This window comes from Candoia aspera, chromosome 5 (genome assembly GCF_035149785.1).
Source record: "Candoia aspera isolate rCanAsp1 chromosome 5, rCanAsp1.hap2, whole genome shotgun sequence".
Lineage (NCBI taxonomy): Eukaryota > Metazoa > Chordata > Lepidosauria > Squamata > Boidae > Candoia > Candoia aspera.
Window position 1 is genome coordinate 14972428 of NC_086157.1, and position 144179 is coordinate 15116606.

General features: G+C 40.2%; 2 protein-coding genes across 3 annotated transcripts; one reads left to right on the forward strand and one right to left on the reverse strand.

The window, feature by feature from the left end:
* Window positions 1–257: 257 nt before the first annotated feature.
* MBNL2 (muscleblind like splicing regulator 2) lies at window positions 258–90723 on the reverse strand. Of its 2 annotated transcripts, XM_063304643.1 has the most exons (10): window positions 90519–90723; window positions 71999–72710; window positions 34961–35125; window positions 32786–32986; window positions 30318–30581; window positions 25835–25888; window positions 25077–25230; window positions 19717–19752; window positions 16373–16467; window positions 771–900 (listed from the first exon to the last, which is right to left on the reverse strand). In XM_063304643.1, the coding sequence occupies exons 2-10, from the start codon at window positions 72170–72172 to the stop codon at window positions 886–888; spliced, it is 1158 nt and encodes a 385-aa protein (XP_063160713.1). In that variant the 5' UTR covers window positions 72173–72710; window positions 90519–90723; the 3' UTR covers window positions 771–885. The 2 variants fall into 2 exon arrangements, with proteins under 2 accessions (XP_063160712.1, XP_063160713.1); XM_063304642.1 differs by lacking the exons at window positions 16373–16467; window positions 19717–19752; window positions 25835–25888 and having other exon boundaries at window positions 258–900.
* Window positions 90724–142628: 51905 nt separating this feature from the next.
* Window positions 142629–143666, forward strand: OXGR1 (oxoglutarate receptor 1). The gene has a single exon (XM_063304379.1). It carries the CDS (start codon window positions 142629–142631, stop codon window positions 143664–143666), a length of 1038 nt encoding a protein of 345 aa, XP_063160449.1.
* The last annotated feature ends 513 nt before the right edge of the window (window positions 143667–144179 follow it).

Sequence of the window (144179 nt, forward strand, 5' to 3'; positions counted from 1 at the left end):
CCATTGGCTGTGCTGGCTGCATATTCCAGAAGCAGTAATCCTCCCTATCTGGAAGACACCAGCTAGGAAAGCTACTCTGTTTGGAACTTCTAGTGGTGATGTGTAGAAATATGACATCCCCTTACTGCATCAGCTATTTTGTCTTGCGATAGAGAAGTCAGCTTTTTAAGAGAATATAGAATGTCAAATTAGTTGGCATATATTGGGAAAGAACCAGAGTTACCACAGTGCAACTAGTGGCACTGATATGCCCCCAATAATTTCTTTTACTTCCTTGACCTATGCCCCTGGAGCCAGATTCTCCTTTGCAGGCTTACAAAATGCTTCTGGAAGTCCAGTTTCCAAAGAAGTTCACTGTACAAACTGGGGGTGGGTGGGGGTGGGGTTATGGTTGGAGAAACATACAGCCAAAGCTGCAGCACTCATGGGGAACTAGTCATGTTGTTTGGATCCTGGATTTAGTGGCCAATGTCAATCATTTATTGCTAACATTGAAAGAGTCATAAAATTGAGAACTCTACAATATATGAATGGGACTACTTACATTCACTATTTTATGGTAGTAAGACAATATTCCTAAGAAGTAAACAGTGTTATATAAAACTTTTAAATGTAAAATATTACCCTTTTATGTCTTGAACCATCACAACTGGCATCAGGTAGTTAACTAGATTAGTTTTGAATATACTAAGCATACCATATTTAATATTCATATATGATATAGCAGCACTAGCTCTTAAGTGTGTTTTGTCCAGATGAACAAACTCTTTACTCAGCATGCAGTTTGTGGCAATTCTGTTAAGGAAGAGACAGGGTTGTATGTACAGTAACAATGCTTTGCTCTTCTCAACAAGGCCTCGTGACATTCCATTCCATTCCTGTTCACTATTTCAGGACTATCTGTTAGAAGAAAAGAAAACACTGATCAATATCAGTGGAATATTTAATTGGAATATTTGGGATATTTAATTCTATTGGAATATTTAATTCTTATGAATGCTACTTTTCTCCTTCCTTATAGTTTAAATTTAAACTTTCTACCATGAAAGCACACAGAAATGGATTCATTTAGGATTTTTACAAGTTAAAATATATATTGCATGCAAGTTTTTAACAACAGTAATGCTAATTAATTTTCAAAGAGCATCAGAGATGAAACCAGGAATATTTTATTTCATCTAATATGCTGAATGTTGTTTGGAAATAAGCTACATATTCAAAAACAAAGCATCTGATTGGGATTTTATTTCAAAATTAAATTATTTTTAAATTATTTTTCTCTGATGGTGATTAGACTGAAAAGGTTGATTTTTTTCTTACAAGTTATAAATGATTAACCTCAGTACAGCAGACTAATGTAACTTTTAATAATTTTTATAACTTTTTAGTGACTATTCTGGACTGTTTTCAGACTGTTTTACTGCTTTTTAAAAAAAATCTGTAGTCTGAAACTTCATATTCAGAATTCTTGTGAGAATGAAATTTATATGTGTTCACATACACTATGAAGACAGAATTTGGAATAATATAGGACAGTCAATATATCAGGCTTTCATCATATTTTATCAAATGGGATCAACATGCTATCCTGGAAAATGAACCATACAATTTAATACTAAAAATAAAATCTGTGATTATTTTTTCTGGGAAATGGCTTTTTAAAAAAACGTTTCTCAGGTCTTTAACCAACTGATTGCATGGTCTATGTGTGTCTACAGTACATGTGTGTGCATATGTGATGTGTGTGCGCAACATAAACAATTTATTAACACATGAAAGTATTGGTTGAATTTTTGCACTGTAATGGCTTTGTTTTATTTTTGGCCTGGGATAAACCTAGCTACTGCAGTTTATAAACCATAGTTTATGACTTAACACAGTGTGTGAATCTCTGATATACATATTATCTATTATACAATAAACAAATACGATTGCGTGAAAAAATTAAGCACCCCTGATCAAGTTGTATGGAGTGTTTTCCTATTCTTCCTTGCAGAATTCTTCTGGCTCAGAAATATGTAAGTGAAGAAACTGAAGCTGAAAAGTGACTGGATAATTCAGCAAGACAACAATCTGAAACACACCTCTAAATAAACCATTAAGTGCTGTCAGGAAAAACAGATAAAGGTTTTGAAATAGCCTTCACAGTCCTCAAACTTGAATATTATTGAAAATCTGTAGGGAGATTTCAAACATGCAATGCACGCAAGGACACCTAAGACTATTTCTGAGATAGAAGAGTGGAAAAACATTCCAACAGAATAGAAAGATTCTTACTGGCTACAGAAACATCTGGAAACTGTTCCTTCTGCCAAAGGAGATGTCATAAAGTTTAGCTGAAAGGGTCTCCAAATGTCCACACGTACTATATTCATTGTTTTCTGATTAACAATTGCATGTAAGTAATAAATTTGCATTCAAATTTGCAGAAATATATCATTTTTAACTTTGTAATATGTAGAGGTTGTGTCAGATTTCGTTCACCAAAACATACAATTTGACCATGGGAACCTAAACTTTTGCATACAACTCTATGGCAGCACAAGAAATGTCCTTATTCCACTCAAATACATAATTAACACCTGTATATGATTGTTAGAGTATCCAGAACTACAAAAAACCAAAAGTTAAAGCTGAAGATTGATGGTGCATAATGTAAAGAATGGATGGGGAGTGGGGATGTGCAAACTGTTGCATATGCATGTTCTGTCTGAGCATGGATCCAGAATACACAATCATGGTCTGAACAGAGATCTCAAATGCGCATGTTTTGGGCAGAGTATTCCTGGGTGGGAGAGTAAAGAAAAAGAAAAGGTCATCTGAAGTAGTGGAATACAAGAGAGAAGAAAAAAGGAAGGGACAGAAAGTTTGGGGACAGAGAGGGTGGGCTGGCTGGGTGTGACAGGCAGGTGGGTATGCCCAACAGTGGCAATAGACAGGTTGGGTATGTGCAGCAGTGAGGGGAGGGCACACAGCTAAAGGAAAGGAAGGGGTGGATGATTGGGAGAGGGTGGGTATTTTTTTTTTTAGCTGAGTGGGCTTATTGTTTATTCTTGGGTATTGGGGGGGTTATATTACAAATTTAATCTTTGTAAGTCACCCAGAATCATTTGTGTGATATGGGCAGCTATACAAATCATATAAATAAATAAGTATAAGCCAAGCAGAGGAGGAGGGTAGAAAGGAGCAAGATGCACCAGTCTTGGCCTTCTAGCCCCTCCAAAATCTATAGCTCCCTCCTGCTATTTTTCCCACAATAACAACTCTGGGCGGTGGGTTTGGCTAAGAGAGAGTGGCTGGCTCAAAGTCACCCAGCCCGCTTCTGTGCCTAAGGGACTCATGAACTCCCAGGCTCTAGTCCAGCACCTTAATCATTACACCAGACTGGCTCACTGTATGGATGAGGATGAGGATTTAGTCTAGCCACCTACTCCAAAGACTCTGGGTGGCTTACAGCATAACAAATATACGATTAATCAAATCCTAGTAGAGCTATAGCAAGTATTAGGTTAGTTTTAAGTGACGATAGTTTTAAAGTGTTAAAATACTAGATCCTAGTATTTCTCATGTATTTATCTAGATTTACCTAGCTAAACTACTTATAGCATTTGAACTAGATTGTAATTTTACAGGTTTTTCCCTGGTTTTATATTTTATATTTTGAAATTCTATGTTAATTTTGTATTTTATTTTATTAATAGAATTTTATTCCTTTTACTTCTGTTTTGGAATGATTGTTCTGTTACTTGTTTTATGCTAGTCTGTGACTGAAATAAAAGTTAATTTTTGACAGACATAATAGAAGACAGGAGTAACATCTCCTAGTTATTTTACTGTATAGCCACGTCAGTTCTTGACTGCAAATATCAGACTTAAGAGAAAAAAATCTAGAATCTAATCTAATTATTTGTTTTTGCATTAGTATTTTTGCAACCTGAGTGTTAAGATGAGAGCCAGTTTGGTCTAGTGGTTAAGGTTCTGGGCTAGAAACCAGGAGTCTGTGAGTTCTAGTCCCGCCTTAGGCATGAAAGCTGGCTGGGTGACCTTGGGCCAGTCACCCTCTCTTAGCCCAACTTGGTGCAATGTAGACTAGCCTCCTGTGGTGCACCCTGGGCAACATGACTTGTCACAGCTAAATAGTCTACACATCTGGTTCCTGGACCTCACAAGGATTTCCCAGCAAGAAAAAGCAGCATGGACACCGAACTGCTATGCCATACGATTAAAAAAAAAAGTGATGGTAGTGTAGTTGATACAGTTTGATGAGATTCAAGCAACATGTACTTTGCAAGATAGCCTCTAGATTTTTCCCACAATAACTTGGACAGAATATAATGAGCATGCTGAAAGTAACATTAGACTTTGGTTGTGCTTAGGGTATCTGCCAAAGCCTTACCATTAGAAGGAAATGCTGCATGTGGCACAGGTGTGACTAAGGCTGGTAATTTTATTTATTTGATTTCTATAGCCATCCCAAGTCTGGGCACAAAGCCAGGTCTTCACAGTCTTACAAAAGGCCAACAGGATTGGGGACATCCTAATTTCTGAAGGGAGAATGTTCCAGAGGGCAGGTGCTACAGAAGAGAAGGCACGCCTTCTAGTTCCCGCCAACCAACACTCCCTGGCTGATGGGACTCGTAGCATACCCAACCTGCTAGATTGAATTCGACAGGTAGAAACAACTGGGAGAAGACGGTCCCTTAGGTAACCCGGTCCCAAGCCATGAAGGGCTTTAAAGGTGACAACCAGCATCTTGAATTGCACCTGGAAGCACACCAGCAACCAATGCAGCTCATGTAGCAGTGGTGTTACGTGTGTCGAATATCCAACACCATTTACTATCCATGCAGCTGCATACCGCACCAGTTGAAGCTTCCGAATGCTCTTCAAGGTCAGCCCCATGGAGAGACCATTACAGTAGTCCAGACGGGAGGTCACGAGGGCATGAATGTAATCTAGTGTACACCTTCTTTATCTTAGTAAACAGTATAATGTGAAAGTCTTGATTGATCAAAGTTATGATAGATAATGGAAACGGTTATCTAGGGGCCCATGTGATCATGGTACATGGAAGTTTGTGACTTGGAATATATGAAAATTAGGGATAAAGAGCATGAATTAACAAATGGAATGAAATAAGAAATGTAGTATCTTGTGTGGAACTTATCAAAGGAGAAAATGCAATAGATCTGTGGCAATAGTGTAATCTTGTATAACAGCAGCTATTGATAGAATCAGATTTGGAAGGGAACTTTGAAGTCATCTAGTCCAATCCCCATGCTGAGTGCAAGATCCACTATCCAGATGACCGTCCAGACTTGGGCTGAAGAAGAACTCACAATTTCATGTAGCAGCCTGTTCCACTGACTATTTCTCCTGATGTTTAACCTCCTTCCTTCTAATCTGAATTCACTTGCTATCCCTCTGGAGCAATAAAGAAGAAATCCATTCCTTCTTTTTGACAGCCCTTCAGATATTTGAAGATTGCTGTCATATTTTCCTTTAGTTGCCTCTTAAGGTTAAACTTACTTAGATCCTTTCACCATTCCCCATATCAGACATTCGCCATCTTGGTAACCTTCATCTGGACTTACTTCAATTTGTCCTGTGATTTTTGAACAGTGGTGTCCAGAACCAGGCAGAGCACTCCACAAGAAGTCTGATCAGGATGCAGTTGAATGGAACAATTACTTCCTGTGAGCTGGTCTCTATGCTTCTCTTTTATGAAAATCTGGATTATACTGTATTTGTTCTTCTGTTATGAGAACCTGATTTATGAGTTGTCAGCTTCAAAAACTGGCAGGCAGCCAACCACCTGAGGCAGACCAGGCAATGAGCAAGGGTGGGTGAGAGGGACTTGTGTGATGAGGGCCAAATCTCAGCAGGGTGCCCAGCTCCAGGAGGCAACAGCAACTTTAGAGAACAGAGCAAAGATGATCTGCTCGCTACTTGGGAAGCAAGGACAGCACATCTCATTCAGCTGTGTCTGCAGCTGGGGCTACTTCGGAGCAGCTGACAGGATCTTGTTCTCTATCTGAAACAAATCTCCCTCAGCCTGCATCCTTGCTTCATTCTCTCCTTCTTGGATTCCAGTTTTTCAACTCAGACTGGCTTGTAGAACTCTCTGGCGTTTGAATCCTGGACTGACACAGTCACCTCTTGCTTTATTGCTGCTGCCCTGCCTCTTTTCCTGAACCTGTACACCACTGGCTGCCCATCTTCCTGACCTGTCTCTTGTGGCTGTGACTCTGGATTCTGTGGACTCCTGGCTCTGGACGCCTTCCCTGTCAGGAAAGCTGCCCTCTGTAATAGCAGCCCCTCTGCTCCCCCGGTCTGTATGTCTCCAAAAGTCTTTGAAAACCTGGCTGTTCTCCCAGGCCTTGGGGCAGGGTGGTTGTTGAGCCCTGGTAGGTTTTTTGTTGTTGTGCAAGTTTTTCTGTTCTGGATGTCCATGATCTGTTTCTCAATTTTTACTGTTAAAGTTACTTTTAAAGTGTAAGCCACCTGGAGTCATTTGGCTTTGGGTGGCCTCTGAGTTACATAAATACTTAAATACAATGGCACAACCAGCGGTCCGCTTCCAGGATCCTGTTTTCTCTTCTTCAGGCACAGCATTTAAACTACCTGTGCTTCCAGTTCCTTCACTATCATGTTCAAAGCTTCATAGTTTCCAGGGATTCTTTCAGTTTTCTTCTGGTTATATCATTCATCCCCACATGGATCAAGACAAAAATATAGTTGTCAGTAGGTTTGCATAGTCTTGATAACCTCTCTGCCGCACCTGAAAGGTAACACACTCTCACAACATCATGTCATATCTGCCCACAGCTACTTTAGTTTGCCTTAGCAGGGAACCACCAATCACAGTGATACACTTCTTCTTTCTCATGGCAGTTGTTGGGTTTCTTTGATCCAAGAGTGTTTAAATGTTCTGTTGCATGGTTTGCTTGGGTGGCTGTTAATTGTTTTCTATAGGGAGGATCTCCTGATACTCTTTTCTTTGGGTTTCATTCTTCCATGTGTTTGCCTCTGGCAAAGGATCCCCCGCCCCCGCCTTTAGTGCATTCTTCAATTCTCTGCCCCTCTTGGAGAACTTCAAACGTCCTGTCATCTTCATTAATTCATTTCAGTATGGCAACTCTTTCTGAAGTTCTTTCGCAATAAGTTTACGTTTGCCAGATTTCAGTTCTTTTAAGTAGACAATAAACATTACAGAAACATTACATGATGTTGTCCATGCTTCTTGGAGTCTTCCCTGCCAACTCCCCTTGCCAAATATCCATAGACAAATGTTCCCTGTTGTGAACTCCCAGAAGAGTCTTCTCTGTGTGATGACCAGTCTGGACTGAAAGAAGATCAAAAAAGGGAAAAGAGGCAAAAACCTCTTCTTTGACATCACCTGCCAAATTTTCTTGCCAAACTCCTGTTTGCTCTCTTTGTTTGCTTGCTCAGTGCAGGGAAGGTGCAGGTCTATTTCTGGATGAAAGTGCTAAAATGAATTTCACAAAATATGAACCAGTTCCATCTACGGTAGATTGTTATGGATATGTATGAAAGTAGGAATCCCTAAGTTGATGATTTTTTTTAATCTATTCAATAGTGTCCAATTCTCAGAGAATTGGACAAGTCCCTGCAGTTTTCTTGGCAAGGTTTTTCAGAAGTAGTTTGCCATTGCCTCCTTCTTAGGGCTGAGAGAGAGTGACTGGCCCATGGTCATCCAGCTGGCTTTGTGTCGAAGGCAGGACTAGAACTCATGATCTCCCAGTTTCGAGCCTGATGCCTTAACCATAGTTGGTGATATTTGGATGTTAAACTCCAATGAAAGATGATAATGGAAGAATCAAACATGAGTTCTTTTGGAAAACTGCAGCATTCTAAGTGAATGCAATCCAGGAGGTTAAAAAAAAACTTGCTACATGATATGAATGAATAGGTGGAAATGATATAAGAGAATGCAAAAGAAGTAATTAGGCCATTTGGAAACTCAAAGATGAATGAATATTGTTAACTGTATGGCAAGTACCTGCTTACCAACAGAAAAAGGTTTGCTTGTTTTAGTACATGGTTTAAGCATAAGTGCCTATAGCAAAGCAATGAAGATAAATCTAAAAGCATTAACGCCCTCATTATAACAAAGGACCAAGAGAATTAGTAAGGATATACAAATGTGATTAGAAATTCTGCATATGGGGCAGACCATTTGGGATAGAAACAGACATGAAAGAAAAGGAAAGAAGTGAAATAAACAAGAATGAAAGTAAAACTGCAGGAAGATATAGTATGAAACTTTTATGAAAATGTATAATAAGACAGATGAAGCAAAAGGGTATGGATGAGAAAAAATGCGTAAGAGAATGGCTGCAGTACAGGTAGTCCTCATTTAGCAACTGCCTCAGACAGCGACCATTTGCAGTTACAACAGTGATAAAAAGGTAACTTTACATCTCTTTACATGACAAGTGTTCACCATTTCAGTCAGTTAGTATGCATTGTCCTGTACCTGACCTGTTTTTTTCCTCTCCGCCCCCCAGGGCAGCATGTCCCTAAAAAGTGCTAACCACAAGTTAATAAGCTCAGCTCTGTGACCTTAATTAGATGATTAGAACCTTTTGCTGGCTCCTGCTGCTGCCTGACACTGACAAGACCCCAATCAGTTTCACACTAAAAGCTCTTCTTTGCCTCCTAAGCAGCTGGTGGCTAGCACATTCCTTTTGATGTGTATTCCCCATTGTGTGCCTGCTTACTCTCTTCTAATCCCTTTCTCACCAATGAATGTAAATACAAACATTAATTCTCTTCTTGCTAATTATCCCAACACCAGGGTGAGCATCCCAAAGGGCAGGCCAGTGGGGGAAAAGGGCTATAAAATTTGCCCTTTTACCCACCTTCCTTATGAGTCGAGTTCCGGAAATCTTCCCCACCATTTAGGCTCACCCAGCTGTTTGGTGTCGCATCCTTCTGATGCTGTAAAGCAACGGAAAGCTGAAGTAAAATCATAAGCACAGTTGCAGTCACGTGATTTTCACTTAGTGGCGCTTCATTTAATGACTGAGTTGCTGGTCCCAATTGTGGTTGCTAAAGGAGGACTACCTGTAAGAAGGATGAGGGAAAGATATTATAGAGATTTATAGAGAGAAACATAGTTGCAAAGAATATAGACAAAGAGAGCAAAGATTAAGGTTAAGGAGGGAATGCAGAGAGAATTTAATGGAAATTGAAAAATGTTTTGAAAGAGAGATAAACATAGAGTCTTCAGCAGAATAAAAAGTATTAAAAATAAAAGGGATAAAAATGATTTGGGATGAAAATGAAGGGACTGCTGGAAGGAACATTTTATTATTTTGTATGGGAATCATTTTTGAAGAGAAGAATTTAAATGAATGCTATTATCCAAGAAAATTCAAGAAAAAAAACTGATGAAAAGTTAGTCATAAATGTGAGAAGGTTGGTCAGACGTAGATGGTAAAACAGGAGAAAAGTTAAAATATGGATGTGGTTTGCTTATGAATGGATACATGACATGTTTAACATTTATGTGAAGGCTGACAGTTGACTACTGCAACACTGTTATGGTTCCTCTACAGAAGGGGAATGGTAGCCAGAATAGATGCAGAATCTACAGAGGAATTAAATTGTTAAATATCCCTGGGAAGGCATCTGTCAGAATCCTGAGTGAAAGGATGCAAGAGGTCACAATGAACACAATTTGGAAAGTTCAGTGCAGCTTTATGCCAGGCGGGCATATGAATACTGGAATTTTGCTCTTCAGCAGGTCACTGAGATGTATGAAAGTGAGAAAGTTGATAATTTGCATTTGTTGATTTAGAGAAAGTGTTTGCTAAAGCAAGTAAGCTTAAATTATGGAATGAGTTGCATGAATTTGGAACTGAGGTTGCTTGCTGTACATAAGTACAGTATATGGTGGAAGTAAAGCTTGCATAAGAACAAATGAAAGGCGTAGTGAATGATCAGTTCTCAAATGTAGCATATTGAACACTTGAGCTAAAAGTATATGTAAGACACAGCATTTGTCCCACCAAATTGAGATTTAATGCTGGGCTTATTGGGAGCTAATAGGAACGTGTCTGATGCCATTTAATCTAGTTTTATATATTCCTACTGATCATAGCACACAAGTGAATACTAAAAACAAATATTCCAATGTAAATAATTCTAGCAAGAAATCCTAAGTACTTTTAGTAAGTTACACAATTTCATACTTGTTTTTTTCTTTTTTTTTTTCATTCACCAAGATACAGAGGAGGAAGTTTGGCATAACATAGACAACAAGGAATCTTGTGGCATCTTAAATACATATATTATGTTACAGTATGTGCTTTTAGTCCAGCATCAGAAGAATTCTAAGGCTGGAGGTTAGAAGCCAGGGAAGGGTAGTAACTAGGACTGGAGAGAGACAGGCTAACTGGAAACTTTAGGTCAGTTCCCATCTCTCAGTCAACCTATTTCACAGGCTTATTTTAAGGAAAAATTGGATCTTGAACTCCTGGAGCAAATGTGAGATACAAATCTCACAAACAAATAAATGAACAAGAATTCTCAGTTATGTTGAGATGTTATGAAGACAAATATGAGCTCGTAGACATTGCTAAAACTTGATGTGGGGAACAGACAGAAAGGGAGTACAGCACATAAAGAAAACATATGACAGTACAGAAACTTATGAATTGGGATATGGAAATCCCATTAAGAGTGTTTGGATAAAAATAACAGGAGAAACAAAAGTGGTATCGTCATCAGAATTTGTTACAGACTACCTGGATAGGCAGAAGATATGAATGTGGCTTTTCTGTTTCAAATGACCAAAGTTTCAGCATTTTGGATACTGCTGTTATAAACAAGCTGAGTTTTGATAAGCCTAGGGCAGAAACCTGAAACATAACAACATTACTCAAAATCAAGGATAGAAAAAGTGATGCTGTAGCCCTTGAGTCAACAGAAGTTGTGCATATCTGCTTTTGTTTAATGAGGAACACTCTATAGGTATGCTCATCATCCAGTTATAAATCCATATTTTTCCAAACTGTCTACAAAAAATATCATTGGAGGGCTTACCAAAGACTCTTACTGAAATCAGTATATTCTACATTCATACTGTTACCTAACCTATATTTCTATGCCAGTACTATCTACTTGATTTTCACTTTTACAAAACAAAACACCAACAAAAAAAAGCCTTATTAAAATTTCAAATAGTTTACAGATTTTGAATATTATCATATAAATTATGAAATTATGAAAAAAACCTAGTAAAATATTGTTCTATCAAGTTATTCCATAATTTGAAATTGAGACTACTAAAAATGTCTATTTGGCACTTCATGCAAGGTAGTTTACAAATGGGACTATATTTCATATTCCCCAAAGCAGCACAGAATGCAAATATTTATTTTATTTTGAATTTATAGCATTGATACATCAACATGAATGGAAAAAAGTTACTTCTTTTCTTTTTGTGCAATGTTTACTATGGAAATTATAGCTATCAATTGAAAATGAATTCCCCCTTCCAGTGTGGGACATGGCGGACTGAACAGCTGTGTCCACGGGCTCTGTGGACAGAACTGACAATGTGGCAGTTTTTTCGGGCTCTGGCAGGTTTTCCTTGAAGCCCAGGAGCATTTTCATGGACTAGAAAATGCTTGGAATCACCCCATTGGCTCTCCAGAATGGCGACTTGCAGCATGAAGATTGTAAACAGTTCGTGCTAATTGGGTAAGAGCTGCTGGGAGATGGGAATGCCATCATTTCCAAGCTGCACTGTAGTCTTAAAGGGACACTAAGACCAGCCACCCCATTTCTAAATCACCCCATTTTTATCTTTTTAAGTTTAATGTACCCTAAGAGAGGCTTTTTACAGCAAAGAGAAGCAAGCTCTCTTGGTGCTTATCATTATTTCTGGGATTAATTAAAAAAGAAAAAGCTTTTTAAGTTTTGGCTTGTTTCCATCCAAATATTGAGGAGGATTGAAAGTAAACATTTGCCTCCCTGTTACTATTTTTGTACCAAATTTGAAGATTTTAATACTGTATTAAAATTTTTGATCTTTTTGATCTTTCTTTGAAAAATGCCCTGTGTGTGTTTTGGAAATATGTGAATGCTTTGGTTTATTTTTAAGTGGGGTAAGGGTTTGAGAATATTTGGATTGCTTTTAAGGCTTGTTTGATGTTATTCTTCTTTAATGATTTGGATTATGATTAATAAGGTAAATAATAAATGTTTGGTTTTAGGTTTAATATGATTAAGATTGCAATAACTGCAGTATTAATTATAAGAGCAGCTTTTTTTAGTTTGATCTTTATTATAGTAGGCAGAAATGTATAGAATAGTGGTAGGAAGGAAGTAATTAAATAAGTGTTGTTTTGGGGGGGAGGTTGTTTAGGTGGTTTATATATTTTCTTTTCTTTTGATATAAGGGGAGGGAGCAATTGCATTTAGTGGTCTTTATAATATGCTAAGGGAATGATTTATAGAAATAATGTGATTTTGGTTTAATATAGAGTAAGGGATTGACTATGGGAAATTGTCATATATTTTTGCTGTTAAAAGTCAGAAGTCACTTCTTACGTAATCTTTAAAAAATATTTTTTCATTGTGTTTTCTCACCTTTTTAGTTTTTTTCTTTTTGTACTTTTTTCCTTTTTTGTACTTTTTATCTTTGTTCTAAACTTAATAAAATTCTTATAAAAAATAAGCTAAATGAATGAACTGCAAAATAATTTAAAATATAAACATGCTACCCAAGACAAAAATAAAGAAGCCATCTAACTAATTTAGAAGTGGTGGTGGGTAGACATTCTCACTCGGTCTTCTATGTCCTTCCTATCTCAATCTCAGTTATCCGTCATGAGGCTAGTTTATACCACAAGTTTTCCTAGTAATATCAAAACCTGGAGCTTATCTCTTACATGAACGGATATTCTAGATTTGATAGAGAGGAAGTCTGCTTGAAAGCAAATAAGAGAGAAAGTCTGCTTGAAAGCATCAGAACTTTGTGCAACAGAACACACTGATACAGACAAAATCTCTTATACTTGTAAGTTTCCTATTCAGTATAAAGAATTGGGACTTTAAACATGGCCTGTGAACCCCCTTCCCTCATATTCTATTTGGACTGCAAAGATAATTACTTAATCAGTTCCCTGTGTATAGTATGCGTTGTTAGGCCTAGCATGATTAGGTTCACTAGATTAGAGATCTCCCTAGCTCAAGGAAGGATACAAATTAGCATTTTACATCTTAATGGTTTATTCAGGGTAAGGTACTCACCATACAAATTACTGATGACAGATTCTCTGTAAAAATATTTTAAGTACATTTTTTTGACAAAACAAAATGAAATATTTGGATCAATTTGAAAATTTATCAACTCACCCACGAGTATAAGTTGTGGAAGCTGTAATTTGATGTAAGCACAAAGCACACCTATGTACTGTTTACAACTGAGTATCTACACATCTATTATTTCCCTTATTATTTCAGGCCAAATGCTTTTCCTCTGTAGACTGGGGGAACATGAAATAGATGATACAGTGGGGGCAGCAGCAACATTTCAACAACTGATCATCTTTCTTTGTACTAGAGCTTAGAAACCACAGGTGTTCCACAGTAACCCAACCATTTCCTTCTATTTTCAAGCTTTGTCTCCTTTGATTAGATTGTCAGTTGACAGTCAGTAACAGTACCCAGTACATCCTATAGTATCTCCTTGTAAAGATAGCATTGTTAACATTGTCTGGGCATTGCATACGTAACGCATACCTGATGTACCACAAACCATGGACAGCTCTGTCCACAGTTTTAGTGGCTTGTGCAAAGCATGAAGTCTGATTTCCATTACGAATGGGCCCTGATTTATAATGCATCCTAATCAAAGCAAGGATGGAACCAACTGTAGTTCCCAAGTTGTACCTGCTTGCAACAGAAGTCAGCAATCTATGCAGCAGGCATTGGCATACTGCTCATTTGCTCTAAACCACATCAAAGCTTATGGTTCATATGAGCATGTTCACTGTGTTCTCCATGTAATTGTGCCCACGTTCAAAGACTTTTCACTGTCTAGAAGACAGATTTTAAAAATTGGGCAAAACTTTAAATGACAGATAAGTAGCTGAGACTTAGGAATTGTTGGTAGCTGATTTTACAATTATCTGATACAAGTCAAACTCACTGGATGACTTTAGCGTGATCTCTTTCTCTCAGTCCATCTCAATTTTACAGGGTTGTTGCAGGGAAAAACTGGAGGGAGGAATGCTGTGTAAAGCACCTGGAGCTGCTAGAGGGAAGGTGGTACAGGCTGCTTATGTTATGTTTAAGATTTTATCTTTGAATTTTCTGTACATGGTGTCCTTCTAAGCTCAACAGGTGTCTACTATTCACTGATTGAGCATGTCCTGCATGGAGATTTTTGAAAACAAGCATTGACAGTTTATTTTCAATTCTATGATACACATGAAATAAACAATTACTTCTTCAATGTAGCATATATTCACTTATGTGTTACAATGACTTGTATTTAATTAGTGCTTTTTTCCTTTATACATCTTCTTAATAAATTACACAGTATCTGAATTTCTTTATTTTTCTTGGATAGTACAAGAACACTGCATTGATAGTCTACTTTAAAAAAGTTAAATTACCTAATGATTTTATATATTATTCTATGATTCACTGATTCTTAACAAGATAAAACTGGAAATAGGTTGCACCTGTTGACATTTGATATTTAGTAAGATTCATAAGGAAACAATTCCAGAAACACTGTTATCTATATATCTGTCTAAATTCTGTTAGCCATTCATGGAAGAGTCAGATGGTCTCAGTTTCCTGCTAGCTTTTATCTGGCAGAAAGAACAATTCTTAAAACTCTTGTTAGAGCAGCCTGAAGAGAAGACAGAGAAATCTGATAAACTCCAATCAGGAAAGAACAGGTGTTGTAGTTCTTTTGTGTTTGGGTATTTAAAAACCTCTCCCATGCATTCAATGAGGAGAAACACATTTAGACTAGCTGTACATATTTAGCAGTTTTCATTGGCTTTGATTTTGTAAAGATAGATTAATTTCATAAAATGTTCCAACGATAATCAGTTCATAAAACTATATGCAGAGCAATATGTTGCCATAGTGGCTGCAAAGTTAAGAAGTATGATAGCGTGACACAACCAATACATATCCTTAGTTTCAGTACTTTAAAGACTGAAAATGTGGGCTGTTTTTTTATTAATCCATTCCAAAGAGCATCCAATCCAATGAGAACCCAGAAAAAAAGTTCCTTATTCTACACATGAAGAATGGGAACAGATGTTTTCTAAAGCGCGTTTTAAGGAAGTTCCTCTAATAATGGCATTTCAGTGTTCCCTGGTCTTCTGCTTCTGCTCTAATAATCTTTCCCATAGCTTCATTAATTTAGAACTATCTACCTATACACTATGAAAACTTGAAGGAAGAAAACAGCAAGAACATACAGCCAGAGGGAATGGAAACAGAACTGCAGATCTGATCAGGAATTGCTTCACTTCTCATTGTGGTTGAAATCTGGCCATTTTACAAACATGAAAAGGAATAACCTCCCTAAGCCTCATTAGGTTGCTTTCTATGTTCTTAATGTAGATATAACTCCTATTTGAAGATTACTTTTATCATGAATAGAAGCAGTTAAATACAGAGACAAAGCAGAAAAAAAGAACAATATTGTGAATTATTAGTAGACATGATTCTTAGGGCTAAATAGAGCTGCCAGGTCTGAATGCCAAAAAAAAAAGGGGGGGATAATGATTAGGTGGCAGAAAAGTGATGCAGAAAGCTCTCTTTGCTGCCACCAAGAGATCATCCAGAATTTTGCAGCCCATATTAAAGTTCTCACCAAATCTTGTGATTATTCTGCAGTATGCAAGCTTCCATAAAAATATGGTAAGTAGAAATATGAGTTATTCCCTTTTCTTTAACCTCAATCTTTTGGTCTGTTTTAGCCTTAAAAGATTAAATAATTAATTATAATTATGGTATGGAGAAAAGATAGTTAATGCTTCAACCCAGATTTAACACATTTTGTTCTAAAATTTACAAGTTAATTGAATGATAACTAAAGCAGCACTAAAATGGCTGTTGAGCTGTTGGCCTAGCGTTAGAGACAAAAAAAAAAAATACAGCAACATTACACCCTTATTTGCAATAAATGTTAACTCTAAATAAGTGCAACCTGTCCATAAATATTAGTTAAATAATTATTTCAAAATAAAGTCTGATGGGTAAAAACATGAAGAAAAAAATTCTCTGGGAGAATTTTTTTTTAAATAAATACCAGCACTCATTTAGAGTTTGGGGTTTGTGAAAGGAAGCTTTAAAAGAGGCAAACCTGATTGGCTGAGGTTGTTGCAGCGAAGGGGACACTTGCTGTAGGAGCTGTTGGTGCAGAGACAGTGGCAGACGTAGCGCTGTGCATCATGGATACTTTCAGGAGGGGAGCCACGGAAGCAATGAAACGGTGTGGGTAGCATTATGGCAATGGAAGGGGAATTTTTGCATGGTGAACAGCAGAGCAGCAAGCCATCGTGTTAAACCAGCAGATGGCATGCAATCATAATGCAAAGCAGGAAAGCATGGCAGAGAAATAAAACAAAAGGGAAAATAGCTTATTACATGTACAATTTAAAGGAAATCTGTCATAGTTATCAGCAATTCCCAGAAAGAAATAATTGTTTTAAGTATTTGTTAATGTTACCTAGGTAATGTTTCAATATTTCTCCTATAGTTTCAATAATACTTGAAAACAGCTGGTGCGTGGATTTAATAAGACCACAAATGTTTTACTTTTTTGAATTGTGATTGCCTAGATCATCTAGATCTGGAGTTACCGTATCTCATACTGTTCTAGAAGGTTCCTCCCCAAAAGCAGGAAGCAGGGAAACCTTATTTTGACAGGATGAAATCAGTGGCAATTATAAAGAAACTTTATATTCTACATAGTATTTTTCTCAAAACATGTGATCTAAATTGATGTTATGTATCAGTGCTGTGTAGTTACCTTCTAATGAAGTTTTTCTCATGAAAGATTCATCCTCCCTCCAAATTAGCCTGCTTGATTGGGGTGGGGTGGAGAACAAATATTGCCTGTTTTTTCCCACCTTTCCTAAAATAAAACTCGCCTATCTATTCTTTTCACCCTTCTCAATGCCTTTACAACCAGCAGACTTTTCTGTTACTAGGCATTATCTTTCTACAATCTCAGTGTGGGATCCAGCAACCCCAACACGCACAAACAGGATGTTACTTTGCCTTGACACCTGCCACTTCTAATCCTTTTTGAAACCTTACTTTCTGCAACCCTCAGCCAATATAGCCAGCTTATTTATAAACCACTGAAAACTACATTTCAGTCTATTTTTGTCTCCTTTTTCGTATCAATACATGAAGAAATCTTCTACTAAAATGACTATTTTATTTTGTATCATTTTGTTACCTTATTTCTAGAAATTCTGACTTAGTCTGTTGAATGTAGCACAGCATAATTTTGTGTTAATGTGCATAGTATTATGTTGTATGTCTCACACTGGCTCTTTCCCTATGTAATTCCCTGTCACTTGCAGGTCCTATTTTCCTGGACCACCCTGCATGACCAGAAGCATTACTGAGCAGATCAGTCTTGTTCTGCTTCTTCTGCACCACCAACGCTGTTTTGTAGGTGTTTCTACCACTTGCTGAAGCTGCTTCATTTTTTTGTGGAATGACATCCAGTATGAATTCTTGCTTCAGACAGATCCCACCCCGCCCCCATTTTCTTTCTTTCTTAGCTTGTGCTTCATATCTGCTTCCATCATGGCCTTTGCTTTTATTTATTTATTTATTTTATATCCCACCTTTATTATTTTTATAAACAACTCAAGGCGGCAAACATACTTCACACTCCTTTTTCCTCCTCTTTTCCCCACAATGACAACCCATTCAGGTGAGTTGGGCTGAGAGAGAATGACTGGCCCAAGGTCACCCAGCTGGCTTTCATGTCCCACAGTCTCCTGCTTTCTAGCCCAGTGCCTTAACCACTAGACCAAACTGGCTCTTAATCACCTGTTTCTTAGTACATCTAGTGAGTTATAGGTCCATGCAGTTTTCTTGGCAACAAAACAGAAGTGCTTGGTCATGCTTTCTAGAATGTTTCTCAACTTCCCAATCTTGCCTACAGCCCTCATATTCCCTGGTAGTCCGCCATTCAAAGACCAACTGGGCCCAACTCTGCTTAGCTACTGAGCACACTCAGCCCAATGCCCCCATCTGCTGAGGCACATAATGAAGTAAACTATGTATATGGTAAAGTAAAAATGCTCTTGGTGACCATATGAATGGATAGGTTCATGTAACATTCTTTAGCAACAAAACAGAAGTATTCACTATTGCTTGATTCTTTTTTGTGACTTCCTAGTATATAGCTATGAGGGAATAGTGTTAAATAAATGATAGCAGAGTTTATATTGATAATAATAACATTCCAATATTTTCCTTCTTACCAGGCTGTTTGGATAAACCACTGTTAAAGAGTGCTCATGATTTCATGAGCACCTTCAAATAGTCCATTTATATCATATGCATCAATATTTACTTATGCTAGCATAATGACAACCATTTGACAAAGATCGAGAGAGTTCAATCTATAATTTCGTATCAGTGAAGTTTCATTATTATACTTAAATAAAAATATAATGAACTTCTTAATTTTGGAAATTGAAAAAAATGTAGCTATTAAAACAAATTTGAATCCTTATTTTTTACTTTTTATTGTATGTGCATGTGTATGTGTGTGTGTGTGTGTTTATATACACACACACACATACACACACTTTTTTGTGGTCCTATAGGCACACACAATTTATTTTGTAATACTATTAGATGTAACCTAATTTCTATCTAAAATTATTTATTTTATACAGTCTCAACAAGGAAAGTGAAGATTATGATAACTTACTTTTGATTCAGTTTTGCGTATATAATTTAAGTGGGGGCACAATCTAAAACCTTGATTTTAAGACGTAAGTGCTAAAGTGGGAAATTCAAACAGCTGCATAATAATGTCAATACTCAAGATTAATTTGAAAAAGTTTGTTGAACAAATGGCTAAATCAGAAAAGGAAAACTTTCAAATATTTCAAAATTTAAAACTGTATTCTCTATATCATTGAATTAAATGAGAATTACTTCTAAGAAAACACTTATAGGACTGCAATGTTAAATAGCTTAATAGTAGTTTGGAGTGAAGTATATTTAATGCTTACTTTTATAGCAAATATTAAGATAAATGTTTCTGGGAAACACTGATAAAACTTTTTTACAACATAGCAAAAAATAAAATATAAGCACACCACTATGAAACTTCAAAACACTGAAGTTAAATTGCTTTTTTCAATATTTTATGATATAATAATGCTAGCATTATAAAATATACATTAAAAAAAAACAAAAGCACACTGGAATTCATGATATAAGTGCATTTTGCTGTAAGACTGATATTGCAAATGATGATGCATCTAAGTAGCAGGGGTTTATTTCTTTTTTTAAAAACAAATAACTCAAACTTTTTAACAATTTGAGCAAAAATTAAAAAAAACTACCAGAAGGAATCAATTGTCTAAGTTATATTTTAGTTCCTCCAAACAAAGGAAGCTAGAGAATACTATTAAAAAGAGATCAGTAAATAAGTTCAAAACCTACCAATATTGGTAGCAGGTGTCATGCACAAAACTGACCCTGTGTGTCATGCAATGGTAGGTGAAAAAAGGTGAATAAAGGAAAGAAACAGGTTAGCTGTTTAGAGTTAACATTCGAAGATCCAAGCACCCCCAGGAAAAACCAAAGTGAGTTAAATACAAATTCAAAAAGGCCATTCATTGCTTCTTTGCTATTTTAAAACATTTTCTATGTACAAATCTTAATAAATACAAATCAAATGAAATCCTTTATTGCGGTCAATGATCAGCTTATTATAAATACACAATATAGTATGCATTATGCATCATAAGCTATACAGCAAACATTTCATTTAATATTTTGTTTTAGCAATGGGACTTTCCCACTAAAAAGAATTCAGCTTGAATAAAATATATAACAATAGCTGCTTTACTATGTGATCACTTTTAGGGATCAGTTTTAAACATTGTCATACTAAGTTTGTGGTTTAGCATGTCATGTGAGCACAACCAATAAATAAGGTTTGCAGAAGTCTCTGTTCTTTATTTCCAAGTAAATATGCACTGGATTGGGCTGTGGTGTAGATTACAACTTTGATCTGATAGCGATATTGGCATATGATTATTTTTCTTATGTGCTTCAGTAATTTGGAATTATTTCCTGTATTCTAAGGGTTTCCCTGAGTTCTGTAACTGGAAAAAATAAAAAGAACACAACCTTCTCATATGCATAAAATATTTTTGAAGGTAATAAAAAAAAACAGGATTTGAAGAAAAGTATTTCTACTGCTTCTGCATGAAATAATCAAGGCAGTAAATGGGTATGCTAATTGAACTTTCAAGACTTGGTTTGGTGTAGTGGTTAAGGAATCAGGCTAGGAACTAGGTGAGTTCTAGTCCCACCTTAGGCACGAAGTCAGCTGGGTGACCTTGGGCCAGTCACTCTCTCTCGGCCCTAGGAAGGAGACAATGGTAAACCACTTCCAAAAAACATTGCCAAGGAAACTACAGGAACTAGTCCAGAGAGTCTCCAGGAGTCAAAAACCGACTTGAAGGCACCAAAAAAGAAAAAAAAAAACCTGAACTTTAATCTATGAAGGCATATGAAGGCTGTGCTAAATGCACACTAATTTAGACTACAGTCCATACATTAATCCATTTACTTTACTATAATTATGGATCAAAGAGATGACTCTAGGTCAGTGTACCTAGAGTGCATATGAGACAGGATGAAATATCAGGAGACAAAGGAAGAGGAAGAGCAAAGTATTCCATATTTTCTATAAGGTCCAGTTGAACATTTATTTTTTAAAAAAGAAAGTAGTTCCACCATATTTTCATCAGTGAAAACTTTAGAGGAATCATTATTCCCAATTTCAAGTAGGACCAATATAAAAATGTTACATGTTTGCAAGAATATCTAACTACTATAAGTAGCAATTATACAACAAGAAGGATGTATTTTCTTTTTCTTGGAACATATGACTCACTTCTGTTTACTTGATGATGACAATGACTACCCATTATACTAGGGTACAGTACTTGTTCATACAGATTCAGAGGTTTGAGTACTACTTCAAATTACTGTAAAAACCTTTCTTTTCATGCATAATATATACAGTAAATCCTACATTGTTTTCTATACATGGGATGATTACCTATTCACTTTACAGGTTTTGCTAATGTGTAAGTGACTCTGTAAATTCATACATACTTATTTACTTACTATTAAGGCTGTTAAAAGCATTCAAAAGAAGTGATTTGCAGTGCACAGGACTCAAATCAAGGATTTCTCCTTGAATTGTTAAAGCAGCCACGTGTTTTGCAAGGCAACTGCATGTTTCCTAAATCTATTTCTGGGTATAGATATGCACAGCCACTTGGTCTGCTTATTATTATGTGAGTGTACTAACTTAGAAAATAAATCTTGATAGGCCCTGTTGTATCTGAATTTTGGGAGCTATTTTCAAAGCCATTAAAGAAAAGGTGCTACACTGTGCCTAAGGGTTCAAGTACTGTATGAGCTGTAGAGACACACACATTAAAATATTTCAGCAGACAAATTTGCTGTAAGTTCCTAGACATCTCACTGATGTCATTATGTTTTTCAGACCACTATCCATTGGTTCTTAATGAAAAGTACAGAAAATAGTTCTTTTTGTAATTTATGTAACTAATGAATAAGATACTCCAGGATTTCAAACAATTGCCTTCAACCAGTACTTTACAAAAGAATGTAAAAAATTACTGTAAATATGTGGTTGCTATTCATGCAATCATATATCAAGTATTATACCATTTGGTAAAACGAGGCTGCTGGAAGCAAGAGAAAGACACTTAAACTTTTTTCATGGACTTACACTTGTTCCTCGCTGCCTACTAACGTAAAGCAACAAAGAGGGACATACAAAGTTTTTCCAATAAAAAGGGACAAGCATTCCTAGTCATGATTAATTAGTATATGATGGTTTATAAAACTGGTGAGAATAAATATACCAGAGTAAATGCGGGATCAGTAAGAGTTGCTCATTGGTATTAGAGGTGTCCCTGAGTGCCCACTAGGTTTAACCAGCCAACCAAGCTCTCCTCTTCTCATTTTTTCAAAATGTTGTTTAAAAATCAAAAAGATACTGCAGGCTAGATGCACATCTAAACCAGGGTAGCTTACAATAGTTTACACAACAGCCCTGAACAATGACTTTGATAGGTCTTCTCGGCCATTAGTTGAGATCCTATAGGCATGATTGTTTTCTCTCTGATTCATCATGCAGTGAGAAATCAATGACAGAAAAAGAATCATGACAGAAAAACACTGATAATTATAATCAATTATACACTCCATAGTTATGCTGCAATCAGAATTGTGGGTCTGATTGATTTGCACTCAATTACAGACAATCTTGCAGTCTTTCCCTGCACTCTAATTTTCATCATGTGAAATGTGAATTTATTTCCTTGATTAGGGGAACCTTAAGCACCATTCAAATTCACATAACTCATATATATGAAACAACTGTGCATAAAAATGTGTGTGTATTATTAAAATGTTATTTTGTAGAATATTCTATTTGTTAACACTGGTTCATTTGGGACCTAATGTCAAACTTCAGGTTACAATTTTGTACCATGTACATGAGAAATAGTAAGTTTCATATTCATATGCTGTTCTCTTAATGGCATGATATGGTTTTCTTTTGAGGTCCCTTTTATGTTACAAACAAGATCAGATCAGGATGTGATGGATGGATACATGTGGGCTACTGCAACAAAGCAATCCCTATACATATTTAATTTATTAATTTATTAATTTATTTATTACTCATATTTAGCCACCGCCCATCTCCCCCAGAAGAGGGACTCTGGGCGGTTTACAATAAAATTCCCCATAAAACATAAACATTAAAATCACATAAAACAATTATAATAAAACCCAATAATAAATAAAATCCAAGAGAGATGTAAAATCCAGGCTGGTGGGAGGGACTCTAGGTGCGAGCCATCCCCAAGAATGGTTATTCCCTTTCCCACCCCAGGCGAGATGGCAAAACCAGGTCTTCAGGGCCTTCCGGAAGGTCAGGGGAGAAGGCGCCTGCCTCACCTCCGGGGGCAAGATATTCCAGATGGCGGGGGCCACCACAGAGAAGGCCCGCTTCCTGGACCCTGCCAGATGAAATTCTCTTATGGACGGGCCGATGTAATGTAACATGCCCTATCGGGATGATCGGGTGGGGCGGGCCGATGTAATGAGGATGAGACAGTCCCTCAGGTAACCTGGCCCCGTGCCATGTAGGGCTTTAAAGGTAATAACCAACACCTTGAATTGGACCCGGAAACAAACTGGCACCCAGTGCAGCTCGCGCAGCAACAGTGTTATATGTGCCCACCTAGGGGCACCAAAAATAGCCCGTGCGGCTGCATTTTGGACCAGCTGAAGCTTCCAGATACTCTTCAGGGGTAGCCCCATGTAAAGCACATTGCAGTAGTCTATATGGGAGATAACCAGGGCATGAGTGACCCTTCGAAGGGCTTCATGATCCAGGAAGGGGTGTAACTGGCGCACAACCCAAAGTTGCGCAAAGGCCCTCCTGGCCACGACTGCCACCTGCTCTTTGAGCAGGAGTTGTGAGTCCAGGAGAACCCCCAGATTACGCACTGAGTCTGTCTGGGGCAGTGCCACCCCATCCAGAACTAAAGATGACAGTTTCCCGGAAGATGAAGCCCCATCAACCCACAGCCACTCCGTCTTACCAGGGTTCAGTTGAAGCCTGTTGTTCCCCATCCAGACCCCCACAGCCCCCAGGCACCGAGAAAGGGAAGTCACTGCATCACTTACCTCACCCAGGATAGAGATGTATAATTGGTGATGCTGATGATACCTCAACCCGTGGTGATGGATGATCTCACCCAGTGGTTTCATGTAGATGTTAAACAAGAGAGGAGAGAGAATCGAACCCTGCGGCACCCCACAATGGAGGGGGCGAGGGCTGGATCTCTCCTCTCCTATCACCGCTGACTGGGACCGGCCCTGGAGGAAGGTGGTGAACCAGCGCAGAACTACGCTGCCCACCCCAACTCCCTGAGCTGTCCCAAAAGGATACCATGGTCGATGGTATCGAAAGCTGCTGAGAGGTCAAGGAGAGCAAGGATGGATGCACTGCCTCCATCCCGCTCCCGCCAGAGATCATCCATAAGTGCAACCAATGCAGTTTCTGTCCCATATCCTGACCTGAAATCCCATATTTATCAGTGAATCACAGGAGATCAACAACGTAACAGACATGAAGCAGAAACTTTACTCTGGAACAGAAATGAAAGAGTAGCCTGCAGTATACATCAGAGACAGAAAAGGAGAGAGTAAACCCACCTCACAGGATTGTTGTTTAAGGGAAAATAGAATAGGAAACAGGAACATTATGTACTCTGCCTTGGGTTCTACAAAATGAAGGCAGGATATAACAATGGCAACCACCACAACAATGTACTCCCAATATTTGCTTTCTCCCTCTGGGTTCTTCTCAACCCTTAAAATATCTAAATAGAAGGTATATGAAAAAATGTTCTTCAAACAGGCCAAAAAATTGAGACAAGAACATGCTGTTTTCCAAGAGAATGATGAGCCACATAAAAAAGACCAAGGTTAATCAAATTGTTCAGAGTCACACTGAACAATTGACACTCCTTTTAGCACTGCTAAAAAATTCTTAAATTATAATATTCTGCAGAAATATTAAAAGTAAAAAAAAAACTGTCAATGTCCTCCTAAAAGAGGTTAGAAAAGAACACTATTATTCAGGTGAAAGCACAACAAACGGAATCCCATGGAAAGCTTTTTTGGCCAAAGACAAAGTGATTGTACATATTTCTTTCATTCTAAAAAGAACATACCTGTTGGAATAAAGGCTGCATGTTGCTGCAGCTGTGAACTAGCAAGGGCCTGTTGGTAGTGCAAGAAACTGGGATTAAAAACAGCACTGGCACCATTGCTTTTCTCAAGTGCTTGTCTCTTTGGTAAGGGATGAAGTACACCAGGTGGAAAGGCCTGTGAATTAAATACACACACACACACACACACACACACATATATATATATATCCATATATATCCATATATATCTATATACATAGATCTATATCTTTAATAGGGATTATATAATTATTATCGCTTTTTCAACAGTTGAAGATGCCTTGCCATGCTCCAAAGGCAGCAGTGTAACATGGACCTTGTTGTTATTGATAGTTAATGCATGGCACAATTAAACTAAAAGTGTAGAATCTTAGTAATTAAACTGAAAAAGGGAGTCTAAGAAAACCAATAATTCTTTTTTGAAATAAGGTTTCAATAGGACAGGAACATTATTTGTGTTTCATTATATTTCTAAAAGACACATGTTATTTATTATGGAATAAGCACTGTGAATGACAAAAACAAATTTTTCTCTTCATTTCAACTTTTAAAATAAGCCAGTTGAAGATGAAACTTTGTTAGGAAAGAAGTTAGGTTGTTCTACAATGATTACATGTGAAAATGAGATGACTTAAATACTGAAATTATGTTTTACAATTAAGAATACAATTCAGATATCATTAAATTTATTTGCATTTTGGAAAAGCTACATGCAAAGCAAAAGGTGAAAATCAAAGTACCAGGTCTACAGTTGCTTCGAGAGGTCGCTTCATTGCTTTGGCAGTCGACTGAGTCTTTTAAGAACAGGCAGCGAGCACATGATGACAGTGGCCAATGGAATTCAAGCGAATTAACATACAGGTAAACAGCAAGCAGAGGTGCATCATGGGAACGGCATTGCATTGTGGATAGGTGAGAAGGAAAAAAATATTCTGAATGCAATATACAACATACAGAACACTAGGCATGCACAACAACAGAAAAACTTTATCATCTAAAGAAATGAACATTACATCTTGAATTAGTACTGAAGCAAAAAACGCATCTATCATAACTTAGTTAAAAACATATAAGAATAAAACAGATGTTTCAAATTTAGGAAAGTTGAATAAAATAGCAGCTTGCAGACACATAAGCAACAGTAAGCTTTTATACTACGTAGAAAAGCAGTTATTTCAATGGTTTTCCTAAACAAATTTCTGATAAGTTAGTTATGCCATATTAGAAAGCATAAATTAATTTCCAAAAATTAACATTCAAAATTGAAATCATGGAAAAAATTAAATTATTTAATGAAATTAACATATATAAAACTGAAAAAGTTTAATGTTATTTTAAAATCTGATTTTTATTTATATCTTTGGTAAACATTTTTCTGATTACTAACTTATCAAATTCAGCATATTTTAAAATGTTGCCTAGTTCTAACTCAATAAATAGTTCTCAATAAAATAGTTAAGAGCAGAGACATCACGCTGACAACAAAGGTCCACATAGTTAAAGCAATGGTATTCCCAGTAGTAACATTTGGCTGCGAGAGCTGGACCATAAGGAAGGCTGAGAGAAGGAAGATCGATGCTTTGGAACTGTGGTGCTGGAGGAAGACTCTGAGAGTGCCTTGGACTACAAGAAGATCAAACCAGTCCATCCTCCAGGAAATAAAGCCAGACTGCTCACTTGAGGGAATGATATTAAAGGCCAAACTGAAATACTTTGGCCATATAATGAGAAGACAGGACACCCTGGAGAAGATGCTGATGCTAGGGAGAGTGGAAGGCAAAAGGAAGAGGGGCCGACCAAGGGCAAGATGGATAGATGATATTCTAGAGGTGACGGACTCGTCCCTGGGGGAGCTGGGGGTGTTGATGACCGACAGGAAGCTCTGGCATGGGCTGATCCATGAAGTCACGAAGAGTTGGAAGCGAATGAACAAATAAACAACAACAATGCTACAGTACTTGCTCTATCTAGGAGGATCTGTTGTGAATTTATTCTACTTAACCTATCCTTTTAATATATTTGAACTCTGTTCATACGTTCAACATAATAGATCTCTCCTTGGGTGACATTAGAATTCAGGATCACACAATTTCCTGCTTGGAATGTAAGTAAGTAAACCTTAGATCATATCTTATTTTAAAAAAAAAGAGAAAAGTTCTGGAAATTCCAAAGATAATACAGTAGCTTAAATCAATGAAGGACTAAGAATGCAGCACCTCTCTGACTTCAAAAATAGTTTATCAGGGTTGCACCTAGGTAGCACTTGTATGGGAGACCTTCAACAAATCCCAGGCCTATAAGCTACCCTGGGAAGTTGAAAAATGATAGGCAATAGCAAACTACTTTCTTACTGTTGTCAGCAAAGCTACGTGGACATGCCTATATATATAGTCACCAGAGTCAAGCTTATAGGCTATTGCTGTAATTGTATCACTGCAAACTAACATATAGTTCCAATTCTGAATGCATAGGCACCTGTTTCATACCAAATATCACACTGAAAGCCATCCCCACAACTTTCTTAATTTAGTTGAAGACTGGGATTATGATAATTTAAAAGTTAGCAGCATATCAGAAAGCAGCCCAAGAAAGAAGTGGTAGGCTGATTAGAACACTTCTATGGAACAATTTCATATTTCCCTTATCAGAACCACAGCAGGAGTGGTCCTAGTTCTCATTTTACTCAACGGAAATAAAGCGAGCTCCAAAGTCATTGGATCCTTTGATTGATCACCATGTAAATACTAGCTGATTCCCTTATATGTTACTTATGACTTAGTAAATCTTTGCTCTTATTAACTTTCTCTTAATCTCTTAACATTCCTGTGCATATACAGTACATAGTTGAGCAAGAGTATTTCCCCTTAATAATCAGAATTAATTCAATTGTTTGAGAGATCAACAAAAAGTATTCTATACTTCACATAGGTCTGTACGAAATCACAAAATAACCACAAGTCTGCTTGAATTTTGCTCTCTTCCACCTCCAGCACTTTTGGGGGGCTGTCTTATCTTGCAGAATGAAGAATTATTGAGAACTCAAAACCTTTGCAAATATTTTTGATTCTGAGTAGGCTCAATTAGGTATTTTCCTAATGCAGGTAATAGAAATTTAAACCATCTTTCTGCAGCATGCCTTCATTTTTGTTTGCAGCACAGTATTATGTATACTTAGGGGTTGAACAAACTCTTGTATCATGAGTTCTGTAAAGATGATGGAGAATAGTTCTAATTATCTTTTGTTTTCTTCCAAAGGGGATATCTGTAATGCTAAACTGCACCAGTTTCTCAGAACTCACCCCTCAATAATTCAAATGTCTACTTAGTCTGGATTTGTTTGCTTTAAAATGACCAATATTGATGTAATATAGATGTATTTTCAATATTGGTAGAAATGGATTTGTTCTCAGCCAAACTCCAAACAGAAGTATTAAAAAAAATTTTCAGTGCAATCAAAATGAATACTCACCAAGGATCACCCAGAACAAGCTATGCAAAACAACAACAAACTATACAGAGAGCTGTGCTGGATCAGGCCAAGGCTCATCTAGTTCAATACTCTGTTCCCATAGTGACCAATCAAATGCCTGTGGGGAGCCCACAAGGAGGTCAGGAGAGCATTAAAACCACCTAATAGCTGTTCCCCAGCAATTGGTATCTACAGGCTGACTGAAACTGATCCTAGAAGTAGTCTATAGCCATAATGCCTAGCAGCTCTTATTTCATCCTCAGAACTTTAAACACCTTTTAAATCCTTTCAGATTGGCCCATATCACTGCATCTATCTATCTATCTATCTATCTATCTATCTATCTATCTATCTATCTATCATGTATCTATCATCATCTATCCTTTTATCTAAAAAGAAGCAGAAGTTCGAGTTCTGATCCCTAAAAGCACATCTCAATAAATATCAAATTGATTCTGGTGGATTTAAAATCATTGTGTGAGGCTTGCAAGAAGCTACTAAATATATTAGCTGTGTTTCTAATAATATTTTGTATTAGTGTTGGATGTACCATCTACATCTACCATATAAAGTAACTATAAGTCACATTTGTTTTATTACTTGCCCTATGGCAAGAATGAGGACAAAGCTTCTTTAATTTGTTACTGAGGATACTTCACTTCCTGACCTGAAAATTCTGCTTGCGTTATCTAATTATACTGAAAATAATTTGCTCTCATCAACCAAAATAAATTACCAGAAAGGGTCCACTAATAGAGAGAAAATTCTGAGGGTAAAACAGCTCTTTCAGCACTTCTAAACTAAAAGAAACTATTTTTGAAAAGATATTGTAAACAGAAATATCATGATCATTAAAGTGATATTCCTACAAGATTTTAGAATGATCATATAGAATGCTATCTGGTTAGTACTCCTTGTTTCAAAACTCAGCAACCTAATGACATTTTTTTAGAAAGCTGAAAGTTAGACACATACAGTATAATATTCCACCCACTTAAAGGGGTTCTTGGGACTGTGACAAGATGTCACAAGTTAATGAAGCGACTCAAAAACTCCAACAGGTGACAAAGTGGTATTTTCTTTTTTGGAAAAGGAAGAAATACAAATGGTGAACTCAGAAGATAATTATAACAGAGCTATCCAAGACTATCATTACGAGATATAATGACTGATTCAGCAAAAGTTCCTGCACAGGTTTCCTTCCAGGGATTCAGTCTATTCAGAGAATGCGTTATCACACTATTGTACACCATATTTACCAGTCACTTTTCCTTTCTTCCTAAGGTTTTAACCACTATAGTCACTGTGTAAGCCACCATGACTCCAGCTGGAGCAGGCAGCATGCAAATTTGAGAGAGAGAGAGAGAGAGAGAGGAAGAGAGAGAGAGATTACTACATTGGATGTTTCATAAACCACCATATGAATATAAAGGTATATGTTTTTAGCAGACCAGTTTATCCAAACTTCGAAGTATCCAAGTTAAATTCAAGTTAGTTTTTAGAAATAAGAGCCTCTACTAAATACAAAGGAAAATGCTGAACAAAAAGGGACAATAAGAACTTGAGCTTTGCTGCGCTTTAAGAAGATACAGGCCCTTGCGCTGAAATTACTGAGAAAAACAGGTTTGCTGGATCACTGATACACAGCAACACCCATTTCAAAAGCAACCGGATCAAGGACTGAAGACCGGCTCTCACAGCAGCCCAGATCCCCCGAAGCAGCCGTGGCCCATCCCCCGGCCCCATGCACTTACCATGATGGTAGCAGCTGCAGCAGCTGCCTGAGCCACCACTGCAGCCTGGTTTGCTTGGTGCTGAGCGGCTTTGATTTTGGCCTGCAAGTGAGCAGGAGGGTGAAAATATTTGCATTTCTCCCTCAGGCAGCGCCCTTTTATGTAATCCATACAAACAGTTACGGTGTTGTCATTTGTATCAATCATTGTGCTGTCAGCAGGATGTGCAAAGCGACAATCAGTTTCTCCCCGTGCACAGTTTCCTCGCTGGAATTCCCTGCAAACCTGGTGCACAAAACAATACTTATTATGCACATGAGGGATGAGGGTAATTACACACGGAATACAAGAAGGAATTTAAAATGCAATTTTTGAACTGTGCCAAATAACCTTTGAAAATTGCAAGACCTTTAATCTCAATCTACAACATGGATGTCCACTATAAATTTTGCATTTATATCATACTCTTGCACTTTTCATCTTTTCTGTCAGTTCTTTTCTTCTCTTCAAGTGACAGACATTGTTCACTATTTGATGGGTCATCCCAGGCACCTGATGGACCCTGCGGGGTTTCAGAGGGAACCCAGGGTTGTTTCTGAAGCTCTGATGCAGTTTGACTGAAGCTTTAGTCCCAGTTTGGAACTGAGACCCCGATGATGGCCTTGGATTGGATTACAGCTGTGTGGCCTCTCCCTGGGGAAAGATCCCAGAGCTCCCCCTTGTTTTCAGAGGAACTCCGGAGATGAAATTTATTTATTTATTAATCAAATTTATCACTGCGCATCTCCCACAAAAGGGACTCTTTACAATAAAACATAAATAAGAAGAATATAAAACTATGAAATATAAAACTATAAAATAATATAATACATAGTAAAAATAAATATGGTGGGAACCTGATGGCTAAAAGTTCTGTATAATTCACAAGCAGAGCAGGGTCTTTCTAAGAGACTAGCCATCCCCAGAAATGCCTATTCTCCCTCCTGTTCCAGGCATGATGACAGAACCAGGTCTTTTGTGGTTTCCTAAAGTCCAGGAGGGAGGGAGTCAGTCTCACTTCCAGGGGAAGGATATTCCGAAGGGCAGGAGCTGTTGCCGAGAAGGCCCGCCTCCTGGACCCTGCCAGATGGAGTTCTCTTACAGACGGGGTCCGTAGCATGCCTTCTCTGCATGACCAGGTGGGATGGGTTGATGTGATAGGGATGAGGCGGTCCCTTAGGTAGCCTGGACCCATGCCATGTAGGGCTTTAAAGGTTGTAACCAACACCTTGAATTGGAGCCGGAAGCATACTGGCAACCAGTGCAGCTCATGGAGCAAAGGAGTGACACGTACTGATCTCGAAGTGCCTAAAATTGCCCGTGTGGCTGCATTTTGCACCAGCTGTAGCTTCCAGATACCCTTCAAGGGTAGCCCTATGTAGAGTGCATTGCAGTAGTCTATATGGCAGAAATGGCAGAAGAGACACCTAGAGGGCTACTGGAGAACGAAGAACAAACCTGACTGAACATACATAGGTAAAAGCCTTTGTTAAGGATTACCTCAGGAATGGCAAGAGTGGCAAAACTCTATTTTTCCACTCTTTCCACATTCACAGATTGCCGGAGGCCCTGTTGAAGATGACTGGTCCCTATTAAGGAGGGACAAGAGCAACATCTGCCAGGCAGCTGTGAGAACTATTTAGATAAAATTGCTTGATTCGCTTTGAGTTGGTTCTGGCTGTGCAAGTCCTATTGTGGGCCCCACTTGTGCTTAAGGAAACAGTGGCCCATCCCCTCCTCAAGAAGCCATTGCCAGACCAAATGGTATTGGGCAACGTTTGCCCTGTCTCCAACCTTCCTTTTTTGGAAAAGGTTGTTGAGAAGGTGATTGGACTACAGCTTCAGAGGACCCTGGAAGAAAAGGATTATCTGGACCCCTTTCAGTCAGGTTTAAGACCTGAGTACTGTAACGTTTTTCCTTTGGTTTATTTTCTGTATTTCCTAATGTAATGTTAACACCATAATGTAGTCTACAAATTATATAGTAGACATAATTACTGCACAAATGATGTAATTACTAGGGCTATGCAAAACTTTTAGGAGATATGTTCCAAAGGTGACTCAAGTCACTTTAACTGAATTTCTGGTCTTTCAGAGCTCTTCTGTTCATGCACAGAAGCCACTTACCTTGAACCAAAGCAGCCAGTCCAGATGAACAAGGCCTGTGCTGATGCCTCATGAGGTGGAGGACCTCACTGTCTAGTGCTCACGTGAAACGTGTCAAAATAAAGCTTTTCAAAGGCTTAATAATAATTCTGCACTTCTTCATTACAGCACTTCAGTTACCACACCAAAGATCAGAACAGAGGTTCTGCAATGCTTATGCTAAGTAATTTACGGAAACAAAGTAGCTTTTTCACTGTATCTAAATACAGTCACTGTGTTTACTCAACCCTTTATCACCAAATATCAAAGTACTGCATGTATCAGAAGAATGATGCGCGCCATACCTCCAATTTATCTGTCCTGAGGAGTTTCTGTGTTGTAGCTGATCCAGAGACGGTGACAGGAGGATTTCCCGGAACAATTACATGTTGTGTGGGAACAATTTCTGTAGGAACTAATCCAACCCCAGAAGTAATAGGAGTTAAATATGGTGCAAAGTTTAGTGCTGTGTTAGATCCTATTGTTGGTCCTACTGGAAATGATGGCTGAAAGAGGGAATAAAAAGAAATAATAAATAAGCATGTAGAAATGAAAAATAAACACACATGCTCTGTAATAAAATCAGAATCAAAGTTAGCTGAGTTCACACATTACACTAAATTGAAACAAAATAAACCATATTTTGCTTTACTAAGAATGTATAAACTTAGCTCAAATATGTAGATACCTGTGGCTTTCTTAACAGCTTAAACTGAGCATCATGTTTTAGTTTTGGTGAACTAGTTCTGAAGGATTCTGAAACAGACATAAACTTCATTCTGAATAACTGACTCAGCATGAAGCTTTGGAGCCATTTTTGTCTGTGAGGGATTTAATGTATGCTGCACATACGTAAACTAAAAATAGAGAAAGGATGTTTAACCAAGTGAGGAGTGGCAACATAAGTTTACAGGAGCAAAATTTATTCAGTGATAAAGTAGCATATCTTGCTGAAGCAAACTGGGCAGTTGAGGATATACTTTGGTATGAACTTCTGGAAAAAAGCAAAGAATAAAAAAACTTTTATTCCACCTAACAAATCAAAACCACAGTTTATTATGCATGATTATGCTACAAGTTATCCTTCCAATAGGGATGAATAAATTTACATATTAAGGAACTCACTGGTGCTATTCAATACCAAAACTTTTGATATATTAAAATATTTATAAAGTTTTGTTTAAATGAAAAATGTGCTATTTTCCCCCAAGTCCCGACTTAGGTCTCTCTTGAAGAAGAAACAGCATTTGTAAAAAAATAAATTTCTAATCAAGCAGTACACAAATAAAATTGTGTATAAAATTGCTATACTGTAGAAATGCAGAAGAATATACAATTATGGCAAGCAAAATATTGAAAGTTCTTACCTTTTTTTTTTTGTGCCTTTGAGTCAGTGATGACTCCTGGCAATTGCCTGGACAAGTCCCTGCAGTTTAATTGGCAATGTTTTTTGGAAGTGGTTTGCCCTTGCCTCCCTCCTAGGGCCGAGAGAGAGTGACTCGCCCAAGGTCACCCAGCTGACTTCGTGCCTAAGGTGGGACTAGAACTCACCCAGTTGCTAGCCTGATACCTTAATTTACACCAAACTTCTTACTTTTTTTACCTTTTATGATTCCTACATCTCAAAAAGTTTCTGGGTCAGTTTAGGATTTTCACATCACAGGCTAAATTTCCATAACCAAATGAATGTCCATGACAAATTACAAGTGTATGCAAATAATATATTTATATATTTATAAATATAATGTATATATTATATATATATGTATGTATGTATGTATGTATGTATATAAATATAATAAGCAAATTAATATATTAATTATTCAGTTTAGTTGAATCTGCCTAGGTCTTTTTCTTCCAAGTTTATTTTATTTATTTATTTATTATTCAAATTTAATTAATTTTATCCAGAATAAACTGGCTTGTTCCAAAGTAGAACAAACTGTTCAACAGTTGCAATAAGATTACAGGTAGTCCTCACTTAATGACCATTCATTTAGTGATGGTTCAGACTTACAACAGTACTGAAAAAACTGACTTACGACCAGTGCTCACATGACCATTACAGCATCACCGCAATCACATGATCACAATTTGGGCTCTTGGCAACCGGTTTGCATTTATGACTGTTGCAGCATCTTCTGGTCACATGATCACAATTTCTGACCTTTCCCGCTGGCTTCTGGCAAGCAAAATCAATGGGGAACTGCATGATTTGCTTAATGACCATGTAGTTCGCTTAATGACTATGGTGATATCTTAATGACTGCTCAGTTGTGGTTGTTAAGCAAGGACAAACTGTACCAACAGAAAATGTTCCTAAAAATGATTTATAAAGTTTTATTTGACAATATTTGATGATAACAATATTGTAATATATAAATTAAAGTAATAATAAATGCTTTTGTCATTTATAATGTTAGTTGACGTGAGCTATGAAGATAAGGCAGATGGTCTGGTATTTCATTAAAGGTACTTACCACTGGTTGAAGAGGTGCTCCTGGGAACATAAATTGCATCTGCTGTGCAAGCATTGCCGCTGTGGTTTTCTGTTGGATCAGGTTATTCCTACCATTAATTTCTAGCTGAGTTTTCAAATGTGTTGGTGGATGAAGATATTTGCAGTTCTCCCTCGTACAACGGCCCTGAAAATGTTACAAAATTATCCATTCTGGGAGATTCTATAATGATGTGTTATTGCAAAACAATTATTCCATATCCTCAAAAAGAGTCTTTCACATAAAGCAAATAATATCCTGCACTGTACAGCTCTGCTGACATTTCTCTGAGGCATTATGATAGATGTATCATAACTGTATTAAGTATTTTACCAAAATCAGATGGGAAGTACTGATTAGCTGCCTTTACAAAATAATGTTCCTCACATTAGATGAAGATTCAGGTGTATGCTGTAAAAAGAGGAAGACCAGAAATAGAATAGAAATGCACTAAAGCAGACTCTAATCCTTCTCTGTTGCCTTTCAAAAGTTTATATTTAGAGATGAAGATGAATGACAACAGAACTGCATTTTCCAAACCCATTTCAAGGGCTTTATAAACAATAAGCTTCTGAAGCTCATCATCCAAAGCCATGATGCTAACCCATTCCAGAACCCTTCCCAGAACAATTGTGACTTCTTAGGACCATATCTAGCTTGGGAATATTCCAACAACTTGGGTAAGGCTAGTAGGCAGCAGAGTAAGACTTTGGAATATGCGATGCCCTGAGAGAAGACTGGCCAATTACTGATTTCATGGAGGACAGAAGTTGCCACTTATATATCAAGTAGCTGCTATCTTTAGCTGAATGAACAACAGTGGGACATTAGTCTGAAAGTGTTGATTCAAAACATGAGGTCAATTTCCATAATACCCAGTAGATTGATTTTAAACTGCCAAGAGAAAGTGAGATAAAAGATGCCAATATATATTTAGTTCAAGGTTCTGATAAGCCAGCTATCTTCAAGGCCCTTTTTACCAGCGGGAACCTTATGGCCTTTTGTAAAAGCTTTGGGTGTCATTCCATCCAAAAAGAGTTAAGTCTAATTAAGTTACATTACGTTACATTATGTTACGTTAATCCAAAGGTTAGTCTACGACTTATGCCTGCTTTTTTTCATTATTCAGCAGAAAGGCTGAATATCAATTCTGTTGCCCCTGCAGTCCCCCTTTAACCACAATTGAACAGGTGGATTATTAACAACTAGTTCTCATGTTACCATTAAAGCAGCAGAAAAAATAAATTTTTCATAAACACATTGCTTTGCTTACTTAGATACTTTGCTCCTAGTATCTAACAACACTGAAATCTATTAATCAAGAAGCTCATAGGTCCTTTGGCAGCAGAAGAACAATTTGTTTAAGGATATGGTAAATGTGAAATAAGAGATTGATTTTAGTTTGAACATAGCTAAGGCAGAGAAAATGCACTTGAAAATGACTGTTCAGGACTGTCAAAACTAAGAGCTGGATTTTTAAACATCTTTTTTACTGTATTGTATTGTAAAACATGCAAACAAAAAAGCAAAAACAAAAACAAAGGAAAAAGATATATATGCATAGATAAAAGATATTGAAAAAAGTAAAAAAACACACCCAAACATTTCAGTAGATATTTAGATTACATATTTTTAAAAAAAAAAATAATTTATAAATGACCTCATTGCATTTATGCTGTTGGAGATGTGGTGAAATTAATGCTTTATTTAAATATATAATTCCTTTTGGGAAAGAAGTAATTACATGCATTAACTTAACTTTGAGATTTAATATTTTCAGATGTTTATATTTGCCTGAAGTTTATCTCTTATCACATGGAATTTGACATATGGACAACAAAAAATGGACTTACACACTTACTGTTTAGCACTGAAAAGGTAAACGTATGCTCCACCTATTCAGTGGTTTGTAGAATTGATTAATACAGATCAGCTATGGATGACTGTAACAAATCATGGCTTCAATTTATTGATGTCTGTCTGTCTGTAAATATATGTCCTGTATGTTTTTTTTAGCTTTTTTCCTTCTCTTTATGATTTTGTGTATATTTTTTATCTTTGTTTTTTGTATTCATTAATAACAAATAAAGATTAAAAAAAAGTAGGGACTGATAATTACTGAGAAAGCATCTTCATGAAGTAAAAAGTATGCATTATTACAATTGTCATAATGATTAAATAATCACCTTTTAATCTTTTTCCATAAAATTTCTGATCGTGTGTATCAATGTATCCTGTACCAATACAGTAAATGTCTATCTTTTCTAAATCCTTTCTAAGCTGAACCAATACATAAATTATGATAAAGCAATCTGCATACTACATCAGGGGGATTATCTTGCTGGTTTGCCAAGGTTCGTTAATTTTTTCCCCAAGGCCAGCTGGAGATGGCATGTGCCCAAGTTGACTGGGTTTCCAGCAGTCAGCAGCCCAGATCTTTCTTGGCAGTCACTGCCCATGAGGTAGAGAAAGTGGCAGGTGGTCTTGTGACCACATAGTCCTGCTGCCTTGGTGGCTGGTGCCGTCGCTGCCTTCTTCTTCCTCTTCCTGCAGAGATCCCTCAGCAGCTGCCTTTGTGACTGGCTGCAAACTCTGCCTCTCATGTCCTCTTTTTAATGCTGGCATCCCTGAAACCTCTGGCTACCACCACAACTGCCTCTTCAGGTTGCAGCTACAGATTTTTTTTATTGAGTTTTATTTAAACAGTACCAGTGATGACAACTGAGAACAATAGTTACATATTGCAATCCAAAATATTCAAACAAACTATAAACTAACAATATAATAACTTAACAATAAAACTAGGAAAAAGAAACAAAGAAAATAAAATGAAAAATACTAAAAAGAGAGAAAAGGAGAAGCTAGTACAATGATATAGTCAATAAGCATTCCTTTATATCTGATGTGCTGAACTTAATAAAGTCATAATTTTGTAAATACTTAGGAACAATGAGTTACATTCCTTTGTTCTTTATTTCAGGTCACAAACTCACCAAGCATATCAAAATAAAATCCAATCAAATACAATAAGAACAATATGACACCCTAATACCCCACAATATGACCAGCAATCAATCCCAAATTAATATTAGCAAAGGATGCGCTTTACAAGCTACAAATGAAAACTGAGCATCAGCTTTGGTGTCTTTGAAGAGGATCTTCACATACAGTCAGGACCAGAAATATTGGAACAAGGGTAACTGTTTTGGCATTTGGCCTCAGTACACCACCACACTGAAGTTGAAAGGAAACACACCCAGATGGGAGCAAAGTCAGGATTTTCAGCTGTAATTCAAGGGGTTTGACAAAAGTGGGACACTAACCATTCAGGAAGTACAGCCAGTGGTATACACACAACCCCATCGTTGGTGGCTCATAAGTAATGGAAACCAACATCATTACAAACTTAAGGATCACCTTTAAGACCTGGATGAAAATCCTTTGCAGTCAATGACTGCCTGAAGTCTGGAACCCATGGACATGACCAAATGCTGAGTTTCCTCCCTCAAGATGCTTTGCCAGGACTTTACTGCAGCTGCCTTTAGTGCTTGTTTGTGGGTCTTTCTGCCTTCAGTCTTGTCTTCAGTAATTGAAAAGCATTGGGCTGAGATCAGGTGAGTGACTTGGCCATTGGAGAACATCCCACTTCTTTGCCTTGAGAAACTCTTGGGTAGCTTTTGCTGTATGTTTTGGGTCATTATCCATCTGCAATATGAAGTGGCATCCTATCGGTTTGGCAGCATGTGGCTGAATCTGAGCAGAAACTATAGCCCTATAAACTTCAGAATTCATCCTGCTGCTGTTATCAGCAGTCAGGTCATCAATAAACACTAGTAACCTGGTTCCATTGATAGCCATACATGCCCATGCCATAACACAGCCGCCACCATGTTTGACAGATGATGTGGTATGCTTTGGATCATGAGCTGTTTCTTTCCTTCTCCATGCCTTGCTCTTCCCATAATTCAAGCTAATCTTGGTTTCATCAGTCCAAAGAATCTTATTCCAGAACTGGGAAGGCGTTTTTAGGTGTGTGCTGGCAAGGTCTAATCTGGCCTTTCTGTTCATGAGCATTACCAGTGGTTTGCACCTTGTTGTGAAGCCTCTGTGTTTACATTCATAAAGCCGTCTCTTGACTGTAGATGCTGAAAATGGCATGCCTACCTCCTCAAGAGCGTTCTTGACCTGGCTAGATGTTGTGAAAGGGTTCCTCTTCACCACGAGCAGAATTCTGCTGTTGGTCATCCACTTTAGTTGCCTTCCATGGTCTTCCAGGCCTTTTGATGTTGCTGAGCTTGCCAGTTAATTCCTTCTTTTTCAGGATGTTCCAAACTGTTGTAAAAACACTCCCAATAAACTCTGATGGGTTTATTTTGTTCTCTCAGCCTAGTGATGGCCTCCTTCACTCGCATGGACACCTCTTTGGACTTCATGTTGAGAGTTCCAGTGAACAGCTACCAAATGCAAATGTAACACTCAGAACCACCTCATCTGCTTGATTGGTCATGGGGTACCCAGGAAACAGGCCATACCTGGCCATGCAGCTGCTTGTCAGCCATTCATTCCATTACTTATGAGCCACCAATGATGGGGTTGGGTGTATGCCACTGGCTGTACTTCCTGAATGGTTAGTGCCCCATTTTTGTCAAACCCCTTGAATGACAGCTGAAAGTCCTGACTTCGCTCCCATCTGGGTGTGTTTCCTTTCAACTTCAGTGTGGTGGTGTACCGAGGCCAAATGCCAAAACAGTTATCCTTGTTCCAATATTTCTGGTCCTGACTGTAATATTCATCTGGCTGTTTGATGAATGGCCTAATAACTGGGGGAATGGTGGTTGGGAGCACCATGGTATAGGTATCTTTAGAGAAATTATAGTAAAACATAGGTCAGTGATTCTATATTCCCACTGGACAATAATGTGACAGCCCTACAGAACCTTAAGCTGTCCAAGACACAAAGCTGGTTTAAAACAGATATTAATATGTCTAAATTGAATTCTGGGATATCTTTTGCCAGATTCCATTTGCAATCGACATCAAGGATCCTTTGTTTAAGAATTGTCATAGCCTGTTCTTCCCTCAGTCAGTGGCACCTCCAATACAAATCCCAATTTCTGAAGTTTATCTCCAATTTTCTGTTTGCAAATATAAATCTAAAAAATAAACAAATAAAATGATTAGGTAACAATTGAAAATATCTAGTTTGTAGCAACAGTGCTTCCACTGGACACCAGAGAATGTATCTTGATGCACACACCGTAATCAGCCCTAAAAATCTTAATGTAAGAAAAGAAAATGCTGAAGATGATAGAGATGACAATGGTGTGGAACAAGTAACAGTTAAAGGTAGAAATACAAATGAGAAAGAAGTATGTCCCACAATCAGCATAATTATTAAAACTAAGAAAAACTATTACTGACAGTTACCTAGCAATGGGATTCATTTGATGAATTTAACTCCAGTATGTGACATTTGTGGGAATAAACTGGTCAATAAAGTAATGGTAGTCAGCAAGCTAAAAAGACGTTTCTTGGTTAAACACAGTCATCTTGCTGATAAATCCAAAAACTTGACATTTGTTAAAAGTGACTGTCAAATGAAGCTTCGGAAACCAGCTATTCAGGAGAAAAATTGATAGCTAAAGCTATGAAACCTCATACAGAGAAATGCCGGTTCTTCCTGCAATCAGTGCTATAATAAAGGCAATCGTTGGAAATGGAGGAGGAGGAGTTATTTTAAAGAGTAATATTAACAGGTCTTCAGCAAAGGATCGTTACCTTGTCGTGGTGCTGGAGCTTGAGCACCTCAATGATGCCATGAGCTGAACCGTGAAGGGTCACCCAAGAAGGGAAGGTCATGACAGAGAGGTCAGACTAAATGCGATCCCTGGGGAAGGTAATGGCAACCCACCCCAGTATTCTTGCCGTGAAAACTAAATGGATCAGTACCACCAGAGATATGTCGGTATACCATCGGAAGATGAGACCCCCAGGTCGTAAGATGGTCAAAATGCTACTGGGGAGGAACAGAGGATGAGTTCAACTAGCCCCAGACGTGATGACGCAGCTAGCTCAAAGCCGAAAGGACGGTTAGCGGCCAACGGTGCTGGTGGTGAACGGCGAATCCAATGTTCTAAGGATCAACACACCATTGGAACCAGGAATGTAAGATCTATGAGCCAGGGCAAATTGGATGTAGTTATTGGTGAGATGTCAAGATTAAAGATAGACATTCTGGGCGTCAGTGAACTGAAATGGACTGGAATGGGCCACTTCACATCAAATGACCACCAGATCTACTACTGTGGACAAGAGGACCACAGAAGAAATGGAGTAGCCTTCAATAATTAATAGTAAAGTGGCTAAAGCAGTGCTTGGATACAATCCAAAAAATGACAGAATGATCTCAATTCAAATTCAGGGCAAGCCATCTAACATCACAGTGATCGAAATATACACCCCAACCACAGATGCTGAAGAAGCTGAAGTAGAGCAGTTCTATGAGGATCTGCAGCACCTACTGGACAACACACCTAAAAGAGATGTTATTTTCATCACAGGAGACTAGAATGCTAAGGTGGGCAGTCAAATGGCACCTGGAATTACAGGTAAGCATGGCCTGGGAGAATAAAACGAAGCAGGACATAGGCTGATAGAATTTTGCCAAGACAACTCACTCTGCATAACAAACACTCTCTTCCAACAACCTAAGAGACGGCTTTATACATGGACCTCCCCAGATGGACAACACCGAAATCAGATTGACTACATCCTTTGCAGCCAAAGGTGGCGGTCATCTATACAGTCGGTAAAAACAAGACCTGGAGCTGACTGTAGTTCAGATCATGAACTTCTTATTGCACAATTTAGGATCAGACTAAAGAGATTAGGGAAGACCCACAGATCAGCTAGATATGAGCTCACTAATATTCCTAAGGAATATGCAGTGGAGGTGAAGAATAGAATTAAGGGACTGGACTTAGTAGATAGGGTCCCGGAAGAACTCTGGACAGAAGTTTGCAACATTGTTCAGGAGGCGGCAACAAAATACATCCCAAAGAAAGAGAACACCAAGAAGGCAAAATGGCTGTCTGCTGAGACACTAGAAGTAGCCCAAGAAAGAAGGAAAGCAAAAGGCAACAGCGATAGGGGGAGATATGCCCAATTAAATGCAAAATTCCAGAGGTTAGCCAGAAGAGATAAGGAATTATTTTTAAACAAGCAATGCGCGGAAGTGGAAGAAGACAATAGAATAGGAAGGACAAGAGACCTCTTCCAGAAAATTAGAACCATCGGAGGTAAATTCCAGGCAAAAATGGGTATGATCAAAAACAAAGATGGCAAGGACCTAACAGAAGAAGAAGAGATCAAGAAAAGGTGGCAAGAATATACAGAAGACCTGTATAGCTTTCATGGTGTGGTCAGTGAGCTAGAGCCAGACATGCAGAAGAGTGAGGTTGAATAGGCCTTAAGAAGCATTGCCAATAACAAGGCAGCAGGAGACGACAGCATCCCAGCTGAACTGTTCAAAAACTTGCAAGATGATGCTGTCAAGGTAATGCATGCCATATGCCAGCAAATTTGGAAAACACAAGAATGGCCATCAGATTGGAAAAAATCAACTTACATCCCCATACCAAAAAAGGGAAACACTAAAGAATGTTCAAACTATCGAACAGTGGCACTCATTTCACATACCAATAAGGTAATGCTCAAGATCCTGCAAGGTAGACTTCAGCAATTCATGGAGCGAGAATTGCCAGATGTACAAGCTGGGTTTAGAAAAGGCAGAGGAACTAGGGGACAAATTGCCAATATCTGCTGGATAATGGAAAAAGCCAGGGAGTTTCAGAAAAACATCTATTTCTGTTTTATTGACTATTCTAAAGCCTTTGACTGTGTGGACCATAACAAATTGTGGCAAGTTCTTAGTGGTATGGGGATACCAAGTCATCTTGTATGCCTCCTGAAGAATCTGTGTAACGACCAAGTAGCAACAGTAAGAACAGACCACGGAACAACGGACTGGTTTAAGATTGGGAAAGAAGTACGGCAGGGCTGTATACTCTCACCCTACCTATTCAACTTCTATGCAGAACACATCATGTGACATTCTGGGTTTGAGGAATCCAAGGCTGGAGTTAAAATTGCTGGAAGAAACATTAACGATCTCAGATATGCAGATGATACCACTTTGATGGCTGAAAGCAAAGAGGAACTAAGGAGCCTTATGATGAAGGTGAAAGAAGAAAGTGCAAAAGCTGGCTTGCAGCTAAACCTCAAAAAAACCAAGATTATGGCAACCAGCTTGATTGATAACTGGCAAACAGAGAGAGAAAATGTAGAAGCAGTGAAAGACTTTGTATTTCTAGGTGCGAAGATTACTGCAGATGCTGACTGCAGTCAGGAAATCAGAAGACGCTTAATCCTTGGGAGAAGAGCAATGACAAATCTCGATAAAATAGTGAAGAGCAGAGACATCACACTGACAACAAAGGTCCGCATTGTTAAAGCAATGGTGTTCCCCATAGTAACATATGGCTGCGAGAGCTGGACCATAAGGAAGGCTGAGAGAAGGAAGATCGATGCTTTGGAACCGTGGTGTTGGAGGAAAATTCTGAGAGTGCCTTGGACTGCAAGAAGATCAAACCAGTCCATCCTCCAGGAAATAAAGCCAGACTGCTCACTTGAGGGAATGATATTAAAGGCAAAACTGAAATACTTTGGCCACATAATGAGAAGACAGGACACCCTGGAGAAGATGCTGATGCTAGGGAGAGTGGAAGGCAAAAGGAAGAGGGGCCGACCAAGGGCAAGGTGGATGGATGATATTCTAGAGGTGACGGACTCGTCCCTGGGGGAGCTGGGGGTGTTGACGACTGACAGGAAACTCTGGCATGGGCTGGTCCATGAAGTCACGAAGAGTCGGAAGCGACTAAACGAATAAACAACACCTATACTTTTAAAAAATACAAATTGGTGATTTAGAAATGGGGTGGCCGGTCTTAGTGTCCCTTTAAGGCTACAGCACGGCTTGGAGAGTGATGAAGTCCCCGCCTCCCAGCTGGCTCTTACCAGTTGAACATGAAAAGCTGGCTGCGATCTTCTGGCTACAAGCAGCTGTCTGGAGGGCAGATGGGATGATTCCAGGTATTCTCCTTGATCCGGAGAATGTTTCTGGGCTTCAGGAAAACCTGCCTGAGCCCAAAAAAAGTTACCATGTTGTCAGCTTCACCCGCTGAATCAGCAGGCACAGCCATTCAGTCCACCATTCCCACTGGAAGCCTTGGATCCAATGGCTTGAAATCCTGAAGGAGATAATTTCTTTGAGAGGAAATACCAAAATGCAATCATAAATAGTTCCAACGAAAAAGTAGAAATGGCCAAATATAATGAGGACAATGTGGATACATGCAGAGCTCTCTAAAATGCCGAAGAGAAAAAGGGACAAGTATGGGAAATGAAGAAGGAAAACCTAGCTAATGAAAAATACAAGATAGTTGGAAAACTAGTTAAAAAAGGAAAAGGAGTATCTGGAAAACTACAGACCTATCAGCTTGATATCTAAGCTTGGCAATGTCTTTGAACAGATTAATAAGCAGCATGCTTGGGACCGGTTGTGTAGGCATGCTATAATTAAAAGAAGCCAGCACAGGTTTGCTGAAAACAAACTGTGCCAGATATATTTATCTCTGATAGAATTACCAATTTAATAAATAAATGGAATATCATAGATATAGTGTATATGACCTCAGCAAAGCCTTTGATGGAGTACCTCATTATATCTTCATAAATAAAATGGTAAAATATGAGCTATATTATACAACTGGCACTGGCAAACCACCCCGCTCTAGTCTGCCAAGAAAAGGTGAAAGCAGCATCCCCCCAAAGGGTCAGACATGGCTCGGTGCTTGCACAGGGGACCTTTCCCCTTTCATACAACCGGACTCACAGTAGGCTGAATGACGATACCCAAAGTGCTTATTAACAACTTAATTTCAGCTCTGAGGGAAGCTTCCACTAGAATACTGCAAGGCTCCCTTCCTGAACTCTGTGCTGTTCAACATTTGTATCAATGGCTTGGGTGAGGGAGCTGAGTTAAAGTTTGCCAACGACACAAAGAAGGTATGGATAATTATTACTTTAGATGAAAGAGAGAAGATTCAGAAAGATCTAGACAGGCTTGAGTGGTGAGCTGAAATGAATCCAACAGGGAGAAAGGTAAATTTCTGAACTGGATAGGAAAAATGTAAGGAACAAGAATAGGATGGGGAGACATAGTTTAGCATAATATATGCGCAGTGGATCTTGTTGTCTTTGTCGAGCACAAATTAAACAGTGGTGCAGCTGTAAAAAAGGAATATGTTGTCTTGGGCTGCCTTAGCAGGAGCACTAAACTCCGAATCATGGTAAGTAATTATCTCAGTGTTTGTTTCTGTTTTACTGTAAGCTAAGCATAGATTAATACTCCCAATCCAGACTGGAACAATTTCATTTACAAAACTAATCACAGATCTGCATGCAATGTCTTTAACGTAGTAGAATCATAGGGTTTTGTAGAAGTTTTGCTTATGCAGCAGAAGTAAATAAGAATGAGAGACCAGGCATTTCTTTATAAAAGATTGTATTAAATAAAAACATTATTTAGAAGTAAAATGACATAGTATAGAAAAGATTAACCAGCTAGCTAGCTAACGACTACAGAAACTGCTAGCAAGAAGCTGGTACACAACATTAATATATCCTGTCCTATGTACATCAACCAATCAGGAGCTTCTTGACATAACCTTTGGTCCCTGAGAATATGACCTTTAAACTTATCAGAACACAATAACAAAGAACATGTGACCTGACAGACAGCCAGGCACCAAAGGTCCACTCAGAAAAGCAGCCCCCACCTTTTTTTCTGTGAGGTGTCTTTTTAAAAACTCAAGCCTCTGAAATTCTTCTATGATTAAAAAATATTCAACACTCCCCTTTTTTTTTTAATAATGAAGAATTATGAATCAAACCAATGTCTTCTGATAACCTTATATGTCTCTGAGCTGCTAGTGGTTTTGTTAATAGATCTGCTTTCATGTTCTCTGATTCAAGATATTTCAAAATTATTTCTCCTTTTGCAATATAATCCTTCACTAGATGACAGCAAATGTCAATGTGTTTTGTTCTGTTCCTGGATCCTTTTGATAAAGCTAGATTTATGCATGCTTGATTATCTTCAAAAATTGTTACTGGTTTTCCTAAATCTACACCAATGTCTTTTAATAATTGTTTAAACCACACAACCTCATTACACAGTTGTGACAAAGTGTAAAATTCAGCCTCTGCTGTGCTGATCACAACTAAAGTTTGTTTTCTGGAATACCAAGAAATGGTGGATCCAGCAAATTGAACTATTGCTCCAGAGGTGGACTTTCTATCATTTACATTTCCACCCCAGTCTGAGTCAGCAAAACATTCTAATTTTTCTTCTCCAAAAGCAGGACGTTTTAAACAATAATCTTTGGTTCCTTGTAAGTACCTGAAAAGTCTTTTCAGACCTGCCTTTCCTACATTTGTAGGATTTTCAACCTGTCTGCTTAAAATGGATACTGAATTTGCAATATCAGGCCTAGAATTATCAGCAATGTACAAAAGTCTGCCTATTGCAGATCTAAAACCATCTGCATCTGATAATCTCCTTTTGTTTTTTGAAATTCTGGGAGCATGGGAGATGACACACTTTTGCAATCCTGTGTATTAAAATCTTCTAGCAATTTAAGAATTTTACCTCTTTGACTTATAAGGAAACTCCCATCCTTTTCCCTATGCAAACCTAGATAATTTGAAGCTTGACCAAGATTTTTCAGTGTAAAGTGTTTTTGCATATATGTTTCAAAATCAATCCTTTGTTTTTCTGAGGAAGTGACCAACAATAGATCATCAACATAAATACATAAATATGTAAATTCTTGTTTGTTTCTTTTAACATACGCATAAGAATCAGCTATTCCTTTTCCAAAGCCAAATTCTTGTAAAAATCGTACCTAGTTTAATGTTCCAGCAGTGAGCTGCTTGTTTTAAACCATAGATTGATTTCTTTAGGTTACACACTAAGTCATTTCCTTGTGAATAGCCTGGAGATTGTTGCATATATATTGTTTGATCCAATTCACCATGTAAAAATGCAGTCTCAATATCATAATGATAAACTACCATTTTATATAAAGCAGCACCCTTTCATTACTGGAGCGAAAGTCTTGTCATAATCTAAATTTTTCTTTTGAGAAAAACCCTTTGCTACTAGGCGAGCCTTATACTTTTGAATTTTTCCATCAATATCTTTTTTTTTTTTAGCTTAAAAACCCATCTGCAGCCTATGCAGCATTCACCTGGAGGAAGATTAACTAATTCCCATGTTTTACTTTCTTTTAAGGAGGTAAACTTCTGTTGCATAGCCTTATACCAATGCATAACCTTATACACATTTTCTGCAATTTGAGGTGGCATCTGATTCATTTCTTCTAATGATTCAGGCTCTACAAGTATGTGATATGCCCTGACTGTATCAACTTTATTGATACAATATCTTTTAGGAGGAATTCCCTGTGTACTCCTTTGAGATACATGAGGTATTATAGGACTGAAATCCTGACCTCCATTGCTCTCCTCCTGAGAAACTTCTGTCTCTGTAGACAGTTTGTTTCTCATCACTGATTTCACTAGGAGATTCCTGTGAATCAGTATCAGCAGGTTTTTGCTGTTCATTAAATAAGATTGCAACTGGAGTACTGGAATCTACCTGTTCCCAGTTTTGCTCAGCAAAAGAAGCACTTCTGCTAATAATTAGTTTATTTCCTACTATAAATCTGTAACTCCTCTGACTTTGTTCATAACCAACAAATATTCCTTTAATTGTTCTTGCACCTCAGTTGCTTGGGAATGTAAACCCAGGCAGAACTCCCAAAGACTCTGAGATGATTTATTTTAGGTTTCATCCCATAGAATAAATGAAAGGGTGTTTCATTAATTACACTATGAAACAATCTATTTTGTACGTAACAGGTGGTTGAAACTGCTTCTGCCCAACATCTAAAGGATAAATTTGAATCTTTAAGCAAGCATAACATGGAGTCTTGCAAAGTTCTGCCTTTTCTTTCAGCAACACCATTTTGTTCAGGAGTATAAGGAGAAGACAAAATCTGTTCAATTCCTTTTTCTGCTAAGAACCTTTTAAATGAATGTGAAAGGAACTCACCTCCCCTGTCACACTGAAGTGCAGAAACTGGTTTTGGAAACTTATTTGCCCAAGTGACAAAGTTTTTAAAATTGTCAAGTGCTTCATTCTTGTGTTTTAGCAAATAAATGAATGTGTACCTAGAAAAATCATCAATTATAGTTAAAATGTATCTTGCTCCCCCAAAACTTGGAGAAAATGGCCCAATTATATCAGAATGTACCAATTCTAAAGGTCTTTTAGATGATCTACCTGCAATTTTTCCCACAGGAGCCCTGTTAGTCTTATTTTGTTTACAGATATTACAATCTATATATCTATCACAAGCTTTCAGTTTTAAATCTGCAGATAAATTTGACATTTTAGAAATATAGTTAAAGTTTGCATGTGCATATCTCCTATGCAGCAAATGAATACATTGGTCATGTAAGGGAACATTTTTAAATACCCTTTTAGCTGTTTTCTCTTCAGCCTTTTGAACAATATACAAAGAATCCTGTTGAAAACATGTGGCATGCAATTCCCCATTTTTTCTAATTTCACAGCCCTCTTTTTTAAATGTTACAATATAACCATCTGCCACTAATTGAGAAACAGACAAGAGATTATTCTGTAGGGTAGGAACATACATTATGTTCTGTATAAGGTAAAGGTAAAGGTTTCCCTTGACAAGAAGTCCAGTCATGTCCGACTCTAGGGGGCGGTGCTCATCTCTGTTTCAAAGCCGAAGAGCCGGCGTTTGTCCGTAGACACTTCCGTGGTCATGTGGCCGGCATGACTACACGGAACGCCGTTACCTGCCCCCAAAGCAGTACCTATTAATCTACTCACATTTGCATGTTTTCGAACTGCTAGGTTGGCAGGAGCTGGGACTAGCAACGGGAGCTCACCCCGTCACGTGGATTCGAACCGCTGACCTTCCGATCGGCAAGCTCAGCAGCTCAGCGGTTTAACTGGCAGCGCCACCGCGTCCCTATGTTCTGTATAGTCTCCCCTAAACAAGATAAATACATGTCTCCTACACCCATAATTTTAGTAACAGATCTATCAGCTAGGGAAACTGTTTGTTTGTTAGTTTTTGACAGAGATAAAAGATTGTATTAAATAAAAACATTACTTAGAAGTAAAACAACATAGTATAGAAAAAGTTTAACCAGCTAGCTAGCTAACAACTACAGAGACTGCTAGCAAGAAGCTAGTACACATTAATGTATTCTGTCCTATGTACATCAACCAATCAGGAGCTTCTTGACCTTATAAGGACATAACCTTTGGTCCCTGAGAATATGACCTTTAAACTTATCAGAACACAATAACAAAGAACATGTGACCTGACAGACAGCCAGGCATCAAAGGTCCACTCAGAAAAGCAGCCCCCACCTTTTTTTCTGTGAGGTGTCTTTTTAAAAACTCAAGCCTCTGAAATTCTTCTATGATTAAAAAATATTCAACATTTTTGTCCAACACCCTGGCCACAGCAGGAGTCCTCATACCATTCCAAACAAATATTCCAAATTTGCTTGAAAACCCTACAACTCTAGGAGGCAGGCTGTTCCACTGCTTAATAGCTCTGAGTCAGGAAATTCCTCCTTATTTTGAATTTAGATCCAAAGAAATCCACTGTTTCTTGTCCAACCCTTCAGGAACTATGGAGAATAAATCCATACCTTCTTCCTTGTGATAGCCCTTCAACTATTGGAAAACTGCTATCATGTCCCTCTTAGCCTTATCTTCTTCAGGTAAGCCTAAAATTCTTTTAATCATTCTTTATAGTCTCTAAGCCCCTCACCATCTTTATTATTCCACTGCACTCTTCCTAGCTCCTCGGTGTCCATCTTCTATTGTGGTGCCCAGAACTCGACACAATATTCCAAGTGAGTGTCCTGTTTGATGTACTGACACAAGAATTTCTAAATAAATCTTCATTTACAACAAGAAAGATATATTATAATTAATTGAGCAACTAGAACAGAAAGAAGAATTAAATATATGGTTAACAAGATTCAGGTGTTAAAATTAAGGATTTAGATATTAAGAGGACAACAAGATTCAGGAGACTGGTAAGGCAAAGAACAAGGTTGCAAGCAGAGAAAACCAAACAACTAGGCAAGGTTTTCCAAGGCTAGCAAGGCAACTAGGTCACCAGTCAATTCAGGATGCGAAGCAGCAGCAACACAGGAATCTTCAGTAGTCAACAGTGGAGCAGAAAGGCAGAGGCTGGAGTACTTGGGAGGAGTGCCAGCAAAGCCCAACCCTACAGAAGAGAATGGCCCTGAAACAAGGCAGGAGCTGGAGTACCTGAGAGAAGTGCCAGCAAAGCCAATTTCCACAGAAAGAAACAGCTCTGGATCAGGACCTTGGACAGCGGCGAGAGGCAACACGGAAGTGTGGCAAGGAGCGGCTTTTAAAAGCAGTGTGGTGGCAATGAAGGCACTTCTGAAGTCGGAGATTTGGCAGACAGGCAGGACACAGACCTTGGAAACGCTGTGGTGGCCAGACAAGGGCTCTCAGAGGGCGGCAAACCGTCAACAGAGCCAGGACTGAAGCAAGGTTCAGCTCAGCAGAGGATGAGTCAGGAGGCTCGACAGCAGGGCAATACTCAGGTCTGAGTTGAAGCGGGAACAGGGTCTCAGAAGCAGCATCAGAGAAAGGCTGGGAGATTTCTTTTAAGTCTTCCGATTGGCCAGTGTTATCCACAAGACTGGGAGTCGGAGGTTGTGAATAGGAATGGTTGTCTCCGGCGACCTCCTCTGTCTTTTGTCTACTTTTATAGGTTTAGTTTTTGTACCGTTGGCGAGTAAGAGCCAACTGGTTCTCTCTTTGTTCGGCCCTCCTTTCAGCCCATCTGTCTCATGCACTGATTGGAGATGGTGAAGCCAACTCACGTTCTAAACTGATCAGCTGCTCTGCTTCCTCCTGCACAAGGTTCCTTTTGATTTCCATGCATTCCCCATTGTTTTCTGTGGTTTAGTGCAAGGGTCATAACAGCCCATTCTCCTCATCCTCAGACTCAATCCTAACAGTGAGTATTTTAGTGTAGCATTTATTTCTGGGAGTTGAAGTCTTAACACTTTAACATTTAAACATTTAACATCTTAACATTGCTGAGACTGAGAAACATTGCTTTACAGACCTGCGAAGGTTGTAAATGCAAGGACTGGTCACAAAGTGACTTTTTCATCACCATTGTAACTGTGGATGATCGCTAAACAAGGCAGTCACTAAACAAGGACTACCTGTACACCAAGTTTCTGTTTATTGGGTTGTTTCATAGTAATTTGAAATTGGAAATATACCAATAATGCAAGCACATATAATAATCAAGCAATTTTGAAAGCTGCAGATTTGCAATACTGTTTTATTGAAATGGTAATTGTAACACAATGTGTCCTGAAGATAAACACTTTTAGATCTTTCTAGACATAAAGACACTTTAGAAAGACACTTAGTCTTGATAGATTCTTTTTTTTCCAATAATTCAACTCCTGGCTGCAAAATACATTCTTAAGGCTACTAATGAAAAATCAGTCAGAGTGCAAAAAATGCAATGAACTTAGGGTGCTATTAGCAAAAAAGAGTGAGAAGTATAGCCTTAATCACTACACCATAGTAATTCTTATTAATACAGGTAGTCCTTCACTTACAACCACAATTGGGACCGGAGCTTCTGTAGCTAAGCGAGGCTGTCATTAAGTGAGTCATTAAGTGAGTTACACCTGATTTTATGACCTTATTTGCCACAGTCACTAAATGAATCACGTGGTCGCTAAGTAAATCTGGCTTCCCCCATTGACTTTGCTTGTTGAAAGCCAGTTGGGAAGGTCACAAATGTGATCATGTGACCACAGGGACACTGTGATGGTGGTTAGTGCAAAGACTAGTCATAAGTTACTTTTTTCAGTGCCATCCTAACTTCAAATGGTTGCTAAATGAATGGTCGTAAGTTGAGGACTACCTGTATATGAATGTGGGTTGACACTAAAATCAGCTGCCATTTCTTGCCTTCTGATATTATCAGGCAAACAAGAATTGGAGAGGGCATATAAACTGCCTCAATTAAACTGAGACTTCACTTATTCAGTACAAGTGACTTTCAATCAAAAGCATACACTATTAACCTTTCTACTGTAACAGAAACAAAAGCATATTTTCAAAGTTTTGAGCTTCTGAATTATGAGACAAAAAAGATTTACTATTAAATGATAGGATTTATTAGAAGGGAAATCAATACAGCTGATGATGTCAGCTCCTCAAGTGCTGGCAGTGGCAAACACCCTCTGGCCAGGTTGAGACAGAAGGAAAGCCAAGTGAGTGAGCGAGGGTAGGCTAGTGAGTGTAGACCCTCAACCACAAAAGCCATGGAGGTAGGGAAAAGCCTGAAGCCTGGAAACTTCAGACATGCCCTTCCCCACACCTAACAAACAAAGGAGGAAGCCACCCATTCACATCATTAGAAACAACCGATGTAGTGTCTGATCCAAAGAAGACATGGGACAGCATCTTTGGAAAAGCATTCCAATGGACTTGTAACATCTGTTGGTATCATCATTTTGTATGCTGAATCTACCCAATTAGATGTGATAATCAAAGCAATCAACATAAATAAATACAGCCAAATTTAATTCCACAGGAACCTCAATTTGGAAGAAGCTGAACAGGGTCTAAATTTAAAGTCTCTGAACTAAAGTATTGTGATGGTTTTAATTGCTTGTTGTAAACCACCCAGAGGCCTCCGACAGGAGGAGATGGGTGGGGATAAATAAAATAAAATTAAAAAATAAAAAAGTAATGCCACAATAATTTATGAAAAATCATGAATCATAATTCTCTAAAATTGGCTAGTTTATAATAAATCATTTAACAAGCAGCTTCTCATTCTCTTCATTGTGGAGGATCATAAGATTTTGGCTCTCTTAGAATCACAGGTGCACTGTGGCACATCCAGTGTATTTTGATTCAGTTTGCATTATAACTATTGCTATTTATTCTTTCAAACCCAGCAGAATATTGGAAATAAATTATGTAAAGAGGGACTCTGCTTGTTTGTCCATCAGCAGGGTCCAAACAGAATGGGACCAGATTTGATGTAGGGAAGAAGCTGGCAAAAGGAAGACTTTGAAAATAGGCCAGATGTGGCTGCGGTTTGTAGAAAAAAATAATTACAGTAAAATTCCCCAAATGCATCCCTGGGGGACAGGCAGCTGGAGAAATTATCTTATAGATCTGAAGATTAAAAATTTCCATCATTAGCCTATTGAGTTTAACACTTTGTCATAATGCTCTTAAAAATAGCTGCCTTACTTAGTGGAAATTTATTTATTTATTTATTTATTTAACACATTTATAAGGCTGCCCAATTAACACATGGTGATTTCAGGTGGGTTACAGAATTTTTCCTTTTTCTTCCCTTCATCAGTGCATACTAGTAAAATCATAATGACTTACAATCTAATCATAAGAAAAAGATCCCCATTGATGGATTATAGGCAATTTCTGGGATAAAAGTGAATCTGCCTAATTCTAAAACAAATTTCAAGGGGTTTATTTAAAAAGAAAAACAATTGCACATGGGCCTCTTATTTTCGCCATTATTTCTCCCATCTTTGTTTTATCTACAGAATTGTTTTGAGACCCCTCCTGTGTGTATGACTGCGTAATAAAACAGAACTGAAAAATATTGAGCTTGCAGGACTAACCAACATATTGCACAATAAATGCCATTAAATATACTGGAATGTATTTTAGAGTAAATATGAACAGGACTATGTTCATATGTATAAATCTGAACCTTGAAGAAGCAAGATAAAAAGAGTATCATTTTAGAACTTTGCTGTTGGAGGTGACTCCTGAGAATACCATGGACAGCCAAGGAAACAAACAAATGGATCATCAAACAGATTAACCAAATGACTAGCCTCAAATTATCCTACTTTGGACACATTATGAGAAAATTTAGTTCTTTGGAGAAGGCTCTAAAACTGGGGAAGGTGGAAGGAAAGAGAAGAGGACAACAAGCAGCACGATGGGTTGACTCAGTTACAATGGTGATGAGTTCATCACTGGAAGATCTGAAGGACCAGGTTAGGGACAGATAATCATGGAGAAAATGATTATCTGTCCCTAACCTGGTGACTCTATGTGGTCACTAAGAGTCAACACCAACTTGATGGCACCTAGAATTAAAACTCTGAACTTTGAATTCTGTGCATCTTCGTAAATAACTGAATTACAACTTCCACATTCAATTGTTCATTTCAGTACAACCATGCTTGTTAGAAAGGTATAATTTGAAACAAATCTATAATTATTAACAAAGCTTTTGCAAGCCCATGTATTTATATCTTTAAATTTCTATGTCAAGAGATTTTACAGCTTCACAAAATGAAAAGCCAACAAAATCCTGTCCTACAAAATAATTCTGTAATTTGACAAACATAAGTATCATTGGATGACTTACTCCTGCAAACATAGGATGTTTTTCTTTCCATAAACTGATTTAAATTCAACTCAAATGTGTTAGGTACAAAAAGGGTTACACTGAAATTATACTGAATCTGCAAATCAGTATTAGTCTGCTGGAATGGGCAGAGGAGGAAAACACAGCCTTTCTTTCAGAGATTAATAATGTGGAACCACTGAAGCCAGCATGGGTTGTACTCCCAGAAACTGCAGCTGGAGTGCTTGCACATACAGGTTTGCTTTGAATGCCTCCCCCTTTCCTAACCAAAAGAGAAAGGTGTGAGGAAACATAAACTGAGCCACATTTTCTAAGGAAGAACAAAGAAAAAAGTCATTACTTCCCACCTTGGTTTGCACAGAAAGTAACAACACTGTGCAAGACAAGGCACTCAGCAATTACTCCTTACTTATTTCTGTTCCAGGTGTTTATGTCTCTGCAGGAAAAAGTCAGAAAAAGTCACTTCCCATATCTTTCACAGAGAGGTAACTGATGATATCATGGGTGGGCTTGGGTCCAGGAGTGAAGTTTACTTCCTCAAAATCCCATTCTCCCCATCACTACTATGAACAAAGTCTCTGAGGGGTGAGGGAACCTTGGACTGGATTCAGTTCTGCATGATAATATTCATGCAAAGATGAAACAAGGCTCTTTAAATAGAAAGATTCCACAGAACAAAAGCTCGGTAAGCCTTGCAGCAGGTGAGGAGAGAACCGGCAGTTCCCATGCCAAAGAAGACTGTTAGTAAATATGTAACAACTGCTTCACTTCAAGACCACCAAGTCCCATACCAAAATCTTTAATTTGAAAGGGCAGGGGAAAGAAGCCTTGTGTTTAAGTTCACAAGGGTATCAAAAATAAATAAATAAATAAATCTTCACATCCTTGCACTAGCATTGGAAAATCAACAGCTGTGTATGGCTTCATTCTTGTGTTCAAGATTCTAATCAACTGAGCCATTTCTGAGATTTCAGCTAAGCCCAGCCTGCAAAGCCCAGACCAGGCAACCTGATAATAGTAGCTTCTATCAGTGTTGTGCTCAACTTAAGCTAAGGTGTACCTGCATACATCTTCTTTCTTTTCCACTCACACAACTCTTTGCAAGTCTGTACTGAGGACTCATCAGTCAATCCAGTACCTTGGAATACCCTTCTCAGCCTTCTCACATTAGCATCTTGACCAACCAAGTTTGCCCACTCTGCAGAGAGACCTGTACTTAATTTGGTCCCATGATATCACCAATACTGCCAGATTGGCCCCCCAAATCCCTGTATTTATTTGGAAATCTCTTATCAAGCCTAGCCCCAGGTTATTTATTTATTTATTAATCAAATTTAGCCACCACCCATCTCCTCCAAAAGAGGGACTCTGGGCGGTTTACAATAAAATCAAGCACGAAATACAAACATTAAAATCTCATAAAAAACAGTTATTATAAAATACAGTAAATAAATATAGAATCCAAGAAAGGTATAAAATCCAGGATGGTGGGAAAAACTCTAGGGTGCGAGCCATCCCCAAGAATGGTTATTCACTTTCCCGCCCCAGGCAAGACAGCAGAACCAGGTCTTCAGGGCCTTCTGGAAGGTCAGGCCTGCCTCACCTCCAAGGGCAAGATGTTCCAGAGGGTGGGGACCACTACAGAGAAGGCCCATTTCCTGGACCCTGCCAGATGAAATTCTCTTATGGACGGGGTCTGCAACATGCCCTCTCTGGATGATCGGGTGGGGCGGGCCGATGTAATGGGGATGAGACGGTCCCTCAGGTAACCTGGCCCCGTGCCATGTAGGGCTTTAAAGGTGATAACCAACACCTTGAATTGGACCTGGAAGCAAACTGGCACCCAGTGCAGCTCGCACAGCAATGGTGTTATATGTGCCAACCTAGGGGCACCAAAAATAGCCTGTGCGGCTGCATTCTGGACCAGCTGAAGCTTCCAGATACTCTTCAAGGGTAGCCCCATGTAGAGCACATTGCAGTAGTCTTTATGGGAGATAACCAGGGCGTGACTGTTTGGAGGGCTTCTCGATCCAGGAATGGTCATAACTGGCGCACAACCCGAAGTTGCGCAAAGGCCCTCCTGGCCACGACTGCCACCTGCTCTTTGAGCAGGAGTTGTGAGTCCAGGAGAACCCCCAGATTATGCACTGAGTCTGTCTGGGGCAGTGCAACCCCATCCAGAACTAAGGATGACAGTTTCGCCAGCCAGGAGGGTCATGGGTCTAATTGGCACATGGTAGCATTTACGAAGGATCCTGCCCACTTCCTCGGGTTCAACAGGATCAAACTGGTCCCAAATAACCTGGTAAGTATGTTCCCTGGGTATCTCCTCTGACTCTGTCTCACATTTGGAGTCCAACTCGGTCCGGATCCGAGCGATTTTATCCTGCAGATGCCCCGAAAATTCCTCCGCACAGCCCTGTAGATGGATGTCTGACTCCCCTTTCCCTAAAAGGGATCGGGTAATCTTAAACAGGGCCACCAGGCGGCATTCTGCAGACGCAATGAGCAGAGAAGTACTGGCGCTTCGCCGCTCTTACCACCACAAGGTAGGCCTTAATCACGGCTCTAGCTTGTGTTTGGTTGGGTTTGGTTTTTGACTTCCTCCAGCGGTGCTCTAGGTGTCTCTTAATCCTCTTCAAAACCCTCAGCTCCTCTGTAAACCATGGGGAGTGCCAGATTTGGGTGGGCAAGAGAGGCCACACAGGTGCAATCCTGTCCAAGCCTCCCAGGCAGCAGCCAGGGCCTCTGCTGGACCTTGCAGGAGAGACCCGGGTATAACCCCCAGCTCCCTCTGAAACCCAGCCAGGTCCATCAGTCACCGGGGGCAGACCAATCAAATGGGTGCTGCCTCCCTGTGGAGGGGGGCGGCACGAGAGAATCTCAAGGCCACCAGGGCATGATGCGAGCATGACAAAGGGGAAAGATATAATTCTCCCCTCAGATCATTTTGCCACTGCTCCAACAAGAAAATTAGGTCTGGGGTGAGGCCACTGTCTCTGGTTGGGTCCTGAATAATCTGGAACAGAACCATGGCTGCCATGGTAGCCATGAACTCCTGGGCTGCTTCCGAGGCCCGCCCCAGGGAAGGCAGATTGAAGTCCCCCAACACCATAAGTATCATGATCACCTGGGGATCTCCACTGCCAAATCTGAGATGGCCTCCAGCAGCTCAAGCAGGGAGGTTGCTACGCAGCAGGGAGGCTGGTACAGTAGCAACACTCCCAACTGTTCTCAGGAACCCAGCTTGAAGAACAGGGTCTCACATCTGGCCACTTGTGGAGCAGGACCCCTGATGGCCACTAGGGATTCTTGGATGACAACAGCCACCCCTCCTCCCCTGCCCTGAGGTCGCGGCTGATGCCAGACTTGAAACCCAGCTGGGCATATCTTTGAAAGAGCAACACCTCCTTCAACACCCAGCCAGGTTTCAGTAATACACACCAGGTCTGCCCCCTCTTTTGTGATCAAGTCACATATGAGGGGGGCCTTGTTGTTTATTGACATGGCATTACAGAACAGCAGCCGAAAGTCAGGACAACCACAAGGTCCAGGACCTGGGTTCGAGCACAGAGGGCTGGAACACACCACAGGTAACAAGCACCGGGGGCATCTTCCTCTATGATGACCCACCCTCTGGCTCCTGTCATATCATCCCCTACCCATCACTACCTCAATCACCTGCCCCGCCCTACAACCCCCGGGATCTTGAGGTCCATTAGCCCCCACTCCTGGACTCCTAAGATCACTGGTTAAGGATAGGGACCCTTCCATTCATTCACACAACCACACAACTCAATCACAGGGCAATGGTGAGCCCCCCCAGTGCACCAGCTCATGCTCTCGGCACTGGTAGAGCCCAACCACCACCCACACTCACACCCTGTGCCCCCCCTCGGCTTCTCTCACTAGTCAGCAGGGGGGCTACCCAACCACTACTCCTCACCTCTTGCCTCTCACTCAAGAAGGTGAGTCTTCTTGCATTACCCATCCAAACCTGGGCAACCCCTCATGTCTCTCACACCTGAGGGGGCCCACCATTCACCATTTAGGGATCCCTAATAGCCTAATGATATCTTGGGATGGTTAGGAAGGGATGGTCAGTTAATTTGCTATAGTCTCTATCTTGATGTTCTCAAGACTGCCCAGCTTGCTTTATCATGCTGCAGTTCATTGGTGCCTCGCACCCCCAGTCCGCCATATTCTCAATTCCAGCCTCTTGTTCGTTGTCCGCTGTCTTGCGCCCCAAGTCGCATTGTCAAGGCTGGCGCAATGCCCCCGGCCAGCTGGTTGATCCACCACTGCCAGATTCTTCCGGCCTCCAGAGTCCACCGTACTGCCCAGTTCTGCCGCCCCGCCAAGGCCAGACTAGCATTCCAGGTTTGCTGCTTTGCCAGCTGCCAGGCTGCTTGCTGTTTGCTGCCAGCCCGCTGCTCGCTGCCAGCTGCCCGGTTGCCCGCTGCTCGCTGCCAGCCGCCCGGTTGCCCGCTGCTCGCTGCCAGCCGCCCGGTTGCCCGCTGCTCACTGCCAGCCGCCCGGTTGCCAGCTGCCCGATTGCCTTGCTGCCAGCCGCCAGGCTGCTTGCTGCTTCGCCCAACACCAGGCACCCCAGAGACTCAAAGCCACAAGGCCTTGCTGTGGAAATGCTACCTCCCCCATTTCAACCAGGAGCTCCGGTGGAGGCAAGGACAGGAGGGGAGGGAGGAATGACTCCCGCTCTGGCTCCGATAAGAGGCCACTGCAACAGGGCCCACTGCTTCCTACAACTCTGTCCGGGGGGGGGGGGATTTTGCCAACTCCCAATTTGGGCTCGAATTTTTGTCTTCAGCCCCATAAAAACCTTAACCCACAAACGGAGGCTGGGGCTGCAGTTCAGGCGATCTCAAACTCACCCCCCCCCCCCGAGAGGCAATGGCATGTGCTTGCGGTCACCATCTTGGTTTTCCAATGGCCTATATATGCACAAGTGTGGTGTTTCTTAGCTGAGTCAGAGGTATGAACCTCAGCTGTGCAAGATCAAGCTAAATGTTCTGAGAACTCTGCAGCAAAAGCAAATTTCCTCTGTTGTTTCTCTCCTGGGGACAGAGATCTGTTGACTGCTCCAATTTGCTTAATTCCAAGAAGGACCCTGGAAGAGCCAGGGGTGAAGACAGCTGTAAAATCCCTTCCCCTTGCCATTTCTCCCATGCCTCAATTCTTCTATCTGTTACCATGCAACATTGGAATATTCCCCCCCCTTTCACAAGTTGGGGGCAAGCTTCTTTGAGGGTTGTTGGGAGCATAAAAATCTGGTAGAGAGATAAACAAGATTGCCCACTTTAAATTTCCACTCTGGGCGCCTGTCACAGTCAGCAAACTTTTTCTGAGTTTCATGGGTGTGATCTAACACCTGGTGGATGACCAGCCAATTAGTGGCTATCTGTGCAGCCCAGTCAGCTACTGAGGAGTCAGGCAAGGATTGCAATTGAAGTTCAGGTATAGGAACGAAGTCCTGGCCATAAACAATATGAAAAGGGGAAAACCCAGTGCTTTGGTGAACTGCATTATTGTAAGCAACCTCAGCGAAAGGAAGGAGGTCCACCCAATCATCCTATTGGAAGCTAATGTAGCAGCGTAAGAATTGCTCTAGAGTAGACTGAGCTCGTTCAGTCGCTTCGTCCGTCTCCGGATGGCTCGAGGAGCTGAGGGATTGCTGGACACCAATTAATTTCAAAAATGCGCACCAAAATTTGGAAGTAAATTGGACGCCTCTGTTGGAAATTACACACGTGGGACACCCATGAATTTTATAGATATCTGTGAGAAATAGCTTGGCTAATTGCTGAGCAGTTGGGATTTTAGTGCAAGGTGAGCCTGCTTGGAAAACAAATCAATTACAGTCCAAATAAAAGTCTTGTTTTTACTCTCAGGTAAATCCACAATAAAATCCATGGTGATTTCTTTCCATGGAGCCTTGGGGAAGGCTACAGATTGTAAAGTCCTTGCGGTTTCCCCCCTTTCTCTTCACTTGGGCACAGACGTGGCATGATGTGATGTAGGACTGTACATCAGCATGAAGGGAGGGCCACCAAAATTGGTGCCTCACCAAGTGGAGAGTTTTTGTGAAGGCAAAATGACCTGCAGATTTAATATCATGGGAATGGTGCAAAATTGTCTGGCGAAGAGACTCAGGCACGTAGATTTTGCAGTTACAAAACCAGACGGTGTCAATTTCAGTTAATTGGGCTTTGTTACATTGTAGCCAGGGATCCTTAGGGAGCGCCTGAAGCAGTTCCTCTTTTAGGTCAGCTTGCACTTTCACTTTCCTGGCTACTGCTTGTTTGAGCGTTACACAAGCCATTCCAAGCTGCTTTTGAGATAAAACTGTCTACAATTTGAGTTTGGGCAGTGTGATATTGTGGGAGGTGAGAAAGTGCATCAGCAAGAAAATTCCTCTTGCCAGGAAGGAAATTTAGGGTAAAATTAAAACGGCTAAAAAATTGAGCCCAACGAATTTGTTTGCCATTCAATTTCCTGGGGGTTTGTAAAGCTTGGAGGTTTTTGTGATCAGTCCAAACCTCAAAGGGATAACAAGCACCCTCTAGTAAATGCCTCCAATGTGTGAGAGCAGTCTTTACAGCAAAAGCTTCTTTTTCTCAAATGGGCCAGTTGCTCTCAGAGCCAGAAAATTTGCGTGAGAGGTACACGCAGGGGCGGGGAAAACCTATTTCATCTTTTTGAACCAAAACTGCCCCAATAGCTGAGTCAGAAGCATCTGCTTGCACAATAAAAGGGCGAGTTGGGTCTGGGTGAGCCAGAATGGGTTCTCTAGTAAAAAGAAACTTTAAACGGTCAAAAGCTGCTTGACAATCAGAAGTCCAGGCAAGTCTAGCCCCCAGGGAGGTAACTTTCTGGGTTTCCCCCCTCCGTCTAGTTTTCAACAAGTCAGATAGAGGTAAAGCAATTTGAGCAAATTGGGGGATAAAATTTCTATAGAAATTTGCAAAGCCTAGAAAACTTTGAAGTTGACGCCTGGGTCAAGGGGGTTCCCACCCCATGATGTCTTGTACTTTGGCAGAATCCATTTCGACCCCCTTGGAAGAAATACGATAGCCCAAATAGTCCAGCTGGGACTTGTGGAACTCACATTTAGAGAGCTTGGCATACAGCTTAGCATCTCTCAGTTTGCGCAAGCTTTCTTGACAAGCTGAAGGTGGTCTTTGAAGTTGTCAGAATAGATTAAAATGTCATCTAAGTAAACCAGGACCCCTTTGTAGAAATGCTCATGGAGGACCTCATTGACATATTGCATAAACACTCCAGGGGTCCCCACTAACCCAAATGGGAGGACTTTGTATTGATAGGAAGCTAGAGGGCAGTTAAATGCTGTTTTCCATTCATTCCCCCTCCCGAATTCGAATTCTAAAGTAGGCTTCTCTGAGGTCAAGTTTGGTGAATACTTTTCCCTTCAATAGGTGTGATAGCATGTCTTTCATTAAGGGGAGAGGGTATTGATTGTTTATTGAGATGGCATTTATTCCACGGCAATCCATGCAGTCTCAGAGAGCCATCTTTTTTAGCCCGGAAGAGCACCAGGGCTGCCAAAGGTGAATTGGCAGGCTCAATGAACCCCCTAAGTTTTTGTCAATGAATTGCCTGAGAACTTGTTTCTCAGTTTCTGACATAGCATACATTTTTGGCTTAGGTGGTTTAGCCTTTGGGTCAATTTCAATGGTACAGTCAGTTTTTCTGTGAGGAGGCAATTGGTCACACTCTTTCTCATCGAACACATCAAGAAAGTCTGTATACTCGGGTGGAATGTCGGGCTGTGCCACAGGTTCTGCCACAGGGGTGTGGTTGAGGAGGGTGCTGGCTACATTCTGCCTGGGTTGTGGTACAGTAAAGAGGTTGCCAGCCCCATTTTTAAACAATAAAGCACCTGAGTCCCATCTGATTTGTGGCTTTCTACTCTTTAGCCACGGGAGTCCCAGGATGATAGAATAGTTGGCAATAGGGACTATAATAAATTGCAAGGTTTCTTTATGCCCCCCCCCCCCGCCAACCTCATAGCCAAAGTCTCAGTCCAGAATTCCACGGGTCTCCCGTGGGCAACTGAACCCATTTGAGTGCAAATAATTGGATTTTTAAGTCTTTGGGTTTTAAGGCTCAGTGTGTCAATTAGGGAGGGGTGTATCAAGCATTTTGTGCACCCTGAGTCTAACATAGCTGTCAGATTGGCTTTGTGCTGGGTTCTTAAGTTTTTTAGTTCTACTTTCACCAGCAAGGTGGGGCAATCATCACTCACCAAAGGGTCTTCCTTGTCGTCTATCTCTGAAGTAGGTATGTTGCACCCTGGAGTTTCCAGGCGCGATTTAGAACAGGTGAAATTCATTTCCTGCCAGCTCCAGTTCCTCCTGTTCGGAGTCTTCACCGGAGTCAATCAGGGACTTCACCTCTGGATCCTTTCAGGCCAGCGCTGTTGCAGTGGCTGCCTTGCATCTAGTCGGTGGGGTTTTAGCCGGTTTGGTTGCTCCTTTCGGTGTGTCTGATTCCCCGCGTGGGCATCCTGCTGCCCTGTGGGTGTCCTTCCCACATTTGAAACAGCTGCCTCTTTTCCCTGGCCAGTCTTTCTGGTCCTCCTTGTCATGGAAGAGTTTTCGCTGGGTGAAGGGAAATTGACCTGGGGCTACGGTATTTTTTCCCATCATTTGCGCTCAGAGTTGCCAATGGAATTGGTATTGGGTATTCTCCACCTCCCCTGCTAGGCAGATCCATTCTTTCAAAGTGGGGGGGTCTCCGCGGCAGAGCGCCCATCTCAGGATTTCTGGCTGCAAGCTGCCTTTGAAGTAATCAATCTTAGTGGTTTCCAACTAGTCCATAACTTTTCCGGCAAGAGCTTTGAACTCCATGGCATACTCCACCACAGTTCTTCCCCCTTGCCTAAGTTGCTGGATACCTGTCTTTGCCCTCAACTTGTCGAGTGGGTCCTTGAACTGGTCTCTCAGTGCCCTCATGAAGTCATGCAGGCTGTTCAGCTCCGGGGCCATGCAGTTGCACAAACCACTCCGCCGCAGGTCCCCAGAGTCTGGCACCTACCTGGCTCACTTTCTTGTACTCAGTGGGAAAGCAAGACCCATATTCCTTCATGTATATGGACATGGTCAAGAAGAACGTCAACTGTCATGGGTCTCCATCAAACTTAACTTGTATGTCCTTCGGGGTCGCAGCTGGTGTTGCCCCACTGGGCAGAGCTCTCCCCGTCACTTTGGCTCTCTGGGTGGCCTCCATTCTGCCGGCGCCTCACTGGAGATTCAAAATCACAGGTTGGGGTTAGGGTATGCCGACTTCCTCTTGAGTCCGGTGACGCCACTCTGGATAACTGAGTTGAGATTTCTGCCAAGGGGTACGCCATGGTCTCCAGGGTTCTCGATACCTGCTGCAACACCACTTCCATAGCAGACATCTTCGCCTCCAGGCTCCGCATTTATTGCAGATTTCCATTGGGGTCTGGCATGGTCCCATGCGACCCGGACTCTGCACCCTTACTTGTGCCTTCATGGGTGGAGGGGCTCTTCCCTCTTCCTCTCTGGCACCAGGCTGGGAAGGACCCATCTGTGGTTCTTCTATGATAACGCTTGGCATCTGGGGCTCTCTCACGAAATTGAGGGAATGGAGGACACTTTCCAACTCCGTAGTGTTGAGCCAGGGTTCCACCTCGCACTTGCTGTCTCCGCTCCCCGAGCTCTCCTCTGTCTCAACTTTTTCTTCTTCCACTTTGGCATACAGCACTGTCCTCTCTGATGATGGTAAAGGCGATGGCTGCTTAGCCCGGGATTTTCTGTGTTTAGGCATGGTTTGTCAACTCTCAGCTGATTACTTGCTCAGGAAGAGTTTTCGAAAAGGTGGGATTCGCAGCTTAATCAGCACCTGATCGTTCAAGCATTCACACAATCACAGTCAGGAGGCTGGGATTCCTTTAACTGTTTTAATGAAGCGTAATGAATGGTACAGAAGGCAAGCTGTGAATAAAGATTTCCTGCTCAAACCTAACTTAAAAACTTTAGTTAGTCCCCTTTCCCATGAAACCATGTCATCCCCCCTCCCATCCAGATGCTATTCCTGGCATATCTCAACCCCATGTCCTTGATGTCCTCCATAGCCATAATAAACCACTTCACACTCCAACTTCACACCCCCTCCCATCTGGCGACACGGATTCCATTCCTTGGAGAAGGAAATGATGGTAGATGCTCCAATAAGGGTTTCTGTAAAACCATTGATTGGGGGGATCTGACACTCAAGTTGTTTGCAAGTCCTTCTCTAAATTGGTCAATCAGAGCCAGATCATTCAACTCCACATTCCCAGTAAATGATTTAACATCTGATATGAATGCCCACTCTCTATGCTGACTCTAGTTTGCAAATCTCATGGCTGGCGGTAGATCTCCCAGATGACTCATCAAAGGACGCTCTAAATTTTTACATGAAATGCTGTTAACTGTCCAGTACTGAGTTGTTGCCATCAATGATGGGTACAGCCCATTTGGCTGCCCATTCTTTCAGCAAACTCAGCACAAAAGTCATCTTGGTGTAATCTGTGGGAAATTCTGCTGGCCAACCCACCAAAAACAGTTCTAACAGAATTGTGAAGGTCAGGAATTGGTTCTAGTCTCCCCCAAATTTTTCTGGCAAACTCCCATGAGAACACAGAAATACTAGCTGGGCTGCAGGCTGCTGTGACACTGCTGGCTGAGGTAAATTCTGTCCCAAATATTGTTGCCTCATGGCATTTTGCAGTTAGTTATTTGTAAATCCACCTGTTGTTGGTGTTGCAATAAAGCTGCAGACAGTGGAGTGGATGCCATCTCCTCTATCAAAAGTAAGATCCTCTGCCTCTCTTGAAAGAAAGTAAGAGAGTTGCAAGATTGATGTCAGCCCTACAAGGTAAATCAGATCAGGAAATTAACCCCAGACGAAGACTAGAACTATATGTTATTGAGATAGGCTATAGTAACAGATTCGTGCAAGTCTGCCTGTGTTTTCCTTTCCCTCCCTCTTTTCCCCAGGAAGTCAGGGACCATGCAGCAGCACAAGCAATTGTGGGTGCACCATGGTTACACCTCTGCTCTGTGAGCTGCACTGGTTCCTATTTAAGGTGTTAAGTCACCTATAAAACTTTTCATGGCATGTGGCCAGCTTATTTGCAGGACCATTTCTCCTCAGTTGTTTCTACCCATGACTGATTGGCCCTTTCACTGAAGACCTGGATGAACTCCAGGGCATGCGGGTTGGGAGGCAGAATGGCCCAAGAAGTTATTGTTACTGTAGAGTGTTTATTGGGTTTATTCTCCATGTGGGTTTTCATGATTTTTTGTTCTGTTTTTCAATGAATTGTTAACTGCCCAGAGTCACATTTGTGAGATGGGTGTCCATGTAAACCAATTTACTAAATAAATACAATTTTACTTTCCTAGCCTTTCAATGCATGATGATTTTAACTGCCACTTTGTAATTACTGCAATATGTTTTATTGCTATGCAAATCAGGAACTGAAAATGAACACTAAAACAGCAGCCTTCCTCAACTGTGGCACCTTCCAGATGTGCAGAGCTCAACCTCCAGAATTTTCTGTAATGGTCGTGCTTAATAAGGGAAGCTGGGAAGTTGAAGTCTACAATCTGGAGGCTGCCCAAGTTGGGGAAGGCTGCATAACAATAATGGGAGAAAGTCAGGGATTGTCAATGAATAGTAGTTTAGAGATTAGATGTTATTAAAGGGGCAGGTTAATGTAACACATGATGCCACACTGGACATGGATATTTATACATGATATAATTTGAGTAAAGAGTAAACATGCAAAATTATTAAAATATGCTGACTGCCATTATCCTAATAGAACCAGAACATCTCTAGGGATAAGGATTTTAAGACAATGAAGCACAGATTAAGGTCATTAATATTGCATAATGGTAACAGTTCGGCATATTCTGGCTTTTCCTTTTTCTAAGCATCATTTCTAAGTTTATACACACACACACACCATTTCAGAACATGCATATACTCTTAATGAAAAATTATTGTATGATCTTACCCATTTCAACTTATGCTTTTAGACTAATTATAATTCAGCTGACACATCTTTATACGTGACATAAAACACAATCCATTTTTAAGTTATTTTACATGCTCATCCTAGAACTAAGTCTTATTAAGCACCCTTTATCAAATAAAATATGAATGGAAAAAGCAAACAGCAGAGTTAGAGCAAGGTAAACATGAAGGAAGCTTAGAAAGAATGTTCAAATGTAGTAGAAAATTCCTTCTGAAAAGTGTTACCAGAACAGGGTCTATATAAAGATTTTGCCGGTCTACATCCTTCTGCCATATTATCAACAGAAATAAGCTAGAATTCAGTTTCACATTAGCAAATTCTGGGTTTATTGTTACATACAAACCAGGAATTATACAAACCTGAAAATTTCCAGTCCATAATGAACTATGAATCCATTAAAGCAAAATTGAATTTTTGCTTATTCTTTCTCCTGACCATGTGGGAGGAGGGAAAGGAACATAGTTGCATATGAGTTCATTACTCTGTCTGAGAAAATTTATGCATGTGCATACAGTGTTGGATTATGATTTAAATATAAATACTTCAACTGTTCGACTGATTCTCATGAACTACTTGACTGTCCACTTAAAAGAGTGGTGTCAAAACTGAAAAAGAAGTTTCAGGGTTGGGGAGCTAAATATGATTGCTGAATGAGTTATGAGTTCTTAGTAAATTGTACAAGAATGGTAGTTATTTCTAATTAAGTTCAACTCCTAGTGGTTTCATGGATATAACTTGCAGTTTTCTTGGTAATAATACAGAACTGGTTTCCATTGCCTGCTTCCAGGATTTTTTTTTGTCTTAAGCTAATCTACAGTCCTAGCAATCCCTGGAGCTCTTCCATATAAGCACTGATCGGTCCTGACCCTTCTTAGCTAAGCTAAGTTGGCCAAGTGCATCTTATGTAAGGTAAACTGGATTAATAAATGTACAAGGTTGAATTATAAAGAGATGGGAGATCAATTTCTGCATTCCTTGTATTCATTATATGTGCATTAATACTACACTAATACTCAAGATGCAAAATATTAGTTGACAATTGCTGTTCATGTCCTGTATTGTGCTGCAGTTTTCTAAATGACTGAGAAGCTCATCATCTGGGTGAACCAGAAGATCCTTTGAACTGGCTGACTACAAAAGATTGCAAGCAAGCAATACTTGTACAGTTCTCTTTCGATTATGAGAGTTTATTGATCTATGTAACTGTGTGCACATGTATATGTTGTAAAACTAGACTAATTGTGTATTTGGCTAAATCACTTTGTACATCTCTAACTACAAAAATTTTGTGTGGTTTAAGTCCTTGCAAACTTTATCAACCTCTTTTGGAATTATATAGGAAGAAGTTGTATTATGTTTAAATCTAAAATAAGTGGAAGGGTGCTCATGTTTATTTTTAAATATATATATATGCATTGAGGGGAAATGTATTTATCTTGGTTTTTGAAAATGTAAAGGTCTAATATTTATTTTTATTGTCTAAAATTTTTTTAGGAGATGATTAAAAAACTAGAAAATTGTTTTAATATAAGTTAACTTATTTGAATATAGACAGCAGTTTGGTGTAGTGGTTAAAGGCACCAGGCTAGAAACCAAGAGTTCTAGTTCTGCTTTAGGCACAAAGCCAGCTGGGTAACTTTCATCCAGTCCTTCTCTCTCAGCCCTAGGAAGGAGGAGGAACTGGCAAACCACTTCCAAATATCTTGCAAAGAAAGCTAAAGGGACTCATCCAGGCAGTCGCCAGGAGACAAAACTGACTTGACAGCACCAAAACAAGAAACAAAGACCACCACCTTTAATATAAATCAAGTTATTTTATTTGGTAACATGAAATCAGAAATTATACAAGAGAATGTAGAGAGTGTTATTGATTAAGAGCAACCATAAACAAAACCCAAAAGATTCTGAGTAAATGAGGGATGGATGTTGAAGTTATGTGAGAAGGTACAGATACTGGCAAACATATGCAGGATAAGCAAAAGCAAACAATGAAATATACATTTCTTTTCTCCAAAAAGTTGTTATTTGTATATTGTATATTGGACTATACAATACTGTATATTGGAGCAACAAAGTACCAGATAATGAACAACCTTATAGTTTATTAGTAATCTTGTGAAATCTACTTCTATGAAATAATTTATTGAACCTCCCAGAAGATAATGGCAAACCATATCTGTATTGTTGTCAAGAAAACTATATGTACATGTCACCAGGACTTGATTGAAGAAGACTTTATATAAGTATCTATTTAAGCAACTTTTCAAAGACAAGGTAGAAATCTTCATTCATGCAGTCAGGACCAGAAATATTGGAACAAGGATAACTGTTTTGGCATTTGGCCTCGGTACACCACCACAATGAAGTTGAAAGGAAACACACCCAGATAGGAGCGAAGTCAGGACTTTCAGCTGTAATTCAAGGGGTTTGACAAAAGTGGAGCACTAACCATTCAGGAAGTACAGCCAATGGCATACACCCAACCCCATCATTGGTGGCTCATAAGTAATGGAATGAATGGCTGACAAGCAGCTGCATGGCCAGGTATGGCCTGTTTCCTGGGTACCCCATGACCAATCAAGCAGATAAAAGGCCTGGAGGTGGCTCTGAGAGTTATATTTGCATTTGGTAGCTGTTCACTGGAACTCTCAACATGAGGTCCAAAGAGGTGTCCATGCGAGTGAAGGAGGCCATCACTAGGCTGAGAGAACAAAATAAACCCATCAGAGGTATAGCAAAAACATTGCGAGTGTTTTTACAACAGTTTGGAACATTCTGAAAAGGAAGGAATTAACTGGCAAGCTCAGCAACAGCAAAAGGCCTGGAAGACCATGGAAGGCAACTAAAGTGGATGACCAACAGCAGAATTCTGCTCGTGGTGAAGAGGAACCCTTTCACAACATCTAGCCAGGTCAAGAACACTCTCGAGGAGGTAGGCATGTCATCCACAGTCAAGAGACGGCTTTATGAATGTAAACACAGAGGCTTCACAACAAGGTGCAAACCACTGGTAATGCTCATGAACAGAAAGGCCAGATTAGACCTTGCCAGCACACACCTAAAAACGCCTTCCCAGTTCTGGAATAAGATTCTTTGGACTGATGAAACCAAGATTAGCTTGAATTATGGGAAGAGCAAGGCATGGAGAAGGAAAGAAACAGCTCATGATCCAAAGCATACCACATCATCTGTCAAACATGGTGGCGGCTGTGTTATGGCATGGGCATGTATGGCTATCAATGGAACCAGGTTACTAGTGTTTATTGATGACCTGACTGCTGATAACAGCAGCAGGATGAATTCTGAAGTTTATAGGGCTATAGTTTCTGCTCAGATTCAGCCACATGCTGCCAAACCGATAGGATGCCACTTCATATTGCAGATGGATAATGACCCAAAACATACAGCAAAAGCTACCCAAGAGTTTCTCAAGGCAAAGAAGTGGGATGTTCTCCAATGGCCAAGTCACTCACCTGATCTCAGCCCAATGCTTTTCAATTACTGAAGACAAGACTGAAGGCAGAAAGACCCACAAACAAGCACTAAAGGCAGCTGCAGTAAAGTCCTGGCAAAGCATCTTGAGGGAGGAAACTCAGCATTTGGTCATGTCCATGGGTTCCAGACTTCAGGCAGTCATTGACTGCAAAGGATTTTCATCCAGGTCTTAAAGACGATCCTTAAGTTTGTAATGATGTTGGTTTGTTCCATTACTTATGAGCCACCAATGATGGGGTTGTGTGTATGCCACTGGATGTACTTCCTGAATGGTTAGTGCCCCACTTTTGTCAAACCCCTTGAATTACAGCTGAAAATCCTGACTTCGCTCCCATCTGGGTGTGTTTCCTTTCAATTTCAGTGTGGTGGTGTACTGAGGCCAAATGCCAAAACAGTTATCCTTGTTCCAATATTTCTGGTCCTGACTGTATAACATACAGTAACAACTGCACCAGTTAACAACTTTAGCATAGAAACAAACCTGCTATTCTACTGGATTCTAGAATAGACTGCTTACTGGGTATGTAGATTTTCCATCCAGAGTTTTTAGTTTATATCTGTAATCTGGAACCTAACTGTGTGGCAGCTATCCTTTATGAGATACCTGACTGTTCTCCAAATCATTACTTTCTTGGAGGTGGCAGATACCTCTTCTCCCCCTATCATCATCAACAAATAAGTAATGTCATCTCTCAAGCAGGGAACAGTTAGTAAATTCACAATGCAGTTTCTAGACCCAGATTCAAAACTGCAAAATGGAAGGGCTCCAATTAATTGGAAATGAAATAATAATTGTAACTTTTGGGTGAAGATATCCTCTTATATGTTTGATATCCTCTGATATCACCTGGCAATGATTTCATATTTATGAACCAGTGCTATGAACCAACAATTTTTGGTTCTACTGTACAGGCAGATGTTCCATAATCCATCATAGTTCAGAGAAATGAATCTAAGACTTATTTATATCAATAATATACATAGTAATACATTTAGGCGGACTTTAATTATAGCCAATGAGGTATATTCTCTTTTGGCCAGAAGAAGGGTCTAAGATCTCAGCACACAGAGTTCCTAATAGTTCAGTGAGACTGAGACAAGCATGAACCACACTGTATGCTATGTCTGTTATATGAGTATGGGGCAAGGGAGGGTGTCTTTGAGTCAGTCTTGACCTCTGGCAACTACTTGGAAAGTCCATGCAGTCTTCTTGGCAACAATTTTAGAAGTGATTTGCCATTGTCTTCTTCTTAGGGCTAAGAGGGAGTGACTGGCTCAAAGTCATCCAGCTGGCTTCCATGCCTAAGGCAGAACTAGAACTCAGGTTTCCCTGCTCTAGTCCTTAACCACTAGACCAAAGTTTACTAAATTTCCACTAATCAGACAAAATAAAATAATGTATTGACTGAGTTACTGTAACAATGAGATACCCCAACAGTTAACAGTAACTGTTAACAGTAATATATTTACTGTAGGAATCTTCTTACCATCCTCAGTAAGTGGCCTCATCTGTACAACTAAGTTAGATTTGGAAGCTAAACTGGGCCAGGCCCAATTACTATTTGGATGGGATAGCAATAAGGAATTCCAGAGCTGAAGGCTAATCTGGGAAGCTGGGAAACATCCTGGAAAAAGTCAATAGCACACCATTCCATACTGTTGTTAAGAAAACTACCTGGATGTAATCCATTCAGGAATCAGAAGCAGAGCTTAGCACGAGGGCATGTTTACATTACCTCCTTCTAATGCATGCATTCTTACCTTTAGGGAATCGAAGCAGGCAATCACTCTTCCATTTTCAACCTGGCAGCTTTTGGATGGATGTGCAAATCTACATTCCTCATCAGAACGTGAACAAGTCCCTCTCTGAAACTGCCTGCATACTTCTAACGTCAGCCATTTTGTGTCTCTTACTGGAGCAACAATCGAAGCCATGACGTAAAATTGCTTTTGATTTTGTGAGTTATTAATGAAATTGCCTGTTTAAAAACTCCAACAAGCCAAGAAGTTCCTTTCAATAAAACCAGTTGTAGCTTAAGAAAATCCAATGCATACAAAGATGAATAAGCAGCTATTATCGGTGAACATTGCAATTATCAACCAATATATGCCACTTGTACACTTTTGTCTGCAAAATATTCATGCTCAGTAGCATTTCTGGCCAGCATTCATGCTACTGGTAAAAAACTTTGTTTTCATACAATGGCATTCTTTTATACATTTTAGGTTGTAGTATCCTCTTTGTTGGTGTTAATTAGATAGGAAAAGCTACCCATCCAGCAGTCTTCTTGCTCAGTTCAATATTTTTTCTCACGTTTTGTAAATGCTGGCACCAGATTCACAGGAAGTAGCTGACAAACAGCTATAGATGATTTGTAAGGTTAAAACCAATATCTAGCTGGGAGAGATCATCACGAGAACAATGAAGTTATCTCTACACAATGACATCATAAGGCACTTACAGTGCAGAAACCTGTGAAAATAAAACCAAAAAGTTATTCAAATAATATTTGAATATCATTTTCTAAAAATTATTCCAGAAATATAGCTACAATAGTTACATTTGCAATCAGCCACATGTTTTAAAAGCCCAGGAAATAAAAAAGACAAGATGTACAATACAATACAAGTAAAATAATACATTATATTCAGAGTAAGGGTTTTCTCATTGGATTTGGATTTATTCGCTTTTGGAGGTAAGGACCAAACGTCAGAGGATTAAGATTTTAGTATTTTTATGCATTCTGGGGCACCAGCAATGAAATGCTGCTGGCAACATGTTTTAAATAAAATAACTAAGCCTTTTAATTTGGATGTATTGAAAATGAATATGCTGAATATTGAGAAGATTGGCTAAGCTTCCAGTTCTTTTGTCATGTGCAGTGCAATCTTACGCAGGCCCACAATATAACTGGATTCAATATTTAGAACTGCAGCGCTGTTTATGATACAGTGGTGCTTAAAAGTTTGTGAACCCTTTTGAATGTTTCAATATTTATGCATAAATATGACCTAAAACATGGTCTGTTCTCCACACATGTCCTAAAACTAGATAAAAAGAACCCAATTAAGCAAACGAGTCAAAAACATTATACTTGTTCATTTATTTATTGAGGAAAATGATCCAAAGCTCTTAGGTGCCCAAAATTGTCAAAGGAATCTCCTCTGCCCACCCCTAGTGCTGTGCTGTCCATTCAGAGTGAATAATTCTCCTTTTCTATGCAATAATTTGCACTACCAATGCAGAGATGTATGTCAAAGTAACTAGCAGTTAAAATATCACATGATTTCAAAAAAATAGTTATCATTGGCAACCATTGAACTTTTCCTGGTGACAACCAATCCAAGCTACTGTATGCAAATCTTTTGGATGAGTCCCAGGCAGCATGACTTTCCTCAGGAATGATAGGAGTTGTTCCAAAACACCTGGACTCCATCTTGTTGGTGAACGTTATACCTGTCTCCATTGTAATGTTTCTGCTGTACTTTGGAAAACTAACAGGGATGGAAAAATTCTTGTGTTTCCCTCAGATATATCCTCCAATGAAGACTCAGTCGAGAGGCCAGGCTCTCATTTCATGGCACTGACAAGGAGAGGATTCCTCCTTAATTCCAAATCACAACAATGGCACCACAGACTGAGCAAATATTCCTTTAACAAAAATCTACAGGGATTCAAGGAAGGGGTAGAATCATTGCATTTATATTTCATTATACTTAGAAAGCACTAAACTAACAAAGTATATTGAATCATCAACAACCATACAGCTTGTTTGTTCATTCCTTTCTACCAAAAAAAAATAGCAGATGTAAAGTCCCAATCTGTACTCTTTCTTCCCTCACCCCATTCCTAACAAAAATGTCTTCTTAAATTTGAAAGAGAAACACCCAATCATCAGCAAAAAATTGAATCCCTACAAAAATCATGTGTGTCATGTCTAAATTATTCCCCAGAAGAAACAAAAGCAATTCTTGCTGTTTGATTGCTGATGTCCTTTCTCCATAGTGTACAGATGAGAAGAAGGCAACCATAAATGGTGGCCAGCTATGAAGGCTTTATACTCCCTCCATACCCAGAATAGTGATCCATTGATAAACACACAAACTGAAAAATATACTAGTACTTCACATCCTCATGGTTTTATCACAAAACACATATTGATTGAATGGTAATCTGAATCTATCCTGTTTTATTTTTTCAAAATAAAGTAAGATTATGTCATCATGCTTCCAAGAAAACTTTGAAATGCTATTAGTAATTGCTGTGGATATTTTACAAACCAGGAACATGTACATGTTTCTAGTGGTCGAGGTTTGAAACTTCTCAATTCAATCTCTCTTAATTTTTATTAACTACAGCATAATTGTTCCTATAAATATTTCTGTCCTTGAAATATAAACATGTAGTTGATCTGACTAAGATATTGAATCCAAAGGAACACAACACTGAATTTAAGACGATTTCAAAAATTAAGATCAATCAGGGAAAAAAAAATCATGAACACCCTGTTGTCCATTATCCATATTTCAAACTAGTCAGCTAAGATTGGCAATCCTGGATTTTTTTTGCATAACAAATGTGTTCATGTGTACTTATGTGTTTGTGCATATAACCATATGTTTACATGCACTGACCAGAGGCCTGACTCTGGAAAAGGGCAGAGCTAAGACAAAAAATTATTTTTTTATTAACTAAGCTAATGACCAATTATAATGAATTATGTACAAAATAAAGTACTCCTATTTGTAAAACTATTTTGTGTGTGTGTGTGTGTGTTGTGTATATGTGTGTGTCTATACATACATACATATGCACACAGCACACATACTGTATATATTAGAGCAAATTTCTGGCTAGGTGTTTTACTATAGAATTTATAAATTTCTGAAGAAAAAGTTCTTTTCAGTTCCCTGCATTTCTCCAGCTTCCTGAGAGATACTAACCGTTAATTCAGCGGCTGCTGGGAAGATAGACTATGCCACTGTTTACCATCCATAGTCCACAGACTTCTCCTGAGTTCTACCCTTGGGAACATCTTACACCCATGCTGCGGCCCCTGCACTGGTTACTGGTTCAGTTCTGAGTACAATTGAAGTGCTGGTGTTACCCTGTAAAGCTCTTCATGATTTGGCACCTGGGTACCTACAAGATTGCCTCCTCCAGGTGGACTCAGACCGGCCTATCTGATCATGTAAGGAGGGCTCCTTGTTGTCCCATGTTTCCAGGATGACAGGGAAGCTGAAGCTAGAGGGCACCACTTCTCCAAAGCAGTACCAACACTGTAAAATGGGCTCCCCACTGAGATGAGACTGGCCCCTTTCCTTTTAGGGGTTATTCAAAACAGCTTTTTCAAAGAGCCTTTCAACACTTGCAGCTCTTGCAGTTATTATTTTTCTCTCCTACTTCAGTTTTGTTTTTATGATTTGGATTGTACGTTGTTTCAATTCTGATGTTGTTATATTACTATGACATTGTAACCACCAAGAGTTGCAAGATTGCATCAAGATAAAAATCAAGTATCTTTTCTATCTCCAGCAGAGGAAGAAGTTGAGGTAATCTGATTCTATATCTGACCAAGAGTCATGCCTCACTTGTGGGCATGGATAGCTGATTTATACAATGAAAGAAACTATGTCAGAATTGTTGAGTCTTGCTCTACTACAATTTTGAAAAGTCACAGGTGCCTGACCAACACACTTGCTCCTGCCCCTCATACCTTCTTCAGATTTTGTGGATGAGTTCATTTCAAGATGCTGGAAGTTAATATCTAAACGCAAGAAGGAGCAAGAAATGGAAACAAGTTCCTAAAAGAAATAGCTAGTTATATTTATGTATTTATGTATGTATGTATTTTCTATCCCGCCTTTATTATTTTTATAAATAACTGAAGGTGGGGAACATAACTAATACTCCTTCCTCCTTCCCTTTTCCCCACAACAACCCTGTGAGGTGAGTTGGGCTGAGAGAGAGGGACTGGCCCAAGGTCACCCAGCTGGCTTCCATGCCTCAGGCAGGACTAGAACTCTCCTACTATGCCTGATTGGCTCTTGGGCTGAGAGTGACTGGCCCAAGGTCACCCAGCCAGCCTTCATGCCTAAAGCACATGTTCATACAGATGAAGTTGATCCCATATATGGAGAAGTGGGGTAAAGAACCAATGGAAAGGATAGACAGAGATATGGAGGAGAGATTCATTCAAAACATCTCTTGGACCTCCCAGGATGAACTTGTCAATTGCTTCTGTTTTGCCCAGCACCCTTTTTCCATGTGACCCTGACTCTGAAAGATCAATGAAGCATTTAATGATTCTGCATTGGATGGTAGGAATTTAACATCAATCTTTAGCTTGTATCTTCCAGAAAGACCTTGAAAGCCTTTCCCTTTCCTGTTTCCTTCTTTCCCTTTCTTTTCCTCTTTTAGATTAGGACACCGAATTTTGTAATCACTTATCAAGCCTCAGAAGCTCAATTTTGTAATCTCTTACCCAGCTAAAGTAAAGGAACAATGAAGAGGAAAATCTTGTCGGCTTTGGGAGCCTCATGCACAAAACTTACTGAAGAAAGGGCTGTAGCTTCAATTCTGTGGCATTGCCACGTCCAATGAAGTACATGATTGAAAGAGTTATGCCAGGTATCTTAGGGGCCAGTCTGGCAGGACTGTCACTGTAAGATTTTGGAGGCAGATTTGGTACAGATATTCATAAACAAAACCAGAGTCTCTTAGGAGCTAATCTGGTAGAGGTATCCCCATGACTACCTTGGGGCCAGATTTAGCAGGGAATTCCCTGGAGGGAGGAGATGGGAATTAGCTGAAGCTACTAATGCAGGAAATTTGAGACAGGTGTTCCAAGGTCGTGGGTGGACTGACATAGTCACAGGACAGACCCATGGAGAAGAGGACTAGTTAATGGCAGTACATGGCATTGGACAGACTGACAAAGTTGCAAAACAGCATTATGCAAGTAGATAGGAAAGCATGCACGACTCTTATACTCCAAAAACTTCAGTTGGACACAACATATTATGTGTCTGAGTCTAGAGCCTGTAGTTGGGCATGCAGACTACATTCACATCTTTTAAACAAGACAGAATGAAAGGTACAAGTTATTACATCTAAATTGGGCCTGTAAGAGAATAGAAATACTAGAGGGGACATTAAACATAATGCAGTCTTGTTGCACTGCCTTAAATATGGGAACACAGAATATAAAATGTATTTAGAACTTTTTATTAGCCACTAAAACTGCATCAGCCTAACATGGAACTTATGATAAATACAGGAAATGGAACAATAGCTAAGGAAAACATATTTAAAACATTTAAAGCTGGATGTTAATATAAGATTCAAATTGAAGAAATAAAATTATTTAACACTAATCAGTGATGGAACAATATAAAGCTAGTTTCAAAACATATCAATATATCAGTGCCATTCACAAATAGCCATGAAGTCTATTCTATATTCAACTATCACATTAATAAATAGATCTTAAACAGATTTAAGAACTTTTCCTTGAAAGTAGGTATAGTATAAGAAAAAAATATTGCCTGATTTATAAATAAAAGACAGGTCCCCAGGGATGATCCCATCAATTATCTTACATCCAACTGATTTCAATGGATATTTAAATATGTAATTAGTTCTCTTTTTAAAAATCAGTACAACACAAAGTGTTTAATTTAGATTTGGTGATATTACTAGTTCAACACATCACAGGACAGAAGATATATTCCTTTTCCAACAACAGATATATCCCTTTTCAGCAGAAACAAACTATTCATAGTTGCTAACAAACCATTCTTAGATATAGAAGTAAACAGTAGACATATTTGTATTATCTAGGAATGTACAACATGTTTTGAATGTGAAAACACTTTGCTTCAAATCCAAAGTTATTTTGACTTCAAAAGTTTGTTTTGACCATTATGGAAATCTTTAGAGCTAGAGTCAGCTTTATCACTAGTTCATTTAAACATCAAACAGAGGGTTGTTTTGAGTTCAAAACATATCCAGAATTATTGAAACAACCCATTTTGAATTTAAGACAGAGATTTGATTAGCCCAATCCAATCCTGGGGCTGATCAGAGTTAAAACTGTCCCCCTCTAACTCAATGATGAATGGGCTACAGTATTTACACAAAACTCTAATTCTGCCCATGACTTAGTAAAGTTGTGCAAACACAGCCTACAAGTAGCCTTAGACTGCATTTATATTACTGTTAGGCAAATGGGGTTCAATAAAAAACAGAGTTCTGTTTTTTTCCAAATTGTTATACTGTAGTTTAGACCTGAGACATGATCCATATAAATTCTTCACATTTGCGTCTACCATGCTTTCTAAAGAAAAAAATATTATTATTTTGTGGTCAGCAGATGCACTCTAGGAAGGATTAGTAATCAGAATTTGGAAGTTACCACTAAGGTAGGTATTTATCCAGCAGCTCTTTACCTATCAACACTTCTGCTATAGAAAATAAAAGACGGAGCAGGTGATACTATTCATAAATTATCAGGTAATATTATTTCTCATTTAAGAGATACAGGTAGTCCTTGCTTAACGACAGTTCATTTAACGGTGGTGCGAAGTTACGACAGCCTTGGAAAAAGTGCTTTACGACCTGTACTCACACTTACGACTGTTGCAAAATGTCATATTGTTGGCAGAGTGCTAGAAAACATTTGGCCCAGGAAAGATCAGAAAAGCCACACACCAGGCATTTCTATAAAAATAAATTTATTTACAGAAAGCACAAAAACATATTTACAGGCTTCTGCATTCTCACAGGCTCTCTGAGAGCTGCTTACTCTCTATAAGCCTAAAGAGAAGGAACTGAAAACTAACAAGCAAACTGCCTTCCCTTCAGGCAATTCAACTATTATCACCTAAAAAGAGGACTATTAAATTACACGTCTTCACGCAGCCAAAATGATTAGTTACCATAGTAACCTTAATCTGTAGCAGAAAACAATATACTAACACTCCCCTTTTTATGCTACAGAATGAGACACAAATCAATTTTCTTTGTCAACTCTGTATGTCTTTCCATTCACAATATTTTAATGTTATCTCCCCTTTGGTTGAACAGAAAGCTACCATCCTTCTCCCTGTGTATTTCCAAGCCTAGGTAATTTGTTACTGTTCCAAGGCTTTTTAATGTGAAATGGCTTTTTATGCAGGCTTCAAAATCAAGCTTTTGTTTTTGTGTTGATGTGAACAGCAGCAAATCATCAACATAAATGCATAGATACATACAGCCTTGTCTTTCTTCATATATACACATGGATCTGCTTTTCCTTTTTCAAAACCAAAATTCTGCAGTTTTTCATCTATTTTTGGTTCCAGGATCTAGCGGCCTGTTTTAACCCATAGATTGACTTCTGCAGTTCACAGATTAGATTCTCCCCTTTTTCATAGCCAGGGGGTTGCTGCATATAATTTGTGGTCTAAATCACCATAGAGAAATGCAGTTTGAATGTCATAGTGGTGAACTGACATTCCTTTGAGTGCAGCAATTTTTAACAGTAATCTAATTGATTCACCTTTAGTAACTGGTGCAAAAGTCTTGTCAAAGTCTAAATCTTTCCTTTGAGTGAACCCTTCTGCAACTAACCTTGCTTTATATTTTTGGATTTTGCCATCAGCATCCCTTTTCAGTTTGAAAACCCACCTACAACCTAGACAGTGTTCATTGGGAGGTAGATTTACCAGTTTCCGTGTTTTATTTTCTTTCAAGGATGTTAACTCCTGTCGCATGGCAGAATGCCAATTTTGTGCAATCTCAGGTAGTAAAGCATTCACTTGTTCTAAAGACTCAGGTTCTGTGAATATGTGAAAAGCTTTTACTGTTTCAGCCTGAAAACGTGATGGAGGAACACCTTTATTACTTCTCTTGAGATCTGCAAGGTAATACAGGGCTTAAATTTTGACTCCTATCACTTTCCTGAGAAGCATCTGTCTCATCAGACAGATCTTCAGTTTGCTTTTCTGGTTTAATGTCCCCATCAGGCAAAAGATCACCATCAGCAAGTCCTTGCTGTTCTCTTGCGGTGGTCAGATCAACTGGAGAGCTAGAATTTAATCTCCCCCAGTTTTGTTCAGCAAAAGAAGTGCTTTTGCTAATTATTAATTTCTCTCCCATTATGAACCTGTAGCTCTTTTGGCTTTGTTCATAGCCAACAAAGATGGCTTTCTTTGTTGTGGGGCCTCCTTTCCTTCTCTGTTGTTTTGGAATATTGGGTTCCCATGCAGTACTACCAAACACTCTAAGATGGTTTACCTTTGGTTTCACACCATAAAACAAATGGAATGGAGTGTCCTGAATTATACAATCTGTTTTGTACATAAGAAGCAGTAGATATTGCCTCTCCCCAATACTTCAAAGATAATGTAATGGTTGCCTATCCCAAACACTCAGACTCACAAGAGGTTACTTAAATGAAATCTGATTTATTAGGGAAATCATAGCAGATACAGAGAAAGCTGAGAATGACTAAAAGCGCGCCAAATACAAACTAAAAACCCTCGGCTCCAAACGTGATCCCTCCCCCCTACCAGCCATAGCAACCACCCCCCTCCCAGGTGCTGGAAACCGTTTTCCACACATCCTGGGAAAGCAACCTTGAACACATGAGATAACCCAAACACATACCAACCCAGCAGCCAACAGATAACACCTCCCTAATGAGGAATCTTCCCTTCTCCCGAGAGCAAACACGTATCAGGCAAATGACATGAGAAGCGTTACGATGTACCAAGCACATTGAAACGGTGAACATGACATACTGCCCCCCCCAAAAAAAATTATGGACCTGGTTTGGAAGGGTAAGTGTTATGAAAACAACGAACAAGAATAGGGGAAGCGACATCGTGAGCGGCCACCCATTCCGGGTGGGGGAAATGTTTCCAGCGAACTAGGTACTGCAGTGTGTTGCGAAGCTGGCGGGAGTCAAGAATTTCTTTTACTTCAAAATGTTGTTGCCTATCAATCATGATGGGAGGAGGCGGCGGAGGTTGATCATGCCAGCGGTCAGAGCGAGTAAGGGGTTTGAGCAAACTGCAATGAAAGACAGGGTGTAAGCGTTTCAAATTATGCGGCAATTCAAGTTTAAAAGTCACTGGGTTAATTTGAGCCACAATAGGAAACGGACCCACAAACTTAGGAGCTAATTCTTTCGATAGTTGAGAGGACTTGATGAATTTGGTAGACAGGTACACCATGTCCCCCACTTGAAACGAAGGGTGAGAGGCACGCTTTTTATCAGCGTGCTGCTTGTAAGCAGACTGTGCGTCTGCTAGTGCCTGCTGGATGATCGGCCAAGAGTCCGCCAGCTGTGTTGCCCATTCGGACGGTGAAGCAGGCGGGATAGATGGCTGCAAGTCAGGGATTGGGACAAAATCCCTGTCGTGAACGGTGCGAAAAGGGGTTTGACCGGTGCTTTGATGAACGGCGTTGTTGTAGGCAACCTCAGCAAAAGGAAGGAGGTCAACCCAGTCGTCTTGTTGATAATTCACGAAAGCACGCAAATATTGTTCCAGTGTTGAATTTAGCGCCTCTGTGGCCCCGTCAGTCTCAGGATGCCACACCGTTGACAATGCCTGTTTAGTGCCCAACAGTTTTAAAAATGCCTGCCAAAACCGAGAGGTGAATTGTGTGCCCCTGTCAGAAATTAAGCGGGAGGGACAACCGTGCAACCTGTACACATGTACAAGGAATAGGCGGGCCAATTGTCGTGCCGAAGGAATGGAGACACATGGGATAAAATGAGCTTGCTTGGAGAAATAGTCTTTTACTACCCAAATCACAGTTTTTTGTTGGCTGGGAGGCAACTCCACTATGAAATCCATGGAAACCTCCTCCCAGGGGCAAGCGGGACTGGCCACTGGTTGCAACAAGCTGTGAGGCTTTCCCACCTTACGTTTAGACATAGCACAAACAGAACAAGATGCCACATAATCCTTCACATCTTTGCGCAATGTGGGCCACCAAAACTGTCTGCGAACCAGGTGCAAAGTTTTTACAAAGCCAAAGTGTCCAGCAACCTTATCATCATGCGAACGGAGTAAAACCTCCTTTCGCAAGCTGTCAGGGACATAGAGACGATTTGATTTCCAAGCGAATCCCCGGTCAAAAGTAACACTGTCTCTATTGGCTAGCAACCAAGTGTCAGTTTTTTGCTCCTTTAGAAACTTTTGTTGCAATTGAGATGAAATGGACAAGGTGCCTTGCGGAGCGGAATCACTGCTGGCAGGCTGCTGCGCACGGGCTTGGCTGCGGGTCACAGCCGGCATTCCCAGTTGTGGCTGTGTCCACAGCATGCTGACCACCTCTGGCACTGAGCTAGAGTCCTGGGGTTGCCTGGACAGCGCGTCTGCTAAAAAGTTCTTTTTCCCTGGGATAAACTTCAGTTTGAAGCTGAACCGGTTAAAGAACTGAGCCCAGTGGACTTGTTTAGGGCTCAGCTTGCGAGGGGTACTAAGGGCTTCCAAGTTCTTATGGTCAGTCCACACCTCAAATGGATGATTAGCCCCTTCCAGCAAATGCCGCCAAGAGTCCAAAGCCGCTTTGACTGCAAAAGCCTCCTTTTCCCACACATGCCAACGTCTCTCCGTCTCAGAGAATTTGCGGGACAGGTAGGCACATGGCTTTAAACAACCCGCCCCATCTGCTTGCAACAACAGGGCTCCAATGGAATAATCAGAGGCATCCACCTGAACAACAAAAGACTTGGAGGGGTCAGGGTGTTGTAAAATAGGCTCCTGTGTAAAAGACTCCTTCAGCTTATTGAATGCTGCCTGGCAAGCCGGAGTCCATCTAAGCAGCGCGCCTGGGTTTTTTACCCGGCAGGTTTCTCCCACCCCCTTCGTCCGAAGCAAATCTGTCAGGGGCAAAGTTATTTCTGCGAACCCCTTTATGAACAACCTGTAGTAATTGCTGAACCCCAGGAAACTTTGAAGCTGCCTGCGGGTGCAGGGTCACTCCCATTCTAAGATGGCCTGGATTTTAGCAGGATCCATCTCTATGCCTTTATCTGAGATCCTGTACCCCAGATAATCAATTTGTGTTTGATGGAATGCACATTTGGACAGTTTGGCATACAATTCAGCTTTCCTTAGCTTGCGAAGCACCTGCTTAACCAACTGTACATGTTCTTCCAGAGTTTCAGTATAAATCAATACATCATCCAAGTAGACCAATACCCCTTTAAACAGATGTTCATGTAAAACTTCATTGATCAATTGCATAAACACCCCAGGAGCCCCAGCCAAACCAAACGGTAAAACCTTATATTGAAAAGCTCCCAACGGGCAATTGAATGCCGTTTTCCATTCATCCCCCTCCCGGATTCTCACACGGTAATAGGCTTCCCTTAAATCCAGTTTCGAGAAGATTTTCCCCTTAGCCAGATGTGATAACATATCTTTTATCAAAGGCAAGGGATATTTATTTGATATTGAGACTGCATTGAGCCCACAGAAATCAATACAGAGTCTTAATGTTCCATCTTTCTTCGGGCGGAAGAGAACTGGTGCCCCCACTGGCGAGCTAGCTGGTTCAATGAACCCTCTTGCCAAGTTTTTGTCCACAAACTCCCGTAACAAAGTTAGTTCCTTCTGAGTCATTGAGTAAATCTTTGGCTTAGGCAATTGGGTGTTAGGCACCAGCTCAATGGCACAGTCAGTTTTCCGATGGGGGGGAAGTTGATCCGCTTCTTTCTCCCCAAACACATCAGCAAATGCCTGGTATTCCTCCGGTAGACCTCAAGAGGAGGGGTTGGGTACTGCGGAATCGCAGCTGCCACTACCCCCCCCCACCTCCTCTGGGGCTTCGTTTCCCTCTGGTGCTTGATAAAATCCGTCCCTAAAGGTTACAGTTCGATAGACCCAATTTATCTGCGGATTTTGTTGGACCAACCATGGGACACCCAAAACCACCAAAGGACCCCCCACCGGAGCCACTACAAATGACAACCCCTCCCGGTGGCTACCCATTTGCAAGGCTACCAAACTGGTGAAATGCGTGACCGGTTTGCCCCCTGCCATGGATCCGTCCAATTGGGTGAAAGCTATGGGTCGTTGCAACGGAAAGGTGGGCAACTCCAAGGCAGCTACCACGTCGGGATGCATTAAGCACCGTGAGCACCCAGAATCGATCATCGCCCACACTTCTATCGTCTTCGAGCGGGATCCCAACTTCACTTTCACAGTGAGAATGCGATAGTTGCCACTCACCGACACAGGCTCGCGCCCCTCCTCTACCACCTGCCCTGTGGCGCCCTTTAGAGCAGGTGGCTGGCGTTTCCCGCCGGCTGCAGCAATTCCGGTTCACCCTCATCCCCGTAGAATGGCACGCTTTCCAGCTCGCTGTCAGCCACTGCTGCTTTCATCTTCCTCGGCAGAGAGGGGGACTTCGCAGTTGACTTTCCCTGCCTGTCCTCGCCCTTCGCCCGTGGGCACGTCGCCACGCGGTGCCCCTCCTTGCCGCAGCGCAGGCATTGCCCCTTCGTGTAACGGCACTCCTTCTCCTCTTCCCACGAACGTTGTCCGGATCTTCCAAAGGAGCCCGAAGGGCGGGTGGGTTTTCCGTCTCGCCCCGACTTCATCGCCTGTCTCTGCGCAAACACCTCATGGGCATGCTCAGCCTTTCCAGCGAGCTGGATCCACCCGTATAAGCTGTCAGGATCATCTCGCCCCAGCGACCAGCACAGCACTTCGGTGTTTAAACCATCCTTGAACAACTCTATTACAGTTGCCTGCGACCAATCTTCCACCTTCCCCGCTAGCGCTTTAAACTCCAGCGCGTAGTCAGCCACGGTTCTCGATCCCTGCTTGAGCTCTTTCGAGGCACGCTTTGCCCGCTCCTTAGCTTGTGGATCCTCAAAATGGTGCTGTAGGGCCCAGAGGAATTCATCAAATTTCTCCAGTTCCGGGGCTTCCGACTGGCACATCTGTACATACCAGTCCGCTGCCCTCCCCTTAAGCTTGGTGGCAATGGTGATGATTTTTGCTTTTTCCGAGTGAAAAAGCGACCCCCACTCTTCCAAGTACACCTTGGCATTCGTCAGGAAGAACGAGAGTTTTGTCAGGTCTCCGTCGAACTTGACAGAAAAGTCCCTCAGTCCTCCGCCCGCCGGGCCGCACCCCCCCCACTAGCGGTTCAGCTGCTTTGACAGCTCCTGGCTGCCTCCGCTCAGGGACGGGTGGCGACGCTAGTTCCACCCTGGGAGCCCGGTCCCCCTCTCTCGGGCGAGCTCCCCTTCTCCGTTCTGGGGACTGTGCCTGGGAGGAAAGGGTCGAATGCCGCTGGCTTGACCCGTCCCGCACCTCTTTCAGCGAACTCAGGTCCATGCTCATCTTCTGCAGAATGAGCTCCAGAGAGTCCATCTTCGACTCTAGCACCCGAATTCGGTCCGGAGTGGGGGAGTCCCCCCTCGGCGGCACCTGTACCACCGTTGGGGACAGCGGGTATCTCTGCCTCCAGGACAAACCCCTCGCCTCCGAGAAGTCCCCACGACTGTCGTCCCAGGTGACCAGTTCGCCCGGGGTCGTGACCATGGTCTCTGGCGCGGTCTTCATGCCCGTAGCTTCGCCTTCAGACCCCGAACTCGCCTCCTCCCGAATCGCTGAGAGTTCTCCCAGGGGGGCTCTGTCGGGGCGCATCATGGTAGAGTCGGGCTCTCCTTCACTCGACCCATCACTCTCCACGAGTAGCACATTTGGATCGGCCATCGCCAGCACTCTCCCTCACAGGATCGAAAGAACCTGTCTTTCCCTGGATAGGGGCCAGCAGGATTTGAAGTTTTGGATTCTCAGCTTTATGTAATGGTTGCCTATCCCAAGCACTCAGACTCACAAGAGGTTACTTAAATGAAATCTGATTTATTAGGGAAATCATAGCAGATACAGAGAAAGCTGAGAATGACTAAAAGCACGCCAAATACAAACTAAAAACCCTCGGCTCCAAACGTGATCCCTCCCCCCTACCAGCCATAGCAACCACCCCCCTCCCAGGTGCTGGTAACCGTTTTCCACACATCCTGGGAAAGCAACCTTGAACACATGAGATAACCCAAACACATTCCAATCCAGCGGCCAACAGATAACACCTCCCTAATGAGGAATCTTCCCCTCTCCCAAGAGCAAACACGTATCAGGCAAATGACATGCGAAGCGTTACGATGTACCAAGCACATTGAAACGGTGAACATGACAGATAAATGTGAATCTTTAAGCATGCATTCCATTGCATTTTGCAAGGTTCTGCCCTTTCTTTCAGCAACACTATTTTGCTGAGGGATGTAAAGGTTAGAAAGAATTTGTTCTATCCCTTTTTCTGCTAGGCACCTTTTGAATTTGTGAGAAAGGTACTCTCCTCCTCTATCACACTGGAGTGCAGATACAGGCCTAGGGAATTTTCTATCTGCCCATGTCACAAAACCTTTAAATTTCTCAAATGCCTCATCTTTATGTTTTAAGATGTAGATAAACGTGTATCTTGAGAAATCATCAATGATGGTCATTACATACCTTCTTGTCCAAGACTTGGAGCAAAAGGACCAATAATGTCAGAGTGTACAATTTCCAAAGGTCTAGTGTAATGATTGCCTTATCCCAACCAACTCAGTCTCACCAGGGGTTAGTGAATAAAACTGATTTATTGAAAGGATAGTATGCATATACGAAGAAAGCTGAGAATAAGTAAAAGCGCGCCAAATACAAACTAAAAACCCTCGCCTCCAAGCCGATCCCGCCCCTCACCCCAGCATCGCAACCACCCCCTCCCAGCGTTGGCAAGCGTCACACATCTGCCTGGGAAAGCAACCTTGAGTACATTTCATAACCCAAACACACATTCCTTCAGGGCAGCACAGAGATAACACCCTGGCAGGGCTGGAATTCCCCACCCCGCAGATGATAGACACGGATCAGAAACATGACATGCGAAACGTTACGATGTATGCAAACCATTGGAACGATGAACATGACATCTAGTTGTAACACTGTCACTGTGTTTACTCACAGGAGCTTTTAGTGTTTTGCATTCTTTGCAAACTACACAGTCTAAGTATTTATCACAGGGTTTTATCTTTAGGTCAGCACATAGCTGTGGCATTTGTGCTATATACTTGAAATTAGCATGACCAAATCTCCTGTGCATCAGGTGTACACATTGGTCATGATATGGTGTGTTGCCAACTGCAGCCTTGCAGCTTGGCTTCCTTGCATTTTGCACAATGTACAAGGAGTCTTTTAACATACCAGTAGCACACAATTTTTCATTTTTACGTATCTCACAACCATTTTTCTTAAATGTTATGACATACCCTGTTGCAGCTAATTGTGCCACAGATAAAAGGTTTGATTGTAAATTTGGTACATACAACAGACCTTTTACAGTTTCTCCCAAGCAGGATAAATACAAGTCACCTTGTCCCATAATTTTGATCACAGACCCATCAGCCAAAGATGGTCATGTTCACTGTTTCAATGTATAGTATACATCGTAACGTTTCACATGCCATGGCGCTGACGCGCGTTTCTGTTTGGGAGGGAGCTGCTGTGAAACCTTGTGCCAAGCTCTGTATCTGTGTTCATTACAATGGAATGTGTTTGGGTTATGTTCTCTGTTCAAGGACTTTTCCAGCAGACCATCAGAAACCGTTAGGAGCACCTGGGATTGTGAACTTGGGACGATTCTATGGGGGGAGGGATCTCATTTACACAGAGGGTTTTTAGTTTGCATTTGGTGTGCTTTTATCATTCTCAGCTTTCTCTGTGATCCTGCATACTATTCTTTAATAAATCAGATATCTTTGAATTCCTGCTCATGAGTCTGATAGTGTTTTAGAATAGGCAACCATTACAAAGATACACTTTGTCTGTTTGTTTTAGACAGTGACACAAAAGAGCTTTTACAATTACATACATGACAATTGGCCCCAGAATCTAACACCCATACATCAGAACTACCCTTTTCAGCAACCTGTGCAATTTGGGTTGTCTGAAGAGCCTTCTTCTGTGTTGCCCTTGTTCTTCTCTGTCTTTCTACTCTTGGGTCTCAAGGGACAGTCTTTCTACAAATGTCCAGCTGAACCACAAGTGAAGCATCGCTGGCTGGCTAGTGCTGTGGCCTCAGCTTCTTTTCCCTTGTTTTCTGGTACTGCAGCTTTCCAGAAGAGATTGGGGGGGGGGGGATCTTTCCTCTCTCTTCTCCCATTCAGTGAGTAAGCGCTGTGTAACATACGATGGGGTGAGGTCTGCTTCAGGCATAGTCTCCAGGGTACAAATCAGTGTGTCCCACGTTTCATTCAGTGAAGACAGGAGGATATAGGATTTTGTGAGAGGTGTAAATTCCATTCCTCTCTCCTGCAACTCAACAAACAGCTGCTGAATATAATGCAGGTGCTCAGGAAGGCTATCTCCTTCTGCAAGGTAGGCTTTGTGCAGCTTTTTTGTCAGGGTAAGTTTACTCCCTGCTGTTGCCTTTACATACAAGTCTCTCAAAGCGTCCCAAAGTTGCTTTGCAGACTGCATACCTCGCATGTGGACTAGCTGATTGTCCTCAACTCCCAGGATAATGGTGGCTCTAGCCCGCTCATCCTGTCTCAGCCATTCAGCACTGGGATTTTGGGGGGTTTGCTCACCAATTGGCAGCCAAAGATTCTCTCTGCGAAGATACATCTCCATCTTCAGGGCCCAATTCAAATAGTTGGTCTCTGATGGGCGCTCCAGAGGCATCGCTGAGGGCTGGGAGGTAGCCATGGCTTCTTCCTTCTTTTGCAAGTCACCTCAGCTGGCTTCTTTGTCCTGTAGACTGGCAGTTGCTGGAAAATCTCCAGGTGGCTCCAAAGAAAATCTTCACAGGTCTTTGCTACCTGCCTTTAAATTGTGCATGAGGCGTGGAGCTGATCTCTCTATTCTCTCTGGGTTTTACTGGGCTTACTGGGTTTACTGGGCTGCTTACTGGGCCCATAACCTGTTGGCAGAGTGCTAGAAAGCATTTGGCCCAGGAGAGATCAGAAAAGTCACACACCAGGCATTTCTATAAAAATAAATTTATTTACAGAAAGCACAAAAACATATTTACAGGCTTCTGCATTCTCACAGGCTCTCTGAGAGCTGCTTATTCCCTACAAGCCTAAAGAGAAGGAACTGAAAACTAACAAGCAAACTGCCCTCCCTTCAGGCAATTCAACTATTATCACCTAAAAAGAGGACAATTAAATTCAACCTCTTCACCTGGCCAAAATGATTAGTTACCATAGTAACCTTAATCTGTAGCAGAAAACAATATACTAACACATACCACCCCTGCAGTCATGCGATCACACCTCAGGCACTTGGCAGCCAGCTTGCATTTATGACCAGTTGCAGTGTCCTGCAGTCACACAATCGTAATTTGTGATCTTTTTTGCCAGTTTCCGACAAAAAATGTTCATTGGGGAAACAGTGATTCACTTAACAACCATCGAAAAAATGGTCGTAAAATCAAGTCCTGTCACGTAGTAACTCACTTAACGACTGCACTGTTTAACAACCAGTTTCCAAGTCCCTACTGTGGCCATTAAGTGAGGACTACCTGTATAGAAAAATCTGTCATAACTCTGGATTGGCTAAAGGTGAACATGTGTAAACAATTTTTTTCCATAAAGCAATCTGAAATCTCTGAAAATCACAGTGAAATTGCAGCAAAAAGAAACATGTTCAGTTCTTAAATTTATGTCTTAAGTTTTACTGTATCAGTTTCCCTACTAGCATTTAAATATTATATAAATCAACACTGATCTTTAACTTTAATTATCTTGTATAAGCCTCTAAGAAGTTGAATCTTAAGTACAAAAATTCAAAACACACACTATGCATTCATCTTTGTACTTTACATAACATTTTTCTAATACAACTTGATACACAGAGTGTCAATGTTTTCTGGAGGGAAAAACAAACTGACTCAAGTTTTAAGTGAGAAAAACAAAGAACACTGTTCAAGATTCATGTAGAGATGCAATATTTAAAAAAAAGAAAATCAGAAATATTTTTGTGAATGCTATTTTTTTTAATGAAAGGTTTATTTCCTTGGGCTCTACACAGAGCAATTTAAATTGCTTTGAACTGAATTCACTTAACTCTTACACACCCCTATACAGATTCTTTGCTCATAGGCAAAATCTCTTCTCTAATTCCTTGCCCCAAGTAACACATATGGTATGCAGCATACCACAGCAAACTCTTTAAACATTCAATAATAATAATTATAATAAAAAAAAATCAGCTTCCTATCTACCTTTCGTAGCTCTGTCTACTCGACACTTCCATCCAGCAAACAGAACCCTCTAATGTAACAGTAGCCATATTTTTTCAATTGCATCATCATGATGATGATGAATAAGTCTCCTGTGAAATAATTATCATGCTTATTTTCCCCGTCCTCTCTATGAGATTTATGCCTTATCTGGGGATTTTCCTTTAGATGATGAAGCAAAGACAGCCTGAACTCTGCTGGTGTAAGGCTGCAGCCCTCCCTTCTTCTGGCAAAATCCCTCCCAGAATACTGTAGCCAATGAAGTGAAAGTTTAGTCGCTCTGCTGGTCTTAAACTGGTTGGAAAACTGAGACTGGCAAAGCAGCGCAACTTACTAATGTGCGAAAACAGCGCATCTGTGCCAGTGAAAAAAGAATATCCCTCTCCCTGGAAAATGGTGTTTTAAAAAAGGGAAAATAACACCAGCAACAAACAGAAATATAAGAAGGGGAGAAAAAAGGCACAGATGTTAGAGAACTGATTTATTGGATTTAACAGGCAGTTACTCAACATACTCATTAATGGAAATATATTAGATTTTAAAATTGGAGTAGCAATTTTATATAAAATTCAACTAGCTTTTTGTTGATAAGCATTCCTTTTGGCACTTAAAACGTCTACTCTACAGTAAATGATTATGAAGAACAGGATGCTCTGGTCCTCTGCTGAGATTTGTTCATGCATATTAATCCAAGTACAATAACTTTAACTTTTAGAACAATACTGCTGGGATGGATCACATGCCTTAAACTGCCAGTTAATAATTTCCACTTTGTTTTGTCATGTTTATTAGAACGTATCATATTTTTCCTTCTTTCTTCTACTATACAGTATATTAAAAAGGATTCTGATGATATTTGAAAAGTACATTTGGCACTACGGATATTAAAAAGCATAGACATCTATAAAATACCTGTCTCATACTAATGTTCAGCATATTTTCATTAATTACCAGCAATTCATAAAAACTATACATCTACTGATTATTCTATTATTTGTCTATGTTTTTTCTGCAATTTTTAACTATTATATGCCTATTTAGGGCTTACTGTATCATTTTTTACTATTCCACTTCAAAACATCAGGAATTTTTGTATCATCCGTTTTCAGCAGCCATGACCACAGAAGGTCACCAAAAGTCAAAAAAGGGATGTGAGAGTTGCAGGTAGCCTGTGGCCACAGTTTGCCTGGCGTAACTGAAGGATGGGGAATCTGTGGCTCTCCAGATCTGTACAGGCCAGGACTCCAGGGAATGATTTAAGTCTTTCTGAAGAGCCAGAGTGTCCCCATCCCTGCCCTGATCTAAGGGATGCTTAGTGATCTACAAGCCTTGTCCAAACAGATCAATGAGCAGCTATCATAATACTCATGTACAACACTAAAAAATAAACTCTAACAATCTGCTCTGTTTGAGTTTTGATTTTTCAACTACAAGACAGGTAGACAAAAGTAAAATTGCAAAGGGGAGGGCAATATTAAAAATATAGTATGTTTTGATTCCATTCATGATACACACATATCACAAATGTGTTTTGTTTGATTTTAAAATACTCTTCATTACAAAATATATAAATATAAAAATAATCGACTCAACACCTTACATCAATAAAAACAATAGGAAAAGTGAGGAAGCAAGTTACTTGAAGCAAGTAAAAATAGAAAGGAATTTTGTGATTATTTTTAAGAAGCGTTCAATGATAACTTTTGAATAATTCATTTTAATAAATGCACCTAAAACAGAAAAAGAAATCATACTATGTATCTGCGTCATGTGATATTTCCTTGATTTTTTTTTTACTATGATTGAAGCAGTCAAAAGGAAGTTTTTTTCTACTCTATGATATGAATCACACACATACACATTCATATTCATATTCAACAATAAATTGGCCTACAACATATCACAGGTCAAAATGCTGGACTTGCCTAGTTAAGTGTCAACACTTAGCAGACATTAGCCAATCTCAGAAAGTTAACCAGCATTGGATCTTGTTACTACTTTGCTGGAAAATCACCAATCTAAGCTAAGTGTAGACGTGATTGTAAAGCTAACTAACATCCCAGAAGAAGGCAATGGTAAACTATTTCCATATTGTTGCCAAGAAAACTACATTGACATGTCTATGAAATCACCAAGCATTTTCCTCAGCTCAAATGAGGCTTTACCTTTTTAAAGCAATGGCCATTTTCCAGAGGGAACATAATAATAAACAAAGCAAGATCTCACAAAGACAAAAGGTGGCATGACATATTTAAAAGAATGAAGAAGCCAGAAAAAAATCCTGAAAATGACATATACTAAGATTCCTATCCCAGATATCCACAATATTTATGCTAAGGAAAGCTCATGTGGTCAGAAGGAATCTGATACCACCTTTTCTCATTATCAGACTTCTAATTTTTTGCCACCATAGACTAACCCAGGTCTCCTCCTACAATATCCAGTGGTCACTGAAAGCTAGATCACATATTTTACAATCCTTCTGGAAAATACCTGGTCTTATACACTGTTTCTATATATTGTTTCTCTGTATACTCTCTGAAGCAAAACTGCTCTTAAGAAGTTATTGATTAGTGTTATCAATGCTTCAGAGGAGAAAGATATAATCTTGTTGTCTTCTGGGTTCAATGTTGGGCTGCATCAATCCAGGAAATTCTATATAAATCAATTTTCAACTCCAGTGAATTCAGAGACTGAACAATAAACTAATAAATGCAAGAGATAGACAAAAGAAGGCAGCCTGAACCTCGGAATGGAACAATACCAAATCAAAGAAGGATTATTAATGAAGAAAAAAAAACCTGACCTAAACAAGGCTATCCTTTTTCCTTCCCCTGCAGCAATCAGTCAATGCATAGTAACATAAATGAAGAACTGATCAGCTGCTGACAGACCTACAAGAGAAAAATTAAAACAGTTTTTATTTCAAAGACAATGCCAAATTGAGGAAGTACAATCAGAGCTTTCATTAAAAACACAGTGTTAAGCAGGAATGAGTTGGCAAACTTCATGTATGGCACCAACTACCCATTTTGGGTGGAAAATTACTGAATGCCTAGATGCAAATTAAATTAAGGCCTTAGCTGTAGATGAGCTTTCTGTCTTTTCAAGCAACCTTGCAATTTAGCAAAGAAACTGTTAGATGTCCTGATACACTACTTTTCAACTAGTGCTCCCTAAATGTATTTCCAACCAAAACTTCCAGTGTTCCTAGCCAGCACTTAGAGAAGACATCCCTTTTGGTGATCAGCATCCCATCTTATCTGGACATGCTGAAAGAGCTATAATCAATGAGGAACACTTAGTTCAAGGTCCTTTAATTAGGGATCCTCTTGAATAGCCTTTCCACCTTTTTGATATCTTGGCTGCCAGGAGCTTGGGTCTTCTGTGTAGCTCCCAGCATATGGAATATACTTTCCAAGATGTGTTTGTCCTTTTGTCAAGCTCCTTTGCACAAGTCTCAGCTTTAAATTTCCAATTCCCAACTTTACATAGCTTTACTAGACTCTTACACACAAAATAAACATGACTAGATAAGGATCTTTATTGCAGAGCAGACAGAAGCTAGTGTTAATGGCTGACAGTCCTGTCAGAGTGAAGATACAGTTCTCTCTTAACCCACAGCAGATTAAACCTGTTGCTTCTTCTTCCCACCTTTTCCACATTTTAAATGAGTCTTTGCCCTGTAATTTAGGCCTTTGAAACTGAGTGGTTGTTGGTTGTCTTTTCCCTGAGAACCTCCAGGCAGTATTTATAAAAATGGCAAAAACACATTTCTATCACTAAATGTTTAATTGTTAATTATTTTAATGATATTCATTTTAATGTTTGATTTAAATTACATTGATGTTATGGTTAGGTTTGGTATTTTGTATTCTTTTCATTGTTGTGGGCCATCTTGAGTGTTTATACAAACAGAAAAGTAGTGTATACATTTTGTAATAAATTTTAAATACAGTACTTATACTTAACTACAATTACAGGTAGTCCTCGCTTAACGACCACAATTGGGACTAGACTTTTGGTTCCTAAGTGAAGCTGTCATTAAGTGAATCCAACTCAATTTTATGACCTTTTTCTGGAGGTTGTTAAGTGAATCACTGTGAGCATTAAGCAAACCACATGGTCGTTAAGCAAATCACACAGTTCCCCATTGATTTTGCTTGCCAGAAGCTGGCCAGAAAGGTCGAAAATGGCAATCACATGACCATGGGATGCTGCAATGATCATAAATGTGAACCAGTTGCCAAGTGCCCAAACTGTGATCACGTGACTGCAGTGATGCTGTGACCATCATAAGTATGAGTTCCAGTCATAAGTCATTTTTTCAGCACTGTCGTAAGTCTGAACCATCGCTAAACGAATGTTTGTTAAGTGAGGACTACCTGTAGCAATCTATTTTAAAGTATTATTATAATTAGATTTTTATCCCACCTTTTTTCATATATAACTCAAAGCAACAGAGGTACCATATACTTAGAATACATTCTAAGCATCTTCCTTTATTAGCAAGATTTACTAAAACTGTGATTTGACTTCACAGCTGGCTATTAGTAAATTGAGGAAAACTTACAACAATTTTCAGGCATAAACTAAAGCATCAGAAGTTTCCCTGACTCTTCACATCTTCTTGGTTTAAGGAAATAACTGCAGATGTAAAGTTTTGTGGTTTATGGTCACTATACAATGGAAGAAATACAACAAATATTTGACACTAATTTTCAACAAGACCTCTGCTCCAGTCCAAAAGTTTACAGTCCCCTAACTTGTCACTAGACTTTTTCTGATAGTTCCCTATCTTTCTGCTATCCTTTATTCACCACACAGGATTAAATTTATTATTTTCAGAAGGCCCCTGTAATAACACCATTTTATGTGAACACCTGTCTCTGTCCACTGAAGGAAACTGAATCAACTCCCCACACTCTTCTATACTGCCTTTTTCATTCACAGAGGTGAAAGATATAAATTTCCTCTCCTGCCAGCAAACCATGGAAACATAGAAGAAACAATCGCCTATTCCACTTTCTAGCAGATAAGTCAAGGACATCCTCCAAGCAAAATTCTTGCAATTGTTATTGCAGTATGTTCAAGTGCTGTATAATTACCATAAACTACAGCATCTCTCATCTGAGATATTCTAGGTAGGATCTTTTCCATTTTGATATCTATTCTTGTATTTTCTCATACCTTTCTAATATACTTTATTAGATACTTTATAAATCTATCTAATCTATGAAATATAATAACTATTTCTGTTTTTTAATATATTTGTATATAGGAATACTAGATTGTATCCAATTAATAGTTAAGCATTTAAGTCACTCTGGCGCTGCGGGTTAAACTGCTGAGCTGCCGATCGGAAGGTCGGCGGTTCGAAACCGTGCGGCGGGGTGAGCTCCCATTGCTAGTCCCAGCTCCTGCTCACCTAGCAGTTCGAAAACATGCAAATGTGAGTAGATCAATAGGTACCGCTTTGGCGGGAAGGTAACGGCATTCCGTGTCGTCATGCTGGCCACATGACCCGGAAGTGTCTACGGACAACGCCGGCTCTAAGGCTTAGAAACAGAGATGAGCACCGCCCCCTAGAGTCGGACACGACTGGACTTTACGTCAAGGGAAACCTTTACCTTTACCTTAAGTATTTTAGATTTATTTTTGTATTTAAGACTCTTGAGTTTTTTTCTCTTTTTTTACAATCTGCTTTTTTACCAAAAAAATTACACTTTTTAAAAAAATCTACAATTTTCCTACTTTACTTTTCCCTTTGACTGTCGTTCTGTTATTGAATTCGGTCCATAATAAAAGGTATACCCACAGCATCAAAAACCTTCAAACATCAAAGATGACTGTTCCATACAATTATTTGTATCAATTCGTAGAAGAAAATATTAGTCAAAGCTAGTCATATTTCCTATGTCATAACAACAATAATAATAAACAGCAAATATTCAGAGTATAAATATGTCTGAATCTGCAGGACAAGTTGGAAAGTTGAGTTGGAAATGAGTTGGAAATTTTCACTATCCTCACTAAAAGTGAACCTTAGAAAGTGATCAGTCAGTAGCTAATCAATCAAATTAAGAGTAGACTGAAGGATGATGAAGTGACTTTCAATTTTGGTCTTTGTCATCTAAATAAAAGGTAACTTTGTTAGCCCCAGTACTGCCCATCCAATCTGACCTGTAATGGAGAATCATATAAAACAGGGACACTGTTAAAAGGTTACTCTTGCCTTTAACAAGTCTGTTTATAGTACTTCCAACAGTATAGTGAAAAGCCACACTAGTATCAAAGCTATAATATTTAATAAATGGAGGTTGTTTAATCCGGCAAAGAACATTCATAAAACTATCCTTCATAACCATTTCAGCATTTGTGAGTAAGCTGATTCACAATACACTTTTCTTATCTGCCATTAACACATGTGAGGAAAATATTATGGCCACCAAATTCTTCCCAGCTTCAGTTTCAATCCTTACCATTCACCAATCACCTAACTCCTTTTCAACCCTGATCAAAGAGGCATTGTATCTTCCTTCCTCTTCCGGTGACTGATTGGAAGTATAACTCTATAAGACCATGCTATGAATTTGCCAAAATATACTTTTCTAAAGACTACTTAGTAATGTCAGCTACCACCAGAAAGTGAAGGTGAAAAGGATGAAAATGATTGGAGGGAAGATTGAATTTTGGAGCTGAAAAAGTAGCAAATCTGGTTTTGTGGGAGAGTAGATCAGTTTGTATCAAAATCATCCCAATGATTTGTGAAGGCTAAACAAAACTAAAGTAAAAAATGTTCTCTCCCCCAATGCAAAACTATTGCATTAATGCCAGATTGAATAACTGTAGCTGACTGAAGTTCCAGCAGAAATAGCATTATACCCCACCTACTCAAAGTGTCTACAAAATCTTTAATTAATCTTGCTCAGTTCAATGGGGCCAGCTCCCCCATATCTTTTCTCAATAATCTTACTATCAAACACAGAGCATTGAACTATACTCCATATTCAAAACAATTCGTGATTAATCAAAATATGAATGTTTTATTTCTAAGATAGTTATATCTTAGGGCTATGGAAGAAACAACTTCCAGATATGAACAGATACTTCACCATCTTCTTAATCAACCCTGCACAATGCTTTCTACAGTTTGACAGTGGGGGGAAAGAAGATTCACTGCCATTGCCACAACTATGGCCCAGTGCTTTTAAAGGCCAAGCCACAGTAAGCAAGTTTTAGTAAGAGTTAAGTGACTGTACCCACAGAAGGTGGATATTTATTTGTTTTTTCAACTTCTTAGGATTGTGATTTAGACTCTGAACTGTAAATAATACCCTGTGTGATCCTGTGGTGTGCCCACAGGATCAGATTCCAAGAAAACATCTTTAAAGCTCTGGAGCTAGAGCTACCAGAATGGAAGTCTTTGTGCTACAGTTCAGAAAGCAAAATTTAATTCCAACAAGAGGATTTTAATGTACAGTAGAGAATATGAAGCAGCAGCTAAACATGCAATCTGAAGTGAGATACACTGAAACTAAGGTGACTTATTTCCAAGGAATATCATTAGATGGGGACCCAAAAAATCAAAAAGAGGTGCTACCCTTGAGCATCTAGCATTCTGTATCATTCAGTTATACAAGCTAAGAGGAACAGTACAAAACATGAAAATCAGTAAAGGGTTTTGTTTGGTGATGGCTACCTTCTTTTTTTATTAACCGTGTGTCGATGCAGAGAATAGATTGACTTTGCAGATGTAAGTTTCAATGAAAGATTTGGCAGGAAAAGACTATGTGTCGATTTGCAGGATACAGTAAACCTTATTAAAACTTACTAATGAACAAAAACACTAGCAATTCCCATGAGTGTCACTGATTAATAAAAGAAAGGCAAACTATGTTTTGCTTTATATTTTTCTTGAGTTTGTTCTAGGAGGAACAAGTCTGAATCCCAGGTTGGTAGCATACTAAATTAACCACAAAGTTTGTCATTTTCTGATGGTGTCCGCTTGCAGAGAGAATTAGCTCACACCACCCTACTACTCATTTATTGATAAACCTTAATACAGCTTGCTGTGTCATTGCAGATTGACTCTATGTGTGCAACAAGTTTTGGCTTGGATGAAAATATATCTGACACAGGAGAGAAAAATAAACGTGATCTAGTGGAAAATGTTATATTCTGACAGCACATTTTCATATGAAATGTTTCAGCAAATACCGCAGCATATTTTCACAGCATATTTTAGATGCAGTGCTCCACCTTCAGTGCTCACCTTCTTGCAATGCTCATGAGAATGTATATCTATCTCCAACTTGTGAGAATCTTTGTTATAGAATTCAGGAATAAAACTAAAATTAATGTGCTTGTATAGACCTAATTTTAACTAACGGAATAGGGAACAAATGCCTACTGAGGCATGTCATTGCTTTCAGTAGGACTTACCCTTTTATGCACTGGATCACTGCCTTCTTTGCATTTTCATAGACATGTTTTCTTCCATATGGAATAGACGATGGTGTATTATAAGCACTTGTCATTAATAGGATTTTATGAATTTCAAATACCTGGAAGGAAAAAAGCCTACCTCCTCCATTCAGTATACTGTATACTCTACAGGTACAGTGTATTATACTCAATATATGAATACTCTATATAATACAACATATGTATATTACATATACATATAATATATATATATATATATATATATATATGTATATATTACATATATGTAATATATATATATGTATGTATGTATGTATGTATATATAATACAATATATGAATACTCTACAGGTATATTCTATTCAATATATGCCCTACAGGTGAAACTTCTTTTTTATCTATCAGAGCTTCCAAAGATTATGCTTTCTCTCAAATCACTTCAGTGGCCCAGATTTCCTCTAGACCTACATTTAAGAAGCCACCCCATTGCATAAAACACCTTGCATACAGACAAGCTCTATTCCTTGCAGGAACAAATTCTGTTTAAAAGCAAGCTTTTAAAAGCAGGCTTACTGCTGCTCTCTAACTAAAGCATCAAGTTGCCAAATGCTGAGTTAACAAAATGATGAATCAGCACTGAAGCACCAGCCATACCTTGCTTTCTTTCCACATGTTCTAAGCAGCTGAGAGCTGTAGAACTGCCACAACAGGGCAAGGCTCACCTTTCTGCATCACCCAACAGTATTCTGGGCAGTGAACAAATTCATTAAAAGTACATACAGTATTTAAAAGCAAGTGGGCATCAATCCTTTTTATGTTTAAAATTGCATATGCTGTTCATTAAATGAAGGGGTGGGGACGGTGAGAACAGCCTGACAGCAATTCTTTTCCTTTTCTTTTTTTCTAATGAAGGTTGGTAAAGGTACACCAGGCCTTCCACAGCACGGAGCAGTATTGGGAGAAAGGTTCTGGCTCTATGGGCTTTAGCTAAGACTTGCACGGCACGATTCACATAAATAGTCACCTACACACACACACACACACACACAGAGAGAGAGATCGGGCCCTATACGCTAACTGGGATGGTGTAGGGAGAATGGTCCACTTCCTTTATTACACTACCTCCCCGGGCAGCCCCCCAAAACTGAATCTGCAAATCGTCAGGATCTCAGCCAGTCAGGGGTTAAACACAGGGCGGGCGGCGGCGGCACCTTGGGCGCGAACTGTTCGTGCTGGGTCCCTCCTAAAGCAAGCACGCCTTGACATGAACGCCAAGATGAAAGCTGCTGAACGCCTGGCAACGCGCTCGCCCTCGCCACATCGATTACGCACGGAACCTGCAGTCATCTCCATAGTACCCGTTGAGCGCTGGCCTACAAATGTACACAGCAGGTTCGTCCTCCCGGTACAGGCACACGCGCCAGCGTTGGATGCGTCCCCGCCACCCACCGAAAGGCCAGCGTCCTCTGCTCAGACCACCACCCACACCTGGCCCCATAGCCCCAGGCGCTCGAAGCCCCTTTCGTTTGCCCTTCGCCGACGACCCTGGTTTGGGGGAGAAGCTGCCGCGCCTCCCGACAGCCCTGCCACTTTCCACTCACCTGCAAGGGAGACGGGGCGGCCGCGGCTCTTTTGAGGTTCGGCGCGACCGCAGGAACTTATCAGCGACGGCGGAGGCGGCCGTTAGAGACTGGCTTGGCCAGGCCCGCTCCGAAAGGGCTGAGCTGAAGCAGCCGTGCCGCCGCCTCCTGCTCCTCCTCTTCAAGGAGCCGCAGCCCCCACGACAAGGCCGCCCACGAGACGCGCTGCGGCGTGAACCAGGAACGGCTGCCCGCCTGACGCCGCGGCGCTGGAGACGGCGATGTCCTGCGCTTTGTCTCTGGCGCGTGAGCTCCCCCCGTCCGTCCAAAGTGGTTACGGGGACTTTGAACGCCGGGGGGATTATTGGCAGCCGTGGCTGCGAGGGAGAATGAACAACGAAGCTTGACGTTGGCGAAATAAAGGCCTGCCACCTTTTGACTCGGGCAGCGCATCGCCTTGCCTGAGCGGGCTAGCCTTACGAGCGAAAGGAAGGTTACGCGGACCCTTCTTCGAATAATACCCAGCATTCCTGGTGTGGTAGAGATGTAGAAAGCCAAAAATACTAGGAAAGCGGAATGCGAAACTCAGATGCGTACTTCGCCTCTTTTGCTCACCTTTGTTGAATGTTTGTGGTCTAGTCGAAACATAAATAGCAAGTTGCTAATATCTCCATCTAAGAAAGAAATATATAAACACATAAAGTACATACATATTACCAACTGCTTGAAAATGGAGGATGCATCTTGCAGAACTACATTCCTTCTGATATTTTAATATGCAAGTCTGGATTTCACAGTCTCATTAACTGGAAGTGAAAAAAAGATCAAGTCAATTATGCATTTTAAACCACCATTTCATAAAGGTGTAAATCAAACAATAAATAAATACAATCAAAATCATTGCAATACATAATGATTATGTTATTACTTCTCTGCTTACTCCTATTTTTGTTATTTTAAGACAACAAGAAGATGTTTTCTCTTAAAACAACAGTAATCAGTTTCCCAATACCAAGGGAGAAAATAAAATTTAATTTAGAAGTATTCAAAGCAGCCCCCCCTGCAGAAGTATGAGCCTGATGTTTCCCAAGCTTTGAATGACAAACTCAGATCACTCTGACGTGACTTGTCATGGCTAAATAGTCTACACATCCGGCTGCTGGACCTCACAAGGATTTCCCAGCAAGAAAAAAAAAGCATGAACACTAAAGTGCTATGCCATACAATTAAAAAAAAAATCACTGAATAAAGTCCTGGTGTTACTCTTGTTCTGCTAGTTCTACAATTGTTGCAGTGGAGAGAAAAACATCCTAGGAAAGCAATTGATCCTGAGTTCAAAGAAAGGAGGCAAAAATAATTTATTATTGTAATTCACAGGTATTTTACAGCCTGGCATTTGCTGCTTATACGTCAGACTGCCAAATGCCTTGGGTTAACCTCAGCTGTGTAATAAGCAACTGATTAATTCATTGATTAATTGATTTGTAATACGTATTGAATAAAACTACTCTGGACATTGATTATAGTAGAGTGGAGAAGGTTTCTTAGTGACTGAACCACCAGCATTACAGGTGATAACCAGCATTGTGAATTGCACTTAGAAGTCAGTTGATAACCAATGCAGCTTGCAAAGCAGTGGCATAGCATGGATATACCATAGTATACCCTTCACAGCCCATGTAACTGTATTCAGGACCAGCTGTAATTTCCAAATGGTCATCAAAGAGTAGCCCCACGTACTGCACATTACACTTATCCAAGCATGAGGTGATGAATGCATAAGTGACTGTTTGAAGGGCTTCCCAATCCAGGAACGGGCACAAGTGGCACACTAGATTAATCTGTGCAAAGGCCCTCTTAGCCAAAGCTGCCACCTGCTCTTCGCGACAACCATCAGACTGAGCTCCAGTCTTGAGTGGGGAAGTGCAAGCCCATCCAAGACAAAAGTTCAAAAGTCCCCAGGACTGATGGGTCCAAATATCCCCAGCCACACAATCTGGGCAGGTTTGAGCCTGATTTTGTTTCTCCCCATCCAGCCCACACAGCTTCCAGACACTGGGACAGCATCTTACAGCATCACTCAGTGGCTGGAGCTGAAATACTGAAATTGGGTATCATCACCATACTGAGGATACCTGACCGCATACCAGCAGATAACCTCACCCCGTGGTTTCATGTGTATGTTAGAAAACAGGCTGAGAACATCAAGATCTGAGGCACCTTTCAAATAAGGGGCTGCAGACTTGGTTTCTCCCCCATTTACCAACTGGGACCAAAAACAAAGAAAGGAGACCCATCATATCATGGTGTTCCTCACTCCTAATCCCCACAGACAGCCCAGAAGAATACTGTGGATGCACCACTCCAATGCAGCTGTGCCAAAGGTCATCAACAAACACAACCAATGCTGTCTCCATACAGCTGGCTCTGTACCCTAGTGTGATGACTGCAATACTCAAATTCTCATTAATCATGACTCAGAAGTGATTACTTCAAAGTCTTTTAATGATGTGAAGCATTCAGTACAGAGAAAAAGTTGCGAATGAAAAAGCCCGCTCTTTTCCCCATTAAACATCTTCAGTGATTTCAGATTCTCCCCATTCCCCTCTTAGGTATGCACCCTCCCTCTCATGCCAGTTACAGTAGGTCTCTGCAGCTTTCTTCAATGGCTCTTTCTTCAACCAAACAACCTTGGGAGTTGGGGGCCATAGAGAACCCAAACAAGATGATTTCCCACTCCAGCCTTGTGCCGCAACCCTCGTGTTCAGGTAGTCAGGATTACATGTGTACACTGGAACATGCATGCGAGGCAATTCAAATGTTTTGAGAATGTTGAACTTGGGAGCATGACACCTAGCCTGAAACCAGCCTGAAACAGGTCCAGATAATCTGTTTCCACCAGGATTATCTGGAGCTGTTGCCCAACCACCTTCTCAGCAACCTTCCTCAGAAAGGTAAGGTTGGAGACTGATGGAAATTGTCCAGGACTGTTGGGTCCAACAATGGCTTCTTAAGGACAGGCTCCTCCAGGGGAAGTGCTACCTTATCCAGAATCACCACTGGAGCAAAGAAAGAGAGCCACATGGTTTCTAGATGAAAAACAATTCAGTCTTGCTAAGATATATATTTAATATATTGTTTCAGTTAAATCCTTACAGCCTCAGGCAATTGATCTATAGTGGAGATGCATATCTGGATATTTTCAGTGTACTGAGCCCAAACCGATGGATGATCCTCCCTCTCTTGAATAACAGGAGAGAGTGAAGAACCCTGTATAACCCCACCCTGGAGTGGCTGATGAGTGGATTGCCTGACTTCTGATTGGAACGATCCACTCAGGAAGGAGCAGAATGGCAGTGGAAGCTGTAGCTCCAACTTCCAACCCCTGCAATCTGTCCAGAAAAGTACCATGGTCAATGGCACTGAATACCTAGAGAAAAACAGCCAGTTTGGGGTAGTGGTTAAGGTACTAGACTAGAAACCGGGAGGCTGGGAGCTCTAGTCCTGATAACCCAATCTCCATGTCCTGAAAGAGCCAGGTAGGACAAGGGTCCAGTTCACTCATGCTACCCATACTGTTTCCAAGTTGGTCAAGTTCACTTCTCATCAGTTCTGCACTGTTCTAGGGATCTTTTCTGTAGCTTCATTTCCCAGAGCTACTCACTAAATCAAGGGGGTAACTGGTATTGGTAAATAGGAAAGGCCACAGGAGCAACCTCATCCAGCACTCGGATCACTTCTGTATTACAAAGCTGAACCAGATATTCTCGAAGTTATTGGGATTTTCTTTTGTTCGTTAGGATTTTAAGGACAAAATAATGCCTGAAATAACAGTGTAAATCTCACTGTAGAACTATTAAACTTTACAATTCACATCCACTAAACAAAATACACCAAAATTCCAGAAGGATGTTTGCTATTAAAGCTATCCTGATTTAAAAAAAAAAAGTATTTTCTCCTAAAGTAGCTACTATCAATCGTGTGTGTGTGTGTGTGTGTGTGTGTGAGAGAGAGAGAGAGAGAGAGAGAGAGAGATTTGCATATTAAAAGACAAGATACAAAGGAGATAGAAAACGAAGGGAGATCAGACTATGCTAGAACAAAGTGGTAAGTTACAACCATCCAATGAATGATACCTCAGTTTGGGGCAGCCTGTTCTTCCCTTTTTTACTATCTTACTTTGGATAAAGGTGCTGCAATTTTTATTCAGCATCCTTTGTTCCTATGGCCAATGACAGAGAGCAAAGAAACAAGAATAATTCATAGGATTTTAAAATAGATTAAAAGTTCACATATTAAAATATTCCATGCCAATTGAGATGGCACCATAAAAATGTTTAATATGAAATAGCCTGCAAAAGTGTGTTTCTTAAGCTCAGTTTAGTTAAATGAAATTTTGCATTATCTTGTTATGGAGTTCCCAGATTTTATTAAGCCACTGAGTTTATCAATAGTTAGAATCAAAGTCTGCTTTGAAGGCTTATCTTAGTTAGGAATACCTCTGGGGCAGCGAGAGCTAAAATTGGAAATCTGCAGTCCTATATAGGAGATCAGAGGGGATTCACACAGCCCTAGAGATTAGAGTATTGATCTCTGAATGTTGTCCCATCCAGGCTACTTATTGGTTTGTCTAAACAGAGCCTTCAAAACTTTCTGTTCAGCTTGAGAATTTTGTCCGGGCAATAATAGTATTTCTTATCATTTAGTCATTCCCTTGACTAACAGTTTGGTATGGCTCAGCTTTGACAATACCTATTAATCCTAGAGTTGGATATTTCCAAAAACAATGTGATGACAACTGAGAGGTGTAGGCAAACCAACTGTAATGAATGCCTATTCTAAAACACTATCAGACTCATGAGCAGGAATTCAAAGATATCTGATTTATTAAAGAATAGTATGCAGGATCACAAAGAAAGCTGAGAATGGAAAAAGTGCGCCAAATGCAAACTAAAAACCCTCGGCACAAATGAGATCCCTCCCCCCGTAGAATCTTCCCAAGCTCACAATCCCAGGTGCTCCTAACAGCTTCTGATGGTCTGCGGGAAAAGTCCTTGAACAGAGAACATAACCCAAACACATTCCATTGAAATGAACACAGATACAGAGCTTGGCACAAGGTTTCACAGCAGCTCCCTCCCAAACAGAAACGTGCGTCACGCCATGGCATGTGAAACGTTATGATGTACAGTGCACATTGAAACAGTGAACATGACATACTGCCCCCCCAAAAGAAAGAAAACACTAAGCAGCAGGCTTCAAAGGATAAGCAAGGTGGAAACGGCGAATTAAATCAGGGGCATTAACGTGGCGAGCAGACACCCATTCAGGATGAGGAAAGTGTTTCCATCAGACCAGATACTGGAGGGTGCCGTGAATCTTGCGAGAATCAATGACCTCCTTGACCTCAAAGTGCTGTTGGCCGTCAATCATGATCGGAGCAGGAGGAGGTTGGGGATGCCAGCGGGAGGAGTGGTGGACAGGCTTGAGCAAGCTGCAATGGAAAACAGGGTGCAAGCGTTTCAAATTGTGAGGCAGGTCCAATTTAACAGTAACTGGATTGATAAGACCAACAATAGGGAAAGGACCAATGAACTTGGGAGCAAGCTTTTTAGAGGGTTGTGGTGACTTGATAAATTTGGTAGATAGATACACCTGATCCCCAATCTTGAAGTCGTGTTGCAAGGAACGATGCTTATTGGCTTGAAACTTGTAAGCAGCCTAGGCATCAGCCAAAGCCTGTTGAATCACCAGCCAGGAATCAGCCAGCTTAATAGCCCAGTCAGAGGGAGAACATGTTTGGGAAGGGGGTTGTGACAGTTCAGGGATGGGAACAAAGTCATGACCAGAAACCACATGAAAAGGGGTTTGCCCAGTACTTTGATGGACAGCATTGTTGTAAGCCACTTCAGCAAAAGGCAGTAACTCCACCCAGTCATCCTGATGGTAGTTAATGTATGCTCTAAGAAATTGTTCAAGGGTGGAGTTTAAAATCTCAGTAGATCCGTCAGTCTCAGGATGGGACGAGGTGGACAGCACCTGTTTGGTGCCAGTCAATTTTAAAATTGATTTCCAAAACTGGGGAAGTAAACTGTGTCCCGCCGTCGCTGACCAAACGGGAGGGGCTACCGTGGAGATGGTAGATGTGGATGAGAAATAGGCACGCCAATTGCGGGGCCGATGGGATGGACGCACATGGAATAAAATGGGCTTGTTTGGAAAAAAAATCTTTTACAACCCAAATGACAGTTTTCTTCTGACTGGGAGGAAGATCCACAATAAAATCCATAGAAATCTCATCCCAGGGATGGGACGGGCTGGCCACAGGCTGCAGAAGCCCCTGCGGTTTCCCCTCTTTTCTCTTTGACATTGCACAAACAGGACAGGAAGCCACATAGTCTTTTACATCGCGTCTCAAGGTGGGCCACCAGAATTGACGACGAACCAAATGCAATGTTTTAACAAAACCAAAATGCCCAGCAAGTTCATCATCATGGGAACACTGTAAAATGTCAGGTCGTAAAGTTTCAGGTACATAAAGGCGGTCTTGCATCCATGCCAGACCGTTTTCAAAAGAAACAGTGTCTTTATTAGCTAGCAACCAAGTGTCAGATTTCAGCGCCTGGAGAAAGTCTTTCTGTAATTGGCAAGGAACATCCACTTTCTGCTTCCCAGACTGGGCTGACTGCGCACAGGTCTGGCTCCGGGTGACAGCAACTAACTCCAGTTGTGGTTCAGTGAGAACAGTCCCAACCACATCTGCCATGTGGTCAAGGTCCTGAGGTAAGCGTGACAAAGCATCGGCCAGAAGTTTTTCTTTCCCGGAATAAATTTTAACTGGAAGTTAAAGTGACTGAAAAATTGAGCCCAGCGAATTTGTTTAGGACTGAGACGCCGGGGGGTGTGGAGGGCTTCCAAATTCCTGTGATCGGTCCAAACCTCGAAAGGGCATTTAGCGCCTTCCAGGAGGTGATGCCAGGCTTCCAAAGCAGCTTTTACAGCAAAAGCCTCCTTTTCCCAAACATGCCACCAGCGTTTGGTTTCAGAAAATTTTCTGGACAAATAAGCGCAGGGTTTCAAGTGATTTTCAGAATCTCTCTGTAACAATATAGCCCCAACTGAGGAGTCAGAAGCATCAACTTGGACCACAAAGGGGCGTTCAGGATCGAGGTGCTGTAGAATAGGATCAGCAGTGAAGAGGGTTTTTAACTTCTCAAATGCCTGGCATTCAGGTGTCCAATTCAGCACTGCCCCAGGGTTTTTTACTTTGCATGTCTCCCTCAAGCCCTTGGTACGGAGTAAATCAGTGAGGGGCAAAGCAATCTCAGTGAACCCCTGGATAAATTGGCGATAGTAATTACTGAACCCTAGGAAACTTTGCAATTGCCTCTGGGTGTGGGGACGTTCTCAACTTAAAATCGCCTGGATTTTTGCAGGGTCCATTTCAATGCCCTTGTCAGACACCCTATAGCCCAGATAGTCAAGTTGGGTCTTGTGAAACTCACATTTGGAAAGCTTGGCATAAAGTTTGGCATCTCTAAGCTTGCTTAACACCTGTTTGAGGAGGCGTTCGTGTTCCTCCTCGGTTTCAGTGTAAATGAGAACATCGTCTAAATAAACCAGGACCCCTTTAAACAAATGATCATGTAATACTTCATTAATCAATTGCATGAAGACTCCAGGCACCCCTGCCAACCCAAAAGGGAGGACTTTGTACTGAAATGAACCCAGTAGACAATTAAAAGCAGTTTTCCACTCATCTCCAGCTCGTATGTGGATGCGGAAATAGGCTTCATGAAGATAAAGCTTGGAGAAAATCTTGCCCTTAGACAAATGAGCTAACATGTCCTTCATGAGCGGAAGAGGGTACTCGTTGCAAATTGAAATGAAATTTAACCCCCGATAGTCTGTACAGAGTCGAAGCGTGCCATCTTTCTTTTCCCAGAATAGCACAGGGGCCCCAACTGGGGAATTTGCAGGTTCAATAAACCCCCTTGACAGATTTTTGTCAATAAAGTCCCATAATGCCTCAAGCTCCTTCCGAGTCATTGGATAAATTTTTGGCTTGGGCAATTGAGCGTTGGAACCAACTCTATTGCACAGTCAGTTTTCCAATGGGGGGTGGGGTAGCTGATCTGCTTCCATTTCTCCAAAGACATCTGCAAAGTCTTGGTATCGATCAGGCAAGCCTTCTAAATGTGGCAAACTAGGGCGCGGCGTGGCAATTGCAGCCCTTCCAACCCCCGCACGTGCAGCTGTCTCCGCTGTAGGAGCTTGGTAAAACCCATCTTTAAAAGTCAGAGTTCTGTGTTCCCAGTTTATATATGGGCTTTGATAGGTCAACCAGGGGATCCCCAGAATTACCAAGGGATTGCCAACAGGTGCCACTACAAATTTTAAAGTCTCACGGTGGCTGCCCATTTGCATTGCGACAGTTCCAGTGAAATGGGTTGCCGCTGCCGCCGCCCCCCCATTGAACAATCCAACTGTGTAAAGATCAAAGGCTGCTAGAGGGGGAAGCTAGGCAGGTCCAAAGCAGCAACCAGATCAGGGTGAATTAGACACCTGGAACACTCAGTGTCAACTAAAGCCCAGAACTCTCTAGTCTTTGTGCGGGAGCCCAATTTCACTTTTACTGCTAGAGTGGGACAGTCAGCACTCACCATAGCATCCTCGCGCCCATCCTCCTCCACCTGCCCGCAGGCGCTCTTCATGGCAGGTGGCTAGCGTTTCCTGCCGGCTCCTTAGAGTCATCTTCAGTCTCTCCCAAGAAATAGAATACTTCTTCAGCGTCGGCTGCACCCTTGGCTGCTGTCATCCACCGTGAGGGGTGGGGGTGATTTGGCCGGCAGCTTGCCCGCTCGATCTCCAGCCTTGGCTTTTGGGCAATCAGCTGCTCGATGCCCTTCCTTTCCGCATCAGAGACACTGACCCCTCACATAGTGCCGATCTCTCTCCTCTTCCCAGGCTCTATAGCCTGGCCAGGCAGCAGTTGCAGCACTTCGGGGTCCCCTCATGGTGGCTGGTGGTTTTTCAGGTCTGGTTTGCATGAAGGTATGCTGGGCGTGCTCAGCCCTGCAAGCCAGACAGATCCATTCATACAATGACTCTGGGTCGTCTCTACACAACGCCTATCATAGGACGTCCCGGTTGTGTCCCTCTTTAAACCGTTCTATTAAGGTTGACTGAGACCAGTCGGGGATTTTCCCAGCTAAAGCCTTAAACTCCAAGGCGTAATCAGCTACAGACAGCTGGCCCTGGGTAAGATCCTTCAGCACCTTTTTAGCCCTTGCCTTGGCTAGAGGATCCTCAAAATGCAGTTTTAACGCCCACATGAAGTCCTCAAAATACTCAAGCTCAGGGGAGTCAGCCTCACTTAATTGAACATACCAGTCAGTCGCTCATCCCTTCAGCTTGGTGGCAATGGGAGTTATTTTAGCCTCTTTGGAAGGGAAGTATGGTCCAAACTGCCTCATATAACTTTTAGCATTAGTGAGAAAGAAAGATAACTTAGTTGGATCCCCATCAAACTTGACAGAAAAGTCTTTCAGCTCCACTCCTGTTGGAGCTGAGTCAGCAGCTGCTTGAGTGGTTGGGGCCCAGGTTACAGTAGTTCTCCCTCCTCAGGGTGGGGACATTGATGGTTGAACTCTGCGGGGTGGAGATTCATCCCGGCACCGTCTCCAGCCCCACTCCGCCGGCAGTCCGGATGGGAGGATGGGGGATGGTTGCGAGAAGCTGGGATCTCCGCGCCTCCCCTGCCCCCCCAATGACAGAGACAGGTTTCTTAGCATATACTCCATCGATTCTATTTTGGCCTCCATCACTCTTAGCCTTTCAGGGGTTTGAGATTCCTCCCTCCCTCGCATGTTAGGCTGTCTCTCTGTTGATACCGTGGTAGATTCTACATCTGGGGTCAGTGGGAACCGATACTTCCAGGATGCCTGGGACGTCCCTGGCTGGGGTTCTCCCGCTTCATCCCAGGTGATCAACTCTGAAGGCGATTCGCTGGGTGCCGGTTGCTCTGGTTCTCCCCCATCATTAGATTCCTCCACCTCAGGGCTGGAGCTCAAATCCTGCCGGAAATCTGAAGGTTCTGGTGTGAGGCTCAGTTCTCTGCTCTTGACCGTCGACTCAGGCATCAAACTAGCCGGCTCCTCAAGTCCCCCGGTCGTGAGCTTGGACTCGGCCATCGTTAACTATTTACCCTCACAAGAAACTGATCTTGGTAGGAGCTAACGATACAACTTTGGTCATTCTCAGCTTTATGTAATGAATGCCTATTTTAAAACACTTTCAGACTCACGAGCAGGAATGCGAAGATATCTGATTTATTAAAGAATAGTATGCAGGATCACAAAGAAAGCTGAGAATGATAAAAGTGCGCCAAATGCAAACTAAAAACCCTCTGTACAAATGAGATCCCTCCCCCCATAGAATCTTTCCAAGCTCACAATCCCAGGTGCTCCTAACAGCTTCTGATGGTCTGTGGGAAAAGTCCTTGAACAGAGCACATTCCAATGAAATGAACATAGATACAGAGCTTGGCACAAGGTTTCACAGCAGCTCCCTCCCAAACAGAAACACGCGTCAGCGCCATGGCATGTGAAACGTTATGATGTACAGTGCACATTGAAACAGTGAACATGACACCAACTGTCTCTCAAAACTGACAGATCTACTGACAGTGCTTCAGTCCACGGTGAAGCTGGGTTGAAGACTGCTTCTTTCCACTCTACTGCTTTGTTAGGAATGTAATAAGCCAACTAGGTATTACCTCTGTTTAAAATACCTTGTTTTTCAATATACTTTTAAATGTGGGACAGGGTCTTTAAGTTTATCAAAATTTAGCTGCCTCAAGCACATACTCAGTTGCTTCTGGTAGAAACTCTCCTGTATGCTAAATAATTCATAACCCTTTTATTGGCTAGCTTATTCCCCCTATTCAGGAGATTTAAGGGCATTTAAGTGCTCAAACAGGGGACATGGACACACTCTTGGCAATAGAATGTTCTCATTCTCAGTTTTTCCTCCTTCATTCAACAAAGAGTAGAAGGAAAAGAAGGAAAAGGAAGATAGAAAAGTGTTGTTTTGCTTGGTAAGAATACCACCACATCCGCTACTACTTCATAGTATTCTTAGTACTCATAAAGTTTTCAAGTATTTTATTTCTGCTACTGTTCAAGCAATGACATAATTTACATTTCTGTGTATATGCTACATTCTGAATAACTCTTTCAAGCCAGATAAAAACCATTCAATTATTATTTTGTATTACAAACTGCTTTAAGTTTTAGCAACAGTAAACAGAACCATAGCAAACTGAGTATCAGTGATTTATTGAAACTGAATAAAAAGAATTATGTTAACTTGCTAGACTGGAGGATTTAGAAAACAAACTATGTAAGTAGATACAAATCCTTCAATTTTCCATGTGCATAAATCAGAATATATATGGAACAAACCTTGTGATTCTCTATCATTTTAAGTTGATAGCAGGTAGCAGTTGTGTGTTTGAACTAGGGATCTGATGTATTATGAAGTGCTATCACTATCCCTTAGCAGAAGGCCCAGCTGGAATGGGTTTGGTCATTGCTCAATAAAAGTACATACAACTGCAGCTATTAGCCCTACTGATTTCAAGTTTTTTTTTAATCAATGCAATTTTGAATTATGGTACCTACTTTTCCCATCCAGACTTTTCATCAATTATTATTAAAGACTCTAATCATCGATAATAATGAGACTGCAGTAATGAGAAGCACAACTGGGAAACCTTCACCTTCATATGCTACAGTAGTTCCTTATGTTATAGCAGATACCAAGATACATAGGATCAAGGTGACCAGCTCCTTTGAGACGTAGGGGGAATAACCCTTAGAATTTATTTAAACGAAGTTGAACAAGAATGCTTTTCATCTTTGTTTGCCATGGACCCTGAATGAGAGTAATGCAATCTGGTTTGTTTAAATGTGAAACATGGAGAGCAATGTAATTTAAATATATTTGTGGAGGCTGGATTGAGCACCATAGCTTGGGACTGCTCTGTGTTGCCTAAATGTCTGCTATGACTGTATCTAGATAAGATAATGGTCTACTTTTCCTAAAGGTAGAAAAATTAAAATAAAAAAACCATGACTGAAAATAAAATGAAATATAAGTGTATTGAGAAAAGTTCATTGTACATTATTACAGTTCTTGACTCTCTAAACATGTTTCTAAATGCATTAGCTCTTTCTTAATGGGCAGCGGCTAACTTTTTAATGGATTTGTATTATGTAATGTTACTTCAACTGACTTCAACTCACCTTAGCAGAACTTTTTAACAAAAGTCAAAATAGCAATATCTCAAAGTCAGCATGTAACTGATGAAACATAGGCAGGATAAATCAACTACAATCCACATTCTACTTAAATATCTATTTAAATGGCAGATATTCTTCTGTATTTTAATTAATCTGGATTACATTAGGATTGGGAAGAAGCCTGATCCTGCATCTGCAAAAAGTTATCTTCCACCATATCTTAGACAACACAGCTGACCCAGTCAGCAACCAGGAGAAACACCCCAATTGGTAGGTGTTTGTGGAATATGATTGTGAATGCCCTGGTTAAACTAATCACATTTTTGATAGCTTCTGGATAGTTGCAGAGACTTCATGATATTCTTTGGTTGTTGTTTTTTTAAACTTTTGGGGGGCGGCTAAGGCATTAGGCTAGAAACCAGGAGACCATGAGTTCTAGTCCTGCCTTAGGCATGAAGCCAACTGGGTGACCTTGGGCATCACTCTCTCTCAGCCCTAGGAAGCAGGCAATGGCTAACCACTTCTGAAAAATCTTGCCAAGAAAACTGCAGTGATTTGTCCAGATAGTGGCCAGGAGTTAACACTGACTCAAAAGCACGTGCACGCACACACAAATCCATGGGAGCCCAGTGTGGGTTGGTGCTACTGTGGACAGAACTGGGGAAAACTTAACCACCCTTGCATCTTTTTGTCCTATGTTTCACCCTTCCATATTACTGGAAGTGTTAACAAATCAGTATGCCTCAATTAGCATATAGATGAGTTGATCCCATGATGCAATTCTCTATGTGAGAGGAAGCTGTTTGTTGTCACTCCCACTCCCACTTCCTCTCTCTCTCCTCCTCCTCCTTCTATGGATTGAGCAGGCAGCATGAATGCTGCTCTCTTCATCAGGCCACGTGCTCAGGCCTCGATGAAGGATTCTGCCCCTTTCTTCCATGCAGCTCTTAGCAGCTGTAGGGCTAAGGGTGAATTGTGTTTAGAGACAAAAGAAGAACAAAGATCTCATATTTTCCACTGAACATGGATGTAACCAAACCAAGAATAAAGTCAGTAAGATTTTTTACTTATCTTAAACCTACTTTGTCTAAGCATGTAATTCTTTATGCTTGGGAGGGCTAAGTGTGTAAGATCAATAACGTGTGTTTCTCTAACATGCTCATTGAAACTATCTAAGATAATATTCTTTTTCTGTGTACAGCTTCTCAGATGTGTTAAGCTCTACTTCATTTCAGTGGTTCTAGTAGGCCATCAAATGGCTTCATCAGGTTATGGGCCCAGGCTTTTTCAGAAAGAGAAGTTTTCTTTTTGGGCTTGTTTTGTTTTTGCATGAGCATTGTTGTTTTTGAGAGAATACTCAGTCCAGATTGCTGATGGTTATCTTACGCAGTGGAAATAGCCTTAAGCATAAAGTGAAGAATTTTTTTTTCTTTTTGAAGTGATTTTTAAATCTTTTGCTTAGACAAGATGGCCAGTATACCGCCTTACAATTTGGTGTTTTTTAAACTCAAACCCAGAGAATTTTATCCCTGGAAAATTTGGGTGGAGAGGCAGGCAAAGATTCTGAATCTGTATAATATTTTGAAGGAAAATCCTCCTAATCCAGATTCAGAAGGCTATGCAAACTGGGTAGCCAATGATCTTAAACTCCAAGGACTAATTATGAGTTCCTTAAATGGATCAATGTTGGTGCAGTTCCAGCACAAACTGCAAAAGGAATGATAGAGGAATTGTTTAAACTCTTTGGGGAAGGAGGAGATCCCCAAGTTGTTAATTTGGTGAGAGAGTTATCCAATGTAAAACTACAACCAGATGGAGATATTGATAAACATATTTCCAAAGTTCAGTCATTATTACACAAGCTTGCTTGTAATGATGTGATTTTGGATAATAGAATTCAAGTTGGACTCTTATTGGGATCTCTCCCTTAGAATTATTCAAGCTTTGCTATAAGCTACAGAGGGTTAACACAGCCCCTTTCAGATTTAATTCAACAATTGAAGTCTGAGCATAGTCACAACTAGACTATCTTGGCATGCTCAACTACTGAAGCAGAGTATGTCTCAGCGGCTGAGACATGTACAGAGATACAATCGCTCAAGTATCTATTTGAGGATCTGGAAGTAAGTGTTCCTGCTCCAATAAGCGTCTTTGAGGACAACCAAAGTTGTATAAGACTCTCTCTAACAAACAAGGTGGGAGGGAGGACCAAGCACATGGATGTTTGTTACCACACAATTAGAGAGGCACAGGAGACAGGACTAATAAATTTGGAGTATTGTCCCTCAGAGAACATGATCGCTGACATCCTAACAAAGCCACTTGCAAAGGGTGTCTATCAAGGCCTATAAAGTGAGTTAAATCTTGTGTAGGCATTGATGCATGAATCTGATTTGAGAAGGGATGTTGGAAGTGTTAACAAATCAGTATGCCTCAATTAGCAGATAGATGAGTTGATCCCATGATGCAATTCTCTATGTGAGAGGAAGCTGTTTGTTCCCACTCCCACTTCCTCTCTCTCTCCTCCTCCTTCTTCCATGGATTGAGCAGGCAGTGTGTAAGATCAATAACCTGTGTTTCTCTAACATGCTCCTTGAAGCTATCTAAGATAATATTCTTTTTCTGTGTACAGCTTCTCAGCTGTGTTAAGCTCTGCTTTCAGTGGTTCTAGAAGGCCACCAAATGGCTTCACATATCATCCCAGAAGGTTAACAACAAGCTGAAGCAATGGGAAGTTTCTACAATGCCCACTTATGGACTTTGACTCAGTGCCAGCAGGAAGGGGGAAAATGGATAAAAACCTCCAGGGCTATTTCAGGTGAAAACTAATAACCTTCAGTTTTACTGCTGGCTACATTATAGTGTTTAAACAACATGCTAACCCTGCCCATGAGTTGCCCATGCAATCTAATGCTTCTACGCTTTAGGCTGAAGACTCAGCCTCTTTGGCTCAGCACAATGTCATTGTTGCAGGACTTTTAATCATCCACTGGATTTTTCACTACATGTTGATCATTCTTTTGTCAGAAAGTGAATGTTTCAGCAAACAGTTTGAGAATTGGTACTGTACATGTTTAAAAGCCCTGTTCAAATATAAAACTCAATGAGGGGTGTGGCTTGGTCATTTAAAAGTTTCATATTGCTTACATTTTATTTTCTTTTGGTTGTCTCCCCATTAGTAACTGGTTTTCTTAGCATCACCCAATGATTGCTGAAGTGATATAAAGCCTTTCCTCATTACTATTACTTTGGCACAGTGATGGTTAGATGATTTTTGGAAAACATTTAAATCACTATAGTGGAAATGACCCTTATATTGTACTGTAGGTGATTGCAAAATCAGCAATTCAGAATTAATTAAAAGATTATTGTCTGTAGTCCTCCATGAATTTAATTTTTGTTAGTGATATTTGAACCACTTGGAAATGAGTAATTCTGAGATCTTAGTAAGTATACTCTTGCGTTCAGCAAAATCATGTTTCTGTGCTGTCCGTTTTTTAGTCAACCCAACGGAAGTGCCTAGAAAATTAATGCCATATGTAGCATTAAAGAGTAAACTAAACTGTGGCATAGTACTCTGAATAATAAACATTTGTCCAACTACTGCCTACATGAAAGTTTAAAAAGCAGTAATAAAATCACATGATAAACACATATGATACAAAGCTTTAAAATAAAGGAATTCTCAGCTTTGAAAAACATCCCTGTGGCTTATATACAATTGCTGGGATTCATAGTTTTTCACATTGAAAGAACTTTTTTCTCTCTCAAAGACAGTCTTGGTTCTTAAACTACACCTTCCATGTACCTTTTATGAAATATCTTTCTCCAAAGACAATTTCTTATGCTTTGGTTCCTATTTTTGACTCTCCACTCTGCCCTCGTTTTTTGTATTCAGCTTCCTGACTATCAACTCATTCTACATTATATTTCTCCTACCCCAGCCTTCTTTTTTGCCCTTTATTGCAGATGACAGAAGACAGCCTTATTTTTTTTTTGGATTATCTGAAGATAAATAATCCCTTGAAAACACTGAACTTTTTCAATTTACCCATCTTTGCATCCCTCTCTTAGCTTCCTTTCTTATGCATCCATAAGTGTTATTATTCAGAAGTCAATCCTGGTGAGTTTTGTAGAATACACACACACACACAGACCTGAGATGTAGCCTTGGGTTGCAATCTTAACCCTGCTTATGGTCCTTTCAGGCAGAGAGCAAGCAAAAAAAAACCTGTGCAGCTATTCTATTCTTTTCTCTTTAATGGATTTTTGAGACTATCTCTAGCTATGTAAACTATGAAAAAATCCTCATTAGATAAGCAACACACCCACCTATGACTGACCCATAGACTAATCACTTCACCTCTAATAAGGTAAATAATTCCCCTCCTCTTGATACACAGCAAGGGAAGTGTTCATTGCTTTTTGTTTCAATCTCCCCTGGAACAGAAGCAGCTGGATATGAGGAAGGAAAAAAGAAATCTAAGCCCTCCCCCACTCCTCCAAGTTGTTGCAGGTGAAATTTTCCAGAACTCAGAAAGGATTCAAACCCATGCAGACTTCTAGGCACAGTAAATAACTACAGTGGGGTTCAGATTTGATTTATGTTGTACAAGTCAAACCTTTTTCCCAGTTACCTTCTAAACTTATTTTTCCCTGAGGCCTAACTGCCACCTTGGGTGGGCCTACTTACTACTCTTTTGCTCACCCTGCTCCTTTTGAAGCTGGCTGTCATTCACATCCTGATAATTCTCCTTTCAGTTAATATAACACCTTTACTTAGTGCTGCCCTTGGGCTTCATCTGGAAGCTGCAGCCAGGACAGGGAAAATATTGCTACAGTATGTTGTTATATTGGAGCACCTGCCCAGGCATATACTTCTGTATCTTTCCAGTGCTGAAACTACCAAATCAAGTGCAAGGTTTTATTTTGGGTCGATTACCTTCCCCACCCTGTCCTGGGTGATCACTGAGAATTTCCTGTTTCCTGCAGAAGGCCATCTGGTAAGTATGTTCAAGTGGCCCTTTTCCTACTCTTTAGATTACAGTCCTGTCCTGGTATTTGGGTGGTATCGCTAAATAAGAGCCTAGGCTGATTAGATGATGAGATGTTATAGCCTGAAGAGCAGGCAGGATACAAATACTATTTCAAAGAGGACACAGAAGAAAGTTGGAGTCATTCTTCCAAACTAGAAGAAACAGAAAATGTTCAGTGGCATCTGTATTCACTGACGCATGAAATGTGCCAGGCAAGGATATGCATTCCATTGGGCAATTGTAAAGAAGTGGATGTTATGAAATTATGGAATATAACATAAGACACATAAGTGCTCTTCACATAAGACACAGATATTAAATGCACAGAGATAGAATGGGGTACCTGTACCTGTATATAGGACAAGGGTAGCTGATCACAAGTTGAATATGATTTATTAGTGTGGCATAGCTGCTAAAAAGCAAATGCAGTTCTAGACAGCATCAATAAAAGCATATTAAGAAATAATAATTCCATTATGTTTCTTCATTAGTCAGACATCTCCGTGAATACTATGTTCAGTCCTGCACCATATTTTATGACAGATTTACAACACAGAAACTGAGATAATCAAGAGAGTGGAAACTAGAAGTGAAACTAAGGTGATTGATAGCCAAGATAGAAAAGACGCCTAGAGGAGATTGATGGCATGTTTCAAGTATCTGAAGGAATATCACACTGAAGGAGATCAAGAATAATGAATGATAGGGAAACTTCTTAACAGTTAAGAGTCTTAAGAAAAAGATATTTAGTATACATTTTTGTCAATGGGGCTTATTGTTCAAACATAAATGTGTAAACATCTTACTTTATACTGATAACATGGTTTTGTTATCTTAATCCCATGCACCATTTTAGTTATTGAATTTAACTCCCTGAATATTAATAAATCTAAGGTGGTTATCTCCAGAAAGAAATTAGCTAGATAAAAATGGATATTGGATGGAGAACCAACAGATCAAGTTAAATCATACCTGTATTTAGGTATGGATTTTTCAGAATCGGGTTCCTGGATTCCATATTAAAGCAGAGTTTATTAAAGGCCAGAGGTAGTTCTAATTCTCAAATGCACCCCATCGATCATAGTCAGCCTGGAACTTTAACCCCCATTCTTAAAGTCTATAGTGCAAAAGTGATTCCTATTCTAACATACAGAGCAGAATTATGGAGTTTTATGATGTTCCTGTGTTGGAACAAATTCAGTCTTCATTTCTGAAATGTATCCTGGGTGTGGACAAACCCACCCCAGCCTCTGCTATTAGGATCGTGCTGGGAATAATTTCCATACAAAGCCATCCTGTAATTACTGTACATAAAGTATGTACAGTATTTTGGTTGAAGATCCTTTCAATGGAAACAGACAGACTCCTTAAGCTGTGCTTGGAAGAACAGTCCTGTCATGTGTTTGAACATACTTGGGCTTCCCAAATCACCAAAACCACTTTACAGTGTGGAATTTCAATGCATTTACTAGTACAAGCAGGCCCAAATGCACAATTTTCTTAAATGATCTATAGGCAATCCACACATAAGTGGCAAGTGCAATCAGGTCTTCAATCCATTCTATAGAAAAGGATTGTCTAAGACAACATTCTGTTGGAGATGTAATAAGGACAATGCTTCTTTAAAATATACTTATTAAGTTTTGGGAGAAAGTACTGGACCATATAAATCAGACTGTGTGACAAAAGCTAAAATTTTCAGAGGATAATACTCTGAAATACTTTCAACAACTAGAATCTATGGTTAAGCTTGAGAAGTTTTATAGAGTTCCTTATCAAGAAAGATAGTGCATATGTAGTGCAAATACCGTTGAAGATATTGCTCATATGTTACTTGAATGTCAATTATAAGTTGTAGAAAAGACTGATCAATTAGAATCCCACATAAAATTTAAGACTTACTGTAGGGAATCAGCTTATTGTTCATTGGAAGAATCATCTCTTTAATATATAAAACAATGAAGAAAAAGAAAGATCACCTAGGACAGATTGGAGGTGACTGTATGGGTGATAAAATGATTTGACTTATATTGATACTGACTACAATTTTAATTGTATTTCTTTTCCTTGCTGGTATTTTATTGTTTGATAATATGGTCGAAAGACTAATTAATAAGGTGTTTATGTATGAATACAGTAAGAGTAAAACTTCTCAACAGTTTGACAGTGGAACCAATTACTCAGAGAGTTTATGAACTCTTCTTCACTGATCTGTTCAAGGAGATGTTACATAGCTATTTATCATGGATACTTTAATTTGGATTCCTGCAGTGAGTTTGGGGTTGGATTTTAAATTCTGTAAGTTGGTTTATTATCTATTTAAACAATACATATACCTCTTGAAGATACTTTGGATAGAAGTAATATAAAAACAGCAAAAATGCATACATGCTGGTTACAAATATACAGTATTTCTTCCAATAGAAGAGAATATACGTAGCTCATGTTTGAACTGTGGAGTTCTTGGTGCTCTCTGAGCTTGGTTGTTTCCTTGTAGACGTTTCATAACCCAACTAGGTAACATCATCAATATGAGTGAGTATGGGCTTTGCTGCCTGTTTATATATAGTAGCTTGCCCTACCAGTGTTGGTGGGAGTGAGGTTTCCTCCTTGGTGGTTCCTTGATTGGAGTATTGTTTTCTGCCAGACAAACAATCAGGCAATGGAATTGTTCTGCTACTCGTATTCTTTCAGATTCTGCTTATGTTCAGGAGCATATTTCTGACAAGGGCTTCTGCTGAATTCAAATTTCCAATACATAGACTCTGAAAACATAAATGCAGGAGAAAGTGTGAAAAATCAAGTTTTAAATCAGTGCTAATGTTTATCATCTACAATGGTAACAGTTGCAATCACAGTCTTACAGGTATGTGCATTCTTCCCACAGCCTCTTTCACTTCCTCATTTGCCCAAGCATTTCTTTTCATGCTTGCTATTAGCATAACTCCACACTGTTTGTGGTACCTGTAGCATAATGCTTTCTATTCTGTTCCAAACAGCTGCCACATCATATTTCCTTACATCTGATTTTGTTTCATTCTGTTAGGAGACTATCTTCCAATATTTTTTCATACAGAACAGGATTCATACTTTCATTTTAGTTTCATTCTTTTTTTTCCTTTTCTTCTACATCCACTTTTTCCCAAGATCCACCACTGACATTTTCAAATGGTGGTCTGTCCCACATTCAGAACCTCTCATCATCCATTTATTCTTCTCCCATTCTCTCAGGTTTATATCAAAAAGCAACTTTTAAATTTGTATTCATTCCTTGCCATGTATATGTATGAATTGAAATATTCTTGAACATGCTGGTAATTTTCAAAGCAATACACAACAGTCACCATTCCCATTCAATTTTGAGTCTCCAAATGCCCCAGTCCCCTTTTCTGTATTCTCTTGCTTCATTTCCACCCATCATTTATGTCACTTAATAGAATAATTTTTTTTCCTAGATCACATACATTCAGAATGTTGCACAGTTTCCCCAAAACTGATCTCTAGTTCTTCCATTATCAGCATTCACATATTGCTCAATGAAACTTATTTCTGTATAAATGGCCGATGTATGGAAAACGAGTCTAATAAACTTACTGCAGTAAACACAATTAGGGTCAGATGAAATAGATGCACATCACAGTTTGTCCAATTAATTGAGGAACTACCCTGCAAGGGGAGGACGTATTATGCAAGAGGAGAATGAAACAATTTGTAGCCACATAATTCCAGATGAAGGGAAAGGAGTTAAATGAAAATGCTTAAAAATATTTATTTGCTTCTCTAACACTAATTTTTAATGAGTAATGCCTTCTTTTTGAAATTTGATAATTTGGTCAGGCAGCACTATGGCAACCTGGCTGAAAAAAATGGGTGGAGGGGGAAAGTCGCTTAGCAACAGAGAAGCTTTTGTAGGGCAAATGCTGTTTTAAAGAACAGCAGCATCTCCTCCTCCCTCCTCTTTCAATATGTCAGTTCACAACATCTGAAAATAAGGACATTGTAACCATTTAATAACACAAACACATGGAGGTTATAGGAGAAAAGGTAGTAGACTAGAAAAGGTAAAGATCAATTTAAGCTGCCGTTGAGGTGGGTTTGTACATATTGAACCTTCAGGGACAAGACTAATCAATCAATAAAAATAGCCAGTTAGAAACTATTTAATGTATTAGTACACAGTTGACTAATGTCTAAAGCTGAGTGGCAGGAACAGAAATTCAGTGGTCCCAATGCTCTTCCTAGCAGGGCACTCTGCAAGTAACACACACTTCCCAAGTTCTCTCTGTGGAGTCAGCTTCTCCTACAACAGTTGCCTGCAAGGTGCTTATTTTTAATTTGTTCTTCCCCCAAGACAGATTATTGGTATTTTCAAAGCTGCCAGCACACATACATACTTCTGTATCTTTACATATACCTGCATGTATTACAATTTCCATATTTTTTATTTTTATCAAATCTTATTCCACATATAATATTTATCATATTTATATGCTACATACCAATCGAAGTGAATATTTGTAGCTCAGGGTTGAACTGTGGAGTCCTTGGTGCTCTCTGAGCCTTGTTGTTTTCTTGCAGACATTTCATTGCCAGACTAGGCAACATCTTCAGTGCAAAGAGGGAGTGGGCCTTGCTCTCAGTTTATATACTGTGGCTTGCCCTGCTTGTGTTGGTGGGGGTGTTGTTCTCTCCTTGGGAGTTCTTTGATTGGGCTGTTGTTTGCTGCTTGGTTGATCACCTGAGTTAATAGTTCCTTGATTAGGGTGTATTGTGCTGTTTGATGGTTCATCTGGTGTTAATCCTAGTGTTGATTTTTGCATATCTGGGTGTTGATTGCTGGCAAGGGAGTGTACTGGTATTTTGGCTTTTCTACTGTCTCTTTTGAATGGCATGTAAATGTTGTTTACAAATGTGTCTGTTGATGGCTGCTTTGTCTGAGTGCCAGGTTTCTAGGAATTCTCTGGCGTTTTTGGATTTGGCTTGGTTTAGGATGCTCACAGTTTCCCAGTTGGAACTATAGTTGAGTCTGTCCATGTGTTGTGAGTTCTCATCGTGTCTTCTGACTGCAGATGAGCACTAACACACTGCAGCAACCCAGAACACCAGAAAAAGGAAAAAGATCATCTGTACAGCATCTTCCAGCAAAATGGATACCCACTCAACTTTATCAAAAAGTGCCTCACCACCCAACCCACTGTAGTAACCCAACCAACAGAAGCTATGAAAAGGATAACACTGCCATATATCAGAAACATCTCAGAAACCACCAACACACTGCTACAACCACATGGCATCACCGTAGCACATAAACCAACTAAAACTCTTCAAAACATATTAAGCAACCCAAAAGATCCAATAGCCCAGGAAGAAAAAACAGGAGTTATTTACAACATACAGTGTAAAGACTGTAACAGCCACTATGTAGGACCAACTATCAGTCAGAAGACACGATGAGAACTCCTTAACCACACAACACATGGACAGACTCAACCATAGTTTCAACTGGGAAACTGTGAGCATCCTAAACCAAGCCAAATCCAAAAACGCCAGAGAATTCCTGGAAGAGAATTCCTTTGTCTGTACTCAGACAAAGCAGCCATCAACAGACACATAGAGGTAAACAACATTTACATGCCATTCAAAAGAGACAGTAGAAAAGCCAGAAGACCAGTACACTCCCTTGCCAGCAATCAACACCCAGATATGCAAAAATCAACACTAGGATTAACACCAGATGAACCATCAAACAGCACAATACACTCTTATCAAGGAACTATTAACTCAGACAAACAACCAAGCAGCAAATAACAGCCCAATCAAAGAACTCCCAAGGAGAGAACAACACCCCCACCAACACAAGCAGGGCAAGCCACAGTATATAAACTGAGAGCAAGGCCCACTCCCCCTTTGCACTGAAGATGTTGCCTAGTCTGGCAATGAAACGTCTGCAAGAAAACAACAAGGCTCAGAGAGCACCAAGGACTCCATATATGCTACATATATGCTACTGCATATAAACAGGCAGCAAACCCCACACTGACTCCCACTGATGATTTACCTCATTGGGTACTAAAACGTCTGCAAGGAAACAACCGAGCACCAAGAACATATTTATCATATTGTTATTTCAAGTTTATATTTTGAATCACATAATTTGTTAATATGGAAATGAAGCTCTCAATTTTTTTCTTTTTTGTTATTATTAAGTTGATTTTGTTATTTTCTTTTTAGTTTATAAAACACAAAAAAACTTGTGTCTACTAAATCTATTTTTGAGTACAACTGCCTCCCTCCCCAGCCTGTGCAAATTATTATTGACTATTTTTATATCTTATGGGAAACTATTTTTTCCTATTAAATTGCATAAAATACTGAGATGGAAAATTTTTCCTTTGTCACAACCCAGGTCAGAAATTGCATGTTTGATCAAACAATCCTAGAAGAGGAAAATAATGGATCTTTCGTTTCAGATTTTTGTCATTTGCCTCCTTGCTAAAAGCCATCGTTGGTTGTCCTTCAATTCCACCACCACCTGCACTTGAAACAACCTTTTTGCTCTTCACCCCTTTCCAAAGATAGGTCACACACATAATATGCTTACTTTAAATTCACAATACACAGCTCACAATACACTGATTTTAAAACTAAAATCAGCATTTCAAAATAATTTGTCAAATATAGCTCATGCCATGTTTTTGATGAAAACACTGAAAGGAAAAACAAGAATTTAAGACATCTCTAACACCTGTTCAGGCAAGGCAACATTTACAAGGAGGACCCCATAAAAAATGCCCTGCCAGATTCCAGCATCCATCACTAGCCAGATTGCCTCCATGGGAGTCTGAAGGACTGGGCGCAGAGGGTACTTCAACTAGGCTGGCCTCAAACTGTCTAGGACTAAAAGTCAGTATTAGTCCTTTATATTTAGCCCCATGTGGAAAGGTAGTTAATGCCAAGGAAGCCTAGGTGACCCACAGAATTGTTGAGACAACAGGACTGGAAAGACAAAACAGTCACATTTGTCTGGTGTGGCTGCCTTCTACCCTCCCTCCCTTCCTTCCCTCCCTTTTGAATTTTGTCACCCCCCCATCATACTCAAAGAGTGACTCTGAGCAGTTTACAATAAAACTAAAAATAAATACAGATTAAAATGCAATAAAACAGTACTTCCTAAATAAAAATACAAATATAAATGTAAAATATAAAATCCAAGATAGAGATATTAAAAGTTCTTAATTTAAAAGGATAACTCCCCATGGAGCCTATTGCAAGAACTCTCCTTTCTCTTGACAAGGCTGCAGCTGATAAATCCAGTCTTTAAAATTTGCATATCAAATTGATTTATCAGTAACATATTATAAAGACTAATTATGAGCTTTTTTCCTCCTTCATAAGGTTTAGCAATCACTTCTAATCATTTAGAAGGACTGAATTTTTCCAATCTCCAGCAGAAGGATGAACTAAGTAATCTGACCAAGTGCCATGCTGCACTTGTGGGTATTGACAAGAAGTGTATTTTCTGAGTTCTGATTAACTATATAACTATGGTTACACCTATATCTTTCTGCATTTATTTAACATGACTCTCAAATAATATTGCACCTTTTGAAAATTTGAGAAATACTTTCCTTTCCCCACCATTATCAGATACGGTAATATCTGATGTATATCTGATGTATATCATTATTCCATTGGGCTGGAAGGGACTTTAGGGGTCTTGTAGTCCATTCCCCTGCCCAGGGCAAGGATTCTTATACCATCCCAGACAAATAATTGTCCAATCTTTCACAAAAACCTCCAGTGATGGAACACCTGCAACTCCAGGCTGTTCCTCTGCTTAATAGTTCTCACAGTCAAGAAATTCCTCCTTACTTCAAGTTTGGATCTCCCTCTGTAAAGCTTCCATTCATTGGTTCTTGTCTTACTCTCAGGCTGTATAGAGAATAAATCCACACCCCCTTCCCTGTGAAAGCCCTTCAAGTATTGGAAGACTGCTTTCATGTCTCCCCTCAGACTTCTCTTCTTTAGGCTAAACATATTCAGTTCCTTCACGTGTTCTGTCAGGTGATTTAGCCTCCAAGCCCCTCATCGTTTTTATCACTTTCTCTGCACTCCTTCCAGTTCCTCTGCATCCTTCTAGTATTGTTGCAACTAGAACTTGACACAGTATTCCAGGTGCAGTCTGACCAGTGCAGCATATAGCGGGACTATCACTTCACATGATCTTGGCACTATACTCTGTTGATGCAGCCAAAGCTGCATTGGCTTCTTTGATAGCTGTAGCACACTGCTGGACTATATGTAATCTGTAGCCCACTAGGACCTCAGATCCTTCTCACAACTACTGCTGCCAATCCAGGTACTTGCCTATCTTGTGTCTACCTAAGTGCAGAACCCTCCATTTCATGCCAATGAACTGCATTTTGTTGGATAGGGCCCAACGTTCAGGACTATCAAACTCCTTTTGAATCTTGAGCCTGTCTTCAGAGGTATAGCAACCCCCCACACCCGCCAGCTTTGTATTGTCTGCAAATTTGGTGATAATTCCTTCTATCTTCTCATTGATGTCATTTATGAAAATGTTGAAGAGCCCAATGTTTGGGGGAGAAAAATAAACCAGTATGTGGGTGAATGATGCCATCTGCTGTTTTTTTTTAAAAATTGGTAACAGACATAATGTGATCAAATAATTCTGTATAACCATGAATCAATTTAATCACTTCATAGTTAGGGTCAAACTATGCATTGGCCAGGCTGGCTGGGGCTTCTGGGAGAAGCAGTTCAGCAACATCTGGTGGTCCTCTTCAATGCATTTCAAATTAGAGATTCTCACAGAATTTAATCTTTGGGATTTGTTGGTATGGGGTAATGTGATCTGTACCTGATGAATGTTTGGATTGAAATGTAATTGTTCTTCAGCTTTTTCATTTTTCCTTTTTTTAACCTGTATTTATTGTCCTCCCCTTGGGCTACCATCTCTTTGCTGCCATCTAATGCTCATCTGGATTTTTCAGCCCTGACATAGTAGCCCTCCCCTTCTTAGTATAAAAAAAAATCTGTGTTATAAAGATTTGTGATAAAGTATCCAAAAATAAATTTTTACATATGATCTTACATTGTTTTTTGTGCAGATTCCAAACATGAGATAAAAAGATAAAAAATCCTAACTGGAAAGAGACTTATAAAAAGTAAATCCATCCTTACTTCAGTCAGCTACCCTACTTACTTCTGGACAGGTGAATCACTCCTTGTGTCTTAATCCTTCACATGGTTCAAAGTTTATGAAAAGTGTTTGATATTTTTTAATCATATCATTTATTTGAAAAAATGTAACTTTTTTGTATTGGTGCCTGCACCATCAGCCTATCAGTTTTTCAATATGTTGCTACCAGCTATAGAAAAATGAAATCTCAAATCACTCAAAATCATTTACAAAGGGTAAAGGACAGCCTTCTGGTGCAATCCAGTTGCTTAGGGACAAAACTTTCCAGTATTCCTGGACAGCATGGCCATGGGGGCAAAAAATTCTGACCCAGCACACCTGATAGACAGTTGGCTGGGGAAGACTGAAGGCAAATGCCACACAACATTGGAACCCCTCTAAGTATTCTGTGTAAATACTTGTAAGGTATGAAAACACAGCAGCCTTCTGAGCTGTCTTTCACTAAAATCTTTGTTTCCCCTTAATAATACATTAAGCTTATGTTACATAGAGAAATTATGTACTGTATATTAAATCATTTTTATGTAACTTGCTAACAGATACTATACTATACTATACTATTCTGTTGAATTATTATATCCAGTACAAATGTTATTTTTCAGGTCTGGTTATATAGTTCTTTTGGCTAACTAACTTTTTAAAAAATTCCAAATGGAGCCTTTTCTTAAATAGCCAATCTTGTCAGAGAAGCAAATCAAGGTCAGATCTGGTTAGCAGTTGGATGGGAGTCCACCTGGAGATTTCAAGGGTGTAAATTAGGTTGAAGTTGAAAAAGATCCTGGAAAAAGGATTGGCAAAGCATTTCCCAAACATTGGGAAGAAAATTGCATGGATACAGTCACCAAATGTGACTCAATCATCTTTATCTTACCTTTATAGAGATCACAAAATAGTGAAGGTCAATCTGAATTATACTTCTTAAAAATCCAAAGATGAAACATTCTGCAGCTGAAAGCAAGGCTCTTTTGTACATCCTTATTTTAAATTAAAATAAAATAAATCCAAAACACAGTGACAGAAATTCTTTCAGTCTCTAGCTGGCATAATTACAGAAGAACAGAAGAAAAATCCTGCTGGCTCAAGATGCCCATGTACAGTTTCTAATCCAAGACATGGGAAATAACTGTCTCTCACACTTATTCTACAGTAGATGGCATTCAGAGGCATCTTGTACTGAGAACCGCATTTTAGTTTTGTCTGTCTATTTAAGTTGGTTTATCCATTTATCTTGTGATAGCTACACATCCCATAGTTTATGTTAGCTGTGTAATCTGTTCTGAAATTCTTATTATTCAGCTCCTGTTGATGGTTGAAATGAAGAAGGACCTATGATGGACAAATGACCTGGGTGTTTGGCATGACAGTGCTTGTCTCACAATATCCACTCACTTGTTCCTCATAATTCCCTTTTGCAGTATGGTGTGTGACCTGACTGAGAGAATAACAACCATGGTTGTTCCATGCTGTTAGGAAACAAGGTTAAGAGCTTGTTTGTTTGTTTGTTTGTGAAATGGATAAAGCAATATTGAGTTTTACACCAGCTCTTGTTAGCAGAATTAAAGAAGAAAGAAAAAAAAAGGAAAGCAATTATCTGAAGAGAGCCGCTTCCTTGCAGGATCTGACCTGGAGCTGCATGCCAGTTACTCAGCATTATAGTGCTTTCATAAGCTCTGGTGCAGATACTATAGCTGGCCATCAAAGGGGCAACTCCAAAACTGGCTATCCCTTGGGGAGATCTACAGGCTGAGGGTACCCTAATTTTGGGGTTTCCATAGATGGAATTCTTAGAGAAAGCAGAGGTCCACAAGATGGTCAAAAAAAGTCCACCACCATGTGCTCCAAGCCTCACCCCTTTGTTATGTCCATCAGCTTCGATTGCATGGTTGGGGTCCCCATTGTGACTTCTTTGACCCCCTTCCCTCCCTGCAAACACCCCTGACTGCTGGTTTGCCATTGAGTGATATTAAGTGAGAAAGGAGAGGAGAGGAGGGCCTGGAACACAGCCTGGAGGCAAACCCTGAAGAAATCTCTGGCAGAGGGAGAAATCAAGGCCTTTCCTTTCACTTTGCAATCTGACCAAGGAAGGAGTGGTGGACCAGCTTTTTTCATGAAACTATATTTCATGAGTAACAAAGTTGGGATTGAGTAATACAGCTGGTAACAAAGACAATGAAATGGATATAAAGTCAACCTAAGGATCTCACACAGATGTACTTTATTTACTAAACATGTATACATTCCGGGAAATGCACATGAGGAAGGGTTTGATGCTTGAAGTTGCAATCCTCTTTGCTCCACCATGGATGCATTCATGTGTACACATGAAATATGTGTACAATGTTAATAATTAACATACACAAACACACACACAAACGCGCACACACACACGCCTGTTGAGTCAGTAGCAGAGATAGCAGCATTCTATATATCAGTTGCTTACTCAGTTCACCAAATCTCTTTCTCTCTCTGTTTCCAAATTCCTGGTAAGCTTTTTTGTTATTCAACTTAACTTTTATTTACAGTATGCTTATATTACAGAGCATAATACAAATAATTTTTAAACATTAACCAAAACTATGCCACCTCCTGTTGAACTCTTGTACTGTCAGTGATTAGACAGCTAATGTCAATATTCATAGAATATTATATTATTATTGGGTTAATATTTTAATGGTGGTTATGTTGTAGAAGATAATTTGGCATTTTAAGAGGATAATTTATGTGTTTTAATTCTGATTGTAAACCGCCCAGAGTCCCCTTTTCGGGGGAGATGGGCGGTGATAGAAATTTGAAATATAAATAAATAAAATAAAATAAATAAATAATTTGACATTTCAAAGTAAATAATGAATAAATCAGTCATGTACAGTATAAACACTGGCTTCCAGGAAAGAAACTGTTCCAGATCACAATACAATTCTAAGTGTCTTCTCATTTCCAAAGGGAATCATTCTTAGTAAAAGTGCATCGGATAATAGCCACAATGTGCAAGCACAGTGCCTGGCTCCAAGTGTTTTATAATGACATCCATAGGTGGGTTGTGCAAAATTCTAAATTGGCACTTTGTGACCTGAATTAAAAGGAAAAAAAGTGATGCCTTAGACTTCATCATTGACTCAGTTTACAGCTCGTTTAAGGAATACATAGGGAGAAATTTCAGTATGCATAGCAAGTTGTGGCAGTGGAGACTAAGACCTTTCACTCGAGATTAGAAACAACGGGCACATGTTTCAGTCAACTGTTTACAATTCTAGCCAGTCAATTACACTTTTTTCTTGGATTCTCAACATTATAGCAACTTCAGCACTCAGCATTCCATATCTACTAAGCATGCTCAATTTGTATTTTAAACGTTTGTGTTCTCTAAGCCTGCAGATATCTTCATATGAAGCAAATTGACCTAAAATGCACATTCAAAAAATGCATTGTTTATTTGTACTTATGCTGCCAGGATATGAGCAAAGTGACAGATTCCAAAGTGTTTATCCAGAGAGAGCTTGAGAACACAGCAGAATCTTCCAAGTGGCCATGAGAAGACAGGATATCAGCATCCATAAAAGCTGCTTTTTCAGAAGGGTGCTGCACAGCTATGCAAGGAATACAGAATGACTGGCAAAGGTCTACCAAGACCACTGCAAAATGGATCAATGGATCCAGTCCTGTATTGTACAAGGTAGCAAGACAGTCAATAGAAGCAGCCAGGAGGGAGGAGAAATCAGTCCGTTTCACATTTCGCTACAGCTGAAGTCTTAAAATCACGTACTGAAACAATAGCCATAGTTACTGTAATTTTCACATAAATTGTCCCTCAAATTGAGTTTGACACTTGATTGTTTCATGGACAGGTCCATGTCATGTTCTTGGCAATAGAAAAAAATCTGTTTGCTCTTGCTTTTTTCCAGGATGTTGCTCTGATTTCCCAATTTTGCCAACTGCCTAGATTTCTATGCCAGGGTCCCATTCCATTACTAATCAGGGGTGACCCATGGTTAGCGAGTGTTGGTTAGATACTGCCATATGACTGAATGTTTCTCCATGGGGAAAAAACAACAACAAATTCCCACTAAACAAAGTCAATTCCTCAAAGACATTTTGGGGGGAATCAAGAGATAAGAAAAATCATTCATTCATTCTCCTCCTCCCATGTAACAGCACACAAGGCTTGCCAGGGAAGCACTGGCCATGAGGCATATACTTTGGCTGAAATAAGCAGACAAAACTTGTCCATAAAAATCAGAAAATTGTAAATGTAAATATTCTTATAATTGAATTCAATAAACTGAATTAAATTATAGGTTAGGGGTGGGGTTGGCACAGGCAATGCTAAACACGTTTAAAATCTCAGAGTACCAGTCATGTGAGTATTCCCACCTAGAAAGGAATGCATATGAGGAAAATTAAACTACCAGAAACTGATATAAACTTGTTTATATTAAATTGTCAATATAAACAAGAATATGAGGTTTTAAGCATCATCAAGGGCACATGTAAAGGTTAATAAAAGTAGTCCTTGGGTTATGACCACTCATTCAGTGACTGTTCAAAGTTACAACAGTGCTGAATGAGGGGGACTTACGACCGGTCCGTGAAGTTGTGGCTGTTGCAGTATGCCTGCGGTCACATGATCACAATTCAGGCACTTGGGAACCAGCTTGCAATTACGATGGCTGCAGCATCTTGCACTCACATGCACACCATTTGCGACCTTCCTTGCTGGCTCTTCCCACAAGCAAAGTCAATGGGGAAGCTGGCAGGAGGTCGCAAGTCGCTCCTGCTCCCACGGTTTTTTCACCCACCCATGGCATCCACCTGCCCATGGTCCACAGTGCCTGCCCAGGGCACCTGCCCAACAGCCTGCAGCACCCACCCACCTGCCCACGCTCCATAGCCCCTGCCTCAGAACCCACAACTAAGGACTCAGCTGAACCACTCACCAGATCCTCCAGGAAAACCTCAAACTCCCTCTGGAACACCACTGAGTACATCAGTCACCTGGGCTGGTCCAATCAAACGGGCCCTGTCTCCCTTCAGGGGAGGGTGACACCAGTGAGCTGGTAGGCAATCAGAATAATCTGTCCATGGCAATGGGCTGATGTTGATGTCCTCCATTACCATATCACCGTGCAACCACCCCGGAACAAACAAAAACCAGATCCAATATGGGGCCACCAATATACACCAGGTATCTGTGGAGCTGTTTTTTCCTCTCTAGTTATGTTTTTATGTAATTTGCTGATCAATTATCAAAATTGACTGAAGATGCTGAAATAGATGTTTCAAATCTATTTCTTTCTAAATAACTTCTACAATGAAAAACTGAGGAAAAAAATTGCCACCCCACCCTCATTGCTAGGTCACTGAGAGTTGATTGCTATTTTTAAACACAACAAGTAGGTTATAAAAAGTTGTTATCTAAATGTGCAGTTAAAGCAAATGTTTAGAACTGACCAGGAAATGAATTTAAAATATGACTGTGCTCTTTCATTCATTGAATTGGGTACCGTGACCAGGGGAAAAAAAAGAGGGAGGGAGGGAGGGACGGAGAGAGAGAGAGAGAGAGAAGCAGCAGCAGCAGCAGCAGCAGCAGCTGCTGCTGCTGCTGCTGCTGATTTGGCCAATACCATGCAAACTGAAATTCTTAGAGGAAAATGAAGCTTTCATTTTCCTATTAAATTGCATAAAATACTGAAATGTTGGTAAACTTAGTATTAAGAAATTGCCTGTGGGTTAGGGGAAGTTTGCTTCAACCTGTGGCAGCACTTTGATAACTCTCTGAAACTAAGCAGGATCTGTTTTGATTAGTGCTTTTGGGGGGGGGGGCACAGGTTGGTGACCACCTGGGAATTCTGGAGCTATTGGTAAGCAGTGGCAAACTATTTCTGAAATGCTGCCCAGAAATCTGCATGGATGTATCAGAAGACTAGCTTGACTGCCTTTTTTTTTTTTTGCAGTTGGGAAGCTTGCATTGTGGAGGGATTTAGCGCTGTTCGTATATATTTGCATGGCATAAGCATATCTTTAAAGAGCAAACAACATTACAAGAAGTAATATTGAGTAACAAGTCACAATCTCCCAACAATAACTCAATCTCCCAGTATTAAGCTACAGAAAATTCTAAATTCTTTTTAGCTATGTCCCAGAGAGCCTGCCTCTTTGCTTCAATATTGCAATGGAGCATACATGCTGCTAATATTAGCTTCAGTGATGAAGTAGCAATTCCTCTAGACACGCCCTAAAGAAAAATTCATAACCTTGCCCCCAGTGTAAAACATTGATGCCCAAAACAAATAAATAAATCACTAATTTAAAAATCCTCCTTGTTAAATTTATAAGACTCAGCAGCAAACCTGTACATATTATGGTTCAGCTGTTGTACAAGAGTCACAAAGTTGAAACACCTCTGTTTCAAGTTAAAAATAAGTGTTTTGAACTCAGACTTGTGCTATTTGATGCTCAGACAAGTTCTAAAAAGGTTCAAAAAAGTTTTGAACTTGAAACAGGGTATTTCAGCTTGTTACACTTCAAATGTAAAGCTTTTTGCACACCTGCAGTTTAATTCCACAGTTGTGATTTGTCTCATTCTGGCTGTATAATGCAACATACATGTGTATACAAGAGAGGACCTAAAGCCAGAAGTCTGCAACATGGTTTTGAAATCAACAGACTTTGGAGGTTTGCTAGATCTCAATATAACAGTTTTATACAAGCATGTTTGCAACAGTTCTAGAAAAAATATGCCAACAAAATTAACTTTTAGGACCAAGAAATATTTATATACTGAAATCTTATGCATCCTTACATGCTGAAGGTACCGCTTGCTGAACTCAATGGGCCTGTTTGACTAGATTGCCTAACTGATTGTATAGGGTTGCACTACCGCTGTCTGCAATTACAGAGCAGAGGCAAAGGAGACACGCCCTCTATTTTTTCCTTTCTTGCTGATTTTAGAAATTGATAGAGGGACAAACAGTTTGACTAAAGCTGAAGTGTCTGGAATAAACATTCACCTATTTACATGCATACCAATTTTATACTCTGGGGAATTTAACTTCAGTCTCTGTCTGACAGGAGACAGATCTTTCTTTATCAAAAAGCAGCAGGCTAGCCTAGGTGACAAGCCACTCCATGCCATACACAGAGCTTTGACCTCCAGTATTTAATCAGCAGACCCCCACGTAATGCAGTTGCTTCCCTCTGTCTACTGAAATGTATTTTAATGGACTAAGAATAGCACACATACACGCATTATCAGGCTATGGTTAACAATAGCATTGTAGCTTAATGGTATCCTAATCCTATAATAATTAAAACAGTCTAAATATCTGTTGTCTTATCAATAAAGCAAGTCTATACATCGAAACTACTTTTTTAGAATTTAGGGGAAGCTTGTCTGATAGTAAATGATAGATAGACGTACATTTTATTCATAGATAGATAGATAGACTGACAGACATATAGATGCTTGTCTAAAAAGGGTGCTGGGTTTCTGGAGAGGATTTCAATTTTAAAGCACATGCTTTACTGTTTCCACAATAGCCACACCACATGGATAGTTGTGTTCTGAGAAAAATCTCTTACCATGCCTTCCCTCCTGTCAAAGGCAAATCACTGAATGAGGCCAGAGTAAAAGTTCTTCTCAGAATTTTTGTTGTAAAGTCATGCTGACAGCCTGCAAGTACTAATCTTTTCTTACTTTTGCCAGGTTCAGATAATTTTATAAGGCAGTGTTTCTTACAGATTGTTTAGCAACAAGATAAAATAACTGGGCCTAAATCTATGTTCCTGGAAGGAACAACAGATATAAAACAGTCTTTTAATGAAATAATAATAATAATAATAATAATAATAATACATTTAATTATTATATAACTAATATGATGCATTAATTGAGCAGTAGTAGTAGTAGTAATAATAATAATAATAATAATAATAAAAATAGACTTTTCTGATATGAATGAAAACCATTTAACAAGGTCAGGCATGCTGAGTAACCTTCTAAAAATATAATGTACTTGATAAATACATACTTGTTTTTCATTTAAGATTGTTTAGAATTCTAATCTCAGGGCTATATTGAAAAAATAACTCTTAAAAGGCTCAGTTGAGTTTTCTCTACTGGGCCATATTTTTATAGTTACATTTTTGGGTTCTGAAGAGCAGTTGATTTACAATCTTAGTTTTGAATGCTGAGATTATATGATTTCTTCCCATGGTTCTTTAGAAGTGATGCCAATATTCCCCTAGGTTCTTTCAGATATTAACTGCATTTGGGTCTTCCAGAATCCCATTTCATCATAAATTGCCCCCAATATTTGAACATCTTGACTCTTTGTTTTAATTTCTCCCCATAGAAATGCCGATTATAACTGGCTGGCTCCTAGCAACCTTTGCCTTATAATATATGGGAAAATCTTTTTTTCATAAAATAGAAACAGCTTGTATTGCTCACCACAAGCTAAATTAGATCAGTTGAATTAATGGTTATATGCAGAAAGAAATACCTTGATGTTTTCCTGAAAGTGATTGACACCTTAATTTTTATCTAATACATTTTTATTTCTATTGAATAAAACATTGAACAATAAGGGTACCAATCCATCTCCTTGTCAACTGATTTACAGATAACAATATCAAGGAGGTTTTAAAGATAAGGATGTCCCTGAGGGCTTATGCCTGATTTGTGTCTAAGGGTTTTCATTCAACTCCTTAATTAATAATAGCATCCATCTATCTATGGAAATTTGTTCCAGTTTTCACCTTAATCTTTCCGTTGAGATCAAATCAATGCTGCTTTAACATACACAAATATTGTGAGGAATGCTCCACAAGATGGCATATATCCCTATCAGAAGCTACAGAATTTAAGAACTGGTTGAGGATATACTCACCAGCTTATCTGCAAAGTGTTATCTTCCAATACATCAACTTACAATAAATGTGCTTGACATGAAGTTTACTAAACGTGTTCAGGTGACCAATTGGCCAATAGTTCATCAGTTCCATCTTTTATCTTTTTTATATATTGGAATAATAATGGAAAAACTCCAGTCAAATACTGACAATGAGTAAAGCTCACTGTCAAAAGTGGACTCACCAGTTAGAGTGTATCTTTAAGAGTTCTACAGGTATCAACAGTCATTCCAGTGGTAGAACTCCATTTTCAGCTGTACTATTCATTTTGCTGTCTCAGATGAAATTATAGGAGGTCTCTGTACCAAGTTCCTTAGATTTTAATTCTAAAAACATCACACAATCAATACCAATTGCCAAAGATGAATGATACCAAGAATCCACTGGCCTGTTTAGCAGCTGCATCATTCTGCTTGCTTGTGTTGAGTTGGTGATCCACTAGTTTTAAAGATCCCACTCACATGCATTGCTTTCAGGCTAGGTTTCCCCAGTTCTGTACTTACACATTTTTTCCTATTCAGATACAAGATATAACATTTGTCACAGCTGAACCTGAACCTGTTGGATTTGGCATTAAATCTAGCCTTACTTTAAATTTTTCTTTCATACCGGTAGACCACTCAGAATTATAGTTAACTTGCTTTCCTAAGCAGTTTAATTGAATTGTTGGATCTTAGTTACCTTTCCCCCCAAGAAACATTGCTTGGCAAGCATTTAGGTTCACCTAACAGCTAAACTAGACAGGCTCTGAGCAGTTTCCACTGCTGAGGGTGGGGTAGGAGACAACTAGAAACAAACATATAGAGCTCCACTGTGATGCATAGATCTCTCTTCCAGAGCGCAGCACTTGTCCCTGTTTCTCTCTGCAAACCTTGCAATGAATCCAAGGTATTCTCAGAGCTTCCTCAATAGCTGAAGAGTATCTTTTCTCAAGCCAGCAGTTTTTTCAATCAATGTAACAAAATAGTTTGCTTTCTTCTGATTTTGAGGTATGAAAGAGGTTAAGAAGAGATCCAAATCACTGACAGGTACTTTCTAACATTAAAATTATACGGAGAAAGTTTAATTAAATATCTAAGGTTAAAAGGTATTATTCATAATGTACCATTATGCTGATACTTATTGCAAGTATAGTAGTTATACTAATAGTATAAATTCACTTCTCTGCTGACTAGCCTTTATACAAGAATGTGAAATCGCAGAATGTTGGAGAGATTCATTATACAGCTCATACAAAGGGAGAGGGAGAACAGAGTGAATATATGAAATAACATATTCTGTCTTACCTATAGCTCCTTACTTGCAGCAATATTATTTTTGGATTTTGTTCCAGAGTGCAAGACATGGATTGATGGGCTTAAGTTACAGGAGGGCAGATTCTAGTTGAATGTTGGGAATAACAATAAGAGCATTTGACAGGTTTTCAAGGGGAGCTTCCCTTTGCCAGATGTGTGGAAGCAGAGGTCAGACAGCCCCCTTTTGGGAATACTTGAATTTAGATTCCTGCATTGAAGAGGTTTGGATGCAAAGATCTAAATTGCCTCTTCCAGCTCTAAATTGCCTTTTCCAGCTGTATAATTCTCTATGTAGTTCTCTCTGTCTCCATTAAATGGTTCTTATCTAGTTTGAAACTGAAATCATAATTAGGTACTTTAACTGGTTAGTTGGTTGTTTTCATCTGTATATGAAGAAAATGGATGTCACCACACACATTCTGTCTTGTTGTAAGACTGATGGAGGGCTTTATTTTCTAAGATGATTCCTCTGACTGTACTTGTATGTAAATATTTAACTTCAAATACAAACTTGATTATTTTTGTCATTCAAAAATTGTAATACATTTAACCAATTAGTATCACAGTCTTGATATCATATACCTATGCACATACAGTAATTAATTATTCAAGACCCTGAATCGTACTGAGCATTTATTACATGTACCTTAATTTGCCCCCTCCCCCCATAAGAAACCACCAGCCGTTTTCACATGTCTTTTCTTTAATCTTAGCCTTCTTGATGTACCCTGGTATTGAGATTAAAGTTCTGAAGGTCTGTTGGGGAATTCAAAGGGAATAATAGGAAAACTGGAGAAAGAGACGGAAGCTACCAAAAGGCATTTCTCAACCTCTTTATCCCAGCTGTGAATATGGCTATGATGGATAGACTGAACAGGCATGCACATAGAGCTGTAGGCTGCAGTGCCTCAGTTTTCATTTCTGGCTCTGCCATGAAGTTGACTCCTGGGCAGGTAATGAGGACCTCCTTTGAAGACTGTGGTCTTGGCTTGCTGTTTGCCTGGACATGGGGAACAACATTGGGAACTTCATGGTTTACTTTTGTTTTCCCTTTCATCAGAAAAGCATGTTGCATACTTTAGGATTTGTGTGGATCTAGGATCCTCTTTCCTTGCTGCATTGTGAATATCCAACCATCACTCCTTCCTCAGACCTGCAGTTCAGCTTTCTCCTTCTTCTCCTTCTTCTTACATATGTATATAGTTTAGGACCAAATACTTGTGAGTGACTTTCATTGGAAGCCTATTCTGCTTGTAGTTGGCTGTTTTAACTATTGCTTTCCTGTATTTTTCTGCAAGTTCTGTATCTTGCATAGGAACATCTTTTCCGGTATGCCCCCCCACCTCCCATTCTGTTCTTGAGTATAGGCCGTTGTGTTTCATGCACAAACCCTTGCTCCTTCAAAGGCAAGGCTGTATCATTTGTTCCCACATGGTTTAGCAGAAAGGGATACTTGTTAGTGAGTTTAAAGAGAGGCTGTTTCTGTCACATCCTGAATGTGTGCCCACACAGGATAAACTGTCCAGTCCCAGATTCCTGCTTCAGGCCCTCTCAGCAGCAGGGAATCCTTCCCTTTGCATAATGCTCTTCCTCAGTCCTTGAGGCACCTGCTTTTCATCAAGAGTTCCAGAAACGTCATCAATGAACAAGTCCCAGAATCTGTTTTGATGCTCTAGAGTATAGGTCAGAGTTAACGTTTGTGCACAAACCACTGGATGTTTTGCAGGCTCTCAACTTGGGGGTACTCTTGGATTCACAGCTGAATGAACAGTTCCTTTCCATACCATCTGCTCCCTCAAAAGCAGAAAATGAATTAATTGTCATTTGCCCCAGTAGGCCTACCTTCTTACTTCATATAAAGCTTAAAACTGCAGGCATTATTTCTGCCTTTTTTCCTTTCCGTGTCTGTGTTCCAAAAATACCCATCTGGAAATAGTTAATTAAAAAAAGACCCTGTGGCTACAATTGTTTTAAATTTCCACATTATATACAATTCTGTGGTTATTGATCTTGCAGGTTGCTTTCAGCAGAGCTCTTAAATTAGACTTTCTCAATGTGGAGCCACCTCTCTTTTCCCCCAGGCCAGCTAGAAATTCGGGGAGTGATAGTGCAACACACTGAGAGGGTGTTGGTTAAGGAATCTGCTAACCACATGGGCAAAATACTTACCGGGTTTGTTATGAAACTTTGGCAGCTTTCTTAGGGTTAAATATAGCTTACTTTAGGCATGTTGTGTATCCTACTGATTTATGATTCAGTGTATTGTGCAAACTCAGAGAATAGTTTAATTCAGGGTAAGCAAGCTGTATAAATATGGTCAACTAGTAAATGAACAAAGAAAAGGTTCTAGGAAGTTCTATTAGGTTGTAATGGGGATCTCAATGAAGTGAAATGCAAAAATAGGAGGAGAGAGAAAAAAAGAGAACTCAGAATGAAATGTTCAGAGCAGGAGGAAAATTATGAACACCCTAAACAGTATTCTGTACAAGAATACATCAATTCTTTAGGGGAAAGAACAGAAGTATTTTTTCATTTTATTTCATTTACAGTTCACTGAGTTCTGAGAAACACAAGATTTAGCACCATGATTAAAGTACATTCAACTGAGTTCTACAAATATTTTCATGCTTTCCTAAAGCAAAACAGTTGAACATACAGAGTTAAATCCAGACAACGGCAGACTCAGATTTGGATGGGCATATCTGAAATAGAGTATACTTTTGCTGTGTTCACATTGGGTTAACTGCATTAAGGAAGAGTTAGTGTGCTTGTGCAAATAGTTCAGTCAAGGCCTCACTGAAGCTGGAACAGCAGTTCCAAAGGGGCAGCCTCTGGTCTTTCTGGTTGAGCCCTGCCTCCCTCACACACCCTGCAGGGCACTGTCTGCAGCCGCCTCTTCTCAGCCAGCCCCAAGGGATCTTCCTGACTGGCCAGTCTCCCTCCAGGCTCATGCAGGGCAGGAGGTGGAGGGTGCCTTGTTGGGGGCCTCACCCAGCTGCAGAGCTGAGCCTCTTTCCTTCAAGCAAGGTGTGTGCCAGCCTCTCCACGCAGGCGAGGGCAGCCATCTCTTGACCTGCTCTGCCAAGGTGCAGGGCTGCAGGGCCTGGGGAGCTTGGCAAGATGCTGCCCCATTTCCTGCAGTTTATACAGCTTTGTTTCCCTCCCTCCTTCTCCATGTTAATCCCCCTGATTTATACTTTTGATCTCTGAAGATGGACACTGATTTTCTTGTGATGTGCAATTCTTTGATAAGAAGTCAGAACATCCAGCTCCCTACAGGGTGTTAGCAACTGGTGCAGGACAAAGGGCAGGCTGCTGGTCCCAGTAGCGACTGCTGCACTGTGCAGGTGGCCCCAAGCAGCCAGCAAGGCTGTGCAGTTCCTGGTCCTCTCGCTTCATCATCTCGCTCTGCCACAGAGTCCCTCCCATCCTGCAAGGAGAAGGCGGCAAACGCTGTTTCAGCAAAACTAGTCACAGGTATTCACAACTGGAGCTTGACTACATTCAAGCAAGAATGTCTTCTGTATATATTGCAGATTACACAGCAAGTCAAATGTAAACATTTGGAGTACTCTATGGTTTTTAAGGGTAAAGGGAGTTGTTTCATGAACTGAAGTTAGAGCTATATGAAAATTTTAAATGTTTATAAATATTGTATTTCATTTGAGTACAACAAAGGAAAGTTAGAAACTAAATATTTACTTTAAAATATTTTTAATAGAATTTTTTTTCTGTTAGGTGATTTATCTTTAAATAATAAAATAGTGGAGATATTGGCATTCAGCTCAGAGATTTAAAAAGACCCTTAAAATCCATTTCCTTTTAAAATGTATTATGATTTTATGATTAATCGTTTATCAGCAATATACTAAGCACCAACTGTGCAACTTCTGCAATTTTTCTGTCCACTTACTGATAGAATATTTTTGAGTTTTTTTCCTGCTTGTCTATTTATTTTTTTTAAATAATAATAGTGATAGTGATAGAGAAATAGCCATGTCCACATCAAGCCAGAAAATCCCATAGTGACCCAGCCTAGTATTCAGGCTGGGGATGAGAGGAAGACTTTGTCAGCAGTTTCTGCCCTTAAACAATGGCTAGTGAGGCATCTGTGAGCCAAAGTTGGAGGAAGTGGGGTGATATCTCTCCTTGCCTCTTCTGAGGGGATGGTCAAAAAAGTCAAGATGGCAGCCACGACAGTGCAATTGACATCTTGCTGGGTTATTTTGTGTGTTGTGATGTGCATTAAAAAATAGGCAGAGCTTCAATCATACTATCATGGCCACTATCTTGACCTTTCACCCATACCCAGGGATACCTGGGTAATAAACCCTGCCAAATTCTAGTTCAAAGGCTTTATATTTTTATTCAACCATACCCAAAGTAAATATTGGTGTTTCAGATAATGGCAGAGACTGACAGAGAAGTGGCCAAAGTGAAATGATTGAAAGTAGCTCTGTTTTATGGTAAAGTTTTTAACCTAATAACAGTATGCTTAAGGGACCTGTTGGGACCGGTGGTGCTGCGGGTTAAACCGCTAAGCTTCTGAGCTTGCCGATCGGAAGGTCGGCGGTTCGAATCCGCATGACGGGGTGAGCTCCCGTTGCTAGTCCCAGCTCCTGCCAACCTAGCAGTTTGAAAACATGCAAATGTGAGTAGATTAATAGGTACCGCTTCGGTGGGCAGGTAACGGCGTTCCGTGTAGTCATGCCAGCCACATGACCACAGAGGAAGTGTCTACGGACAAACGCCGGCTCTTCGGCTTTGAAACGGAGATGAGCACCACCCCCTAGAGTTGGACACGACTGGACTTAATGTCAAGGGAAACCTTTACCTTTACCTTTAACAGTATGCTTAAGGGCATATGGTGGTCCCCTTCCTTTCTGTCTCATTTGAGGATTCAGTATTGTGGCCCCTGGGCTAAGGCAGGGGCCCTTGTGAGTCCTTGAATTTAGTTAGAGGGATTCGTTTCAGCCCAAACAGCTGCAGCCTCTGAAGAAGGTCCATAGAGGCTCAGCCCTCCCTCCCTGCCTTCTCAAAGAGTTTTAATTCTTTCTCCCAATTGGAGAGGAAGGGTGCTGCATGAAGTCAGGATCTCCCAGCCCCCTTCGCAATGGCCAGGAAGCCATCAATTATATCCAAACCTGTCTGACTGCGATCATGCTCTGGCAACATATGGGGATCAGGGTTCAGCCTGGGACAGAGGGTGATTGGATCAACCCAGTGATCTGAATAGAGCCATTTTGTCTGAAAGTATCTTTCTTCCTTCTCTTTCTGCAGCTCCACAATGATAACGATGGACAGAGCTGCATCTAAAGATAGTGCAAATGTGACCAGCACATACCCAAGCTATGATGCTGTTGATCTTGAGAACTGCACCGATGAAGTCCATGAACTTCGAAAATTCTACCTGCCACCTCTATACAGCATGATCTTTTTTGTGGGCTTCCTGGGTAACATCCTGGTAATATGTGTGTACATTTCCAAGATGAGGCCTTGGAAGAGCAGCACCATTATTATGTTCAATTTGGCCTGCACTGATCTCCTCTATTTAATCAGCCTCCCTTTCTGGATTCACTACTATGCCAATGGGGAACACTGGATCTTCGGGGATTTTTTGTGCAAGTTCATCCGCTTCAGCTTCCACTTTAACTTGTATAGCAGCATCCTCTTTCTGACTTGTTTCAGCATCTTCCGATACTTTGCAATCGTCCATCCAATAGCGTCCTTTTCTGTTCGGAAAAAGTCATGGGCAGTTGTGGCCTGTGCTGCATCTTGGGTAATTTCACTGGTAGCTGTGAGCCCTGTCAATTTTTTGATTACCTCGAAAACAATGGAGAACAAATCTCTTTGCCTTGACCTGACTAGTTCTGAAAACCTGGTTGTTATCAGGTGGTATACCTGGCTTTTAAGTAGCTTGGCCTTCTATTTGCCTTTAATAATTGTGACTCTTTGTTACAGTGTCATCATCTATACCTTGGCTACAGGACCCAACATTCAAAACCCTTATAAGCAAAAGGCCCGTAAACTTGCTATTCTCCTCTTAGTAGTCTTTTATATGTGCTTCCTACCTTTCCATGTCCTTAGAGTAGTTCGAACTGAATTGAGGATGTACTCAGTCAGCTGCAGTGTTGAAAAGCATATCCACATAGCCTACATTATATCCAGGCCACTGGCTGCAGTGAACACATGTGGTAATTTATTACTTTATCCCATGATCAGTGACAATTTCCAGCAGGCCATTCAGTCTCTTTTGAGATGCAAGTTGAACACCTTAACAGCATGGACAGGAAGTAACAGTGATTTCAGAAAGTCTGGAATATTAAACTTATGAACTGATGCAAAAATCAACATACCTGCATTAAAAAGCCACAACTGTCACTGCCAAGTCTTACAATGGTTACAATATATGAACTTACAGAAGAAACCAACCTCATGGGAAATGTGTCATTTCATGGGTCTTTGGAAGGGCCTGGAAGTCACAGACTGGTCACAATGCTTAATTTGGCCCGAAGGGGGAGTGTGTGTGTCAAGGTTTTGAATCATCTTGGGCAAATTCAAATGTTATGTCTCAGCATACATATTGTGTGTGCAGCAACACAATAACATGTTATATATTCACGAATTACGTAGGATAATCTTTTCCATTTGACTGTCTCTTACTCCTCTAGCATTTTCATGGGCAACCTATGAAGATCAGGGTAACATACATGGAAAGTGGGAGTGCAGAAGAGAGGTACCTGAAGCCAGAATGCTTGTTGGCTGTACCACTGAAAGGTAGAGAACTGGGAGTGTTCTAAGTGATGGCAAAAGGGGATTGGGGAGCATATTTGACCAATGAGCTGTG

Coding starts and splice junctions, on each gene's coding strand:
- MBNL2 (XM_063304643.1), bottom strand. CDS start 72,172: ATGGCTTCGATTGTTGCTCCAGTAAGAGACACAAAATGGCTGACGTTA. Junction 35,126..71,998: donor CCTGCTTCGATTCCCTAAAG/GTAAGAATGCAT, acceptor TAACATTTTCAG/GGCCGTTGTACGAGGGAGAA. Junction 25,889..30,317: donor CTGCAGCTGCTACCATCATG/GTAAGTGCATGG, acceptor TGTTCTTAAAAG/ACTCAGTCGACTGCCAAAGC.
- OXGR1 (XM_063304379.1), top strand. CDS start 142,629: ATGGACAGAGCTGCATCTAAAGATAGTGCAAATGTGACCAGCACATAC.